This window comes from Acanthochromis polyacanthus, chromosome 9 (genome assembly GCF_021347895.1).
Source record: "Acanthochromis polyacanthus isolate Apoly-LR-REF ecotype Palm Island chromosome 9, KAUST_Apoly_ChrSc, whole genome shotgun sequence".
Taxonomy (NCBI): domain Eukaryota; kingdom Metazoa; phylum Chordata; class Actinopteri; family Pomacentridae; genus Acanthochromis; species Acanthochromis polyacanthus.
Genome location: NC_067121.1, coordinates 13865383 through 13987618, shown reverse-complemented (window position 1 = coordinate 13987618; position 122236 = coordinate 13865383). Strand labels below are relative to the sequence as shown.

Sequence of the window (122236 nt, the reverse complement as noted above, 5' to 3'; positions counted from 1 at the left end):
ATGTTTTTGAATGCAGGAGGCTTGAATCTATTATTATACGCTCACTCGTGGTGTACTTATGTCACCTTGGATAAAGTCCCAAAATAAAGTGAGCAGGGTTCATTGTAATATTTTTGGAAATAATATTTTCTATTGTTGGTTAAATCTTCCCCCAGAATTTTTTTAACCTTTGGGCAATCCCACATACAATGGTATAAAGTTCCCTTTGCCTCATTACATCTAACACATAAATCTGGGATGTTGCTGTTAAATTTATTTAATTTAAATGGTGTAATATATGTTCTCAACAACCATTTGTATTATAGCAATTTAAATCAGGTATTGATTGATTGAGTGTGGGCTTTGGTGCAAATCAATTCCCAGTCCTCTGATGTTATGTCCATCTTTAGATCTTCTTTCCACTCTTTTCGTTTTTTTAACAGTCGTAGTTACCTTGATATCAGGCAGCAAATGGAAATTATGCCATACACAGGACCTTTTCCTGATTGGCTCCTGCTGCAGATCTATCTATCTATCTATCTATCTATCTATCTATCTATCTATCTATCTATCTATCTATCTATCTATCTATCTATCTATCTATCTATCTAACTAGCTAGCTATCTATCTATCTAGCTATACACTACTAACTGTCAAAGCAACGAACGGCAGCAACAAAACCAACCTACTCTGCGGAAAATCAGTCAAATAAACGACACTCTGGGATCTCCTATCCCGGAACACACTCAATCCCGCCGAGTGATTCACAAAACAAACCGAACCAGTCAGGTGATTCGAAGCAGTTGAGTGCTTCAAACGTCACTGAAGTGATTCAAACGTCACGAGTCACATGATCAAATCAAGCGTCGGCACAGTGGCTCGATACGATTGCTTCATGAGCTACCGCGCATGTGTTGAAGCCTCGAGTATCAGAGGACCATCACTAGTTCCGGCCCCAGATAGTGTCTCGTCATTGCGATCAATGTTGTCCCATACCACTGTTGTTGGAACATGAAGCTGGATGTTCGGTGGCAATGGAACACTTTTAGCTGAAGTGTTCAGTCTGTTTTTGCAAACACAACCAGTATCAGTTCCTCTGACCGCCCTTGTAATGGGGTTAACCTTTAACCTTAACCCCCTAACCTACATACAGTAATGAAAACAATTATTAGACCACCCTTGTTTTCTTCAATTTCTTGTACATTTTAATGCCTGATACCAGTAAAGTTACATTTGTTGGGACAAATATAATGATAACAACAAAAACAGCTCATAAGAGATTAATTTCAGAGCTGATATCAGACATTTTCCATGATATGATGATGATTTTCCATCCTTCATAATAACCAAAATCACTTCAGTTCTTCCACAAGTAGCTATGGCATTGATGATTGATTACAGTCCATTCAGCCCATTCCTGGTGCACTAATTCTAATTAATCTGCTTTGTTTTAGGGCTTGTGATTCTCCATTTAGCATTTGATGATTTTTCACAGGTTTTCAGTTGGATTTAGATCTGGTGATTGAGTAGGCCAAGGTGTGGTTCCAATGTTCTGGTTCTCCATCCAGGCTTGTTGGAAAATCCAATCATGGGAGACAAGAAAGAGTTTTCCAGCTGATGGAAGAAGACTGTTTTCTTGAGTAGCCCCAAACATGACCTGGTTCATTCAGACTGAAACAACCCGAGATGATCACCGATCCACCCCCATGTTTTACTGTAGGGGTAGACAGTCTGGCTTGTAGCTTCTCCAGGCTTCCTCCTAACCAGTAATTTTCCTGGAATGTTGTTTCTTGGTGTCATGAACGGCTGTGTTGGAGATCTTCAGTTTCTTCGCTACTTGTCTCTCATTCATGCCAATTTTCAGCAGTGCCAAGGTGGCTGCCATTGTGACTTCACATAATTCTTCTGTTTTAGGCGTTATATGAGAGCTGACAACTTCTAAGTTGTGCTGAATGTCAGCAGGAAACAACTCTAGGCCTTTGCATGTGCAGTGCTGCTTATGACATGAAATATCCTCTTATTCTCTGGGAATACAATGAAGCTGAAGCATGTCAGATAGGACATAAAGTATTACGGAATCAGCTGCATTTCATTGTATTCTTCAAGTAATATACCTTTATTGGTATCATGCATTAAAATGAATAAGAAATTGAAGAAAACAAGGGTGGTCAGATCATTTGTTCCATGACTGTATATAAACAGTATAGACACTGTATAGATGGCACAATTGATGAATTTACTCATGACCTGTGATGGGGCTTTCTGTGTAAATAAGTAGCACCCATTACGAACTCAATGTTGCATTTTTTGAACAATTGAAAGAAATTCCTAAAAATCACATGTATTATACTTTCAACAAAAAAAACATTTGAGTTGTCTATCACTAAACATCTTTAGGATGAAGAAAAAAAAAACACACAGGTCCAAATACTGACTTGGAAAATTGTTGAAATTGTTACTAAAGAGAGAGCTGAGGGGTCAGTGGAAGACATGGTGTTTGAACTTGGAATGTGGTACATCTTACATCTGCCAAAAATGTTGCAGTTTAGCAGTTCAGAGTGTGGGGTGCTAGGATATGTAGTGTTTGTCTACATTCAGGAAGAAATAGGTACAGCTAGACAGCCTTAAAAAAAATGTTGCAGTTTTCCAACTGATGGCCTCAGCGGGTTAAAGGAATTGTGCAAAACTATGGTTATGGCAAAAAATCACAAATAAGTGATAAAGCTGCCAGTGTGGAAAAGCTGTTCTATTTACAGGGTGACCCAAAAGTTTGGAAACAAATGAAAAGTCTATAATCCAAATAATATGATGTTATTTCAATAAATCAGTACCACAGATATATTCAGAAGAGTAACAGATTAGTGTAAAACAAACATATTTTGACATGTTCATGTTTGTTTCTTATACAAAGTTGTGAACGTTTCCACCAACTGGTTACACTGGTTACACTGGTATCTTCTGGAATGTATCTTCATTCATGCTTATGAAGGTTCCTCAAACTGGCCAGTAAATGTTGCCTCATAGTACTTTTGGATATTTAAAAAAATTTAAACTGTCAGATACTTTTTACCATCAAAAGTTTTGAAATCAGACACTGATGGCCTGCATTTTGAAGTTATGCTCCAGCATACCTGTACCTTATGGTTCGATTAATTTTCTTCCGAGTTATTGCACTCGGCAAATACTATGCTTTTAAGTTATTTTATTATGCTATAACAAAAATGGGTAAAATAAGAGTGAATTCATGCACACCCAACTCAAATAGACACTGCAGTTAAACTTTGATTCCAAATGTTTGGGTCACCCTGTAAAATGTACATTGGGATAATATAAGTATATTATCCCAATGTACATTTTAGTACCACTTACGTTTGGTCACCTGAGATGGTACCAATATCTTTCTGGTCTATTTGTAATGTTAACACCTAGGAAAGCACACAGTGTGCCCACGGTCATAGCAACAGTATATACTCAGCCAGTTCATGCATTAGGGAAAACAGCTTATTACAGGTGTATAAAAACAATAAAAATATTAGAATTATGTAAGTTTTTAAAATTTAGATAGCATCAAGTTCTGTTTTGAACACAAAGGGCAATTTCAAAATGTACTCTGGAGCATTTCTGGAGATGTTCAAGACATTCTTCCCAAACTAAAGCAAGGGATAGGCTGGTAAATGGCTAGCCCTTTTGTTGTAATGAGACACAGTCTGCGAAAGCTTGCGACTTGTAAAAAATACATTAAGCTGCCACTTTGAGAGGTCCATCATATCAAATTGATATATGCATGGGTAGCACAATAAAATGGTATAGCTGACAATTTGCCCCCGAGTGGTACCGACCAACCTATCTGGCTCATGGACTATGAGGCACTTGTAATAATATCAGGAGATTTCAGTCATGTCAGCCTCTCCTCTCATCTGACTGGATTTACAGAGTTTGTTAACTGCCCTATCAGAGAGAAAACCCTAGACCTGCTGTATGCCAATGTCAAAGAAGCTTACAGAGCTACTGCCTTACCACCACTGGGCAGGTCAGATCATAACTTGGTTTATCTGCAGACCTGTTACTAACCTTGTGTGGTGAGACAGCCTGCAACTAAAGTCAAAATCAGAAAATGGACTCCTCAAGCTAGTGAAGCTCTAAGGGACTGCTTTGAATCAACAGACTGGAATGTGCTTCTGGAAACAGATGAAGACAGTATGAACACTGATAGACAGGTTGATTGTTTTACTGAATACATCAGCTTCTGTAGAGACACTGTAGAGTCATACCTGCAAAGACTGTTCGCTGTTTCCCCAATAAAAACCATGGATCACAAGCGACATAAAGGCAATCCTCAACCAGAAAAAACAAGCTTTTAGAGATGGTGACAAAGAACGGCTCAAAGAAGTGCAACATGAGTTGAAGAGGAGACTGAAAGTGGCAAAGCTAGAATACAAAAAGAAGATAGATAAGAATTTTCAACACAGTAACATCCATGATGTGTGGAGAGGACTCAATACCATCTCTGGACACAACAATAAAAAGAGGAGGGAGCCAATAGTGGGTGATGTAGAAAGAGCTGACAAACTCAACTTTTTCTTCAACAGATTTGACACTGTGGACACACCTACTTCCACTGCTACTCCTCCTTCTTCTCAACATATGGAAATCCCCACTATAGGTCCTCCTTCTTCTCCTCTGTCTCCTATACGTCTCCACAGCTGCAGCCACTTCCATTCCAGCACCTGTATCCGTCTCTGTCACAGAGACGGGGGTGATGTTGGAGCTTCAGAGACTTTGCTCTGGGAAGGCAGCTGGCCAGATGGTGTATGTCCAAGACTGCTTAAAGACTGTGCTGCACAACTGTGTCAACCTCTCCACAGGATCTTCAACCTGAGTCTACAGCTGGGGCGGGTGCCTGCTCTATGGAAAACATCCTGTATTGTACCGGTAACAAAAATCAAATGTCCGGCTGGTTTTACGTCTCCTGAGGCTTGAGGTCAAAGACAAACTCGATTCCTTGCAGTTTGCATACAAAGAACACATTGGAGTGGATGATGCCATCCTCTTCATGCTTCACCGTGCCCTGTCACATCTGGAGGAACCTGGAGTTTATGTGAGAATCATGTTCTTTGATTTTTCAAATGCATTCAACTCCATCCAACCCACCATCCTCAAAGACAAGCTCACAGAGATGGGAGTGGATCCTTCCTGTGTTTCATGGATCACAGATTACCTGACAGGAAGGCCACAGTTTGTCAGGCTGGGTAACTGTGTTTCTGGGACGAGTAGTACTGGGGCTCCACAAGGAATAGTCCTGCTCCATTCCTGTTCACTCTGTATACATCTGACTTCAAATACAGCACTGAGTCCTGCCACATTCAGAAATACTCTGATGACACTGCTATCGTGGCATGTATCAGAAATGGACATGAAGCTGAATACAGAGATATGATAAATGCCTTCAGTGACTGGAGTGACAAAAACTGCCTGCTACTCAACGCCTCAAAGACAAAGGAAATGATCATAGATTTCCGCAGATCCAAAACCCCTCTTCATCCAGTGAACACTTGTGGTGTTGACATTGAGGTGGTGACATCATATAAATATTTAGGTGTACACCTTCACAATAAATTAGACTCGTCTAAAAATGCAGACTTCATTTACAAAAAGGGCCAGAGCCGACTTTTTTGCCTAAGAAGACTTCGATCAATAGACATCTGCATTGAGATGCTGCAGATGTTTTATCAGTCTGTGGTAGCAAGTGTCCTGTTTTATGCTGCAGTCTGCTGGTGAGGCAGTATAAAGAACAAGGATGCAAGGCGTCTGAACAAACTGATTAAAAAAGCTGGCTCTGTAGTTGGAATCAGATTGAACACACTGGAGGATGAGGTGGAGAGACGGACACTTAGAAAGATGGAGGCCATTCTGAAACATGGATCATCCACTTCACATTTACCTCAGTGAACAACAAAACATCGGTGGATGGCTCCTATCCCTGCCCTGCAGGATTGAAAGATTCAGGAAATCTTTCTTGCCATCAGCAATCAGACTGTTTAATTCAAAGCAAAAAGATAAGCCCAAACAATTGAATTTCTCTTTGGGGATCAATAAAGTCATTCTATTCTATTTTATTCTATCACAGATCCATGCTGGAATTCACTGAACTCCTGAGACTGGCCCATTCTTTCACAAATGTTTGTAAAAGCAGTCTGCATGCCTAGGTGCTTGATTTTATACACCTGTGGCCTTGGAAGTGATTGGAACACCTGATTCTGATTATTTGGATGGGTGAGCAAATACTTTTGGCAATATAGTGTTTGAAACATGTTTTGACTTATTTCATACATTCTTGTTTACTACACAATTCCATATGTGTTCATTCATGGTTTTGATGCCTTTAGTGAGGATCTACTATGTAAACAGTAATAAAATTAAAGAAAAAAACATTAAATGAGAAGATGGGTCCCAAACTGTTGACCGGTAACATACACATACTTCCAGTCAAAAGTTTTACAACTAAATTTTTCATTGGAAATTGTGCATGTTAATGTCTCATTGTACTCTGAAATCAAAGCATAGAACAAATAAACAAATGAAGAAAAAAAGAGAATTTAGAAACCAAAATGCATTCTAAACGTTTGACTCATCAAAGTAGCCATCATGAGTAGCTTTTATATCTACCAAAGGGCAAATATAACAGCTGCACAAACTCGTGGCATTCTTTCTACAATGGAAATCAAATATTCTTCAGAAAGTTCTTCCCAACTCTGCTGCAGAAGTTTCCATAAATGTGTGGCATTATAGGTTGCTTTTATGTCCAGTTCATACCAAACCAGCTCCATGGGGTTTAAGTCTGGAGACTCCATGTTTTCAAGCGTACCAGCTTTTTTTTCCCCCTAAGGTAGTTTTGGCAAAGCTTAGACTTATGTTTTGGGCCATTATCTTGCTGTAGGATGAACCCCTGACCAACTTGGAACATGCCAGAGGGTCCTGCATGGCGCTGTACAATGCTATGGTAGCCGGTTTGATTCAGGGTTCCTCTCACTCTGTACAAGTCACAAACCCTGGATCCAGCAAAACAGCCCCACACCATGATGTTTCCTCCTCCATTTTTGACAACTGATGTCATACACTGAGGAACCATACTTTCTCCTACTCCATGGCATACAAAAATCCTGTGTGATGAACCAAAGATTTCAAATTTTGATTCATCAGTCCATAATACCTTTTTCCAGTCTTCAGTAGTCCATTGGTGGTGTTTCATGGCCCAAGCAAGCCTCTTTTTCTTATTCTGATGTCTTAATAATTTCATGCTGCAACTTATATACGTGTGTGGTGTGTGTGTGTGTGGGTGTGTGTGTGTTTGTAATATTTTACATTTTCTGAAAGTCATCAATAATGTACATCAGTACATCTGTACAAGCTATACAATTTCCTGTTACTATCTGTATAACTTTAATGAAATGAGCATGTAGATTGTTATAAAGTGATACAGCATCATTTGATGACTGTTTTAAATATGCAAAGATTCACTGTGCAATGTCGTGGTGTTCTGCTTGATGTGATACATTATGTAACGCCTGCTTTGATGTTAATTTTATTTGCTGAGGTTTTGAGGACTAAATAGAAACACGGCTATTCTATTTCTTAAATCGGACACAGCAGCATAAACCTATTTTTTCTATCTTTTTGATCTGTTTTTGTTCTATGTGCACCTTTGAGGTCACTCACACACATACAATCTGTAAACTTCAAGTACGCTGAGGATGTTATGATGCTTTAATCTGAAAATAAAGCATTTTTCAACCATATTTACCACTTCAAGTTTTATTACTTTCTTCTGAAAACAGTAAGATAGTTAGCAAAGAGTTGGCAACAGAAAACACAGCAGGCAGTATCAAACAATGAAAAATAAACACAGTATCTGATAAAACAAGTTTTGTTATGCTATTGTGACAGAAGGTGCTGAAGCTAGAAACAGTGTCATGATGACTGGCTTTATTTGAGCAGCTTTGCAGTTGCCATGGAGGTCATAGTAGTCATGGTGATGGTAGGCACAGTGATGTCTTTAAATATGGGCTGTGCGACACTAGAGTAGGATACTTTGTTCTCGGTGAGAGTGCCGATGATCATCTGTCGCATTTCCCTGCTGGCATCACCACGTACAGCGAGCAAAGCCTGAATATGTTCCTCCCTATGAAGAGCAGGACGGACAAAGAAACACTTAGCCACACATTGGAAATTCAGTGTATAACAGTTATACAAAAAATCAAAGTCACTTTCAGTGGAGGTGTAGTTATTAGAATCCATTTAAAAAAAACATGGTTTTAGTTGTCAGAAACTTGGAAATTTATACAATGATGGATTAAAGCATGGCACAAAAATCGTTTGGTGCTACTGTTGGCCTCCAGCTTCCTCCTGTAGGAGTCCCTGCACATCCTCAGCTTCACCTTGAGTTCACGCTGCAATATCTTCAACTCCTCTCTGTCCCCAACTCTGAAAGCTTTTTTTCTTGTAATCCAGTGCTTGTTGTTGGGGAAGCAGGGTACTGTCCAGGCTGACAAGGTGTTGTGTTCACAAAATTTGATGTATTTGATGTATTCTGTGATGCAGTCAGTCATGGTGTTGAGGTTTTCCCCATGTGGTTTAAAAAGCACATCCCAGTCTGTAGACTCAAAGCAGTCTTGCAGTATGTCCTTCACCTCTCAAGTTCACCTCCTCACAGTCCTTGTGCAAACAGGTTGGCATTAAACAAGGGGGACATACTTTGGGGAACACTCTACTGAGTGGGGACAGCACAATGACACTATGCTCCCTTAACATTAGCATACAGGAGGTCCAGGGTTCTGTTGTTTCTTGTGGCTCAGTCAACATACTGGTTAAAAGTTGGTAAATCAAAATCAGATGTGGCTGTTCACGATGGTAACTTGAATACCTGTAGCATTTTTCCTACCCTGACTTAAAATCGGGCTATCATATGGACTTGACCATAGAGTGACACAGGCAGCACACATTTATTTCTTTTTCACACTCACACACTTGAACAACATAGAGGTGAAAATACAAACGAACGAAATTGCTGAAAATAAATGAACAACAGTTTAATTCTCCAGATCAACACTGAAGCTCGTTTCTTGTCAGTCTATTGCTTCTATAGCTCTCTTGTGACGGATAACAATTATACCAGTATGATTATTGACCCACTGGGTTGTTCAATGGCTGACACAAATACAATCTAAAAATTAAATGTAAAAAAATGTATCAAAGAAAAACAAATTCACTGATCTGCACGATGGCAAATGCAAGTGTTGATGGTTGAAACTGAAGTACTGTATCTTTCCCAGTTGTGCAGCTGTTGACACATTTATCTTCAATTTAAGCTTCAACTTAAGCTCATCTAATAACCCAAAATCTTTCCGTGCAGTGGATAATGTCAAATTGTGAAATACACAAGCTCCAACAATCACAAAGCAAATTTGGACTAAACATATACCTAACATATGTCAGGTTCGCTAAATTAGCGTATATCTGTGTCTCCCTCTGCTTCTATTCCTCTCTTCTGTTCAGTGAGCCAACTGATAACGTGGCTCACTGAACAGAAGAGAGGAACTATTATGTCAACATCCCTCTTATTCACAACTGCTGTATGTTACTCATGAGGCTGTGCTCATTTTGCACAGCTAAACTGCTTCGTTTTAAATTAACCTGAACACTTTATTGTAAATCTACTGCTAATGGGATACCAATACTAATGGCCAGAGCCACACATTTGTACTTTCACAGGCACGTTAGGAGAAAAATCTATGTATGGTTCGTTCATTCGTTTTTCCGTTTGAAAATAAAATCTAAAAAAAACAATAAACTGCGTTGTTTTTTTTGTTTTTCAGTTTATAAAACCTAAATGTAGAAATGTGTTATTTAACTAATTAACGCTGTTGGATTTTTTGCTCTAGCTTTTTAACCCAAAATACAAAATACAGGTGTTGTTTTAGTTTGTTGCAACACCGGAAGTCGCTGAGGAAGAACTGTTAAGAGCTGGTCTGGACCGTGAACACATCTAGAATGGCTTTAATGGAGCGCTTTTCCAATTTCATTCTCCTTGAGAGTGACAAAACCCACGCAGAAATGGAGCTCACATTGCTCCGTATTAAAGAGTTGATATTATATTATCAGAAGGTTCTGCATGGAGAACAACTTAAGATGCAGTCATGTGTCAGCTGCTGATTTTGAGAGAGCTGTCATTTGTTCTATATTAACGACATATGTTAATTTCAGTGCCATACTTTATTAACTGTAGAATGTTATGTTTCACTTTTGTGTGTTTTACAGACAGGCCCAACGTATGGACGAAAGTTTTTGTCATCTATTGGTGCTGCTGTTCCAGTTCAACTGGTGATCAGGTTAACTGGTGATAGTTTCAGTCTCCAGATGATTCGTAGCGGATTTGACCAGACCAGACCTGGATCTGTGTGAAATTAAGATATTGGATAGAGAAGAGCTCACCGAAAAACATCGGCATCACTGCTGAATAAAGTCAATATCCATGTAAATATCACCTACAGACAGTAAAAGGAAATGTCCTGGCGAAATAAAAAACACGTATTTTTATGAACGGTGAGAGGAAACGATGGAATCCAGAAATAACATTAGAGACATTTCGTTTTACCGTCTTAGGTGATATTTACTTGGATATAGACTTTATTAACCCTTTAAGCTTCAGTCAATTCCAGCCGTTTTCAGTACAAAAAATCGCTAATATTCTATTTTTAAATAAAAAAAATTACGAAAAATACGGGGAATATTGGACGCACATCACGAGGTGCATTTCCTTGAAAATGACCGATTCGGGGATTTTATACGACTTCAGGACATGTTTTGGACAAAATAGTTTACTGGCTTGTGTCGTCTGGATGTAAAAGGTTGGATTATGGCCGTTTTTTGTGGAATCTTTTTTTTTGTGTGTAGTAATGAACCCGGAAATGTGAGTCGCGCTGTGTGCGTTGAAGCCGTGTATAGAGAACTGATGGATGAATATTTGTTTTTGTCGGACAAATGTGTTTTTCTCACCCGCTGTCGTAATCGCATCTGAAAGTGGTTTATACCGGCGGATTCATGAGAATCTAAGCTTTCCATCGGCGTATAGTGTTTGTATAATCGTGTTTGCAGCCGTCGGACATTCTTGAAATTCCTATGCAAATTAGTAGGTGTACCGCCGGCGGTACACCTACGACGCACTGAAGCGTAAAGGGTTAAGTAATGATGCCGACGTTTGTCGGGGACGTTTTCTTTGTCTAGTGTCTTTAATTGGCACACAACCAGGTCTGGTCGGGACAAACCTGCAACGAAACATCTGTAGACGGAAACTATCACCAGTTAACCTGATCGTCAGTTAAACTGGAACAGTGGTCGGAATCGCCAGAGTTCTTTACATTTTAATACTTAAAAATACTTACTTGGACAATTAAAGCAATTTTGTTCATACTGAGATCATGAGTTCTCAGAGTGATGCGTCTATTCAATCTAAATTAGACAAACATCTTGTTTTCACAGTACGTGGTGCGGAGTTTGAAACAGAGAAGTGAAGTCAAGTCGCCACGAGTTCTCACTTTGACTTCCGGTTCTGCCAATAGCTTCCAAATGGGAAAAGGCTTTTAATGTTTGTTCAAACCTTAAAATTGGTAAAAACGCAGCATTTTTTTCTTTCTTTCTTTTTCGTTTTTCGAATTCCATTTTAAACAAACCGATTATTTGTTTTTTTCTAATTTTATTTTGAAACAGAAAAACGAATGAACGAACCATACACGGATTGAGAAAGCTCTGTTTTTTTAAAATTATGATTAGGCTATGACAGGCCAATGAGCATACACTGATGAGGCGATAACCAGCTGCCTAATATTTTGTTGGTCCTGCTTTTGTTGCCAAAACAGCTCTGACCAGTTGAGGCATGGACTATAGACCCCCTTCCCCCTTCAGAGGAAGGTGTGCTGTGGTATCTGGCACCAAGATGCTAGCAACAGATCCTTTAAGTTCCTTAAGTTGTGAGGCGGGGCCTCCATGGATCAGACTTGTTTGTCCAAGACATTTGACTGATGCTTAATTGGCTTGAGAATTTGGAGGCCAAGTCAACAGCTCAAACTCGTTGTGCTCCTCAAACCATTCCTGAATCATTTTGGCGAAAGAGGCCACAGCCATCAGGAAATGCCGTTTCCATGAAAGAGTGTACATGGTCTGCAACAATGCTTCGGTAGTTGGTACGTGTCAAAGTAACATCCACAAGGTCCAAGGTTTCCCAGCAGAACATTGCCCAAAGCATCACATTGCCTCTGCCAGCTTGCCTTCTTCCAATAGTGCATCCTGGTGCCATGTGTTCTCCAAGTACGCGATGCACACACATCCAGCCATCCATGTAATGTAAAAGAAAATATGATTCATAAGACCAGGAAACCTTCTACCATTGCTCCGTGGTCCAGTTCTGATGTCCAAGTGCCTGTAGTTGGCGCTTTTGGCGGTGCGCATGGGTCAGCATGGGCACCCTGACTGGTCTGCAGCCCCATATGCAACAAATTGTGATGCTCTGTGTATTCTGACACTTTTCTATCAGAACCAGCATTAATTTCTTCAGCAATTTAAGCAACAGTAACTCATCTGTTGAATTGGACCACACAGGCCAGCCTTCGCTGCCCACATTCATCAGTGAGCCTTGACCCTGTTGTCAGTTCACCACTGTTCCTTCTTTGAAACACTTCTGAGAGATACTGACCACTGCAAGACCAGGAACACCCTACAGTCCACTAGTCATCACAATTTGGTCCTTGTCAAACTGGCTCAAATCCATACACTTACCCATTTTTCTTGCTTTTAACACATGAAAGCAGGGCATTCAGCAACATAACCACAACTTAGTGAAAACAAGTATATACTCAGTACAATTCTGCTACACAAGATACATGAATCATATTGATGCCAGGTGACATGGATGCCAAAGTGTGTGTTTGACTGTGCAGACCTGATATCTGGATATTTGGATACCAGCGTGGTGACTTCCAGGAACAGTAGGGTGGGGTCAGTGAGCTTAAATACTTCAGCGATGGCAGTGATGGCACCACAAAGCCAGTCTGTATCTTCACCCTAAACGTAACAAACAAAGTTAGACTTTCCTTTGAATATCACAATAAATGTTATGCCATTTCTACACACCCTGAGCACTGAAAGGCACACTGGAGCACCAGCTGAATTCCCGATCACTGTGTACACTGGATTTGTTCAGCCATAGAGACTCTGTACAGGCGAGGGTTCACAACTGCTCTGTCAAACTCCTCCCAAGAGTTATTTATTAGTTAAAGTTCAGATCCTAAATTTTTGCATAAAATAATGGATACTAAAGTGTCCAATCTTAGCTGTAATTCAAGTTGATTCTTGTATGTAAAAAGAAAATAATGATTCTATGTGTATACATATTTATACACACACACACAGAGACACACAGACACACACACACACACACAAACACACACACACAACACTCACAAAAAGTTAGGGATATTGTGAGGTCCTCAGTGGATTTCATACATAAGGTGTTTGTTTCACTTCAGTGATTTTGGGGATAGGGAGGCAATTGTATTAGGGTGCTAGACAAACCTCATTTTGTGTTTTCCATGCAATAGTCTCACTGTGTACAGTGCGCCTTACATATTGGGACCAATACCAAAAAATACAAAAAGACAACCCTTTTCAACATGGCATCAATTTCAACATTCTGGGGGTATAAAAAGTTGGCATTGTCAGTAAGTCATTCCCAGTTCATCATTCAAGCAGCCATGAACACACGACATCACTAAACAGATGACCAACGCCACCTGGCCATAGCGTGCCTTCAGGTTGGTAGCAGGCAGGCACATGTTGCTCGTGAACTTGTTTTGTCTCAAATTGTCATCAGCAGACTTGCAGCAAGACACAGAACTATTGGCAGTGTTCGTGACAGACCCAGGAGTGGAGCTCCACCAGTGATGGACCGCAATGATGACCAGTACCTAAGAACCTATGCACTCAGACATGCAACTGCCACACCGCTGCAGGCCTGTTTACGAGAAGTGAGGTGTACTAGGCTTTCCAGACAAACCATTTGCAACCGACTCCACCGCTTTGGCTTGAATGCCTGACGACTGTTGCAGGTGACTCCAATGACACCAAGACACCGCCGTGACCGTTTTCAGTGGGCACAAGACCATGTGACCTGGATAATACAGCAGTGGTCTACCACTGATGGTCTACCACTGTTCACTGATGAGTGTCAGGTCACCTTGCACAGAAAAGATGGTCATCAGCGTTGCTGGAGAAGGCAAGGTGAGCAATACGCCGAGGTCAATGGTCCCCAAGGTTTGCTTTGGTGGAGGAGGTGCAACAGTCTGGGCAGCAGGGCTCCAGACTGTGACTAAACGGTCGCATTTTGCAACTAAAATTTGAGACAGTGCGAATAAATTTTTCATCTATTTGCAAATGTGCGACCAGTAAATTTGCCGATTTTTATTTATTATTATTGAGTAATTTTTGTTGCTGACAAACTTCTGCTCCACTCTTCAGCCCAGTTGTTGAAAGTAATGCGCAAATGAGCTGGTTTGCCAAATGACATTAACTCTAAAAGAAGGAGAAACGAGACAAACACCAAAGAAGAAGGTGGGCCAATGTGTGTGAGAGCGGGGGACGAATGATCACTATGATTGGCTTACGTGTGAAAAGAGGCGGTCTTGGGGTTATTGCATGAATCCACAGGTTTCACATAACTGTTGTAAACAATGAACAATGACGGAGAGGACTCTAGCCGTGTGTCCACTAGATGCGATTTTCCTGCACAGCAACGCACCGCATCTGAAAATCACATGGATGGTGGGCAGTCACTAGTGGGCCACAACATTGTCACATGACAGCGCTTGAGCAACTGCGGGCCACTACATGGTCACGTGACAGCACTTTCAGCTTGACAGTCTGGCAAATGAGTCAGATAAACACAGCGGCTCAGCCACAAACTTTCCCTTTTATTTCGAAAACACTTCAGCAAAAAGTATTTCTGAAAGCATTTGAAGTGAGAAATAAGCTGTGCAGTGGCCGAGTCTGTCCTCGTAGTTCAGCGACAGCTAGTTCAGATGTTTGAAGACAGTTTCACGATGTATGGGATCTCTGCACGTCACATCAAATTTGTATAAAGTGGAAGTCCAGTCTATGCAAATGAGCTGCGGTCCACTGCTGCGGTCCGCTCTGGGTAAACACACTGGATCACAGTTGGAGACATACCACAATCGAAGCAGTATGCAACATCCGATGTGTTTCCAGCTGCGATCCGGTGTGTAAGCTGTTTATTATGTTGTTATTATGTTTAGTATGTTGTGTCCACTGCTGCACAACGAAATGTGAACTGAAAACATTTTGGTGTGTGCCTCTAAATGTTCGGCTTGCACCCCTAAAATTTTAAGTGAAGGGTCACTGTGTTCCTAGGAAAAAAAGTTAGTCTGGAGCCCTGGGCAGGCATCACCAGACAGTGCAAAACGGATTTGGTGATTGTAGATGGCTCAGTCACTGCACATTCTTACTTCAGAGACATCACAGAACCCATCATCATCCCCCAGTTCTGCCAGCACACCCCCAACTTTCTGTTCATAGATGATAATACTTCACCACATGGTGCCAGAATTGTCACAGCTTGACTTCAGGGAATCAGAGTGCCTCATATGGTATGGCCAGCAATGTCCGATGACCTGAATCCCATAGAGCACGTCTGGGACCAGCTGAAGTGGCGATTGGATGCTCGTACCCCACCCCCACATGACCTGGCAGAACTGCGTGTAGCACTTGTGGAGGAGTGAATTGCATTGCCTCAAAACAACATCATGAGGCTAGTAAGGAGCATGAGATGTCGCTGTAAAGCTGTCATTGCCGCAAATGGTGGAAACACACGCTACTTGGTTATTTGGAGCCATCTCTGTTATTGTCTAAATTGTTGGGGTAATAAATATTGCACGAATGAAAATGGTGCTTCTTCTCATTCATTAATACTGATATCAAAGGGAACTATTACTTGTTTCATTAAAATTCAGACAAAACTGAGTAGTGTGTGTGTGTGTGTGTGTGTGTGTGTGTGTGTGTGTGTGTGTGTGTGTGTGTGTGTGTGTGTGTGTGTATATATATATATATATATATGATTAATCTTTTTTTTTAAAAATCATGATTAATCGAAATTAATCCACATCAACCATGTGATTAATCTGATTAAAAATTGGTGGGAGTGCAGTTCAACAAGAGTGGAATCAGGCTTTCAAGGATATTTCACCTCTTCACCATGCACTCTTTGGTTGCTTTGTTGTCGTTTGTTGCTTTGCTGTGTTTAACATATGGCTGGAAATAAGCACACAGAATGTCTCTGATTTCATTCTGTTGCTTCTGTCAGCTAAGATATCATCAATAAATGACAGTGTCCGTGTTTAACAAATGGCATGAACTTAACTGTTGATTTTGGAAAAAGTCTCTACGCTCAATATCTCTGGTAGATTTTCCTTTTTTCAGCCTCTATCATTTTCTTGACTTTCACTCTTTACTCCTCGTATTTATAGACAACTCTATTTTATCTACATGACAACTCTCAACTCTCAAAGATGGAAACCATGCAAGCTGTTGTGTTCGCAAACTGACGCTAAAGTAAGACACAGCTGACCAATTAACAGTCACTAGACACGTGTCCAATAAATTTTGAACCTTTAAATGTTGAGACTGTGTGTTAGGGCTGCACCTAACGACGCGTCGACGAGTCGTCTGAGCGTGATACGTCATCAAAAGCGGAAGTGAGCGCGCAATGCAACAGAAATTCCCTTCCGACCGGAGCGCGGAACACGGACGAACGTCGGCGCGGCATCGTGCATGTATTATGTATGCACGCTGCAGCGCATATTTAGATACAGCTGTATAGTAAACGCTGAAATCCATGTTTACGATAGAACGCGGACATCCGCGCTGCAGCGTGCATACATAATACATGCACGATGCCGCGCCGACGTTCATCCGTGTTCCGCGCTCAGGTCGGAAGGGAATTTCTGTTGCATTGCGCGCTCACTTCCGCTTTTGATGACGTATCGTACTGAGACGACGCGTCGTTAGGTGTAGCCCTACTGTGTGGTAATATGTTTTTTTCTTCCACGGTGGACTTTCAACAATGACTATCTTCTTTTACTTTTGGCTTTTCAAAAAAGTTTAACCACCTCTCCTAGACAAGGAGAGGTGGCAGTACAGTTTCTGACTGGGTTCAGAAATGTCCACAGCTATATCATCAGGACAAGCTGCCTTTCCGGTCTTCATCCTCTTTAGTACCCACCCCCACTTCACCCTTACTAATCTTTGCTACTTCCTGGTCCACTACTCTTTGTTCTCTCTCATTTTCTTCATTCATCAACTCTTCAAATTACTCTTTACATCTTCCCATCACACTTCTGGAACCTGTCAATACATTTCCATTTCTAGCCTTAATCACCCTAACCTGCTGCAAGTCCTTCAGATGTCTATCTCTCTGCCTCGTCAACCTGTCAGTCTCTCCTTCCTTACTGTCCAACCTACCATACAAGTCCTTGAACGCCCTTTGTTTGGTCTTTGCCACCTTTATTTTCACCTAACGCTGCATCTCCCTGTACTCCTGTCTACTCCCTTCAGTCCTCTCCGTCTCTTTTTTCTTAGCTAACCTCTTTCTGTATATACAAGCCTGCACTTCTTCATTCCACCACCAAGTCTCCTTATCTACTTTCCCTCCAGATGACACACCAAGTACTCAGTACTCTCCTGCATGTTTCCCTCATAACATTAGTAATAGCTGTCCGGTCATCTGCAAGCCCCTCCTGAGCATCCAGAGTCTGTCTCTCATCTAAAACTACTTTGCAGTCACTGATCTCTTTCAGATTACACCATCTATACAAGATGTAGTCTATCTGTGAGCTCTACCTCCGCTCTTACAAGTCACTCTATGTTTCTGACTGTTCTGGAACAAAGTATAAACTATGGCTGTTTCTATCCTTTTCAACACTTTGATTGTAAATCCACTCAAATCTATTTTAATGTAGCTTCCATTACACCATCTCACAATCATCAAACAAAACATCTATAAATACAAACATATATAAATCCAAATACTTACAGTCTGGACTGTATATCTGTAACACTTGTGGTGCAAGTGAATAATGCTGAAGTACAGAGAAAACATTGTACAGATATGAACTTACTGCAGCCAGTTTCCTGAAGAGGAACTTGAACTGATCAGCTTCTTTGATCATCCTCTCAGCTCCCTCCCGCCTCTCATCAGCGGTTTTGAAGGTGATCCTCTTTTGCATCACTGCTTTAACGTACTCTACCACCACCCTGCGCAGGGCCTCACTTGTCATCTCCTGCACATACCACATCGAGCAGGTCAGTGTTGTGTCTTGTTTAGTTATACCACAGCTGTGGAACTTTGACAGTTAGACCCTTAGCGTGTTAAATTTATCCAAAGTCAGTTGGTGCTATGTTACATCATGACAAACATTTCCATTTAATTTCATGGGAAGTTGTGAATTTTCAGAGATACTCTACTTAGAGCCCATCAGTGGCTTTAATCCTACCTGACTGAAGGGTTTCTTGATTTTGTTGAAGTCATTGAAGTAGTCCTCCACTGTCACACAAATGGTGTCCACAGCATGAGAGCCAGTCAGCCATTTCCTGGTCAGCAGTTCACTCAGGTGATGCTGGTCAATGCAATGTCACAAACAAAAGCAATTAAATGCACTGGAAGGTTCTGAAATCAGTATATTGTAAAATATTTGTCAGTTTGTTTTTATGCACTTTTACATCCAATTTAAATTACAAGAAGATACACAATCTGTCTTTTGACCATTTTATGTGTCTGTTAGCTAGTACTTACATGTTGAGCATTAAGTTGCATAAATTAATGTTACATTTATACATTGCACATTTTTGCAGCTTTTAAGAAAGTTTGTTTTCATGTGGCAGCCAAAAAAGTGCAAGATGCTTATTTTCTTGTTACTGTATAATTTATTCTATGATGTAAATATCAACAAACTTCCTTAAACATATTCTTTGGTTGTCAGACTGTTAACAGAAGTTCCTGGAAACTAAAAAAAACGGCAAAAATTTACAAGCAAATGTTACTGTTTTTGATTGCACTGTGGAGCACCAAATCAAACTCTGCTAATTTTCATTTATGGTGAAATCTCACATCCAAACAGATTACAAAAACCTGTCTTGCTCGATAACTGGTGAATGTTTATTGTTAAACAGTTTCTTTACCAACATTTCATAGTCTGAGTAAACCACACTGCTTGATAATGCCAAATTATTATGACAGATTTAAGTCCTTTACTATGCATATAATGATTTTTTTCAAAAACAGCTATTTTTAACTACAAATATTACAAATCTCCTTAAAATATACAGTAAATATAGTTTATCCCATAAACTACTCTTTTTACCTCAAGGTCTAGAAAGACTTCATCCAGTAGGAACTGGCAACCCTCCTTTGCCACTTCATTGAGTGTTCTTTCTATGGTAGCATCACTCTCAGTGGGTTCTGAGGACTGAGAGTACTTCCTCTTCAGACTGTGATAGACTCACTGAGGAACACATGGGATAACTGCATGAGGATATATAACCCCAAGAGGTTTAAAATTAAATAACAACAAATAAAATCATGAAATAACTTGTCATTCATCTTTTTCATAATGACTGTCATTTAATTTAATTAAGGCCAATTCTTGATTTTGACCTCCCTGTGCACTGACCTGAGTGGCTTTGAAAAACAATAGTGAACCAGCACATGACTCTTCTCATACTACAATAAGCACACGTCAGTCTGCTACATAGAGAGTTGCATGGTCCCTCATCGAACATCGAAAAACATACAGTTCTCCCGTAGATATTTCTGAGACTGGCTATGGCATTGCTCTTTAACAGTCAGTATATGACAGCTGATTACACACTGAACTGTAGCACCATGTCAGTGTGATTACTCCTGAGGTGTGCTGAAGACAGTAGGTGGACAAAGCATAGGATTTCTGGAGGATTTATAACTTACCACTATGTTTGAGCACTGTCTATGGAAAGCATGTTACCATTTAAAGCACTTCCAAAGTCTAGCTGCCATTATTTTAGTTTTAACTCTTTTAATTAGGGGTCTACTGATTATCGGCCTAACCAATTACCCAGGCCAACATTTGGCTATTTTTCACCCTTATCATTATGGTTATTGTTAAATAAGTAAATGCACTACTTTGGCTCCGATTCAGCTTGCTCTTTCGCTCTTTGTAGTCACTCTGCTTTGGTCCCAGCTACAGCTCTATTTGGGGGGTTTGGGGGGATGGGGGTGGGGGTGGGGGTATGTACGCCTGTGTATGTACAATACACAGGCTAATATCGGATACCAAAATTAATATCCGGATACCGCCGTAAGCGAACGAATATTCGGATATTTGGGTCCAGTCCTATAGAAGACACAGCTTAAGTTTAATAACACAGTCCTTCCACAAGCATGCTTAGTTTTCCTCTTACACAGAAAACACAATCGGAATTTATTGTAACTGACAGCACTAGACTAAGGCTAGCACTGAAAGGTTTGCTCTCCCACTTAGTACATGTTAAGCTAAGTTAGGAGGCACCAAAAATTATCCCTGAACAGAGTCCCTAAAAATAATTAAAAACAACAACATTGTTTTAAGATCAGTGCCCTAGGAAGCTCGTGGCACCTCCGAGCTCAACTTCTTGGCTTTACAAAATTGAGACTGTGATGAGACATTTTAGCCAATCACAGGTCTTTCTGTCGTTCAGACAAGATAAGTATAGTATAAATGGTAACAAAGTCTGCAGTGAGAACAGGATGTGATGGTACAGTGGGTGAGGTGGAAGATTCATTTGGCAGAGTAGAGTTCTGGGGTCTGGGTAAAAGCCATAAATGAATGTTGATTTTAGCTTGTCACAAATTTCTGTCTTTTTTCCTTTTTTTTTTGCTCACCTTTTCCAGATTTCTGCCTACTGCAATTTTAAAATATCAAAGAAAAACTTAGTTACTAACCTGTGATAGAATCATGGCCAATTGCACAACAACATGTGCAGCTTTCCTGAGAGCTGTAAGAAAAGGGGCTGAGACAGTTTCCTCTCATTTAGACTATCAAGCTGTCATTTATTAGCATGCTGCTGCCTCCAGTTTGAGGGATTTTATTTATATTCTACTTGCTGATTTTAAAATTTGGTGGCAAGTGCAACAGTAACCACTACATTCTACATGTTAAGCTGATATCATGACACTGTGACCAGACATGGCAATTTTAAACAGTGTAAATACAAGTTTCTGTACAAAATTAAATCTTACTTGAATGTTTGGCAGTTGTTGATGATGGCTATCATGTACTGTACATAACATTGAGGCAGCTGTCTGTCTCTAAGGTGCTCCTCTTTGTAGATCACCACCTCTTCCCTGTACCTACAAATGACAGATACACCTATTAGGGTCACAAACACAACCAATACTAAACAGTAACTTGGGACAACTTGAACATAAGTCGTCCAGTGCTTTGGATCAAGGACTAGCAAAATCTGGCAGTCCTCAGAGTTATTAAAAGAGAAGTTGTAATTTATTCATGATTTTTTAAAGGAACTGTGTTTCCTCAGGTATTAATAGAGAAGTTGTAATTTATTACCTCAGTGCACTGCTGGAAAATATCTGTTCACTAGTGCAACATTAGGTTTTTCCCACTGTGTCCGCACAAAGAAATCAAGAGTCAGAACTCATTGCTTGGGTGTGTAGGTAGCACATAACGGTGTAAGTCTGGGGAAACTGCCTCAGGTTGTAATAATACATCATTATTTATCAGAAAGATTCTAAAGAGTCTTATTCACTGAACTCAGGGTGTATATGGTGAAGTGGATTCTATAGATTTAAAAATGTTTATCATATCAAAAAACATAAAAATACCTGATAAGGAAAGTGTTCATTTGCTTCAGGCAAGCTTCAGAACTGTTTCTTTGAAATCCCCATCAATCTGTGCAGCAACTTGCAGGTTCTGCTCAAACATCTTATAAAGGGTTGAAGGACAATACATTAAGATTAACAAGAGAGAGAATGAGTAAATGAGCCACTGTAAAAGCAAATTATGTAAAAAGTAACTAATGGCCCAAGTCTGGGATGTGAGGCTCGTGCTGAATCTGGACCAAAAAACCTGTACAGTGTATCACATAGCTGAAAATATTTCCCCGGTGAAACATTTAAATAAGCTATGTCTAATGTATAACAAAGCAACATTCTAATTTCACAGCCACTAAACCTTTCAGAAAAGTAAATGGTAAATGGCCTACACTTCTATAGTGCTTTTCTACTTTAGTGGTACTCAAGTGCTTTACATTGTATCACATTCACACACCAATGGCAACAGAGCTTCCATGTCATCGGGAGCAACTTAGGGTTTAGTGTCTTGCTCAAAGACACTTTGGCGGAGCTGAGCTACAGCCACACCTTCTCTTTGAATGCTGTTGAATGTCCCTTCTGAATTCAAACTCCTAGCCACTGAAAATCTGTTAATGCTCCATATCTGTTAATGAAGATTGTAGAGGTGTGTATGTTACCTGAAGACAATGGCAGGCAGTGTGGTCTGGTAAATCCGTCTTGGTCAGCCTCAGGCTCCGTTTCTTTCTGCCAATCCTTCTTATCCGTTTCCAGAGCCTTCCGTAGCCACCTGTTATATTAGACTGAAGACATGGACACTCAAACAGAATCTACATCCACACTAACAAAGACATGAGGTTGTGACACCACAACCATTAGTGTTTCTGATAGTATTCTTGGTGCTTACCGTAAAAGTCTTGACATATTTACTGAGCAGGTCATCTACCACATCCTGTGGCAGCAGAGGCTCCAGTTGATTGATGTCACATTCTGAACAGAGTTCTGGATGGCCCATCATCTCCACACTGGAACATGCACATGTACACTACACAGATACTTGATTACTAGTTTCGCTTAGCCAGCCCATTCTGTACAACATAATGATCTGGCTGCACCTTAATAACACTTTGGGTTGTAGGTAAGACAAAGCGAAGGGTGTGGCTTCAACGTTCACTCCCTCAAATAGCGATTGGAATTGTGGTGGAGACGAGCACTGTGATTAAAATGGACAATCCACTGAAAAAAATTGCCTGGAGACTGCTGTTTTTGTTACTTAGAAACGGTAACACTTACATAGGGAAAGAGGGTAGAATGCCGACTGGGTTATAACGCCAATGGCAGACTATACATCAGTTACATCTACCTATACTCATGAATTCTGTTCGCCTGTACAAGTCAAGAGCCAATACACAACTGGGTAAATCAAATTAACCACAGTGTCTCAATAAGTTTGAATTACCGTACTGTGATAAAGCTTAAGTTGTAATGAATACAATGCAAGTTGTCAGTTTAAACAAGTGTAGAAATACTTGTTTGTAAGGCTGCTATATTGTTAAGCTACTTTGGAATAATTTCCAAACTAAACATCACATACACCATCACATACACTCACTGGCCACTTTATTAGGAACACCTGTTCAATTGCTTATTAACACAAATAACAATCAGCCAATCACATGGCCGAAACTCAGTCCATTTACATGGTCAAGACAACTTGATGAAGTTCAAACCGACCGAGCATCAAAATGGGAATGAAAAGGGGATTTGAGCAACTCTGAACGCAGCATGGTTGTCCATGCCAGATGAGCTGCTTTGAGTATTTCAGAAACTGCTGATCTACTGGGATTTTCACACACAATTATTTCTAGAGTTGACAGAAAATGGTCTGAGAAAGAGAAAATATCCAGTGAGCTGCAGTTGTGTGGACCAAAATGCCTTGTTGTTGTGAGAGGTCAGAGGAGAATGGGCAGATTGGTTGGAGATGATAGAACCACTCATTTACAACCAAGGAATGCAGAATACCATCTCTGACCGCACAACACATCGAACCTTGAAGAAAATGGGCTACAGCAAGGCAAGGCAAATTTATTTATATAGCACATTTCAACAACGAGGCGATTCAAAGTGCTTTACAAAGACGTTAAGACAGAGGATGACAATTATTAAAAGAAAACAAAAGAAAACATTTATGAAATCATTAAAAAAAAAGGTCAGAACAGTAAAAAGATCAAAAACAGAAGTCAGAAAACAAGGGCAATTATTAAAGAAAAACAGAACAGTAAAAAGATCAAAAACAAGAGTCAGAAAACAAAGGCTGTTTAAAATAACTGTCATAAAATAAGAGTTAAAATAACTTAAAAGTAACTGTCATAAAATAAGATTTAAAATAACTTAAAATACTTTAATCAAAAGCAGCTGAGAACAGGTACGTCTTCAGAATGGATTTAAATGTGCTGAGAGTTTCAGCTGATCTACAGTTTTCTGGGAGTTTGTTCCATATATATGGGGCATAGAAGCTGAATGCAGCTTCTCTGTGTTTGGTTTTTACTCTAGGAACTACTAGAAGACCTGATCCAGATGACCTGAGTGGTCTGGGTGGTTCATACTGAGTCAGGAGGTCTCTGATGTATTTTGGTCCTAGACCATTTAAAGCTTTGTAGACCAGCAGCAGGACTTTAAAATCTACCCTCTGAGTGACAGGAAGCTAGTTTAAGGACTTTAAAACTGGAGTGATATGATCTATTTTCTTGGTTTAGTGAGGACTCGGGCAGCAGAGTTTTGAATCTGCTGCAGTTGTTTGTTTTTTTCGATAGACCTGTAAAGATACTGTTACAGTAATCAAGCCGACTGAAAATAAATGCATGGACTAGCTTTTCCAGGTCCTGCTGAGACATCAGCCCTTTAATTCTTGAGATATTTTTAAGTGATAGTAAGCCGACTTTGTAACTGCTTTAATGTGTTTTCCAAAACTGAGTTCTGAGTCCATCACCACACCCAGATTTCTGGCCTGGTCTGCAGTTTTAACTGTAGCAACTGAAGCTCTAGGCTCACCTTTAATCGCCGTTCCTTCGCTCCAAAAACCATTACTCAGTTTTGTCTTTATTTAACTGAAGAAAGTTTAGACACAGCCACTCATTTATCTGTTCAATACACTTTCCCAGCACCTGTATAGACGGCTTGCAGTGTTTACTAACACAAGGTATGCACGTGCAGACCCGGTGCAGAATGTGAAAAGTTCATCCGCGTGTTTCATATATACAATAATGGCACAGCCGAAAGTTATTGTTAAGAAATCGTACCTTGACGAGCTGTCACCTGCCGATCGTACCCGTTACTTAAGCAAGTTGACAATTAGTGCAGGTACGCAACTACCGGACCCGTACTCATTGCCGCAACAAGAGTGGTTACGGGATATGAGGCAATGGCCTAATATTCAGTGGCCGGACATCTATTTATATTTAATCAACTCGCCAAGCGTTTTACACGAAAGAGAATTTAAAGGCATACAAATCTCTTGATGCTGTTAATTTCGTGCTTTGCAGTCACATACAAGAACTCACATACCATTCAGTATCAGAAACGTGGTGTGAGTGTACAAATTACCTGTCAATTTTGTTCTTAGCTTTGGTGCTGTTGGCACTGTCACGCCTGTGAGGAAATACCGAAGGCACGAAATCAGGACTATCTGAATCGTCAGATGCACGACCTGTTAAAATAGTATTTATTATAATTATTAAAGTCCCATAAAACAAAATAACAAGGCTAAGTCAACAAACATATTCATTGCGGTAATGACAAAACACCCTATTATCGCTCATATGCACGATAATGATATAAAGGATTTTACAAATATAAATCAAAACTGAATGACCGTTTACCTGAAATGAAATGTGCACTGCAAAGCCGTGCATTCTTTATTTGTGCCTCCGACCAGCTATCCCGGTTGATCGCACGTAGCCACAACTGCCTTCGATTTTGTTGAAATGGATGAGCCCCTCCAGGTATTGAATAAAACTTTAAATGAGGGTTGTCTTTACTTCGATTCTGACAGCCGACAGCACAACAAGAAGGCATATTTAGCATATGTATATAATGTGTATAAATATCCCGAGTTGGCTAGCTAAACAAGCTTTGTTTTGCACCGGGTCTGCGCGCGCAGCTGCCTAATTAAGTATGCATACGTCATGTGAAATCCATCTATAGGGCCATGGTCTCCTGGGGACATTGTAATGTAGATCTGCATGTCATCTGCATAGCTATGGTAACTTACATTATTGTTTTCAATAATCTGAGCCAGTGGGAGCATATAGATGTTAAACAGAAGAGGCCCCAGAATGGAACCTTGAGGAACTCCACATGTAATTACTGTCTGCTCAGACGTGAAGTTACCGATAGACACAAAGTAATTCCTATTCTTTAGGTAAGATTTGAACCAGTTGAGTACTGTGCTGGATAGTCCCACCCAGTTCTCCAGTCGGTTAAGTAGTACATTGTGGTCGACTGTGTCAAACACAGCACTCAGATCCAGCAGGACTAGGACCGACATCCTGCCGCTGTCTGTGTTTAAGCGGATGTCATTTATTACCTTAATAAGAGTTGTCTCAGTTCTGTGGTGCTGTCGAAAACCTGACGGAAAAACACTGAAGCTGTTACTTTTTATTAGGCAATTGTTTAGCTGTTGAAAAACTGCTTTTTTAATGATCTTACTTAAAAATGGGAGATTAGAGACTGGTCTGTAGCTATTCATTTGTAACCTGTCGAGGTTGCTCTTTTTTAAAGGTAGTGTCTACAGATACGGACCCGTACCCGTAGCCTGTGGCCTACGGATACGGCACTTTCCCTTACCATAAATATTAATGAGACGGACATGAATATTAATGAGCCGGCTGATGAACGCGCTTTGTGATTGGCTGGTAATCCGACGTACATAAATATTAATGAGCCGGCTTGGTAATCCGAGTGATGAAGGCGCTTCCGTGATTCGAGGTGAATCTGCGTGCCGAGCCTGTCATGTCAGTCATCTGCTGTTCTCTTTTCTATCATGCATAATGTCTTATAAATATCATTATCTGACTTTTTCACGGACAGTGATTTGGGGGTTGAAATCAGCACTACTATTAAAAATAGCAAAACTTTTTATTCACGTGACCCTGTTCTAATAAAGCACAAACAGCAAACAAAACAAATGGCGGAACTAACAGTCAGCAAACTACAAGTATTTTTTTACCTTCAAAAGTAGCGACAGACTATTACATATTAACAACCTAAACAAAACCCTGACGTGTTTTCTACGTCTGTCAACACAGACACTGCACGTCAGTCACTTTAATGTTAGCGGACTCTGTTGAATGGCTAAGTTACATAACCACAAACAAATCTCACAATATCACAGTAAATCGAGTTTTTGTTGTTTTTTTAAATTCATGCCGAATTAAAGAGCTGGTCCTCACCATTCACGAGTGTTTGTTTCATATTCGACATCCTTAACTTTATCTTGTAAATTAGCGTCCGAAATTAAATGGGAACATTTGCAATGGCGTTCGTCAGCCGCTTCCACCACTGAACGCGGTAAACTAATTAATAGGAGCTGGACTTCAAACAATTTAGACACGGCGTCTAAAAGCGTAAAAACTGCAATGTCTAAAGCGTGAGAGGAGACGGTGTATTTTTGGTTAAATTATACAATGTTCGCCGTCAAAGTCATTCATATAAACTGCCTGTAATGTGCAGCAAATAGTAGTTAACCGGCGCCAGCTCTTCAGTGACCTTAACGGGTCCGTACCTCTAGTACAGATGCTACGGGTACGGGTCCGTACCTGTAGTACAGATGCTACAGGTACGGGTCCGTACCTGTAGCATCAACCTTTTTTAAAAGTGGCTTGATCACAGCAGTTTTTAAAGCCTGAGGAAAAACACCTGACATAAGAGACAAGTTCACAATCCATAAAAGATCCACCAGCAGTACTTGGGAGACTTTTTTGAGAAACCTTGTTGGCAGAATATCCAGGCAGCAGGAAGAGGAGTTTAGCTGATCCATAATGTCCTCCAGGTTTTTGTGATTAATAGGATTAAATTGCGTCATGGTGTTTAAAATGGTTTTACGCTGACACAGGACATATCCTGAACCTGCTGTGGGGGCACCAACTGCTTGTCTAATGTTTTGGATTTTCTCTATAAAGAATTATGCAAAGTCATTGCAGGCCCTGGTAGAATGCAGCTCAGGGGCTACTGACACACAAGGGTTTGTTAGTCTGTCCACAGTAGTAAATAAGCCTCATGTATTGTGACTGTTTTTGGTGATTATATCTGCGAAATAAGATAGTCTTTGCATTCCTCAGTTGCAGCGGCGGTTTTTTGCACAGGCCAACTAGGCGGCCGCCTAGGGCAGCAAACTCAAGGGGGCGGCATGATGAAGTGGAAAAAAAAATCATTAAATACAATTCCCTTCATAAGCACGCAGCTGAGTAAGCATCCATTGACACTCTGATGGTGTTACGTTACATAACAAATGGCGCCCTCTTCAGGTCAAGACTCAGAGGTGCGCCCTCTGCTCTCTGACAGACGAGACCGTGGGGGTGCGTGGCTGCGGCGGAGACGGCGAAGACGGCCCGATAGTGTATATACCCCCCCCTCCTGTTTACCGGTGACTGGGCGCAACAAACTGACTTGCCTAGGGAGTCAATAAGGCTAGAACCACCACTGCTCAGTTGTAAATTGTAAGTGCACAGTTTCTCTTTGTAAATGTCATAATGAACCTTGAGTTTTGATTTTCGCCATCTGCGTTCAGCTTTCCTACACTCTCTTTTGCCATTTCTCCATGGAGATTTTTTCTTACCAGAGATAACTTTCACCTTAGTTGGAGCAATGGCATCCATAATGTTTACAATTTTAGCATTAAAACTACCTATCAGCTCATCGACTGAACCCCGAGACAGAGCTGGTGTAGAAGAAAAAGTCTGGTTAAATATTTCAGCGGTGTTTTCAGTAATACACCGTTTTTTGGTTACCTCCGTGAAAGTTGCTGACTGCACCGAGACAGTGCTCTCAAAGAAAAGACAGGAATGATCAGAAAGACCCACGTCAGACACTGTAACATTGGAAATACTCAGACCCTTGGAGATAAGTAGGTATAACGCATGCCCTTTGTCATGTGTGGCCTCTGTTACATGCTGAACCAGCCCAAAGTTGTCAAGAGTGTTACACAGATCCATAGGCGTCAGTTTAGGGGGGGACGGTGGGGATGTCCCCCCCCCACTTTTTGTCAGGGGTCATTTTGTCTCCAACACATTCAAATTCTTCACATGTAAGCCGTTGTAAACCCAGTTATTTTCAGCAGTATAGAAAATTCCGACGCTCCTGAACGCATCATCCGCACTCGGCCGAGAGTTGCACAGACATGCAGCACACCTTCGTGAGGTTAAAAAAAAAAAACGCGCAGATGCTAAATTTGCGCCCGTGCCAAGTGGAAGCTCCGACCAGAGGCGTGCAGGGGCAGAATTTCGGCCCAGGAGAATTAGTACTATAACGGCCCACAGACCCCTCTACCTGCATGTACTGATAGCTCAACAGGTTGAGCCTCCGCCTTTGGTGCGGTGGTTGTGAGTTCGAGCCCAGCTTGTGGCATTTTGCCGCCATTCTTCGACATTTTCTCAAAGTGCTGTGGTCTCCATCCCCCCCACTTTTAAAAACAAACTGACGCCCTTGCACAGATCTATAGTCCCTCTGTTCTGAGGATTGTCAATATGGATGTTAAAGTCGCCAGCAATAATTACACAGTTAAAATCAATGCAGATCATAGACAGCAGTCCACTAAAATCATCAAAAAAGTTTGCATAGTATTTAGGAGGCCTGTAAACATTAAGTAGCACAACTCGAGATGAGGACTTCAGTTGAAGGGCTACGTACTACGCCTCTCTCTGAGTCTCTTGTTGTCCTTGATCTGTTGGATGAGGGGCAGGAGGCGATGATGTAGTTGAGGCCTCTCTCTGGGTCCCTTGTTGTCCTTGATCTGTTGGATGAGGGGCAGGAGGTGGCGATGTATTTGAGGCCTCTCTCTGGGTCCCTTGTTGTCCTTGATCTGTTGGATGAGGGGCAGCAGGTGGTGACGTAGTTGGGGCCTCTTCCTGGGTTCCTTGTTGTCCTTGGTCAGTCCTTATCTCCAGCAGTAACAGTTCTTCTCCAGCATGCTGTGCAATCTGTTGTTTTGAATGTCCTTGGCTTTTATCTCTGACCGTGGCTGGTGTCTGACGCACGGAGTAGAAAATGTTTGAGCAAGGTAGCAGCAGTCCTGATCTGTTAAGGAAGATTCCATTTGCCTTAAAGAGGTGCCTGCGTTCCCAAAAGATGCTGAAATTGTCAATAAAGTTAACTGATTGAGCAGCACATGTAGCTTTGAGTCATCTGTTTAGCAGCATCAGCCTGCTAAATTTCTCATCTCCTCTCCGGACTGTAGGTAGTGGACCGCTCACATAAACAACAGGTTTCAGACCTCTGACTCTGTTCAGCAGATCCATGAAATCCTGTTTCAGCACTTCTGAGTGCTGCTTCTCTACATTGAGGGCTCCCGTATGTATGACAAGGGATTTAGCTGTGGGATGCTCAGCAGTGATCCTCATAATTTTCTTAGAAATGTCAGACACCGTTAAAGCACAACACTTTGGGGTTTTTTTGCTACAAAAGTGCTTTAAATCATTCATAGCTCTGTCACTCACTATCAGAGTTTGAGGCCCAGTAGTAAGCTCTTTCCTCAACCTTTTTGGCTCAGCAGTTAGCTCATTCTGCAGCCTTTTAGTCCCATACCTTAGTCTTCTTTCAGGAGATGAACTCTTTTGGGGGGGTGTCAGAATCTTGTTGCAGTACAGCAAACCTGTTCTCCAACTGAACCTCTGTTTCTTGGTTTTGTTTACTCTTATTCCTGGTTGTAGCCACTGTCCAGGGCTCTTTACTTCTCTGTATTGGTGTGGAGGAGATATTGCTGTGGGATGGCAGAGCCGGCCAACCAGTTTCATCACTAATCTCTGTGTGTTGGATTTTGCCTGTAGCCTGTCTTTCCATATCAGCTGTATTCATATCTGAGGTATGCTTTGGCTTTGCTCCAAGAAAGTTCCAGGGAGTACTGATGACTGATATGCGGCTGTTTCGACAGGCCTCCTCGTCCTTGGCGGTGGTGCTAATTAGCTGTCTGTTAGCCTTCTCTTGTCCACTGCTTTGAATCACCGGTAGAGTGGTCTCGTAGCAGCAGAAGACCACACCGAATGCCATTCCTGTCAGCTAAAAACAGGAAACTGAGGCTACAATTCACACAGGATCACCAAAATTGGACAATAGCAGATTGGAAAAATGTTGCCTGGTCTGATGAGCCTCGATTTCAGCTGCGACACTCAGGCAGAAGGGTTACAATCTGGTGCAAACAACATGAAAGCATGGATCCATCCATCAGCGGTTCAGGCTGGTGGTGGTGATGTAATGGTGTCAGGATATTATCTTGGCCCCTTAGTACCTACTGAGCACCTTTAGAACCGAGCGTAGTGCATATTAATTTTTGATTGGCTGTAGATTTGAAACCAGATAAGACAGATCGATCATTCTTTTTGCATATAAAATCTGGGGAGTTACACTAACATTTCACACACTCACCAGGTCTCAGGGCGCTTTTTCATTGTAGTGCTGGGTTTGTAAAAATACACAAAGCGCACAAAACAAAACTCGATATAAACTAGACCTTGGGTATTTGGAGGACTTCCTACATTGAAATAAATGTGATCACGTTGTGGCCACGACCTGTCACACGTTGGATGAAGAGTCCAGCCCCTCGTCTGGCCCGGATTCCGTTAACAGCGTGGATGAAGCCGACCTTATCAAAGGAATTGATAATTCCAGTCACATGATGAGCTACACGATGAAGCTATGGGAAAGAGTAGTTGAAGCTAGACTAAGGGCAGAGGTGAACATCTGTGAGCAGCAGTATGGTTTCATGCCAAGAAAGAGTACAACAGATGCAATATTTGCTTTGAGGATGTTGATAGAGAAGTACAGAGAAGGTCAGAAGGAGCTGCATTGTGTCTTTGTAGATCTGGAGAAAGCTTATGACAGGGTGCCCAGAGAGGAACTGTGGTTTTGTACAGCCATGGCAATAAGTTTGGACACAAGTACCATGATGCTTGTGAATCTTAGAAAATACCACAAAATTGTCACTTACAATACAGTACACAACTCCTGAGAACTATATTAAGTTTCATATTTAAAAAAACATCAAAAGAGTTTGGTGTCATTTTGTTATTCTTACCAAATTCGGTTGTGAAAGTACTGCATTTTTTTTGTTATTTTCTTCTAATATTATGTTTTGGGAACAAAGTTGTTCTAATTGTTGGAATTTATTGATAATATTATATCCCTTGTTGATTTGTTGACTAATTAAAGTGGTGCTGTCAAAAATATTAGTTATGTTCTGTAATAGACATCAAAACAGACATAGTAAGTCATACTGTGTCCAAACTTATGGCCATGGCTGTATGAGGAAGTCTGGAGTGGCAGAGAAGTATGTTAGAGTGGTGCAGGACATGTATGAGGACTGTAAGACAGTGGTGAGGTGTGCTGTAGGAGTAACAGAGGAGTTCAAGGTGGAGGAGGGACTACATCAGGGATCAGCTCTGAGCCCCTTCTTGTTTGCTATGGTGATGGACAGGATGACAGACGAGGTTAGACAGGAGTCCATGGACTATGATGTTTGCAGATGACATTGTGATATGTAGTGAGAGCAGGGAGCAGGTGGAGGAGAAGCTAGAGGCGTGGAGGTTTGCTCTGGAAACGAGAGGAATGAAGGTTAGCCGCAGCAAGACGGAGTATCTGTGTGAATGAGAGGGACACAAGTGGAAGAGTGAGGTTACAGGAGAAGAGATCAAGAAGGTGGAGGATTTTAAGTACTTAGGGTCAACAATCCAGAGCAATGGAGAGTGTGGAAAAGAGGTGAAGAAGCGTGTACAGGCAGGCTGGAACGCCTGGAGAAAAGTGTCGGGTGTGATGTGTGATAGAAGTGTTTCAGCTAAAATGAAAGGTTTACAAAACTGTGGTGAGACCAGCCATGTTGTTTGGTCTGGAGACAGTGTCCCTGAGAAAACGACAGGAGGCAGAGCTGGAGGTAGCAGAACTGAAGATGCTGAGGTTCTCTCTGGGAGTGACCAGGATGGATATGATCAGGAATGAGTACATCAGAGGGACAGCACATGTTAGAGGCTTTGGAGATAAAGTCAGAGAGGCCAGACTGAGATGGTTCGGACAGAGAGAGTGAATATATTGGTAGAAGGATGCTGAGTTTCCCACTGCCAGGCAGGAGGCCTAGAGGAAGACCAAAGAGGAGGTTTATGGATGTGGTTAAAGAGGACATGAAGGTAGTTGGTGTGAGAGAAGAGGATGCAGAAGACAGGGTTAGATGGAGGCAATTGATTCGCTGTGGCGACCCCTGAAGGGAAAAGCCGAAAGGAAAAGAAGAAGAAGAAGATGTACCGTATTTTCACGACCAAAAGGCGCACTGTACCAAAAGGCGCAGTCTCAGTTATGTGTGCCATTACTGTATTTAACACACACATAAGGCGCACCTGATTATATGTCGAGGGTTTTATATACAATCCACGCCCACACTTCCCCCTTTAACGTTCTCATGGTGTCCTCTACTACGTCGGCCTTACAACAACAACACACACACAAGCATACAAGTGTGCGTATTTAAAAATAGAGCGGGAGCAAAACTGAGTTTGGTTGTGCTTTATTTAAGTATTGATTACAAAGTACTAACATTTTTTTAATCATCAATAGGCGCGGGCATGGTAAAACACAGATAAAACAAGCACACAAGTGTGCGTATTTAAAAATAGAGCGGGAGCAAAACTGAGTTTGGTATTCACATTTTTTTTTTACCGGTAATCATCATCAATCAAACCCATGGAAGTCCTCATCCTCTGTTTCTGAATTGAACCGCTGGGCTAAACCTCCATCAAACATGCCAGGTTCACTTTCTTCACTGTCAGAGTCACTTTCCGTGCCGTGCGGCGCCTCGGAAATGATGCCGGCTTTTGCGAAAGTTCGAACAACAGTGCCAGCAGACACGTTAGCCCAAGCATCTACAATCCATTGGCAAATTGTGGCGTAACTCGCCCGGCGCTGCCTTCCACTCTTAGTGAAACTGTGGTCTCCATCGGTCATCCATCGCTCCCACGCCGCTCACAGCCTTACTTTGAACGGCCGGTTCACACCGATGTCCAGCGGTTGGAGTTCCTTTGTCAGGCCTCCCGGAATGACAGCAAGCTCAGAGTTCATTTGCTTCACTTGTTTTTTTCACATCGGCTGTGAGATGGGCACGCATAGAGTCACAGATCAACAGCGATGGTGATGCGTGGAAAAAAACACCTGGTCTACGTCCGCCTTACAACAACAACAACACACACAGGACGCACTGCACCATAGGGCGCGCCGCACAATTTGAAGAAAATCTAAGACTTTTATGTGCGCCTTATAGTCGTGAAAATACGGTAAGTCTGTATTCATGAGAAGATGTTTGTTTTGAGTTGGAGAAAAGTAAACAAACTAAAATCTAACGTCGCCGAAAGCATTCAACGCAAAATATGCATCATTATTACAAGTCATGTGCTGCGCACATCTAACGTACTACGTAACTCTTTCTGCGTGCAGTGTTTACAATTTTGGGAAGGAGGAGGAGGAGGAATAGGAGAGAATGAAGGTCTCCTGATCTCCTGGTACCCTAGCGAGAGGCAGAGGGAGAGGAAGGGGCCCAGCTCCAGCCATAGAATGTGCATTTGAAAATGTACTTTCTATGGTCTGACCATGGTTTTGTACATAAAATGTGTGTGTTGGTAAGTATCTGGCACACTTAGAAATTTGACTGCATCAATGTAAATAATCTGTTTTGATGTTAATGTTGTCTCTTTGCAAATTTTACACTGTTGTTAATTTTCTTTTTTTTTTCCAGGTTACAAAATTGACCATATCTCAAAAAGCAAGTGATGTACAGACTCCAAATAAATTTCCCGTGGTACCAAAGGATATTGTGCAACTTTTTTACATTTACAAATTTGAGGAATACAGTTTCTTTATTTTGAAATTTAAGTGTAAAAACAAAAATGATTTGCATTTTTTTAAGGTTTATTGCATTTTGAAGAATTTTTGTAGTAGTTAAGACATAAGTCAATTCATATTATTAAAACCTGAGATATAAGGATTATTTTTATTTAAACCAAATAAAAATACTTCAAAAAATGGCACTACAGCATCTATAAATGTAAAAATATGTCCTGGCGGACTTGCACAACGGTGGGTCTTAAAGGGTTAAACTCCATAGCCTACCTGAGTATTGTTGCTATCCATGTCTATCAATTTATGACCACAGTGGATAATTTTCTAATGACTGCTTCCAGCAGCATAATGCACCATGTCGCAAAACTCAAATCATCTCAAACTGGTTTCTTGAGCATGACAATGAGTTCACTGTACTCCAATGGCCTCCACAGTCACCAGATCACAATCCAACAGAGCATCTTTGGGATGTGATGGAACAGGAGATTGGCATCATGGATGTGCAGCCAACAAATCTGCAGCAATGCGTGATGCCATCATGTTAATATGGACCAAAATCTCTCAGGAATGTTTCCAACACCTTGTTGAAAGTATGTCACCAAGAATTAAGGCAGTTCTGAAGGCAAAAGGAGGTCCGACCTTTTACTAGTAAGGTGTACCTAATAAAGTGGCCAGTGAGTGTATATGTACAGAACTTGCCAGTGTCTTTTGTCTGTGTACCTTTTATATGTGTTGAGGACCCAGGTGAGCAGGGACACGATCTCATTAGCCTCCAAGTCCTCAGAGGCCAGTTCTTTGACACGAGTGGACACAGCATTGTGGTACAGACAGAAAAATCTGAAATACCATAGATATACATGTAAGCAAACGCTTTCCTGAATGAATTACATAATACTGGACAAATGCATAAATAATACTTTGACCTTTTGAAGTTTTTCATTAGTAGTGCAAATGAAAATGACCTGATTCTAATGTGATTTGTGTGTATCTATCCAGACCCATTTCATTTACTATCTGTTACCTGTCAAAAGTGTTGTAGTGTGGAGGAAAGCACTGGACCATGAGGTTCTTGACAACAATGAGGTCATCCAGAACGTATTTCCTTGTTATTTCTAGAAGACGAACCAGCCACATTTTATCTGTCTCTCTTGTTACTGCCTGGGTGCCTTCAATGCGAGTGCTGACTGTACCCTCCAACACCTGCATGGGAAATAAATCAAAGATTTCAGGAAAAGCTCAGTGGCTTAGTGGCTTATCCAGTCATCCAGAATCAGTCCAAAGTATCTTATTCCTGACAGTAAACATTAGTTTTAATTAGTGTATGGCTTCATATGATCTTCTTATTTGGAGGCAGATAATTTCAAACTACAGTAATTGTAAAACCAAACATATAACACTCATTTGGACTTAGGAAAAAGTCTGAAAATTTCTTCTGGAAAACTAATAAGAATTGTATGAATAAAAGGAAAGGAAAAACCAAGTAAGAAGGTGTGTAAAATTCAATGGATTAGATGGGTTGAGTTGGTAAGAAGAATCAAAGAGGAAGAACACAATACTTTCCTGAAGAGACAATGTCAGGTGAATCAGAACCAGTGACTGATGATAATGAAGAGCCAGATGAAGAAAAACAAGAGTCCTTGAAGTAGGAACTATGCATCTTTTGATCAATAGATAGATTACAAACACCTCTGTAACAATCTCAAAGAGCATGAAGAAATATTTGAATTTCTAATTGTCCAAAATAATATTCATTACAATTTTGAGTATTTCTCCGATTGTCCATCAGTTTTCTGACCTCAAACATCTTGTCCTTCCACCGTTTGGGTCGCCCTGGTGGAATGAACCCCGTCTGTTTCTTTCGGTCAACCATACGCCGATCGATCTTCTCTTCCCGCTCAATGATGCGAACTACGGACACCAGCATGGTTGGGTCACGACGAACCGTTACCATCGACCTCTGCAGTACCATCCATAACTGTTTGGCCAGCTCATCTGATAACCCCTGAACCTGGAGAAAAACGGAGACAGATTGAAACCCACTTTGACTCGTTCACTACAGAGATCTTTAGTTCAAGACATCAGCAAAAACATATAACATATGAGTAGTGATACAACTCATTGTTATACAACAAGGTTCATCGTTTGCATATACACGGCTTATTGTTTAAAAACTGAATTAACTTCTTGTATTTTCTTTGTTGAGAGGGTGCTTTTCACCATAGTCTACAATACGAGGTCTTCCATCTACAAGGAGAACTCACGGCAATTTACTAACAGTGACCTAAACCTTGTCACCACACGTCATGCTAGACCAGGGGTCGGCAACCTCTTTCATTCCTCTGTTGCGGCTCCCTGTAGCTTTGGAAAATAAATAATCAGCAGACTATTTAAATTTTTTATTTTTATTTTAGATTGTTAATTTTAAAAAATGTAATTCTGAATTTGAAGATTATGGTGATCTTGTAACATCAAAATAAAACGTTTTAAATTTTCGTCTGTCAAAATATGCATCCCAGCCGTCAATCTCCGACACTCGTGGCCTGCGGGTATTCATTTGGAGTCCTGTTGATCTTCAGATTCCAGTGTTTCCTCCACATTCATTCAGCAGTGGCGGGCCACCATTCCTAAATCCTAGCCGTCGCTCCTTCAAATTTCTTTCTTTTTCCTCTTTCTTTTATTGTCGCAAATATACCACCGCCGCACGTCTCCGCCTTCACAGCAGAGTCCTGCATTGTGTCGGGTACTCGTGAGTACTAAGGTAAACTACAGATAATTGTCTTGCTCAGTATCTACACTTTGATATGTCAGGTTAATACGATGTTACTCGCGAGAGCACGGCTTGATGTCACGTACAGCATTCAGGCAGCAGGTCAGAGAGTCAGAGGAGTGTTGTCTTGGAAAACAGGGCAGTGACTTACCGGAGAAAAGTTATTAGCTTAAGATAAATAGATAAATAGATTTTACAAGTTAAATAGACATTCGCAAAATATTGATTTCCAGCTAACATTACATAACATATGAGGTCCAGGAGTAAAAATTACATTAACCAAGTAAGATAAATATTAGTGGTAGGACACAATTAAAAAATGAATCTATCTAATTAGAGGCTTTGTAATTAATTAATCACGACTGATTAACAAGGGCATAGAGGTAAAAAAGTGATTATGCAGTGTTGTCTTCATTTTTAATGGCACAAGGATTTTGCGGCTCCCGGTGTTTTGTTTTCTGTGGGAAACGGGTCGAAATAGCTCTTTGAGTGTTAAAGTTTGTCGACCCCTGTGCTAGACAAATTAAACATGATGATGTCTAAACTTAGGTTTATGAAAATGGTATGAACATGCTTAGTTATCATGCATTGTTTGCATGTATGCACACAACTTGAGTATTTCTCTGATCTCATATCAGTCTTCTGACCTGAAACATCCCAACCGATGTTGATTTGGGATCTTCAGATCTGTCAGTCTGAAGTTAAAACACACCATCACTGAACTTACATCTTCAAAGTAGATGGAGATGAGGTTCATGTCACTGGTGTTCTTGCTGTCCATACGGTACTGCTCATACATGAGATCATCCCGTGAACATTCCAGCTCCATCAATTTCCTGTGGGCCTGCAACAGCTCTGCCTGCTCAATCAGCTGCTGTGTCTCTGCCACGATCTCTGGTACTGGACATCAAGCAAAGGGACGAAGACACATAGTATTAAGAACAAAAGAACACAAAGGCAAACATTTCTATGTTAACAGTTAGTGGTGCAACAGATCATCGTTAATCCGTGATCAGTACGGATCGCTCGCCACGGTTCGGAATGCACGTGGTCCGCGGATTGGTTGATGAAAAAAAGTTGTACGTGGTCACGTGGAGAGCGTATGTTTAATCCACACTAGATGAGTGCAGCGGCAGTCATGGCTAGCAGAGGAGCAGAGGAACTTCAAAAAGTTTCTGCGTCATTTAAGTTGCCCGTATGGGAGCATTCTGGCTTCCCTGTAAAATACAGTGATGAAGGAAGAAAGGTGGTGGACAAAACTATAACGGTGTGTAGGCACTGTGGCACGAGAAAGCCGTATGAGAGTGGAAATACATTGAGCATGGCCACACATATGAAGCGACATCACTTGGATGTGTCAGTGACAGGAGCCAAGACAAAGGCTGCTCAACAACCACTTATCACCATGGCATTTAAACAGTTGATCCGAAAACTGATCCGATCCGTGACTCAAAATCGTGAAACAATCTAAACCGTGAGTTTTTTTACTCATGGTTCGGATCGGTTTTAACAGTACAGGTGATTCTCTTTTTTTTTTTTTACCGGACAATGCTCAAAGTGAAAAATATCTATACTCCATACTCAGTACATATAAACTGAAAGATTTCAAGACTTTATTAGTTTTTAACTTTAGTGATAATGTCTTACAGCTCATGAAACCCTATAAAAATCAATCTCAGACTATTAGAATATTGCAAAGAGGGCCACAGAAATGTCAATAAAGGACTCCTAGACATTCCCACACAATCCCAAGAAGAGCTCCAATAACCTAATTAACTAAAACACCTGCAAAGTGCTTTTAATTTCTCAGTCTGGTTTATATACACAATCACATACAAGGGGAAGACAATCACTGATGTTTTGAGGTAATAGGATATAAGTGTTAAATTGCTATTATCAAGTTACTCTGAATATCCAGCAATGTCAGAAGCATCTTACCTAGACTAAGAAGAGAAAGACTGGAGTGCTGCCGAGTAGTACAAAGTCCTCTTTTCAGATGAAAGTAAATTTTGCATTCCTTTTGGAAATCAAGCTCCAAGACTCCAGGACCTAGGGTCTGAGGTAAGAGTGCGGAGCCATAGGATCAAAGCTGCTTGAAGTCCAGTGTGAAGTATCCACTGTCATGATGACCTGAGTGCCACGTCATCTACTGGTGTTGGTCCACTATGTACAATCAAGTTTAAAATCAGTGCAGCCATCTACCAGCAGATTTCGGAGCACTACAGAGCTTTCTAAAGATACAGATTTTGTCTTCTATGAAGACTTAAAATCCTCAGAAATGGTTCATGGACCATGGCATTACAGTGCTAGATTGGCCAGCCAACTCACCAGATCTGAACCTCATAGAAAATCTGTGGTTTGTTGTCAAAAGGAGTATTGGACACACAGAAGCTGTAAGCCATTATCATTCAAGTTAAAACAAATAAATGCCTGCAAAATTTCAGCGTATGTGTACCAAGTATAGAATATATATATTTTCCCTTTGAGCAATACCTGCTGAAAAACATTGAACATTGTCAACCTTATTATAACAATATGAGAAACACCTGTATATTGTCTGTAATGGAGGACATGCATCTTTCAGTTAAGGTTCTTCTGTCTTCAGGGCAGAACTTTTATCTCTTCTTTCAGGCAGCAACAGTAATTACATCCTGAACATTGTGCAACCTTTCTTAGGACACTTCACAGGTTTATCTATTGTAGGCTCCATCACACACCTAATTGCTGTATCCTGCTATGTCTCAGATTCTCCTGCTGTCAGCCCTGGTAAACCAACACATCACTACCAGTGTGCCAAAGCATGAATGTCACCACAGAACCAGATTTAAAACTCTAGCATACCATAAAATACAGAGAGATTTACATTGCGCGCACACTCGTAATTTAAAATAAACTTACCAGAGAAAATGTTTTTTAGATTTTCCACAGCAGAGGCCAGCTGACTGTGTTGAACTACAGCATCCTTGACATCTTTTAGGCTCTCTATGGTGTTAATGCTCTGCCTCCAGTCTTTACTCACGTCAACCAGTGAGCTCTGGATGTCTTTGACATCCAGCAGGGCACTGTGCAGCTGAGTTAGTCCAGTGCGGACACCATCCAGCTGGGACTGGATGGCTGCCTGAAGGATATCAGTGATTATAGAGAAATGAATTAATGAATTATTATTAATAATTATTATTGCTATTATTAATGAATTAATGTGAATTACTAAAGTGCTTCGCATGCTTTCTTACTGATTATGATTATGTACATATTAATTAACGTGGATCCTCATTGGCTTCTGCCATCACGGTTGCTAGTCTACAATCTCAAAATCAAACAGTATTATTTTCTTTACAAACAGAAGCAAACTATATAAGGTAAAAAAACAAACAAACAATAAGATACATTAGTGAAATAAAAAAGTTAGCTGAATTTAAGGCTAGAAAAGAACAGTCAAAAAGTAATGATGGCATTTATACTGTGGTAATAAGCAATATCACATTAAAAAAAATCTAATTTTGCACAGGAAAAAATTAGATGAAAATGAAATATGGCACACTGCATTCACTATGTTGTACATGAAAGTGAAATATTGCGAATGAAATCAAAATGTTACACATGAGAATGAAATGTTAAATTTGATTATGGAATATTATAACACAGGGGTATAAGAGGTCCAGCCAGAGAAAATGTATTAAAGCAAAGGTCCAGAACATCATAATGTCTAACTTGAATTAATATATGTTAATGTAGCCTAACTATTGTATAAAACATCTGCATGTAATCAGTAACTGAATGTCAAATATATATTTTTAAAAAACATCAGTATTATTCAAAAACACCTTGACAATATTTATTGTTACTCAACATTTAATTATACAGATATATAAGACTATAGATGTGGATAATGTTCTTCGCTCATTAAGTAAAAGAAGGGCTGCATTTAAAAATAAGAGAAAATAAATAAATATAGCTTTTGAAAAACTGTGTATCCTAAAATAAAGTTCTAGCTGCAGTTTTTCCCCTTTTTTCTTTAAATGTCTCACATCTTGAGTAAATAGTCTCAACCAAGTGTACAAGATAGAAATCCCAACAAATTGTAACAAATTGTTAGCAGGAATTTTTAAACTCATAAGCTGCACTGGATTCCAAGAGTACAACCCCTGCTAATGTACCACTATCAAGGTCTCTGTACTAATTGTCTGTCAGATGAATAAAACCTGTGTTGGTGGAATGTCTAGGTTAGCAACATGCTGAGGTGTAGTAAGAGATTCATGTAGAAACAATGATAAATTAGCTCAAAATTAATACTTTCCAGAATTCTGTTTAACACTGGGATTAGACTAATGGGTCTACTACGTGTCCTATTAAAGGTAGCAAATGCTGCTTGACCTCGACCTTGATATTTCTAAATTACCTGAACATTTTGTTGACAAGACAGCAGTTGCAGGATTTAACGATTATAGTGAATAAATAACTAGGGTGTAACTTTATTGTACTGTATGCAAACACATTACCTTCAGCCTAGCTTCCACAGAGGCCTTTTTACGAGCTTCTCTTCTTCTGTACTGTTCCACTTTATCCAGTTGGTCTGATCTCTGCAGCATCCCTGCCACACGCTGCACCGCAGTTGCAACTGCCTCCCGATTCGTCTCCTCCATAGCGCTGCTCAAACGTTCAAAGTAGCAGTGTCGTCAAAAGGATTTATGCAAACAATAAGAAGCTACAAAAGAAAAATGGACATTCACAGGTGTCATTATTTGACACAAAAAATAACAGGGTGTGTACGAAACATGCTCACCCAGTCGACTGTAAGATTCTGTATTTTTATGAGCCAAAACAATAGCAAGTGAATTGGAGCGCCACAGCAGCCAGCTTCACGGCAACTCAAAGCAAGAGCATCTCTCAAGTGGAGCACACACCACTGAGGTTGCATCTATTTCAGCTTTAAATGGTTTATGATTGAAATAATGAAGATGTCTAATTCCTGTGAACAATTATCCGCAGGAATCTCATTTCTTCACGGCAAGAATTGGACACTGTTCAGTTATCGGACATTGTTAAATGGCTTCATTAGCTCCAATGTAGCACCGTAACGGCAGCACAATGAAATAAAGGCTAGCGAGTTCAAGGTTACTCAGTGTTTATTTAACTAGCAGATTGACCATTGTCATATTTAAAAGTGTCAAATAAAAAAATAACAAACTATGTGACGCAATAACAATCTTTCTGCTCAATATACTTTATAGTTTAGCTAACAACAGACGGTAGAAGGCTCACACTACCTCAGTGCCCGTGGAACAATTCAGTTCAAGCTTGCCATCAAAACCCAGGAAATATGAATTTCTCAGGCACTTAAGAAACACAAGAGGGGATACAAACATATCAAACATAAGATTGAATATTTTAATTCCAAACGGACTTACATTGCTGTGCTTGCACTTTCTCCTCCTCCTTCTTCTTCTTCCTCTGACGCTATCGCTTCTTTTTCTTCTTGGTTCATTGGCGGTTGGTAAACCAGCATAAAGGTGCATTACTGCCGTCTACTGTACTGGAGTGTGGGAGAGAAGACTGACAAAAGAAAGATAGGAAAATACAGAACAAAAGCAAAAACAAACGGGGAAAAACAGATTTTCTCAGGCTACGTTTATACGAGGACCATCTTAACAGAAAACGCAAAAGTGGCGTCTTGTCATTTCACGTTTAGACGAGCGGTTTTGAAGGAAATCTGCGTATATACGGTGACTCTATAGTGTGTGGAATTCGATTGGATATGCATGCCAGGCAGCTGGGTGGCGCTGTGATAAAACTCCGCCATGTCTACGCTCATGCGTACTATCTCCCTTTTCGGATCTACGCCGCGGTAAATGAATGGAATCTGTACAGATTCTGCACGTTTGTTGGTACGACTCCTGTAGTGTACATAGAGCTGCCAGAATTGCTTGAAGGTACGAAGGATGGAAATAATCACACATCTTTGTTTACTTCCTTGTACCGGCAGGTGTCGTGCCAAAGTAGTTACCCCCGACAGAAAATGTATCCCCTGCCGCGGGAGCGCGCATGCATTCGGAAGGGTGGAGTTATAATTCCGTGTTTAGATATCAGCGTAGTTTATTAATAAAACAAAACTTGGATTGTTACGATCATGATTTGATTGTCAAACATGTTTGGTAATGCAGCATGTGACATTTCTGTCTAAATAAATGCTTTTGCTATACATGGCGTGTTGCTCAGTTAATAGTATTCATCGCGCTGCCTAACAATGTCTTTTCCTTCTCCCTTTTGTAATAAAGTGTAATGTTGCTACTCGATCACCCTGCTAACTAAACGTAGGCTCAATACCTTCTGGGTGGGAACTAGATTCAAACGCTCTGTAATTCAATCTTTAGAGCAATCTGTCCAAAGTCTGATACAGTAAAATCAACACCACTGTGAGCATTTTATCACACTGCCAGGCTCAATTCCACCAGGGTATCTTATCTTCAGATATTGGCGTTTGTTTGTTTGTTTTTTACTTTTGTTTTTAATTCCCCCTCTGTTGACCATCAGAACTTCAGAGCATTTATTCAGAAATTCTCAACACAGACAAATGACAATAAAGGAGGATCTACCAGAACATGTTATGAGGGGAATACAGATTATATCAACCTCATTGTCTGCACCTGCCAGAAAATGTATCCCCCCTCTATATTACTCAGGTGATGTGCTAACATCCTGTGGTTTATTCTGCAGACATTTCTCATCATGCTCAGCAAAACTTGTGAATTAGGACTAGTTTCTTTAATCACAGCTAAAGTTATAGGGGGATACAGATTATTTCAGCGTCAATGTCTGCACCTGCCAGAAAATGTATCCCCCTCTATATTACTCAGGTGATGTGCTAACATCCTGTGGTTTATTCTGCAGACATTTCTCATCATGCTCAGCAAAACTTGTGAATTAGGACTAGTTTCTTTAATCACAGCTAAAGTTATAGAGGGATACAGATTATTTCAGCGTCAATGTCTGCACCTGCCAGAAAATGTATCCCCCTCTATATTACTCAGGTGATGTGCTAACATCCTGTGGTTTATTCTGCAGACATTTCTCATCATGCTCAGCAAAACTTGTGAATTAGGACTAGTTTCTTTAATCACAGCTAAAGTTATAGGGGGATACAGATTATTTCAGCGTCAATGTCTGCACCTGCCAGAAAATGTATCCCCCTCTATATTACTCAGGTGATGTGCTAACATCCTGTGGTTTATTCTGCAGACATTTCTCATCATGCTCAGCAAAACTTGTGAATTAGGACTAGTTTCTTTAATCACAGCTAAAGTTATAGGGGGATACAGATTATTTCAGCGTCAATGTCTGCACCTGCCAGAAAATGTATCCCCTCTCTATAGGCTACAAAACACGAGAACACATAGGTAGAGTACACGTGATCACGTCATTCCTTCAATTAATTATGCAAATTATGCAAATTACACAAGGTCAGCCTTCGAAAAAAAAGAAGAATAAAAAGGTCAGCTTTCGGCATGTTGGGACAGGTCCAGTGTCAGTGTCGTTGGTATCAGCAGCCTTGATTTTGTTAAAGTCAGCTAGCAATGAATCCTACGGACTACAAACAAATTTTGGAATATAAAGTTAAAAATGAGTATCCTCCGGATTTCGCAAAAAGGGACAAATTTTTACTTCGACGGAAGTCTCATCTTTATGACATTGAAGGTAAGACCAATGACGTTACAACCATTTCGCAAATGTGACAGAATAAACATGTAACAAATACAATAGTCTATAACCATATCTGAAGTAGTTTTAGAAGGCTATGTCATGATTAAATGAGACGTGACTCTATGTCTCATAATATTTTTCGGGCTGACCCGCACATTCTGGGCTCCGCGTATTCGGGCTCAATTCACGACGAATATTCCATTACGTCCGACGGTGGTGGGGGAGCGGTTGTATGACGGACGGAGGAACGAACTGAATATTCGGATTATCGGATCTTCGGGTCCAGCCCTAAATATTTTACAAATAATATTTGAATCTTAAAGTTGTTGGTATGTTTTGGAAGATAACACCTATGTAATCTACGCGGTAAGACTAACATTGAGGCTTTTTTTTAATGAAACCGTATACCATCCAGTGTGTATCATGCATTTAAGAGTAATAATGTCTGAAATACTGCTCCTTTTCCTCTCATCATTTAGGAGGGGAGCTTTATTATTGGCGACACAAGGGTACTGCAAAAGCCCTGAAAACCAAGGTGGTCTGTGGGGCTAATCAGGCCAATGAAATCTTTGTTGATTTTCATGCAAGTCCCACTGGGGCACACTGTGGCCAGACAAAAACTCGAGATGCCATCTCCAAAAGGTTTTATTGGCCAGGGATGTCAGTGGACATCAACAAGTGGGTAAGTCGGCCCTAAATTGAAAGCACACGTAATTACAATGTAATGGGGTCCTGAAAAACAGTTTCTCCTATTTTATTTTGCTCAAATTCCATGAAAAAAACATTATCATGGTATTACGTGTACATGTGCTTATTTAAAACCACTACTCATCCATAATATGTCATCATAAGGTTTCCCAGTGTTCAGCTTGCCAGGCAAGCAGTGACGCCATTAAAATGCCCACAGAGTTCATTCCCATCAAGGTGAGTTCAGCCAAAGAAGGCCAAAATGTTTTTAAATCAATAGAAACCACTGAAATATTTTTCTCAGTATAAAGACAATGAGAGAAAAGATGCTCTGAGTGCATTTTTTTTCCACAGGTAGTTAGTCCTCAATCTTATTCTATATATCAACAAAGAAGGCAGTATGCATTAATGCAATTTTTTGAATAAAAATATAACTTGACAATGTTTTTGCTACAAAAGGTTTACCAGCCCTTTGAGTTGGTGGGGATGGATCTAATTGGCAAACTGACAGAGACAAAGAATGGACATCAATACATCTGCGTGATGATTGATTATTTCACAAAATGGCCACAGGCCTACCCTCTGACCTCAAAGACAGCCAAAGAAGTTGCACAGTGCATCATGAAGTTTGTCCATCAGTTTGAATCACCAAAAAGAATTTTAACAGACCAGGGGACAGAATTCGTCAATGCTGTAAGTATTTAAATCCTTGGCAGAATTTGTCTTTCTGAAATATTAGTCACCAATAATTTTAACTATTATTATTTGATTCAGGTAACCCCTCATTTTGTTGCTAATTCATTCTGTTTATGTAACACAGCCATGTGTATGAACTGATTTCTTGACAGGATGCTGTTATTAATGTCATATCAAAAATGTCAATAAAAACTTGTGCTTCTAGATCAACTCAAAAGTGTGTGAAATCCTTCACATCAAGAGAAGCCTCTGCTCTCCCTATCACCCTCAAACAAATGGGTTAGTGGAAAAAATGAATGGCACAATCCAGAGGTGAGTTCTTCATTTTAGTTATAAATTGATAACTCTAAATTTGCATCAGTGCATTTTCTGTTGACAATAGCATGCTATCTGACTTACACTCAAAGCTTTCTGGCTTATTGTGGTGTTCTCTTCTGATATGATCCTTGCTTGTGTTGCATAGATCCCTGAACCATGTCACTTTGAGTGTCTGTTAAATTAGACTGTAACATTTCAAACTCTGTTACTTAAATTATGTTTTTATACATGTATTAGGGTGTGGCTTCCCAAGCCATATGGAGAATTATTATTACAAAGTCAAAGTCAGTTTAATTTTTTTGCTATGGTGATGAATATCAGTGCTTTAAAATCATCTGTTTTCTCAGAGCCCTCAGCAAAGTGGTCGGTGAGCATCCAGATACTTGGGATGATTATCTGGATGCAGTGATGTTTGGTCTCAGAACCAAAAAACAGATGACCACCAAGTACTCACCGTATTTCTTGATGTTTGGCAGAGAGGCGCGTTACCCTTCACAAGTCCCAGAACACTATGTGGTCAGTTTATGATCTACCTATTTGTCTCTATGTCAGTCTGAGTACATAATCAATCTGCATTTGTCTCTGTCCATTTGTCCATCTTTCTCTCTCACACTCTTTCTCTGTACACACTGACAGATCAGACTGCATTATGACACGCTGTCTTCCTATCAGCTTCCAAGATTTATATATCTACATGACAACTGTCTAAGGATTATTATATTTATCTACAATCATTGCATATACAGAGTAAATTTAGCAGTCATCTGTGGTGGGCTGTATAACCCTAAAAAGATTTGGATACAAACATCAAATAATCTGTTTTTCTTCAAAGGTTGACAACTCTGTGGAGGACATAGTGGGACAGGAGGATTTGTCGCAGGACATTCGGCAGCAACAGGACCTCTTGGAGCTGGTCAGAGAAAATCTAAACAAAGGACATGAAAAAACAAGGGGAAAAGTCAAGCCAAAAGCCAAACTATTAAACTTCAAAGTTGGGGACAGGGTTTGGAGACAGAACATCAGGAGCCAACAAAGAAAGGGGGGCAAATTGGAACACAGCTTTTTAGGCCCTTATACTATTGTGGCAATAACTGACAAAAGTGTAGATCTCCAGGATGACAAAGGGACAGTCTTCTGCAAAATCAATATGGACCAACTAAAGTTGACCATTGAAGACACAGCCAGAGTTCCACACCGGAGTATGACCAAAAAATCAGCATCAGTGGTGCAACAGGCATCATCATCCCTGTTAAAACCAACAGCCCCAGCAACTACAGTCCCAGCAGCAGCTACAGCCCCAGCAACTGCAGCTCTACAAACAACAGCCCCAGCAACTACAGTCCCAGCAGCAGCTACAGCCCCAGCAACTGCAGCTCTACAAACAACCCCAGCAACTGCAGCTCGAGAAACAACCCCAGCAACTGCAGCTCTAGAAACAACCCCAGCAACTGCAGCTCTACAAACAACCCCAGCAACTGCAGCTCTACAAACAACCCCAGCAACTGCAGCTCTACAAACAACCCCAGCAACTGCAGCTCTAGAAACAACCCCAGCAACTGCAGCTCGAGAAACAACCCCAGCAACTGCAGCTCTAGAAACAACCCCAGCAACTGCAGCTCTACAAACAACCCCAGCAACTGCAGCTCTACAAACAACCCCAGCAACTGCAGCTCTAGAAACAACCCCAGCAACTGCAGCTCTACAAACAACCCCAGCGACTACAGCCACAGAAACAGCCCCAGCAACTACAGCCCCGGCAACTACAGCCCCAGTAGCTACAGCCCCAGCAGCTGTCCCACCAACCGCAGTCCACCCAAATCCCATACTGCCATTACAGCCAGCAGCAGAAACACCAAACTATACACAAGCTCTTGCAGAGAAATGTAAGATTTTCTATGTGTATGTCCTCTCTCTGTCTCTGTTTTCTCCCTATCGCTATTTCTTTCTTCTTATCTTTGGGTGTGTGTGTGTGTGTGTGTGTGTGTGTGTGTGTGTGTGTGTGTGTGTGTGTGTGGGTAGCAAAGATGGCAAAATATATATCACTTGCTTCTTTCCCCTCATTTAATTTTCTTAATAATTATCTTCTTTTGTTATTTTGACAGATGTTAAGGATGCTTGGGCAGGAAAAGATGTTCATGTCCTCCTGTCCAAAATAGGGGCATACAAGTTGAATTACTGGGACATTTACAGACTTGGTCCTGACATGGAGTTGGAAAGCGAGGTACAATATTATTTAACTTTATTTTTTGCTATATAAATATGTTTTACAGCTTTACAAGTCAGCTTGAAAACAGTCAGTGTATTTGTATGGTAAAAAAGTATTATGTTTTGTGGTTTAATTTTTCTTACAGGTGATCAATGCATATTTGGCAATCATAGTGCGTGAACGAAATCGCCACAATCCTGCAAAAGCAGCATTCATTGATTCGTTTGCTATGACTGCAATGTGGCAAAGAAGATCTCAAAGGCTCAAGGTAAGCATTGGTATGATGAATGTTATGGATTTCCCTCGGATTTCAATTTAGTTAAAATTTTAAAGGTAAATGAAACCTATTGCTTTCAATATTTCAAATACATCTATTGTAAATCTTTATTTTACATATGTCAAGAGATATTGTGCTTGAAACAATTTCGTTGTAGGAATCTAATTTCTAATTATTTTTTAATGTGCAATTCAGATTTGTATTAAATTATTCCATTTTACTATTCCATTCAATTTTAGATTAAACCCCTGGAGTATGAGATTATTCTTGGAGTTCTAAATGAGCATCATCACTGGACACTTGTGGTAAAGAAATTTTATAAATAAACCATAGTATAAAAAGAGTAAATATACTACTGCAGTGCCTGGTATAAAATAGAGTAGGTGAAGAAGTAATGTCTCAGTAATTTTTTTTCATGGGAAAAATATTTTTAGGTCATCTACCCACAAGAAAAAAAGTCCTTGTACTTGGATCCGCTGGGCGAGTCGAAGGAAGCCATCAACAAATGTTTGGACACAACAAGGTGAGGATACTTGTTTTAAAACCATGGTAACAGGCATGTCAACTATCGCTACAAAATTGGCACACATTAATGTTATATCAATTTAGAAATTACTCTTTTATTTATGTAGGGCTTTCATGCGAAAACAAGGCTGCAATTTTTCAAGGTGGAGATGTGACACTGTACCACACACAAAACAGTGTGGCAGTACGTCATGTGGAGTCTTTGCACTCAAGGTATGTTTGCTTTGCAGAGCAATGTCATCATCCTCAAATTTCTGTATTGTAATACGACTGTCCATTTGTTATTTTTTTTTATTTTTTACCCAAGACAAATAATGTTATGCTTTTTTGAGATGTCTAAAACTCAGAAGTTATTAAGTTACAGCAGATTAATATCATTATATGGTGACATGTAAGCTCGTAATTACTAAGATGCATAGCTTAAGGTTATGTTGAAATCTCTTTTTCAGTTTGCAGAATGTCTCCTGCAAAAGAGAGACGCAAATTTTCCTGCCACAAATGATGCCATAAACAGATACAGGCAGGAAATTGCTGTTTCTCTTCTCCTGGAAACTGGTAGGACATATTTTAGTATTTCATAGACTTGTCCATAAAAATCCTGTAAAAATGTTACAGTTATAGTAAATACTCTCACGTAACCTAAATATTAATTATATTTTCATGCATGACAATATTACACATGCTCTTATTTTTTCTGTCCTCTTTTTTTAACAGATGACCTAACAGACAGATGCCGCTTCTGTGGGGAAAAGGAACATGAGTCTGATGTGAACTGGGTAACTTGAGCAATCCAGTAACATTTATCTCTAAATCTGAAATGGAATACTGTTTTGATAGTGGGAATTGTCTTTAATGCTTATGTTAGATTCTTCTGTTATACTGAGGGCCATTGTTTTATTTCTGCCTTCGCTCCACTTGAAGTAATAATTGTTGAATTGATTGCAACAATAACAATGTACAGCTTCCTAAAAGACATTTTTTAAAACCTGAATTCTATGTCTTTCAGATACAGTGTGATGTTTGTCTGCGGTGGTTCCACCAAATGTGCCTTCAAGGCCCACCGGCAAAAGACGCCTTTGTTTGCATGGCTTGCTAAAGTCCTGAGCTCAATGTATAGTGTATAGAGTTGTCATCGTTAAATAGTTGGATTAAAATGTTAGTTCTCTTTCTTATTTTTGTTATTTATCTTCAGCTGTATATATCTTTTTTTCTAAAACTGATTGTGTTATTATTTATATAAGTTATTGGTAAGTTCAGTACTTTTAAGAGACATAGTTGTTATAACTGTATAATATTTAAGTATTAAACCTTTTTCTTCAAGATGAATTTTTTTCTGTAACAATACTTACTTTTTAAAAAAATGTTTTATCAATTGAGCATTTTGTAAAACAAATTTTGCAATAAGAAAAAAATCAGGCTGAAATGTTGGTAAAATCACCTGAGTAATATAGAGGGGGATACATTTTCTGGCAGGTGCAGACATTGACGCTGAAATAATCTGTATCCCTCTATAACTTTAGCTGTGATTAAAGAAACTACTCCTAATTCACAAGTTTTGCTGAGCATGATGAGAAATGTCTGCAGAATAAACCACAGGATGTTAGCACATCACCTGAGTAATATAGAGGGGGATACATTTTCTGGCAGGTGCAGACATTGACGCTGAAATAATCTGTATCCCCCTATAACTTTAGCTGTGATTAAAGAAACTAGTCCTAATTCACAAGTTTTGCTGAGCATGATGAGAAATGTCTGCAGAATAAACCACAGGATGTTAGCACATCACCTGAGTAATATAGAGGGGGATACATTTTCTGGCAGGTGCAGACATTGACGCTGAAATAATCTGTATCCCTCTATAACTTTAGCTGTGATTAAAGAAACTAGTCCTAATTCACAAGTTTTGCTGAGCATGATGAGAAATGTCTGCAGAATAAACCACAGGATGTTAGCACATCACCTGAGTAATATAGAGGGGGATACATTTTCTGGCAGGTGCAGACATTGACGCTGAAATAATCTGTATCCCCCTATAACTTTAGCTGTGATTAAAGAAACTAGTCCTAATTCACAAGTTTTGCTGAGCATGATGAGAAATGTCTGCAGAATAAACCACAGGATGTTAGCACATCACCTGAGTAATATAGAGGGGGATACATTTTCTGGCAGGTGCAGACATTGACGCTGAAATAATCTGTATCCCCCTATAACTTTAGCTGTGATTAAAGAAACTAGTCCTAATTCACAAGTTTTGCTGAGCATGATGAGAAATGTCTGCAGAATAAACCACAGGATGTTAGCACATCACCTGAGTAATATAGAGGGGGATACATTTTCTGGCAGGTGCAGACATTGACGCTGAAATAATCTGTATCCCCCTATAACTTTAGCTGTGATTAAAGAAACTAGTCCTAATTCACAAGTTTTGCTGAGCATGATGAGAAATGTCTGCAGAATAAACCACAGGATGTTAGCACATCACCTGAGTAATATAGAGGGGGATACATTTTCTGGCAGGTGCAGACATTGACGCTGAAATAATCTGTATCCCCCTATAACTTTAGCTGTGATTAAAGAAACTAGTCCTAATTCACAAGTTTTGCTGAGCATGATGAGAAATGTCTGCAGAATAAACCACAGGATGTTAGCACATCACCTGAGTAATATAGAGGGGGATACATTTTCTGGCAGGTGCAGACATTGACGCTGAAATAATCTGTATCCCCCTATAACTTTAGCTGTGATTAAAGAAACTAGTCCTAATTCACAAGTTTTGCTGAGCATGATGAGAAATGTCTGCAGAATAAACCACAGGATGTTAGCACATCACCTGAGTAATATAGAGGGGGATACATTTTCTGGCAGGTGCAGACATTGACGCTGAAATAATCTGTATCCCCCTATAACTTTAGCTGTGATTAAAGAAACTAGTCCTAATTCACAAGTTTTGCTGAGCATGATGAGAAATGTCTGCAGAATAAACCACAGGATGTTAGCACATCACCTGAGTAATATAGAGGGGGGATACATTTTCTGGCAGGTGCAGACAATGAGGTTGATATAATCTGTATTCCCCTCATAACATGTTCTGGTAGATCCTCCTTTATTGTCATTTGTCTGTGTTGAGAATTTCTGAATAAATGCTCTGAAGTTCTGATGGTCAACAGAGGGGGAATTAAAAACAAAAGTAAAAAACAAACAAACAAACGCCAATATCTGAAGATAAGATACCCTGGTGGAATTGAGCCTGGCAGTGTGATAAAATGCTCACAGTGGTGTTGATTTTACTGTATCAGACTTTGGACAGATTGCTCTAAAGATTGAATTACAGAGCGTTTGAATCTAGTTCCCACCCAGAAGGTATTGAGCCTACGTTTAGTTAGCAGGGTGATCGAGTAGCAACATTACACTTTATTACAAAAGGGAGAAGGAAAAGACATTGTTAGGCAGCGCGATGAATACTATTAACTGAGCAACACGCCATGTATAGCAAAAGCATTTATTTAGACAGAAATGTCACATGCTGCATTACCAAACATGTTTGACAATCAAATCATGATCGTAACAATCCAAGTTTTGTTTTATTAATAAACTACGCTGATATCTAAACACGGAATTATAACTCCACCCTTCCGAATGCATGCGCGCTCCCGCGGCAGGGGATACATTTTCTGTCGGGGGTAACTACTTTGGCACGACACCGGCAAACCAAAGCACCGGCGCACGTATGTGACGTAATCGCGTACGCGACGTGGTGAGATCTCGGCAAAGTTTTGCGTTTTGCGAAATTTTCACAAAATTAGGAGGAATCGAGTTCCTACTTAAATGCGATTATGACCTAAATAAGCTCCCAATCAAAATTTCTTCATTTCATCAGCAGACTTTATTATACTGGAGATTAATTTACAAGCACAATTTCAGTCCCCATATGACCCCATTTTGGAACTGTAGATATGTTCTACATAAACACAAATCTATATTTCAACAAAATTGGTTTGATAAAGGAATCTGGTCTGTGATGCATTTACTGGACTGCTCTGGAAAAATGCTAACTTTTGAAAATTTCAGTACCAAATTTAATATAACTGACAAACGCCAATATAACCAAGTAATTAAAGCAATACCTCAGGCAATCTTGTTAATGGCATCAGACTTGCATAAAAACAAAATTCAGGCAAGTCTCCCATTGCTCATGCTGAATGGTTACAGGCTAAATGATTCCAAACTTACCAACTTTGTTCTTAGAAATATATTCAATACAGTAATTTTCCCAAACCCATCATCGAGAAACTCAATTCTAAATTTTTTCTCCAAAAAAGATGCGCAAATTTTAAGATCTAAATTCTTCAAATTTCCTATTGCCCCCAAAATGAAAGAAAATCATTTCAAAATTATGAATAGAATTTATCCCTCAGCTGATTTTTTTAAGCAAACGATTTGGTTTTGAGAATAATAACTGCTCCTTTTGTAATGAACACACTGAAACTACAGATCACTTATTCTATGAATGTAGGGTGATATCAGCTAATATGGGCCACTTTTTGGTAAATCGCTTGAAGCACTAACAAAAAACAATGTATTCTATTAAAATGTGGTTTTATGGCTAGTAATGGTTGTTTTCTTTTAATTTTGCATTGAAATTATCTAGTAAATAGGATTGTTTAGTTCCTACAGGTCTTGATACATCAGCTGTGCCAATTTTTTTACACAAGCAAAGTTCAGGTAAAATGGGCCAGCTGATCAGGTAAAATGGGACGCTTATCAGGTAAGTTGGGCCAGTCCAACTGCAAAGGGATAGTCATCAATTTTTATTGTAAAAAAAAAGAACTGTTAATATGGCAACATACTGTGTAAGAACAATTTAATAATATCAGGACAATTCATTACATTGTAAATGATTAACTGATCTGCTCATGGCAAATGTATTGAATCCACATGGCACTGTCAACTTGGGTATAAAACACATAAATAATGATTAAAAAAAACAACTGCAACCTACTAGGCCTACAAATGGGATGAATGCAAACACTGAACCTCAATAATATATAAATAGTCAAAATTTTAAAATGTGTGTGTGTGCTTGGGTAGGTACATACCGGGCTTTGCAAAAGTTCTGTTACACGGTGTGTCGTGATCTTTAGAGACGTTTACATGTCGGAGTGAAAAATTCCATTGAATAAACTGAAAGTTCTACCTTATAGGCAGGTGTCCTTAATACAAATTTTTTTCTCCGGTGAAGTGGTATCAAGATGGAAGTCAAAAGAGTTGAGATATCGGCTCTCCTTTGTGCTGAACATCAGCCGGATGACCGTCCACAGAGTTGCGGAGAGGCTAAAGAATGGTGAAGATCTTTCAGGTCTTCACCATTCTTGAAAGATCACTGAAAGAGCTTCACCATTCTTGAGCCTCTCCGTGACTCTGTGGACGGTCATCCGGCTGATGTTCAGCTGCTTGGCTCTGTCAGACTTGTTGTGGCCAGCATGAAGGAGAGCAGATATCTCAACTCTTTTGACTTCCATCTTGATACAACTTCACCGGAGAACAAATTTGTGTTAATGACACCTGCCTATAAGGTAGAACTTTCAGTTTGTTTAATGGAATTTTTCACTCCGACATGTAAACGTCTCTAAAGATCATGAAACTGTGTAACAGAACTTTTGCAAAGCCCGGTATGTGGCTACTTAAACCACAAATTTAAATACAGTCCTGACAGGTGAAGCCGTCATCATCATAGATGCCGTACTCACTGCAGATAAAGTCAGTGGATTGTTACTAAAATCACTGATCATCATTATTTTTAGGCAGATGCATCCTTTTCACATAAATGCCTTCTGCATTCCCTTCAAATGTGTACACGTGTGCATGTGTGACTGACAAAAAGGGTGGCCCATTTTAGCTGAAACCAGGGGGCCCAACTTACCTGAATAGGTTCAGCTAAATTGGGCCACTAACAAAAACATCAATCTTTGAAAAAAAATGTCCAAATACCAAACTTTAAGCATTATTTCTGATAGGTGTCATCAAGACAGATATTATACATCAACAATTTTATATATACACATTTCTTCAATTGACTTATCATCCTTATAATTTTTATCAGAAATTCTTATGCCAGTCCACTCACCACGCAGTTTTCCGGTGCAGTGTGAATTTGAATCTTATTTCCGCCCACAAAAACAACCACAGACCAATAAAATCTGTTGTTTCATGTTAAGTACAGTTGTGGCAAACATTTGAGACCATTTGCTGTCATTGGCTCTAAAAATCAGAGGGGCTAGGACATCCAAAGCTTAAATGGCCCATTTTACCAGATGGCCCAATTTACCTGATATCACCCGATGTATTCTAAAGCTTTTTGGGATGATGTACATCACTGGTTATCTAGATAAGTACCAATTCCTGCTTTTGAATGTGAAAATATTTTGTATGGATTTGTAATTAATAACTTTTTGCTAGACATGTTAGGGAATGTCATTGTAATATTAGTGAAATTTTTCATACACAAATGTAGATTTCTAAAATGTAGACCCATTTTTGGTGTGTTTCATAAAGAGATGTCTCTATTCTTCTCATCACTGAAGCATATGAAAGGGCGGACTGCTGTGAAGCTTTTTGGTATGGTTGAGGATGTCGGACTCATGGACAACCCTTAGCCCATTGAACATTCATCCGGACAGACTTTTTTTTAAAAATTTTTTACTCTTTTTCTTTCTATCTTGTACGTCCTTTTTTTTTTTTTTTAACTTTTCGTACCTCTTGTACGACTGTTGATGCTGCTTTGTTTCAATTTTAAAAAAAAAGTTTTGCGTTTTGCTGTTTAGACGGAAACGTAACGGCGGAGAGTTTTCAACTTTTCCACTCTGGAGGCCGGTTTCAAATTTTTGCATTTTTAAGCCCCCAAAACGCCGTCCTCGTATAAACGATAGGGTGTTTTGTTGAAATATTTTGACGTTTTTACCTGCAAGCGTCCTCGTGTAAACGGCCCCTCAGTGAGTCGTGTTTTCTTCAAGTGCTCCATCAGGTCCCTGTTTCTTATGATGACGCTCCTAACAGACTGCCCACAATGAACTTAATTTAGTTTTCTTTCGGAATGATTTCAGTTCTGTCCTTTCCAATTCATCAGTTCAAGTCAAACAGCACATGCTGAAATTAGGATGACCACAGTGTGCACATATCAGGTATTTGCTTTTTAATTTTCTGAAGTGTCTGATTTAGTCTGACATGGGTAATGACTTCTTCTTTTCCATCCATGCCCTGCCTCCTTACCACAATTTGTTTGAACAATGTTTTTATTGAGTTTCTCGGATTTCCAAAAATTAAATTACAAAGTGAAATTGAACAATTTAAATCTTAAATCTTGGATAATTGTTACAAGGTTATTGAACAGAGCAAAGAAAACAAAACAAAAAATAAAAATAGATAAATAAAATAAAGCAAGGATGGATAAATAGGAAAATAAAAATAAAACATAATAATATTAAAAAACAAACAAACAAATAAATAAGTAATTAAAATACCACTCCAAAACTTCTAATATTTCTTATGGCTCTTTACTTTCCTTTAATGTATTCGAAAGATCAGTTCTCTCCAAGTAGGTGATAAAAGGTCTCCAGATCTGATCAAATTGCTCTTCTTTACCTTTAAGAAAGTATTTTATTTTTTCCATCGCCAAAGATGATGACATTTCTCTTATCCAGTGACTCAGTGTTGGACAGTCCATCTTTTTCCAAAATAGTGCAATTAATCTTCTAGCGTGAAGCAAACAAACATTTGCTAAAACCTTAGAATAGCTATTTATAGAACACCTTTTTGGGTATATTCCCAATATAAATAACTTGGGGTTTTTCTGAATATTTACATTTAACATTGCATTCAGGGCAACTTCGATACTCTTCCAGAACTTCTGTACCTCATCACATTCCCACATACAGTGGAACAAGGTCCCCTTTTCTTTGTGACATTTTACACATATATCTGAGTTATTATTGTCAAAGGAGTGCCGTTTAATGGGCGATATATATGTTCGCATTATCCAATTGACCTGTAAGAGTTGCAGCCTTGTATTTACAGTCTGGGTATGAGCTTTTAGGCAAACAGCTTTCCATTCCTCCAGAGAAATGTCCTCCTTAAAATCTTCTTTCCATGCATTTAACCTGTTAACTGAGGACTCCATAGATGAAACAATGAACAAATTATACAAATAAGAAATATGCTTTTTGGTGTAAGGATAGTCAAAGATAGCTTTTTCAATTATTGAGAAGGGGGGTAATGTTAGTTTATTGTTTTGTGAGGGAAAAATAAAATTCCTCACCGGAAATATTTGAAGAAATGAGAATTGGGTATATTGTATTTATCTTTTATCTGTTCAAATGACATCATTACACCATTACAGAATAAGTCATCAACCTTACCAAGCCCTTTTGCTACCCACAGGCGAAATCCCGGATCTGATAAAACTGATATAAATTTATCATTACCCCATATGGGGCTAAAACGCGAAAGAGAGAGTTGTTGTCTTAGAACTGTATGTACTTTATACCATATATTGACCATATTTATAACAATAGGGTTTTTAGTTCTTCTCCTAAGCTCTTTGATTGGTGCCGAATATAAGTATACACTTATTGGCAGCTCAATATGAAGTGAAGAAGACTCTATTTCTACCCAATCAGGTGGTTTGTCATCAGAAAAATAGAACATCATCATTCTCAACTGAGCTGCCCAGTAATACCATTCAAAATTAGGAGCTTTGAGCCCACCTCAATCAAAAGGTAGGTAAAGTAAGGTTAAACAAAGTCTGTGGCGGCGATTATTCCAAAGAAAGTTTGTAATTATTTTCTTCAGTTTTGGAAAGAGATCTGGTGGTACTGATAGAGGGACATTTTGAAATAAATAAAGAAGCTTGGGAAGTATATTCATTTTTACAATGTTAATGCGTCCGATCAAAGATACTGGTAAAGTCGACCATCTATCTATAGACTCTGTAATAGTTTGAACAATAGGGTCATAATTTATTTCTGCTATTTTATTGACGTCCGGTACAATCTTAATTCCCAAATAGGTGAGTGAATTTGAAAGCTTAAATGCTGAAAGGATGTCTGAAGGTGTTGTTCTCTCAGTCTCATTAAGGAGCATCAAACATGACTTAGAATTATTAATTTTATATCCTGAAAAGCACCCAAAATTGTTTATAATATCAAGCAAAGCTGGTATTGAGTGTTTTAATTTAGTTAAAAAGAGAACAACATCATCAGCATATAATGCAATTCTGTTATCTATTTTGCCCAATGTAATACCAGTAATGTTTCTATGCGCTCTTACTGCGATGGCAAAAGGTTCTATGGCCAATGTAAATAGGAGCGGCGAGAGAGGACAGCCTTGGCGAGTCCCTCTAAAAATGTTAAAAGAATTAGAAATAATATTGTTTGTTAGAATTTCAGTTGTTGGTTGTGAGTAGAGCACCTTTACCCAAGCACAGAATGTTTCACCACAACCAAAACGAGACAGAATTTCAAACAAATATGGCCACTCGACCCAATCGAAGGCCTTCTCTGCGTCTAATGATAATATTGCAGTATCGGGGGCATTACGCTTTTCAAATAAAATGTTAATTAGTCTTCTAACATTGTGTAATCCCTGCCTATGTTTAATGAATCCGTTTTGATCAGTATTAACTACCGAGGGAAGACATTTCTCCAGTCTTTGGGCTAAAATTTTATAGAGAATTTTTATATCTGCATTCAAAAGGAAGATTGGACGATAGGACTGACACATGTCCCTAGGTTTATCTGGCTTAGGTATCAGTGTTATCAATGCTGCCCTCAAACTGGGTGGTAGTGTTCCTATCTCAAATGATTCAGTAAACATTTCCAATAATGGCTTTAGAATTTTATGCTTAAATTTTTTATAGAAGTCCAATGGTAAGCCATCTGGGCCTTCTGCTGTTCCTAATTTCATTGAGTCTATAGCTTCTAGTACATCATTACTTGTTAAATTTGCATTAAGTTGTGCTTTAAGCTCTTCTGGAATCAATGGAATATCAAGATTATTCAGAAACAAATTTTGCAAACTATCAGAATTTTGGCACTAAGAACTATACAAGTTTTGATAAAATTCACAAAATGTTGTATTTATTCCTTGAGGATCTAATACCAATTCACCTTTATCGTTTCTTATAGAGTTAATTGTCCTGTCTGTTTGAAGCTGCTTAAGACGTCACGCTAGAAGCCTCCCGGGCTTCTCCCCTTGGTCATAAAATGATTGATTTACTCTTCTTAGACTGTCTGCAACTTTCTCTGCTGTTAGTTCATTATATTGAGCCTTACAGACTAGTAATTCCTGTTCACAGAGAGTGTTTTTTTCCACAAAGACCTTTTTTTCTAAAACTTTAATTTTGGCTACCAATTGCTTAAGTACTAGTTGTGCTTTTTTAGATTTTGTGGTGGTAAAGCTTATTACTTGTCCTCTTAAAAATGCTTTAAAACCCTCCCACCTTATTGCAGCTGAAGTTTCTGAAGTATTAGTATCAAAGTACAAGTCTATTTGAGAGTTTACATATTCAACAAAAGCTGAATTTTGCAGCCATCTAATAGAGAAGCACCAGCGTGGTCGACTTGCAGTGATTGCTGAGTCGAGATAAATCAAGCAGATCGGAGCATGATCTGAGATTAGAATGCTTTCATAAGAACAATCTCCAACTTTGTGTCTTATTGATGCGGATACCAAAAAGTAGTCTATTCTGGAATAGGTCTTATGTGTGGCGGAATAACAAGAATATGAGATGTCATCTGGTTTCAGTTCTCTCCAAATCTCTAACAAGTTTAACTCTGACATAAAGTGCATAATGCACTTTTTGGCTTGTAGATGTGTCGGAGAAGAGGTGGATGACCTGTCCTTAGTATGGTCTAAGACAACATTAAAATCGCCTCCAATTATATTTTGACCATCCAGTGTAGAGAGCTTTAAAAACAAGTCCTTAAAGAAATCAGGGTTATCCTCATTTGGGCCATATATGTTAACTAAGTTAAGTTTGGTTGACAAGAGAGTACCTTGTACAATTAAATACCTGCCTGCTTTGTCACTAATTACGTTAGCAGTTTCAAATGGAATATTTTTATGAGTAAGAGTCATTGTTCCTCTGGCATGGGAGCTGCTGAATGATGCGGACAAAACAGAACCTGGCCATCTTTTACCAACCACAGAAACATTAGAGGATAAAAGATGGGTTTCTTGTAAAAGTACTATATTTGCATTCAGACGTTTTAATCTTGTCAACACTTGTTTAACTTTAGTGACTTTATTTAAACCTCTACAGTTCCAGGATATTATTTTAATATTCATAACCTGAGCCATAATCATTTATCTGAAGTCTTAGTACAATATGGAGTGGCATCAAAAAAAAAAAAAAAAAACTGTGGACAAAACTCCCTTTGGAACGAAGTTGAAAAATGAACAGTGAACACCTAACCCATGAACAACATGCAGCTTCCCAATGAAGCTTCCCTCCCTCACTATTAAACTTCTGCGCTATGACAGTTAACAGTCGGGTTCCACTGTTATCTGCTGTTATTGTTATAGCATGGTACTCCACGTTTGTATATTAATTCAGCATTTCAAAACAGAAATTATAAACAGGCTATTGTGGAAGAAGGGGGTGAAAAAAAAAACAACAACACAGCCTTATAGATGATAAATACACACCTCAACAGGTTTAGATCAGTCAGTGTCAATTGTTTAGAAGATTACTCACACTGATTTCAGTACACGTTCATGAAAAAGAGATTCTTCAGGTCTCCAGTTCCTAATGCACCTCCAGAGTGTTGACGAAGCGCTCAGCCTCGTCAGGAGTGTCAAAGGTGTAGCTGCGCTCATCGTAGGTCACTCTTAGCCGCGCTGGGTAAAGCATTCCGTAACGAATGCCCTTCTGGCGCAGCTTTTGCTTGATGGCGTGAAATCTCTTTTGTTGTTTGTGGACCTCCGCCGACAAATCCGGAAAGAACATCACTTGGTGATTTTTGTAGAGAACCTTTCCTTTACGCCGTGCCGCACTCTGGACCATTTCCTTGACTCAGAAATTGAGAAACTTCATAATAATGACTCGGCGTGGGATTTTTTGATGGGGGAAGACGGTGGCATCTCTCGATTATCAGCGGTGCCCGACGCGTATCCAAATCCAGCGCTCCATAAAAGCGCACGCATCTCCTGCCTCAGCTCCCTCTGGCAGATTCACCAATCTCAGGTTTGAACTGCGGCTTCGGTTTTCTTGGCCATCAACTTTGGCGCAGAGCGTTTTCACTTCTTTTTCCAGCCTATTGACAGTAGTTTGCAAGGTGGCTACGATGTCCTCAGTGTCGGAAATGTGAGCCTCAGCTTGTGTTACTCTGCTAACACAGTTTTGCACGTCAGTTCGTATCTCTTGCATTGTGGAAAGCATCTCGGTCAATTTCCCGGAGAATTCAGTCTTTAATTCACAAATTGCTTTCATAATTTCCCCTGAAGTGCATTCAAGCGGTGGGCCAGTACTCTTGTCCTCAGAGACGTTATCCTGATGTAGCATGTTAGCATCGGCTAGCTCCGACTTTGGCGATTCCAAATCTTTTGAGCCCCCTTTTGGTTTCTTAGGCATTTCGTCCTTTCTCTTCCCTCCTCTTCAGAACAGATTTCAGTCGAACCTTGTATGAAAGTGGAGTCTAAATTGCCAGAATTACAAAAACAGCAGAGCTTGTGAAAGCATGACTTTTCCCTATGCCGCCATAACCGGAAGTGATCGTGATTAACTAATGTGTTAATCCTCCTTACCACAATTTGTGAATATGATATAGATGTCTTTCTATGTTGTGTCACAGTATTCTTGCCATACTTTTTGCATTTGTCTTTTAATAATTGTCCTGTCCTCAAATATGGTCTTAGTTGGGTGAGAACTACTATGCTCTTGTAGATTTACCTAGTATGCTGACATGAGTTTCTCTTCTTAACAGCAAATGGAAATGTTTTTTTAAAAAAAAGCTCAAATGCAGATTCATAGGCCTTGTGCCTGCTCCACATCCAGTTTTTTGAAGTGTGTCTCCATCTCCAACTTGGCTTAATGGCAGCCTTCCCTTTCCCCTTCTTACCCTTTTCCCTCATGTGGGCGTGGGTGGATGTGTGGTTTGCATGCAGGTACAAATGATTGGATAATTAACTGAGTGACCACCTGCAGTGGGAAGTGTTCCACCTGCAAGCCATCCGAGCTTCATTATAAAAGTCATGCTCAGACTACTGCACGATGCTGGACTGTTGAACTACAGTCAGGGACAAAATATGAGGTCATCCTTGTTTTCTTCAATTTTTTGTTCATTTTAATGCCTGCTACCACAAAAGGTACATTTGTTTGGACAAATATAAAAAAAATAGTTCATAAGAGTTTAATTTAAGAGCTGATATCTAGCCATTTTCCATGGTTTTCCTGATAACCAAAATCACTTAAGTTCTTTCATCAATAGCTATGGCATTGTACTGCCAATAACAGTGCTTTTAGGCATTCCATGATTTCTTCTGTCTGTTTTAGTAATATGATACACACAGGAATTAGTACTTTAAGATTAGTGAAAGAATAAATTAGTCAGTAATCTTGACTGTTCTCCACCACACTGAAAAAAAAAATCTGTTGAACTAACATAATAAAATCATTGAAAGTGGTTGCACTAAATATAGTTATGTTTTGGCAATATAAAAAAATTATGTGCATGTTTCATGATCTCCATATGGTACACTCACATGACTTTCTCATGCTCTTTTAACATAATATATTTTGGTTAGATATTTTTACTTTTCTTATGTTAATTGAACAGAGATCTATCATATAAAACAACAAAAATTTAATCATTTTGATTTGATTAAATTTCAAAATGATTAACTAAAATAATTATGTTATGTTACTTTAAGTTACCTTTTCCCCCCACAATTACATACTAGTTTTTAAAGACTGCAATCAAAACCACATCTTTCTTGTGCCACCTAAACACAGCACCTTTCAGAGGATAAAGTGAATAAAACAAAATATCTTGAGCCACTTTTAATTCAAAGATGAATTACAGAATTCAAAACTGTCAAAAATGCTTTGACATGCTGATGTTCAACACTAAAGCATTACAAAGCAGCTGTAGTTTAGAACATTTTTCATGAACCTTCAAAAAAACTGCACATCCAAAAATTGCAATACTTTGAAAACAGGTCTTTACATAAAAATAAACAATAAAAATGTGAATCACAAATATGCAATACCGTGCAAACAAGTCTTGAAGCACTAAAAATTGCACATCAAAAAATGGAGTACTGTGCAGACACATTTTTAGGCACTGAACATCAAAAATATACAGTACTGTGCAAACACATATCACAGCACGACATATTTAAAGCATATCCAACACTGAGGAAAACCAGTGTATAAAGTTTCTTCTGAACACTTTGAAATCATCAACAGTACGGTTCTTAAATTCTTGAGCCATCTTGCAGAGCATGGTGTCCTTCGGCTTTACACAAAACATTACGAACAAGCTCCAGTAGTAAAAAAAAAAAAAAAGACTCTTTAGCTGCAAGAATGAAAAAATATACTATTTTCATATCAAAAATATATAGTAACTGTAAAATTTCAAAAACTGAGGAACACCTAACCTTTTCTCTGTAAACACTTAGAAAATCTGCATTGACAGATAAAATACTCATTCACAGAGTCTGTTCTTGAGCACTTGCGCTTTTTTGGAAAGAGTGGTGCCCTCCAGCTCCATGATGATTTTTTGGAGCACCTCAAATGTATATTTGAGGTCACGAGGGTAGTCGAGGTTCAGTGTGTAAATCAAGCCAAACAACATGGCAACAGCTAACGGAAAGTTGTCCAGTTCCTGCAAGACCACCTGTCCTTCAATCACTATGCCGATGTCATCTGGGTTTGAGTTGCAGTCTGCTTTCAGGACGTAAATGCCAACAGTGGTCTCCTCGATGGATCTTTCATTGGTTTCGTCTGCGCCCTTAGAAACACATATTGTCAAAAATCAGGTTCAACATAGCCCTGGACAATCCTCAAGAAGTGTACATCCCTTGTAGGATTTTTCACCCTGTCATGTTATAGCCTTATGCTAACATCAGCTATATAATTTTGCCTCATCAATCTACACTAGTAATTCTATGAGCAATTAATTTGTTTTGGTTTTTGTTTGTTTTGTGCCCATCAGACCAGCAGGTGGCCTTTTTTGGTTTGGTATTTAATTGATTGACTATTTAAAGAAAGTGAAGGTGAGCTGACAGGTGCTGCTGATGAGGAGGAAAGCACAAATGAATAAAAAAAAAATCTGTTGGACAACCAGGTGAAAAATCCATGAGAGGATGAACACATTCTCAAGTGACTACAATTTACATAAATATATTTCTGAACCTGTGACCTCATAAAACAAACAAACCATTATAACACTTAAATACTCACCACATATTCTTTGACTAAGTTTCCTGGTTCCTCATTGAGGTACACACACAGTCCTTTGATGATACAACCTCGACCGAGGTCAACATCGTCATCCTGGCCAAAGGCAACAAGATCACCAAGTTATGTTTCAAAAGTATCACACACTGAATTAAAATTGATAATGCATAATGGCTGTATTTGTTTCTTACCTGAGCCATGGGTGCCACAATATCTTTGAGCACTCTCCCCATCTGTCCACCTCTTCGCTCAAACAGTCTGAGGAGTTTGCCGGACAGCACGTCTATCCGAGATAAAAACCTTGACTGTAGCGGTATGGTGGTGATGCGTTTGAACTCTAAATTTATCTGTTTTAAAAATAAGAACAGTAAAAGAGAGACATATTAAAGAAAAGCATGTCATATTACCATTGAAATATTGTTTTGCAAGTATCCTTCAGTGGCCCAACTTAATAGTGCACAGCTGTATCTGTGCACACTTTATGTGTTCAACAAATAATCAGAACAAAGGTGTGCAGAGAAATTCATGAGCTTTGAACAACAAAATAATTCCTCAGTTCACCCACAAGTAAAAGTGAATATGTTACAAATTAACTTCATTTATTGTTATGAGACAATTTTGAATGCAAACTGACCTTATTTTCACTGGCATGTGGTGCCGTGCATGTTTGAAAAGTCAAAGTTAGAGCATTAACAGGGTATCAAAGGGGGCATGCCTTTAATACAAGAGTCATGCAGCATGTTTGCTGCTCCATTATAAAAACAAATGTGGATGAAGTTAATCCTGTGTCAACCTAAACTTGAAGCAGACTTACCCACATAACTATAGGATGAATCTGAATGAGAACCATTTTGTTTAAAAAAAAAATCTAACCAAAATCTTTAAATTTCATCATATTGTATTTAAAAGTCAGGAACATAATTTTTGCAGCTGGCTTAAAGGTTTCTTTTTTTTAAAGAAAAAATACATTTAAATCAAACTGATTTCTAGGATCAGTCTTTTCTTTGAAGTGTTATGTTTAGCGCATACTAGTCAAAACCAAAGACTAATCATTTTTTTTACATCTAGCAATGGGCCAAAGTGGACAATTTTGCTGACTGGCTGTGTAAATTAAGGTGTGACGTACCTCAGTTACATCGAAGAGGGCTGGCCATCTGTTCTTGAAATCTTCAACCATTGGTTTGTCTCGAACCACTTCATACCTCCTGTGTGCGAAGGTCTGGTCCATTTTCCTTCTCACTGCCTCCCTGTTGTTCCGCTTCTTCACATCTGATAGGAGTTCCACTCTCAGACCCTCCAGACTCTGATCTGATTCTCCAGTGGGATAAGGGGGGCAGTAGTTCACTTCAGAACGTCTTGGTCTTTTGATGGCAGAGGCAGCACTTGATTTACCCTCAGGCTTGTGCTTAACAGAGTTCACCAAAACCTCAGGACATCCCAGTTTTCTCAAATGGGTACGGTAAATCGCAAGTTTATTCTTTAAGCTTGCCTTCCAACCAGCATATCCTGTCACTGAGCCCCTCTCTGTTAGACAAGGGTGTTTGGAGAGGAGTGCCTCACCAACCATGTCAAACTCTCTGTCTGTGACATAAACTTTGTATTTGACAATTTCTTGAATCAGACCCTCTAAAATGTTTGACTTGAGTTTAAGATCTGGGATAAGCACTACGCCATTCTCTTTGAATGCTGCATTGCCTCTTTCAAGTTTTAACTCTGCATCAAAGCCAAACTGTGGAACACTGAAAGTGCTAGGCCAAAATGTCCTGGAGGTTGAAGAGGTGGATGCGTCTGATTCCGGTGAAGACAGAATGTCAGTATCTACACCACCACTAGACACTGATGAGCTTTCTTCCAGAAAACTATAGTTACAAGCACTTCCTGAAGAAATCTGGACCTCTACGCGCTGCGGGGTTAAGATGCCTGTCATATAGATTACTCTGATTGTTCCACGATCTGTCACTTCATCCATTGAAGTGAGGTTCATGAACTCATTGTTAAATAGGGGATCCATGAACTGAAGCCTGAAGTTTGTCTGAATAGCACACTGTCTCTGCACAATATCAACAAGTTCACTGACAGATGTTGGAAGTCCATCTGGGAAAGTCAAGCGTTGACTGTTGTTGTCTCCAAGGATGACTTTCAAAAGAGCCGCCATGACCACAGGTTTCAATCTGTCAAGAGGATGAATAAAAGTTACTTTTTTTCGAGTAGTTAAAAATGCATTTAGACAGTAAAACTAACCACTCAGCAACTTTAAGAGGCCCAAGAGAGAAATAGGACAGACTAACATGCCACAAGAATTTATAGAGTGAAAGATGGAAAGTCACTGTGCATTAGATCATCAAAAGTAAACACATAAAAATTAATAAAAATTATGAAAGAATGCAGTGGGGGAAAAAACTGAGAACTTTTTAGGATGTACAGCCAAAACACGCAAAATGCGTTATGAATAAACAAAGCTAGGACATTTAGTAACCAACCTTTAATGTGGATGTGCCTTTTTAAAGTTACCATTCGGCTGGATCCAACCATGTAGGCAGCTAATGGATAGGCATCAGTCAGTTCACTTAGTGCTAATAGCTTGACTTCTCTTGCAGGAGACAACCTTAGCTCAAAGGCTCTGTAGTGTTCAATATACCAAGCACACAGCACTCTCACTATAACAAACAAGTTCCCATCGATGATGCACATCTGGATAATTTCAGCAAACTCTGGTAATCCACATGCCGATCCATGTGCTACTATCATGCCCTTGCTGTAGGCAATACCCCAATATGTTGCATTTTTTGCAAGATTTACTTCATCAGTGTTGGGATATTTTAAATGAATAGCCCGAGCCACCTCATCTTTCAATAAATCAACTGGAACTGTGGACACACATGGTACATCAAGGCAAGGTTTACCATAAGATGGTGAACTGATGTGGAAAGCAATCATAAACTGATGCTTTGATGCCAAAGTCAAAGGTAAGTTTTTGAAGCAACTAGTATGTTTCACTATCTGCTTAAAATATTTATGTTTGGCTTCAAAGCGCATTGTCCAGACAGACAATAAAGGGCCAAAACAACGAATCAACCGAGGATAGTGCTCAAGGAAGTGGTGCTTTGGCAGAAGTCTCACAGTAGGAAACAGCTCTTGGAACCTCTGTCTGTGTTCAACTATCTTACTTTCAAGGTATGAGATGGACTCATCAGTATGCACCGGGGCCACAACCAGTTCAGTAATGTCTTTCAAATCCAGCAACACAACCCATGCTGGCTCATTTTGTGGAACACAAGACCCAATTAAAAATGGGAGGAACCTAAGCAAGCTCCAATTTTCATGGGCGTTGCCTCCAATGGACTTCCGACTGGACAAACTCTTAGGGACAGCATGAGGCTTGTTGGTCTTGTCAGACCATTTGTATGGGAATGACAATATAGCTTTGTTTAGCTCATCTAATGTAAAAAATTTCTTTGCTATCAAAAAATTCAGGCAGTACGCCAATTCAAATGGCACAATTCCCTCAAATATGTCATGAGCAATATCAGGGGGATATCCAGTCACAACATTAAAGTGTGACAGGTTCTTGGTGAGAGCACACTCTCGTTTTACAGCCAAGTGATGTGTGACGTTCTCAACAGCTATTTGCACATGTTCTGCATGTTCTTCTTTTGTCCTCAAATTAAAAACACCAGATGCAACACAATGAGAACTGATTTCACAACTTCTCGCTGTGCAAAAACGACAGAAGTAATCTCCAGAAAAACTCTCAATGAAGCCAGCAATACTGTGTGCTCCTAAATTATCAGCAACAACACTATGCACTGTACCTTTTAAAGACGTACCTAACAGCGGAACATACACACCATGGTCCTCCAAGGTTTTTAGGTCTGTTAAGAGAGGTTCCAAAACATTATCAAAACTGTAGTTTTTGACATCATCACTCTTACAAAGCACAGCAAGATAAATGGAGGATAAAGAGGAATGACAGCCTGGAGGTAGGTTCGAGAGCAACCAATAAACAGCACAAAGCTTGTGCTTTTTTCTAGAGGTGCCTAGGGGATTACAAGTTTCAAAATCATCAACATACAGACATACTGATATTCTTAACTCATCATTATTCAAAAACTTGTTTTGTTGAAAATGATTACCGTCTTTAAATGACCTGTATTCATAAGATGGGTCTCTTTCAAGGCTTGTTGTTCCTTTATGATTTTCTATGAGTTTGTCAAGAATACCTTTTCTACTTAAGACCTGCTGCAGTGACTTTAAAATTGGGACATATTGAAAGGTTCTGCGCTTTTTACCATCAAGGATAAAAGTCACAGGTTCCACAACACTGAAGCAATCCCTGTAGTATTTTTTACGCTGATATGAACTGGAAAGTGGCCCTCCCTTTTCAATAGCCTTTGATATTGGATTGGTTGTATACACTGCAGAAATGATATTAGCAACTACCGAGTCCTCAACCTGAAAGTTAAGTCGCTTTAAGATATCAGCAACTATAGCTTTTGAAAGTGGCACAGATGCTGAACTTAAATAATTAAGCTCATATAAAAAATCATCTACAGCCGTACCTGGCACATGAACAAGATACTCCAACTTGAGTAAGGCTGCTGCAAGTTGCTTCTCAATTGCACTTGAGAGGACCTCGGGATTAGCTGACTCTACAGTGTCGCTCTCCACACACTCATCTTCCTGGCCATCAGTGGGTAAAAGTTCAAAAGGCAGAGGTGCATTTGTTGTCACAATACCGGGTTTAAAATCAGTCAAAGAATGAGATGCGTGTCTACGACTTTTGTGTGACCTAAAGGTTCCATAAACACTTGTATGAAAATCACAACCATCAAACATGCAAGTCACTTTTTCATTCTTCTTTAAATGAGCATTTATGTGAGCAAAGTACTCTCTTTCATTCCCCAAATTCTTACACGAGCAAATGTGACACTTAAATACAGATAGTGCCTTTACTGCTTTATAATTTGTGGAATGATCCCGAGAGTGATGAATATGTAATGCATTCCATGTTTTAAATGTGCAAGGGCACTCTAAAAACGTACATGGATAACGGCTGGTACGCCCAAGGTGTGGATGCTTCAATTTGTAGTGGTTCAATAATGCCAATCTTCCTGCAACTGCCACTAAGCACAGTTTACACTGCCACATACACTGGTGAACGACAAACAAGAGAGAAAAAAAATCAGCATAGACAATAAAAAACAAATGTAATCACCTGAAGTTAACAATTTATAATTACAGCAGACATACTCACCACAACTACAGAGCCTTTGGATGGAGAATCTTGAATTGTATTTAATTTAGCTGTCCTGCTGATAATTGGAACCTGTAAGACATCAGAAAACCACATTAGATTTCAGCGCATAAAACTTTAAATTCATCAAATATAGATCCAGCAAACTCCTGTCTGTATATACACTAGAATTATACCTGCTTAATGTGTCTGTGCATCTCATTTGACAATATCTAAAGTCTTTTGTTTATGTTTTATATTTCCTGAATGCCTGGCTTAACTAACATTCAATGGTATATAAAAACTAGTACTACAAGACGTGAAACAGCCAATTACTTTGTTGATTAAAAAGGTAAAGAAAGACCTGCTGTGTTAAATGTTCTTTATCCACTTCCTGCAAGAAATTCAGAGTTTCAATACATAGATTAATTAAATAAATATTCATTAAAAAGTAAATAAATAATAAAAAGCGAGACCTATACTCCAATCTGCCTCTCTCACTATCGCTATCACAACCTGTACTCCAAAGACGACGGACACGTTTATAATCTGAACGGATCCATTCCAATTATTCCAAGGCCAGCTAAAATATTTAACTCTGTTAATGTCAATCACACTGTTGTTAACAACTTCTGGTTCAGCACAACTCAGACACTCATAACGCAACCAACTCGATAAAGTGCGTCTCCGCGGTAATTCACTCCGTGTTGTGACCCTGGCTAACACCGTGAATTACATTTCCAACCATTTGAACAGGTCATATGACAACGGTGCGGGACGTTGTCGTGTGTCGCGGGCTTAAGCTGGCTACGTCTATTACCTGACAAAAGATAGCGGAGAAAAAAACACACGAGCGAAGTACAGCGTTCAAATGTGCGGAAAAGGACAAAATTTGCGACGGATAAGGTCGTCATTTGCATATGAAATGAAAACAAACACGGAAAATATATTTCACAACTTTGACTCACTGCCCAACATAAAAGTAGCGGAGGGTAGGTTCCTAACAATTAGCCCGTTGTACGCCACAGCTAGCAATTCCAGTTGGCTAGTGAAGCCAAACTGACAAAAAATATACAATTAAAATCACACAGAAGCAACCAAAAGGACAAAATACCAATGTAGAAACAAGACGTCGGATTAAATGTGCAATTCCCATAAACGTTTATAAAATTTGACAGACACTTACCTTTTCAAAACAGCATGGGGCCTGGACCTGCACCGCGGAATGAACGCAAAATGGCCGAGAACTTGGCTCCAGAAGTGAAGTCAGGGGGCGTGGTTTCTGACAGAAAGCATGACTGTTGTATGTCGCAATGACATGACATTTTCCTTAACAGTGAACATCCTCAAAAAATGTGTAGAATTCAAATGTCCGAATCATGTTTAGTCCTCAAACATAGAAAAGTGATGTGGAACGTTTAAGCTACATTTATAAAAAATCAACAACCCCCATGAGGCCATTTTTTCAGTGCAGCTTCTGACATTGTTCTGCTGTCACAGCAGACCATTCCTGTTGCACAAATTCAAACAAATTTGCTTTGTTTTTGGGCTTATGGTTCTTCATTTTTGCATTTGATTTTCCACAGGTTTTCAATTGGATTTAGATCTCGTGATTGAGCAGGCCAAGGCATGGTTCCAGTGTTGGTTCTCAATCCAGGCTTTAACTGACCTTGCTGTGTTGAAAAACCCCTTCATTCAAGGCAGGAAAGTTTTCCAACTGACAGAAGACCATTTTCAAGAGAAGCCCTGTACGTGACCTGATTCATCTGCCCTTCACACAATTGCATTTGCCCTGTTCCACCCATACTGAAACAACCCCAGATCTTCACTGATCCACCCCCATGTTTTACTGTAGGGGCAAGACAGTCTGGTGCAGTAGACTTCTCCAGGATTCCTCCTAACCACTAAGTTGGCTGGAGTGGGCATCAACTGAAAATTGGATTCATCACTGAAGAGAACCTTAGCCCAATCATCAACAGTCCGATCCTTGACATCCCCAGCAAAGATTAACTGGGCTTTCCTTTGCCTTTCATTGATAAGATAAGATCATCTTTATTACTCCCTATGTCAGGGGAAATTTCCCATGTTACAGCATACAGTGAACAACAATAGACAACAATATAGTTATAATCATAATAATATTTACGATATGCACAAGAGTGAAGGGAGGAAAAAGTGGCTTATGGAATGATGTGAGGTGCAAGAAAATTCAAATAGTGCAAGAACTGTGCAGATTATGTGATAAAGGATGATGTGATAAAGTCCAGTTTATGTTAACATCAGCCAGTGATGCTGATGTTATAAAGTCTTACAGCAGATGGAATGAATGGCTTGCGATAGCACTCCTTCTTGCAGGGTGGGTGTCTCAGTCTGCTGCTGAAGAAGCGACTTAAAGACTCCACAGTGTCATGCAGAGGGTGAGATGAAGGGCTTCTTCCGTGCCCTGTGTAACAGACCAGCTTCAAGAAGTCGGTTTCCAACTGTCCTTGCCAAACAAGTCACATTTCTCCACAGTGCCCACTCATTTTTAAAGTCCGTGGAAGTCTGACCATGATTGCCGACACAGGAACGGATGAGTGTGTGGTCATCTCGTGGGGTAGAAAGAGGTTTCTTGCCATGACCAGCTAGCAATTTGGTAGTACCATGTTCAGCTTGTTTTTTTCTTAGTGTAATGAACAGCTGTCTTGGAGATCTTCAGTTTTTTCGCTACTTGTCTCCCACTCATGCCAATTTCCAGCAGTGCCAAGATGGCTGCTGTTGTGACTTCACAGAATTCTTTAGTTTAGGTATTTTGTGAGATCTGACAACTTCTGAGTTGTGCTACTGCTTGAATGTGAGCAGAAAACCACTTTAGGCCTTTGCATGTGCAATGCTGCTTATGTGGCCGGATGGTTTCTCCCTCCTAGCCACTGTGTGCACTGCGTTATTTTAATCGTCGCTGTAACAGCGGGGCGGCATCCGCGCCGCTGCATATATATACACAGGTGGGTGGCTTTACCTCAGTCTCATGCTTTCTCTTGAGCTCTCCCTGTGGTGGTAACTGCAGCCGAGCGGGCTGGATCTGGCGTGATCGATCAGGGCGTACATAATATCGTTGATACAGGTAATGGGCTTTTTCCCCTTCCCTCTTTATGTGATGTGCGGCGCATTTAGTGACAGCCTGCTTTACTTTGTATAGACCTTTTTCCGAAACGTCGTCATCGAACGTCACTGCCGGTCACCGGCCCTAGCAACGCGATTCCGCCATTTTAAGAGGGGTATGCTTTGCCTTGACGACCATTACTTTCCCACGTTTCCCTCCCGATTTGAACGACCAAAAGCAGATATGCCCAAAACCTGCGCTGTTTTTGGCTGTAGTTCTCAGTCATGGAGCAACAAGAACATTTCCTTTTACAGGATTCCGACTGAAAAGGGCCAGAAAAGGAGTTTATGGCTCACAGCATTGAGGCGGATTAACAATAATGGAACCACATGGAGCCCACAGTCAAAATGGTCCTGTTTGCAGTCAGCATTTCGTCAATGGTATGTTGTGTTTCATGAAATTATTACCCCTTAACTGATTTTCTGAAATTATTAATTAATAAGCTTAACCCGTTGTGCTTCAGTTGCGCTTCAGTGTCCCGCCTATGGTACACTTTGAGATCTGCATAAGCAATTTGTTAAATGTCTGAAACTGCAAACACGATTATACAAACACTATACGCCGATGGAAAGCTTAGATTCTCATGAATCCGCCGGTATAAACCACTTTCAGATGTGATTACCACAGCGGGTAATATAACCACATTTGTCCGAAAAACAACGAATATCCATCCATCCGTTCTCTATTCACGGCTTCAACGTACACACCGCGACTCACATTTCCGGGTTCATTATTACACACAGATGAAAATATTCCACAAAAAACGGCCATAATCCAACCTTGGACATCCAGACGAAACAAGCCAGTAACATATTTTGTCCAAAACATGTCTTGAAGTCGGTATATACTCCACGAATAGGTCGTTTTCAAGGAAATGCACCTCGCGATGCGCGTCCAATATTCCCTGTATTTCTCGTCATATTTTTATTTACAAATAGAATATTAGCGATTTTTTGTACTGAAAATGGCTGGAATTGACTGCAGCTTATGATGTCTATAATTATCTGAAATGTTGAGAGCTAGCTACTTAGCTTAGGCTAGTGCTAGCTGTGCTTCCCACAAAAAGTCAGGGGTCTTTCTACTCACACTGCTATTTTTAAACACTCCTAAACTCAATACTGAACAAACAAGTCTCCCTTCTCTCCTCTCTTTCGTTCTGCTAACTACTATGCTGTAATCAGCAGCATTGTCCTCATTATTGTTAGCACCTCATACCCTTGGGCCTAGGGTGGGTAGAGCTCATTTACAGGTATCTGACTCTTAGTTTTGATAATGCACATCTAACTAATATACATAAACTACTTCCACTTGAAATTAAAAGGTGTAATGGCTCACCCCGTTAGCTTAACATTAGCTTAGCATAGCGGAGCTGGTGTAGCCCTATCTTACAAGTCATTTATCATTCTGACATTGACCTGTATGCACAAAAACATATAAATATAAGCATACCTCAAAGAAAACGTATGAGTCCAGGCTTTTATAAGTCTTCATCTTCTCCATTGTGTGGATGCCTGGGCTGTTGATAAGGTACTCGTAAATGGAGTGTCATTGAAGATCTGGCCACGTAGTAGGGTCGTTTTCCCATGAAACCAGAGGAATTTGGTACGGACATGACTGCAAACCAACCAGTTCTAATTTTTCTTGATACCGTAGCTTGGCTTTTGGCTCAAGATTTCCGAAATAATCAGCAGACATTTTTCTCCGGGTCAAAACTGCGCGGTTTCGGTGGTCAAATCGCGGTTGCTAATGACTTTGTTGCCCCCTCTTAAAATGGCGGTGTGCGTTGCTAAGGAAGGTATGGTCACGTGTCCCAGACTCTGACGTCACTGCGAAAAGGTCTATAGTGACGCTGGGAGACGGGTCGCTCCGTTCAGCGTGCCGTGGGTGCTTCTGTGACGACAGGGTAAGCTATGTGGTCCGTATTATGTGATATGATGTGTTAATTGGTCCCTGATTTTGTTGTGTGGTTGCTGCAGTCTATTTGCTGCTGTTTTTGTTGGATCTCCTCCGCCTGCATTGCTGCTATGCTGCGCCACGGCTAACCGGGTACGTATCGCTCAATGAGGAAGTGATCAATGAAGCATAGGTGAAGTTATTTAATGATAATCCTGCTTAATTGTTTACCTTTACTAGGTTGCAGCTAAACGTGTGGTTCATTGGATGTCATCATTCCCTGGACTGGCTGCTGTTTCGGCTCTTTCTTTTCGCCGGACCTGTTGTCTCGGCTCTTTTGTGACGTCTCTTTTTGTTCGCCGGCTCTTTGTTTCGGCTCTCTTTGTTACGGCTCTCCTTTAAGTGTCTACAACTTGTTGTTCGACTGTGTTGGCGTGTATTTTCATTAGGTTTATCGCCAACGTGTTAGAGTTACTGCATCGTACTTTTGCTGTTAAAAACCTCAGGTTACGAGGATTATTATGCCTCATGTTGTACCTGTGTTTTAAGAGTGGCTGTGTGGAGTGAGTGCGTGTGTGTGTTTTTAATTGTGTATATTGGTCTGGTCACCAGCACTGCTAAAATCAGGAGTACTAATTATTTGTTTCTTTTGTGCAGGTTTGGTGAGCCTCGGCGGCAGTTTAATCCCTGGTGGTGGTTCACGGATCCCCTTTTTCGTTGGTGTGTTGTCACAGGTGTGATTATTTGGACCCCCTTTTTCTTCTTTTTGGTTATTTTTGTTTGCCTGCCGCCATGGTAAGCCAGCCTGCTCCCTTTATTGTTTAAGTTAAGTACTCCTGATTCTTTATTTTAAACTGGTGGCTTGCTTCTTATCTTTAATAATCTAATTAAATAAAGAAATTGTTATATTTTTGGAAACACGTCTCAGCCCAAGTGATTACGAACCTGTGTGCCTTCAGTGTTTAAATGGTCCTTGGTTGATCATGCAGGGCTGTATGCTTGGCTTTTTCACAAGGAGCACAGGTGCTCCTAAATGAAAAAATTTAGGAGCTCTATGAATTTTCACTATGAATCGCACAATTTTATTATTAACATTCACACAACAAGCCAAGCAGTAGGCTCAGTTATTTCACACAGAGAACATCCCTGTCCCACATCTTTTTGTATTCAAGTCATCCTGGCACACTTGGCTGAATTCATCCAGTGGTCCACGGCAGGACTTTGATCAAAGTCCTCAAGACATGGCCCCTCCAAGCTGATCCTCATGAGGTCTTCGGTGGTGGTCAAATAAATGGATGCAGTTCTAACAGTGACATTGCACAAACAAAGCTTCTCCCACAAAATGGATTATCATCCCTCACCAGTGTCAGATACATCAGCTGGTCTCAAGCTAAATTGACAGTTCTAAACCCTCTTAGGGCACTACATAATCAGGCCTTGAAAATCCTAGATAAAAAGCCCCGGCGGTACCACCATTGCAACATATTGGAAAAATATAAAATTTTAAGCTTTGACAACCTGATCAGGTACTCTGATATCTGCCTGGTACATAAAATCTTACATGACGCAGCACCACCCCCTCTAAAGACCTTTGTACAGCTACGCTCTCAACTAACCAGTAGAGTGCTTAGGTCAGCGTTTAGGGGTGACTGCCACATTCCCAAAAGAAAGTCTGCCTTCTCTCAGTCAGCCTTTTCTTACAAAGCCATCAAGGAATGGAATGGGCTGCCTGATAATTTTAAGAACATGGCAGATTTCCACAGCATTTCTTGGGCTGTTAAAAACTGGCTGTTTGATCATCAGTCCTGTTCACATTAATAATACCAGAAGGGTATTTGGCCATCAGATGATACCCTCGTGGGTACCATCTGATGGCTACCAGACTATCAGTGTAAAAATAGTACAGTGTGTATTTACAGTACCAATCTGGTATAGAGCTATCAGATGCTACCCTCGTCAGTACCATCTGATAGCTACCACCTTTAGGATCTACGAAACTATTGTTTCGCATACAACGCTGCACTTTAACTTTGTACTTTTGCACTCTGTTTTTGTCATTTAAATGCATTTTAAATATATTGTAATTGGTTTGAATAGTCTTCCTCGTTATACTTTTGCTTTTTGATAATTGTACTATAAACCAACAATGTTGCACACATATTTGTAAATATTTTAAGATTGATTTTGATTTTGCATTGTTAATGTAATGCGTTTTATATGCGTTGTCTTAAATAATGAATGTTTTTTATGGACCAAGGACTACAGATGGAAATTAGCTTGAAGCTAAATCTGGTGCAGCCATCTTTTTAATGTAACTGCACGCTGTCCTTTTACAAATAAACTTGAAAGAAAGAAAGCTTCTTTGGTCCTCAGGACTTTGTGAACTAATAAACCAATGTATTTTTTACAGATGGACATCTATACTGCATCCGTCACAAGGAAACACCAAAGCCCATGTTTAGAGAGTGTGTGTGTGTGTATTTTGTAAATAGTTTGCAAAGAATTATGTTTGATTTTGTTCTCATAAAAGGAGGTGTACATATGTATGTGTATTTTGTAATTAGTTTGTAAAGAATTATTGATTTTGTTCTCACAAAAGAAAACAAAACTTTCACCAATATGGCTTCCTTTCATTTGGAGTGTGATTGGTCTACTGACTTCTTTCTTTTGTCATATTTTCCATTATCACTCAGATGGCATTGTGTTACATTTTTCCAATTTCCAAGCAAAAAACTCGGTGGGAGCCAGCATGTACACAAGACCTTATACAACAGCAGCAGAGGTGCAGATGTTGTAGCTGAGAAAGTTTGGAGGTTGTCACTTTTTGCATTCCCAAAACAATAAGGGGAGTCATATTTTAAGTGGCCCAATAAATTCTGACTCCAGATTTTATTTCATATCATACAATCTGCACAGTTAACTCAATCTGCATATTTTTGTTAAAGTCCTAGTTTTGAAATAGTCTCTCTGTTCTTAATCTGCCATACTGTGATCATTTAGCCCCTTATTTTATTATTCTGTTCTTACAGACTGTAATTTACTAGGATTAAAAAAACAAAACAAACTTGTAATTTGGTGTTTTAGCTGTTGTAGCAAATAATTTCCCAGGTGTGGGATTAAAGAATTTCAATTCTATTATATTGTTAACTGGCCCAATAAAAACAATAACAATAACAAATGACTTTATACTTAAGAACTATACTTATATTAAAGACTTTATACATAAATACCAGACATATTTTGATGCCATATCTTGCATTCTTAGGGGAGTCTGATTATAGGTGCGGAATGCATAGATTGGGTTAACTGATGACAATTTTAGTTCAGTTATTACTTTATGGTATTTAAATTGTTTTACATGCTTAATTTGGTGTCATTTGCATTATTATAATTTAGACAGACAGTATTTGGTTATTTCAAGTTAATGTGTTCATAAAAGCTGAAGACAAAAATAGGAGCCTATCGCTTTAAGAAAGTGCGGCGATCTGTGTGATGCTCGGTTCTGTGTGGGGGAGACGGCCTGAGAGTCGAGAGGAGCTCACGGTTTTTCTGACCATGTCGTGTTGTAGCCTGCCGATGTGAAAAAAAGTTGTTGAAGAAGAAGGTGTAGGCTATGACTTTTAGTTTGATCCACTTTGTGTGGATTTATTTTAGGAGCAAATGCGAATGATAGGGTTGACATCTGTACTCGCACGTACTCCCTTTTTATTTTTTTCTATTCGCACCGATCTATTTTTAGGCGCATATGCGAGTGAAACGCTCGCACTGTACAGCCCTGTCATGTTGAATTGAATGTCCCGGGGGTGAAATTCCCCTGGGTGGCGTTGTCGCAACAATTATTTGAATCCTAGCCATTTTTCCCCATTCTCCATTCCCCTCCTCTTAGAGCTCCCTCGCCACGCCACACTTATGACATGAAATGACCTCATATACCCTGGGAATACAATAGAGCTCAAGTCTTTAGGTTTTCTATTGAAATTAGTCCATTCTTAAAGGCCATATTTGTCCCTTTACCTCAGTCATGCAGCCCAAGCACAGTAGTGTGTATTTCTGGTACATTCATATCGTCTGAGAGGTGTGCCACCTGGATCTGACAGGGGTATAAGACTAAATCAGGTCAGTACAGGACATCACAATGACTCAGTAATGGTCAGACACCATATTGTTGATAATGAGCTTTCCTCCTTATACCCCTGCAAATGACTCATTGGATCTAAAGGCAAAAGGACTCTCAAGGGCTCTGTTCTGATTAACCATAAGCCTTTGGGAGTCAAAGTCAATTTCTTCAGGTGTGCGTTTTCCAATCCTGCCACACAGCAAGGGCACATTGATTTCCTGCTGGATGAGATTGCCCAACTTGGTGATGACCTCTGATAGAATTGTTTCAGGAAACCTGATGGCGTGCATTCCAAAACACACACTTTTTACATTCAGTACATACTACAGCTCCCCTCACAGAGGAGTAGTCATACTTATAGGAAATGTGCTTCAAACTTTAAGTGTTGTGGTCTGTTTTTCAAAATGAGCAAGCCTGCAACATGCAGGCTTGGTAGCTCAAGTTTGTTTATACTCTCAAAACACTGATGTAACTGTGGGTCAGAATGGGGTCAAAAAAAGCATGCTGGCTTGCCTACTGCAAAATCCAGCTGCATGCAGTATGACAGTATTTTTTGGCATACATTTGACATTATGCATTGGGACATCCAAAATATTTTTTCCTCATACTGTTTGGATAATATAGATATTAGAATGTAGCCACTGGAACCATTGTTTAACCATGTCAATTGCATCCAGTCTGTTTCTGTGAAGGCTGTTGCTGGCAAATCGTGTTTTATCCCATATACTGCCAACCTTTAACATTTAAAAATCATCTTAATGTGATCCAGTGTACAAAAATCACAAACGGTACTGACTTGAACTGATATGTGGACGAGATCCTCGGCTTAACTTTACAGGAGACTTAATCCGACAAACACTGGTTTTGTTACAAAATTTAAAAAAACAAAAAAACAAAACGTATTCCTAAAGAGTTCTATACAAGTACAAGTTCAGCTTGAGTCTTGTTCAATATATTTAACTGAGCAATTTAAGCAGGTTCTCTGGCAGGCAGAATCCTAGAAGAGCATTTTGTTGTATAAAGGTTATAAACTAACCCACAATTTGCCATTAAACCATGTATGGAAATCTAAAGAAAAACACTTTAATGTTGATGACATAAAAAACATTTATTGAAAAATAACTGCATTATTTAAAATTCATTGTAATTTTAAATTACTTAAAACCCAAGTGTTGTCTTGTATGGTATGGTCAGTGTTTGGTATCATGGGTTTCCTTTAATTCCACCTGGAAGAACCAACAAACTGTTAGGGCAAAGGAAACCTTATGTATTCACAATACATTGTGCAGGTGTATGAGCAGAGCAATGCAAGTCTTTGCACAATGTAAAGAATTCAGGTAGCCTATTAAAATAAATCACTATGTAAACATATGAAAGTGTATGACACCTGTTCAACATTTATCCAATACCAGTTTAAAGTTGGGGTCTTTTAATCCATTTGGCTCTATGATCCACTAACATCTGAAAATAGTGTTGAACTGATCAATTCCATGAGATGAATTAAAGAAATGTTACTCAAGTCTTTAGCCAGCTTAAATGTTTATAAGCAATATGTAAATGATCAGCATGAACTTTCCATAGAGGAGCCAAGATGAATCTTTACCTTTTGATTTCCCAGGTTTTCCACTGTATCCATTGTAGGCTTCCTGCTGTGCTTTTCTGTAGACAGAGGCAAAACTGTTAACGCACCATGAACTTCTAACAAAGTGTCAACATTTGCTTGTGTCAACACAGATTTTTCCATTCATTTTCCATTGCGCTTCTTATTGGCTTGAAATGGGTGGGGCTCTGCTGGGTATGTACAAGTATGAGTAGCATTTAAATGTAAAATAAAAAAATATATATGTTGTCGACTTAATTCTGGTGTTTAACTAAAACTCCATTCCTGTTCCTAAAAAAATTTAAATAAAAATACGATGCCACCGTCATTTTTGTATTTTCTATACAAACTTGTAATGTTACATTTAATATGCATATTTTTTTAAGTGCATTTTCATTCTGCAGGGATTTGCTCAAACCAAACTTTTGACCTGATGATGGCTTACACTAAGGAATTCCATGCATTACCATGACCTCTGTTCCTCCGCTGACTATTCCTCTTCAAATTTTTCTGCACAAGTCCATTCATGAAAAATACTTCAGTTGTGCCATTCCATTGTTTGCTTTCTTCAAATCTAGGAGACAAGGCACAGTCAAAGCACTTTTCTTAAAAGCCAAAGCAACATTTAAAAAAAAAACAACAAGACCTAAACACTCACCTGAATATTTAAAAGGATGACTTTCTTTTGGCCCAACGCTGCCCGGCCGTTTACATGGACACCTGGGCTCCAGTAATTCAGTGCACTGGATGCCACAGTCCACTAAAAGTCTCTTTGATGGTGACACTTTCATCATTTTCTGATCAACCACTGGACTACACAGTTCCTTGTTTCTCACCTGATTGACCACTACACATGCTCCATCCTTCTTCATGCCCATTCCATGTTGTCAAATCAGCTGGGATGTAAAAATGATTTTCTCCTCTGCTGCAGAGTTAAGAGGGAATGTTTCCTCCTCAGGAGAGCAAGGACTTTTCTCCTGTTCATTCAAAATAGATTCCTGGTGTGGGCTTTGACTAGCTCCGGGTTCAGAAGACCCATTTTCATCCATGCAATCTTCACAGGAGGTAGATACATCTTTACTCTACAGAAGAATTATGGAAGTTAGAGGATTGCTTTCAGATGGAGCCATGTTCTGGTCATGTTCTGGTCCTCTGTTTTCAGACAACTTCATGGTTTGCCTCTGGCTTCATTGAAAGATTTAGTTTGTCAGCTGGAGTACTGAAAATGAGGCAGCTTTCTGACATAGGAACGAAGTCAGAAAAGGAAAGCCTGCGAGTCAGTCTCCTTTCTTTACTAGCTTTGGTAATTAGGTTGTCATTTTGGGTTGACAGTCTCTCATTTTCAGTTTCCTCTGTCACCTCAGTTACTTTAGACTCAAGCACACTGTTCTGCAACAGCCACTCCTTAGTGGGGATAAAAGGGACAAGAGACTCAACAGACCAGACACACTCTCTTTGTCTGACAGCTACTTAAACACATTTGGTATGGAATGATCTCTGTTGTGTGGTCTTGTGGCTTTGTTTCTTTGCCATTTTCTTCCTCTTTTTCAAGCAGCCTATGGGATGTGTTTCCTGAAGGTAGCAATTCATCTCTGTAGATGAGACAGTGACTTGCAGAACGAACTAATTCCATAGGCTCGCTGTTTCTTGACCCTGACTGTGGTTCAAAAAGAGGACAAGGCAGCCTGAGGATCTTGAGTATTTCACAGTCTGTAGAAGAAAAGATACCCTCAGCATCATTATTAACGTCGATGCTTTCAGTCACCACTGAAACATTCTTTGTCTCAGTCGGGCTCAGATAAGCAGACTTTTCACGCTGTACTTCAGTTTCATAAGAAGGCAGCTGGTGAGTATTCTGAGGCAGCTCCTTGTCTGCCATTTTCAACACTGCTGTCTCTGATGTGCAACCTCCCCAACTCAGGATGTCCGGCAGCCTTGTTGCCAGACAGATTTCACTGGGGCACGTGCCCCAGTATTGATCTGCAGTGCCCCAGTAAAAATTTCACCAATAAAAAAAAATAAAAATCACTTCGGAGTTTTAAGTCTACATAGCATAGACTACAGCGCACATACTACTTAGTATGGTAATTCATTGCTACTGTATTCACTCCACTCAAACAATGTGCACATGGCTAATTAATATGGTAATTTATTCACGTGTAGCGACTTCAGCTGATCAACTGAAGTCGAGAGAGCGAGAGAGAGGGGGGGGCGATGAGAATCACTGCGTGAGGTAGGTAACGTTAGCCGACAACTTGTTAAATATATTTTTTTGATTTTGATTTGACTCGAACTGTAACTCCTAGATGGATATCAGAAAGTTATTCGCCCGCAGCAGGGATAAAGCAGCGAGGAATGAGAGAGGTAAGTGAAGTCCTAGCTAGCTAGGCAACATAAGTCTGTCTCAAGTTAATGCTAAGTTAGCTAACGTTATTCACAACGCCTCTCACCCCTCCACCACACTGAAGGAGCTGCTCAAAGCTCCTTCAGTAGCAGACTGACTAACTACTGCCGCCACCATCAAGGAGGGAGCACTACCACAGGTCATTCATACCTGCAGCTGTCAGACTGTTTAACAGCAGCAGCTCAAGGTCTTTTCCTGTATATATATATATATATATATATATATATATATATATATATATATATATATATATATATCACCTGTAAATAATACTGGAAATTTTCAGATTTTTGTTGATTTGTGTGAACTCTGCGTGTCCCACTTTTCCCCTAATTTGGGTTTCTTTTCCTCTTTACTCTTCTAAGCATAACTCTTCTAAGCATATATATATATATATATATATATATATATATATATATATACACACACACACACACACACACACGTGTGTGTGTGTGTGTGTGTGTGTGTGTGTGTGTGTGTGTGTGTGTGTGTGTGTGTGTGTGTGTGTGTACATATTTTTCTTCTTTATTACTTATCTTATCCTTGTATCAGGACAAACCATATTAACTTGCTGTACAAGCTTTGGGGGAAATTCCAGTGAGTTTCATCAGCATGAAAGATAATGTTGGTTATGGTCTGCTGGTTCTGCTCAGGACCTCTGCATCAATGATGATTTTGAGTAAGCTTGTGTTAGTTGACAGATACAGCCTATGGATGGTGCAGTGGTTCTCAAATGGTCTATCATCAGGAAGAAAAACATTTTTCCCTATCATCAAGTCGTGAGCCAAATGTTTAAACCATTCAAGTTTATTTCACAGAAAAATAGCACAGACTTGTCTTGTTAATCGGTTTGTCTTTGACTAAAAGAATCTTGTTTTGTCACCAGATAAATGGCTTCAGCTAAAGCATCTGGCCAAAGCTGAGGAGTACAAATGCACTGTGTGTGCCACTCTAAAAGATATGCGCACTGATGAGAAGGCTGCTGAGCTTTGTGACAGAGCAAAGACCTACTGTCCAGCCAACCAGATCCCAGAGTCATGTGCTGTTACCAGACAAAGGCAGAAGCAGAAACGCATGGAGGACTATCTAGTGGACTCTAGTTGTGGGGCAGTGAGTGACCGAGGTGATGCAGAGAAATTGAAAGCAAACTTGTATCTACCTTGCCTTGACAGGATGGTTGCTGAGATGGATCAGCATTTTTCATCTCTCCACAGCCAAGTTCTAAAAGGTGTTCAGGCCTGTAATCCAGGATCTGACAACTTCCTCTGTGAGGAGGACCTCAGAGGTCTGACAGATCATTACAGTGTTGTTCTAAAACCTGAAGAGGTGTTGGTGGCCAAAAACCGTCTGGCCAGAAAGTGGGAGAGCCTTCCAATCACAGACATGCAATGTGTTTTCAGCTTGCTGGATCAAGTCATGTTCCCAACCTTGACACAGGTCATTCAGATAGCTCTGACCATCCCAGTGTCCAGCTGCACTTGTGAACGGACGTTCAGTGTGCTGAGACGGCTCCACACTTGGCTGAGAAGCACAATGGGGCAGGATAGGCTTCACCATCTTGCCATCATGTCAGTGGAGAGTGAGGAACTTTCCAAGTTAAGCCACAGCCAAGTGATTGACCACTTTGCAAAAATGAAAACACGTTACAGTTTACTCCCCAAAAAATGATTGCCTGAAGTGACACAACAGTTGTTCATTTATTCTTCTACTATGGAAATATAAGAACCCAGAGATTTTGGGGTGCTTTATTTTATTTTTTTTACATTTGTAAATGTTCAATTTGCAGATGTTTACTGAAATCAATATTTCAAAAAGATTCATTGCTCTTCCTATTTGCATTTATCAGTAATGGTTTAGAAGTCAAGAGTAAAGTGCACAAGTAGGCCAAATGCATTACCGCAGTACATTTCAGATGGTTAATCAAAGATCTAGACAACATAGTCTGATATTATTGAATGGTTTAAAGAACTATTTAGGTTTTTTTATGTGAAGTGCTGAATATGTTTTTTTTCTCGCACACTTTGCACACTCTCATGAATGCTTTGTGCCCCAAGTGTACAGTATTAGGTCTGGTGACGCCCCTGATGTCAGGAACAGAGATATGCCTTTCTTTGACAATCTCGTCCTCTCTTTGATAAGAGGTACACACAGGAGCTACACTACCTGGAGAACTCACTAACCACATATTGGAGAGACCATTTCCGCTGGGAGAGGAAAAGTGGGGCACCTGACCAATATTGTCTTTACAGATCTGTGATTCTTCAGTTGATCTTACATATGATTGGACAGTGTTTTTCCTGTGGGATACATGTTAAAATCATGCCTGACTGTATTATTTGTGCAGGACCTGTTAACCTGGGAGTCTTTTGCATTACAGCGGAGTAACCTATCATCCTCAACTTCAGTTGAGCTTTGCTTTTCAGGCCTGGAGCTTGAGGACAATGGGGAGTTTGAGGCAGTTGCATTTCCAGAGTCTGAGCTCACAAATGGGCAACCGTCATTATCGCCACCGATGCCTGTCTGTGTGGTTTCTGTTTGGACTTCACAATTCACAGTTTCCCTTACAGGGATGGTATGAGGCAGGCGAATTCTGTGGCTCTCACTTGGTAGAAGGGAGCGTGAACCTGGGGACGGAGCAAGCGTCTGTAGTGTACTGGTTGAATATGAGGTTGTGGTAAAACATAGGCTGGAGCCTCCATGTAAGGGGGAAGAGGGAATGGGGACATAGCCATACCATAGCCTGAGAGAAGGTAAAAACAAACAAAACATATTTCAAATGTATGAAGTTGATTGTACTGAGAAAACAATATCTGGAACAACCACCAACTCACACGCTTTGGGGGGAAAAAAAGGAGTTAAATTTGAACAACTGTCAAAAAAAAATCTGCAATAATTATTCAAGTTCCCCTTTCTCTCATATAGGCTTATTGGCCATAGTGTTGAATGACACTGTGCCCATCCCATATAAATATATACATGCATCTACAAAAATATCCAGAACTGCAAGATCTTTTTCCTTTCCATACCTTGGGTATGGCAATCAAAGGAAAAAAAAATATATATATATAAAAAGTAAAAAATAAATAAATTACAACTCACTCATGCCTGGGAAGCCATCAAAGGGGTTATAAGATAAGGGCATGGGCCACTGGTAGTGAAGGGGGGAGGGGGGGAGGGGGGTTGTACAGTTGGTATATAAAAGACAGGCCTGGCAAAGATGGGATGTTGGGAATGAGATGGAGATCCTGGGTTCTGGCTGATGCACTGCAGTCGTGGATCCTGCTGCATTGCATTTGCCATACCACTGTTGACTTGAAGGCAGGTTCCCTCCATTCTGTCCTGGATGAGCTGGTGGAGGTCTGTTAACATCTGCTGCCACTGCTGTCGCCATTTTCAGCCTATGCCAAAATGGAGGAAGAAAGACCACCGTGGTGATATGAACAGTCTATTGCTAAGGTCTTTGGTATAGCAATTAAACTAAATTGTACAAGACCATACACATTCTGTTGTGTTAACCACAGAAAAGAGAACAAATGTTGAAAAAATATACTGTAGATAAAAAAACAAAACAATTGTACATTCAACACATGCTAAAGAAACACATCACACCATACATAGATAACAGAATGCAAGTTGAATGTAAGTGCACCCTCCACCAGTCTAAGACTGGGCAAATCTAAATCAAACTCTAATGACCACACAGGATTAACAATGTTAGGAAAATCTATCTGCTTTTGAATTTGCCCAGTGCCCACTCCTCAATTGTCCACAGAATAAACAAATGAGGGTCATTAATCAGGATTTCAGGAAGACTGAGGTCACAAGTCTGAATTTTCAAAGAGTCTGCAAATAAATATGTAATTTAATGGCAAAAGCAAATAAACAAAAAACATTTAAAAAAAATGCTTCTAGTGCCAGAAGTCATTAAATTTTCTACACACCAAAATGAGATAGTGTGCAAATGAATTTGACTCTTTATCTTTGAAGTTGAACTATGCTTTATGTACCCTTTACTGAATAACTAAGGAAAGAATTACTGTTTAAAAAAATGCTCATTGAGGTACTGACACCTCCATACAATAAGGATTTGATATTATATATGTATTTTCAATGTTGCCATTTGTGATGATAATAAAAAAGGCATTTTACCTTGCAAGAACCTGAAAATGAAAATCACAATCACACACACAGTGACTACAAGTGAGTAACAGGCACACCTGAGGTTAAGTAGGTGCTGATCAGACAAGTGTGTGTACTATCAGCTGATTAGTACACACGTACTAAGACCTGCAAGAGGTCTCAGTCTCTGAGGCCTCTTGCAGGTCTAAATGCTATTATTTCATCAGAACACTAGATGGAGATAGACTCCTGTCAAATAATAAGGGTCTTCTAAAGCTGTTCTGATAGATAACATTCAATCTTCTGTCACATTAGAATTACATCTGTACTGTTTTTCATCATTACTCAATTTACTCACCTGTTCCCAAAACTGTCCAGACTTAAAGTCTTTCACATAGCAAAGACATTTTTATTAGAACAGCAGACTTCTCCAATCTCGTTATAGACTGTATAATGACAATAAAGCATATTCTATTCTGTTCTATTCTATTTTAGACTTAGCGGTGGAAACTATTATAATTGTATTGTGTGTGAATTAACTAGTTCATGCACACTGTATTGTCACTTGATTCCTTAAATTTCATTCATCTTTCACAAGTCTTTATAGAAACTGAGTGAGAAATCTATTCCTAACATTTTAAACAATCATCTGTCATTAAAAGGGTCCTTCATGAATGACCTGGGTTACATTATTCTACAAGCTAAGCCTTCATCCTTAATTTCTTGATCATTACCGCCCTAGAAAGTTTATCATGTTACTTATGTTATCCACAGAAGATGACAAGCCCAATCACAGTTAGTAAAATGCAAACACAATAACACTTTTACCAGTTCAGCTGACCTATCAGCTTATGTATGTATTGGGACGTAAGAGTAGGCCAAAAGACCAGCATTCAGATTTTAAAAGTAGTCTCACAATTTCATCATTCTTGAATAATTCCTTCCATTATCTATACACTTAATCCTCATTAGGGTCACAGGGGGCTGGAGTCTATCTCAGCTGATTTAGGCTGAAGGCAGGGGACACCCTGGACAGGTGACCAGCCTAACAAAGAGCTACACATAGAGACAAACAATCACACTCACATTCACACCTACACACAATTTAGAATCACCAGTTAATCTCAGCATGTCTTTGGACTGTGGGAGGAAGCTGGAATAACTGGAGAAAACCCATGCATACTCAGGGAGAACATGCAAATTCCATACAGAAAGCTCCCAGGAAGGTAAAGACACAAACCAGCACCTGCTAGCTACAAGGCAACAGTGCTAACCACAGAACCACTGTGCAGCCCTATCTTGTGATATACACTATAAAATATGCTATAGTACAGTGTTGTAGTGTACATATTTGTACATTAAGAAAATCTCTTATGGCATTACTTAGCCTATTCATACTGAATAGGAGATGAGGATGAGCAGCAACTATTCTGTTTACAAAAAATACTGTGGTGATTCTACAAACTGCTCCAATGAAAAGCTGCCTCTTCACCCTCCACCACCTTTTCTATATTTCATTATATGAACATGTAGTTGCTATGGTTACTGGTGTCACTCAGCTGTGGAAAAAGTAGCATTGTATATTACTGTAGGACAGGGGGAGGGGTAGTTGTAATGCCAGTGAGAGAAAGTTGATAAGGGAATCCTTCCATTATGTAATATTTGGAGTTAACACAGAGGATTAGTCATGCATCTCTCCATCAATGCAGAACAGGATCTGTCGAGCAGCAGATTAACAAAAATCATATTTACTCTCACAACACAAGTATTGCATTTGTAAATTTCAAACCATCTTCAGGGAATATTCTGTTCCTTATTCTTATTTCTGTCCTTCCTTCTCTCACACTCAAATGGTGGCAGAGTCTGTGAAGCAGAAAGCAGAGGATCCATTCAGTTTCATCAAAGCCCCTTTTATTTTCTAACAGCAACACACACACAATAACACACCCCCCCCCCCACACACACAAAATTATCTCCTTGTTTTTTCAAATGTATAATTTTTGATTCACATTAATCATGTTTTGAACATTTTTCTTAAAATATTTCATTGACATTTGAGATAGTCCAGTTGACATCAACAATGCCTTTGTCATGGAATTTTTTCAGACTTAACAAATCTCAACTTGTCCTTGATGTGTCCTATCTTTGATGTGTCTAGTAACAGCTGATATGGTTCAGTAAGAGGCCTTCTTTGGGGGGGTTGTATTTTACTTCATGCGTGTGATATCTTAGCTTGAGAGGCACAAAACATTCAAATGAGCACTTGGCGCAGTAAGGCATCATGCTTATATTCATTTTGTTCAGTATCAGTCCCAACAGAGGCCATAGATTTTAATATTTATCATATGTTTTATAACTTGTAGTGTGCAAAAACATATATATATATATATATATATATATATATATATATATATATACATATATATATATGTGTGTGTGTGTGTGTGTGTGTGTGTGTGTGTGTGTGTGTGCTATGAATAGCAAAGCTCACAACTAAAACCAAGTCTAAGCTAGTTTCACACATCGGTTCAAATTGTCCTTCTTCAATGATTTGTGGAGTATGGAGAGGACATGCTCGGTTATCCTCTATTAATCAGTGACAGTGAGTGTGTATAATCAAATTATACTGTTTATTTTTGGAACGTTTTAGAAAATAATTGGACCGTGTGTCCATCCATTGATTTGTGCATACTTGTCATACCTGTGTTGTGGAGACATAAATCTATTCTCACAGACACTTTGTGAAGACTTGCCTCTCTTTTGTGAAAAAAAAAAAAGTCCTCATCATATTGATCGATAAATGTTAGAGTGACACTTGGTTAGGTTAGGGTAAAGCTTCATATTAGGCAAATAGAGGTTATGTTAAGGATAAGTCTCATGTGGTGGTGAATGTGTCAGGCTGGCTGCTGCCAGACCCAGATAGTGCCTCTCTTCCCTCTCTCTCTCTCTTTCAGGTTGGCTCAGCAATGCAGTAGCTGCGGCAGGTGTTTCTCATCAGCGGCGCGCAGCAAGAATTAGGAGCAGGTGGAGATCATTCAATCAAGCACACCCCGCCTCAATATAACCAGACGCCTCACAACTCTCAGATGCTGGATTGTGACACATTGTGTAGGAACTGTGTAGACAATCTTACCAGTAAATTCTTGCCTTGCGCTGTTCTAACGTCTGCTGTCCTCGTTTCTCCTAGTTGTGACTCCGCCTGCTCCAAGGAGAGTTTTCTACTCACCATCTGCACTGGATCTCTGTCTCCATCTCAGCAAGAGGAGACCCCCTCCCAGTCTGTCCCACACCTCCAGGTGTCTCTTCCATCCATCTACCACCACCATCTGGTCCTGCACATTGGTCTCCTGCACGGTGAACCGTCCCGAGCATACCTTTTTTTTTTTTCTTTTTTTATTACAACAGTGAACATTAAAGACATACAAACAGGTCACTTTTACAATATAGAAGATAGTGTTAAACAAAGTAGAGAACAAACAATAATAATGAGTAATAACAATTATATATGCAACAAAGACGAAAAAGGGAGAAAAGAAAGCAGAAATAGCTGTTCTCTGTGTGTATGAAGGAGGGAGTGTGTGTGTGTGTGTGCGTGCGAGTGTGTTCGCGCATATTCCATATATGATGTATAATATATATGCTGATGATAGTGATATAAATAAGGAGATCAATGAATAATAAGTTATTTACCTCATTACAATAATAATAGAAAACATAACAATTGTCAAAACAAGTGATTGAAACCGGACAATCCCCACACACAGAAACCACACGGGGGGCCAGGGCAGAGGGGCACGACCACCCCACCGCAAGGCCGTGCCCAAGACCGAGCACCTTTTTTCTTTTTTCTTTTTTTTCATTTTCTTTCCTTTTTTTTTTCTTTTTTTCCCCCCTTTATTTCCCTTCCTCCTTTTCCCCTTTATATATTTTTTATTTTATTTTATTTATTTATTCATTCATTCATTCCCTCTTCCCCTTTCCTTTTTCTCCTTCTCATCTTGTCTCTCTTTTTTTCTCTTCCTTTTCTTTTTCCTCCTTTCCTTTCCTTCCCCTCTCTTCCCTTTTCCTCTTTTCCTTTCCTCCCCCCTTTCTTTCTTCCCTCCCTCTTTTTCCTTCCCTTCCCTCTCCCTTCTTCATAGGCCCTCCCTCCCTCTCTCCTTCCCTCCCTTTGAGTGTGTGTGTTATTATGATAATGTGGTGCATTAAAAACAGGGCATATGAGGTGCATTAAAAAGCGAAGGGAAGGCAGGCAAGGAGTTTGGTCCATCAGCAATAACCCAAGACCCGGACACGGCCCCGCGACAAGGCAGGCGCGCCCCACCACCCTGGCCCCACCGCATCACTGCGCGCGAAGACAGCCCAGCCCATAAGCATTGCATTCAATCAAAAAAGAGAAAAAAAATAAAAATAAAAAATAAACAAATAAAACAAACCATAAAGAAAAAGAAAAAAAGAAGCAGATACATATCTTATTTACAGTAATGCAAAAAAATAAAAGCACAAGAGAAGCAGATTAATGAAACAAACAAACAAACAAAGGGGTATTTACATAGATGAAAACAATACTAGTGAATGTGTCTATTGGAAAATGCGCTTCTGTATGTGTAGGTATCTGTGTTCTCGGAAGTTTCTATGGAGTTTTACATTGAGGTTATTGGTGGACAGGCAACAGGAGAAAAAAAACAATAATAATAATAGTTCATTAGTTAATAACCTTTTTTTTTTTAAAAAAAAAGGAAGAAGTTGATTGTATTGTATTGTAAATATACGAGATAAATTGTGGTGTTGGAATGATATAGTGATCAGCTATAAGAGCAAGTTATGACTGTAAGAAAGAAATAAATGGTTGCCAGGCAGGGTGATGATTGTTTTTCTTGAAAGAGGAGTCTGTATTTTCCAGGGAGATAGATATAATCCATGAGTAGGTTCCCGAGCATACCTGATGCAATTGGGTCATTACATCTCAAGTCAACAAATGGCTCCAGCAGCACCATTTCTGATTTGCATTATATTCAGTTTCAGTGTGCCATTAGATCCCAAAAGAAGATAGCAAACAGGTTTTTGGTCATATGTGTACACATTTTGCTTTTACACCCAATTATAAGGGGGTAGGTTTTGGCCTAAATCTGATAGCCGTCATTCAGGTGCATACTTCAGAGGTCCATAATTCTTGAAATGTGCAAGCTAGAAGCATGAAATTCACAGGAACATTTCATTTTTCACTGCTAGTTGCAAAACAATCATGTTTTTATCCGTAGTCTGAGTGTGAAAAATTTTATGGAGGGTGGAATTCCTGGAAAAAAAATGAGAATCTTAATTTCGCCCATGTTTGAAAGGCCTCTGTATGCCATTTTAATCTAAAAAAAATATTAAAACAGCATTTCTTTCTTTAGTATGGGTCTTTACTGACATGCTAAAACCACTGTTGAAGTACTCAGCTGTTTAATGTGGCTGCAGGACCTACTTTAATTAGGGGCGAATCTGAAATTTCATGAAATACAACCACATTTTTCACCATGTGTGATAAATAGCACCACTCTGAAACTTTTTGCAAAGAATCTTTGTGTACTAGTTGTCAAAACTTCAAAATATTGAATTGGTGTTCTGTCACCTTCATATTGAAAATCTCCAAAATCTCCATTTTAGGTCAAAAGGAGGCCTAAAATGCCCTCGGCCATCATTTTTGCCAGATTTAGGGCAAAGAAAGTGTCATAGGCCCTTAGAGGATAAAGGTTTCTTTGTCGTTTATATATGATAAGATGGTTGCAACACTCCATCGCAGCCTATATGGAGATAGTTTGAAATACTGCACTCACTGACTCTAGCCTGTTAGTTTTGGAAACATTCCCATGAAGCCCTGGAGTCACGACAAGGCCGGCTAGTTGTTCCAGGGGTGGTTTTTTTTTTGTTTTTGTTTTTTTTTGAAGAAAAACTTACACCTAAAGAAAAGTAGATAAAGCTTCGAAATTCTAAAGATAAAAGATAAAGCTTCAAAATTCCTTTGTGAAAACAGACATCTTGTCATATGCGGAGTCACTGACCAGTGCCAGCAAAAAAGAGAAGTTTTCATTGATGAAAAAATTTGCATCATATCAGATTCTTTTTGTCTAATGTTAGCCAAAGGACACATATTTAAAACTGTTTCATCAATTCAGCCTGGCATATACATGTATGCATGATAAGAGCAGTGAGTTGACTTGAATGAATGGGGAATTTGTGCTTTTTTTTAGTGTCAGACTACATGCAGACACAGAAGAGCAGAGAGTTATTAGACTGAGGTAGAGATTTTCAGAACTTGTACCAAACCCTCCCCTTAAAGTACAACATCAGTATAAATAGTTTTGGTGTCCCCAGAGTGGGTGTGTTGGCCTCGACAGGTAATAAGTGTGGTTTAATAACATCTACTGATATACCTGAGGTGCAATATGACACATTTGATACTACAAAATAATATATGTTATATGGCAAAAATGCTGCTCGAGGGCACTTTCAGGCCCCTATTTGACATAGATTTTCTATATGAAGGATCCAGAACACCAATTCAATATTTTGAAATTTTTATTACTGGAATATGAAGATTCACTGCTAAAAGTTTCAGAATGGTGCTGTTTATCACACATGGTGAAAAATATGGTTGAATTTCACAAAATTCCAGATTCGTCCCTAATTAAAATAGGTCCTGCAGACAAACTAAACAGCTGAGTACTTCAACAGTGGTTCTAAAATGTCAGTCAAGACCCATACTCAATGATTAAATACTATGAGTCATAATTTATTGATTTAAATGGCATACAGAGAGCTATAAAGACATGGGCGAAATTAAGATTTTTAGTTTTTTCAAGAAATCAACCCTCCAAAAAAATGTTCACACTCAGGCTAGGGCTAAAAGTCTGATTGTTTTGTAATCAGTAGTGAAAAATGAGATGATCCTGTGAATTTCAGGCCTTTAGCTGTTATATTTCAAGAATTATGGCAATATGAAGTACCTACCAGAATGACGGCTATCAATTGTAGGCCTAAACCTACCCCCATATAATGGGGTGTAAAAGCAAAATGCATACACATATTACAGAGAACCTGTTTCCTACCTTCCTTTGGGACCTAATGGCACACAGACTGAATATGGTGGAAATCAAAGACGGATGGAACTTTTTTGGATATTGGTTGATTTGACATGGAATGACCCAATTATGTTTTTCTGTCGTCGTTCGGAGCGTTAGCTCCCGTACCGAGCTGTTTTTGAAGTAGTGATTATTTGTAGCCTTCCCTCGAATGTAGAGGTTATAGAAATTATTTGTTTTGTAGTGCTAAAGTGTCGCCTACTAAGAGTAGAGCAATTTGTGTTTTGTAGTAATTGTAGTTCAAGCCACAAGTAGTCGCTGTGTGAATATTAGAGAAGAGGATTTAGTTTCCGGCAGTAGTCGCCATCTTAGTTGTAGTTTTTGGAAACATCTGTAAATAAAGAAACCTTTTTACGTTAAACTGAGATGTCTGTCAGTTCCTGCGCCTGAGCCTCTCAGAATCTTAACAGTATGATCCGGCCAACATGAGCTCAGCAGGAAATGCTAGAAATACAGACGGTGATTCAAAAATGTCCCTCCAGGAGGTCTTAATCTGCATTGAAGCCACTTTAAATCAGCTTGAAGAGATGTTGCGTTCGTTATCGGCTAGTAATTCAGCAATGTATAAACAACTAGCTACCTTAACTGAGAAAATAAATCGACTCTCGCCGAACGTAGCATCTGATGCCCCAGCTTCTAATCTTGCGGCAGAGAAAGAACCAAATGTACCAACCCCCGAGCGTTATAGTGGTGATTTTGGAAACTGTGATGCGTTTCTTACACAGGTTTCGTTGATTTTCGAGCTACAACCCCAGTCTTATTCTACCGACCGGTCTCGTATCGCGTATTTAATCGGGTTATTAGCGGGTGATGCTCGGGACTGGGGAACCGCAGTGTGGAAACGCCAGGGGCCCCTGTGTGCCTCATACTCAGCCTTTGTGGCCGAGATGAAGAAGAACTTCGATCATCCACTTAGTGGCAGAGATGCGGCCACCCGATTGGGGGATATACAACGGGAATCTCGGAGTGTGGCTGAATACGCCTGGGAGTTTCGGACTCTCGCCTTGGAAGTTGATTGGAATGACTCTGCTCTCCGATACTCTTTCTACCGAGGCCTCACGGAGGTCATTAAGGACCAACTTACTCTCAAAGATGAACCAGTGACGCTCAATCAGTGGATCGACATGGCTATTAAAGTGGATTCTCGCATGTGTGAGAGATGCAGAGAGAGGCAGGTCCAGCCACCCAGTAGCCGTAGCCCTTTCATCCCTGCCTGACGAACCAAATCCCCAGAACCCACGACGGAAGAATCAGAACCCATGCAACTGGGCCATGCTAAGCTCTCCGCCAAGTAGAAGGATCACCGGAGAGAGGCCAAACTGTGCATGTTTTGTGGTGACCCAGGCCACTTCATTGCGGCCTGCCCCCATCGTCGAGCAAAAGACAAGGCCCACCAGTAACAGGGGAGGTTCTGGTGGGCCAAACCTCGTCCTCTCTCCCGCAACGGCTACAGATAAAGACAACACTCTGTTGGGGAACTGTGTCACTCCCCTTTCCTGCATTGGTGGATTCAGGGGCCGAAGAGAGTTTCGTGGATGCTAACCTGGTAAGGCAACTTAATATTCCAACTGCACCTCTTAAGGAACCTTTGTCAGCTTGCTCATTAAATGGAATCAGTCTAGCCAGGGTTTCTCGGAGAACTGTACCTGTGGAGCTAGTTATAGCTGGAAATCACCGTGAGAAGGTCTCTTTTTGTATTATGGAGGGTTCCAGTTCGCCAATGGTGTTGGGCTACCCCTGGTTAGTATGACATAACCCCCAGTTGGATTGGTGGCAGGGACGAATTTTGGCTTGGAGTGTCGAATGTCATCAGTCTTGTTTGGTCTCAGCCCTTGCCCCTTCCAGTTCTGAGCCTCCAAATACCCCCGAACCGATCAACCTTGAGTCTGTTCCCTCACACTACCACGATTTAGCCCAGGTTTTCAGTAAGATCAAGGCCATGTCCCTTCCACCCCATCGACCCTATGACTGTGCAATTGAGTTGTTGGACAGAGCGACCTTACCTTCCAGCAGACTCTATAGCCTGTCCAAGCCGGAGCAGACTGCAATGGAAAATTATATTCGAGAGTCCCTGGCTTCTGGAATAATTAGACTGTCCTCTTCCCCAGTGGGGGCCGGGTTTTTCTTCGTGGAGAAGAGAGATGGGTCCCCAAGGCCGTGTATAGAGTTTAGGGGATTAAATAACATCACGAAGAGGAATTCGTATCCTCTGCCCCTCATGGATACAGCTTTCACTCCCCTCCAGGGAGCCAAAGTATTCACCAAGTTGGATCTTAGGAACGCTTATCATCTCGTCCGCATTAGAGAAGGGGACGAGTGGAAGATGGCTTTCAACACGCCTCTGGGTCATTTTGAATACCTGGTGATGCCCTTCGGGCTCACCAATGCCCCAGCCATTTTCCAGAGCATGATAAATGACGTTCTTAGAGACATGATTAATCGCTTTGCTTTTGTGTATCTTGTTGACATTTTGATCTATTCCCAGAGCCTAGAGGAGCACATCGGCCATGTGCGCAGGGTGTTGGAGAGACTGTTGAAGAACCGCTTATTCGTCAAGGCTGAGAAGTGTGAGTTTCATGCGACCACCATGAGTTTTCTTGGCTATGTTATTTCCCCAGGACAGATCCAGATGGACCCAGCGAAGTTGACGGCAGTACAGGAGTGGCCTGTTCCTGTCAACCGGAAGCAGCTCCAACGATTCCTGGGGTTTGCTAACTTTTATTGCAGGTTTATCAGAGACTGTAGTAAAGTCGCCAATCCTCTCACAGCACTAATGTCTCCCCTTAAACCTTTTCAGTGGACTCCAGAGGCAAACCAGGCATTCAAGGAGTTGAAGCGTTGGGTTACCACAGCGCCCATTCTAACCCAACCTGATTCCTCCCTTCAGTTTATAGTAGAGGTTGATGCTTCCAACACTGGGGTGGGAGCAGTACTCTCGCAGCGTTCGGCTGTGGAGGTTGGGGTGGGGGGGTGGGGGGGTACTGTCAGGCTGGCTGCTGCCAGACCCAGATAGTGCCTCTCTCTCTCTTTCAGGTTGGCTCAGCAGTGCAGTGGCAGTGGCAGGTGTTTCTCATCAGCGGCGCGCAGCCAGAATTAGGAGCAGGTGAAGATCATTCAATCAAGCACACCCCGCCTCAATATAACCAGACGCCTCACAACTCTGATGCTGGATCGTGACACATCGTGTAGGAGCTGTGTAGACAATCTCACCAGTAAATTCATGCCTTGCGCTGTTCTAACGTCTGCTGTCCTCGTTTCTCCTAGTTGTGGCTCCGCCTGCTCCAAGGAGAGTTTTCTACTCACCATCTGCACTGGATCTCTGTCTCCGTCTCAGCAAGAGGAGACTCCCTCCCAGTCTGTCCCCCACCTCCGGGCATCTCTTCCATCCATCTACCACTGCCGTTGCCGTCCACCATCTGGTTCTGCACACTGGTCTCCTGCACGATAAACCCTCCCGAGCATACCTGATGCAATTATGTTTTTCTGTCGTCGTTCGTAGCGTTAGCTCCCGTACCGAGCTGTTTTTGAAGTAGTGATTATTCGTAGCCTTCCCTCAAATGTAGAGGTTATAGAAATTGTTTGTTTCGTAGTGCTAAAGTGTCGCCTACTAAGAGTAGAGCAATTTGTGTTTTGTAGTAATTGTAGTTCCAGCCACAAGTAGTCGCTGTATGAATATTAGAGAAGAGGATTTAGTTTCCGGCAGTAGTCACCATCTTAGTTGTAGTTTTTGGAAACGTCTGTAAATAAAGAAACCTTTTTACGTTAAACCGAGACTGTCTGTCATTTCCTGAGCCTCTCAGAATCTTAACAGAATGAATGTCTAAGTAGACATGCGAGTAAATGTGTCTGAGAGCGATTCGACTTCAGATCTGTGCCTGATAACAATTTTGCATAAGCAAATTCTGAGAAATTGTCCACTCTCTGTATCCAGAGTCTGTGACTGCAAGATAAAGCAAAGAGACCTCACCCAACCAAGCGCTCATTTTCAGATGGACAGAAGATCAAGAAAAGAAACGGTTTATGAACTGACACCTGAGCCCTGAAAATAAATGACTTAGTTTTGAATACTGGACACGGGCATCTCCTATATGTTACAATTAAGTGACATGAGTTTAAGAGGGACTCAGACTTATAACAGCACTGTGTTGACCAATTGTTCAGGCTTAACAGATGGCAAAGTACTGCACAGAAATTTGTAATACCCTGACACAACTTCCTGGGTTTTTCAATTTTAAGAGCAGGGAATGTAAGGCAGAAAAGACCACAGCTTTAGATTGCACTTTTGTATGATCTCTTTCAAAATCTGTAACAGGGCTTTCTGCACAAAAGAATAATATGAAGAAGAGCTGAGACCTTAAACAACAAACATTAAATGTTTGTAATGGCTCCTCTGTGTATTCTTCAGACCTCTGAAAATCATGAACCATCAGTTTTTCTTCAGGACCAGTGTTATCCAGTCTTTGTCAGTTGTCTCAAAAAACTTCTTTTGTATTCCAAAAAATTGCATGACTTTCTTAAGTGAACTTTAATACTACAACAGTGTAAATACTTTCTTGATAACAATGAGCTTTAACTTTTAGTGTTTTTACTTTGGCACACTTTTGCAACGCAAACCTGTCAAAGTGCCTTCTTGTCTCTGCATTCCTGAACCAACTCATCCAGCAGATCATCACACCTTCACATCCTGCAACAAGACTCTCAATACTACAAAACCTACACAGGTATCACTTTCCTTCTGCTAAATGGGGGAATTCACAAATTAGACTTGGTTTTCCAATATCAGAGACATTTTAAATTCATCACGTTCCTACCAACCGCTTCCAGTGATGATCACAGTTCATTAGTTTATCTGCATCTATTAATTTATTGACTGTCTGTTGTTTTTTCTTGTTCGTTCATAGTATTAGTTAATAAATGTCTGTATATAATTATCATCGGTTCTAGCATCGATTCCTTTGTTTTGGGAACTGGACGTTAATGAAATCAGAGTGTACGACTTTCACAATGAGATCGATCAATTTCTTTTTCATCAAAGTCTCTTTGAGACTTATAGTCTAAATTGATCATTTTCTCCTTTCTAAGCTGAGAATGGTTCCTCTAAATTAATGAGTGCAATTTTAATCATAAGGAGTAGTTTCTACCATTAGGTTGCAGCCTCCACTTTTATCTACATTGTTAGGTGCAGTCATATAAGGCTAATTTCTGCAACATTTTGCTATATATAGTTCTGAGTCACTGAACATCATGTACTCAAGCATCTGTCAATATATTTTCACATTCTACAAAACTATTGTAAATCAGTAAAACTGAATCTTGAGCTTTTACTTTATATGTTTTTTCTGTTTGTTTCTTTCTTTTAGACTCTGGGCTTTTGCCTCCCCCTCCCATCCATCACTGCACCTCAGACACTGAAAGAGACAGTTTGAGACAGAGTGGCTGTTAATTTACAAAGCGCCCATCAAAGACCATCCAACTAATGGTTTGTGATGATAAGGACTAACAAAGAAGTGTTGTTGGAGACAACAAACGGCCAATATTTGTTACAATGGGCCATCACTGTTGGGAAACACAGAACTAGACCCAAATGGAGGACTCAAAGCCCATACTGAAAATCAGAATTAAATTCTTTGTTTCTTTCTCTGTAAAATATGGAATGATTGTTATAGCAATGTATTGGTAATTCACAAAGTCAGAGGTTGGACACTCAAATGTAAAGTAAATGCTATAAAATAATAAATAGGTATAATCAAATCAAAAGCAAGGACATCAACCTCATGGTGACACTAGAAGAAATATCTGAAGAGATCACCAAAGTCAGTAAGATTTAAACCAGGAAACCATTAAGATCTGTTGAAAATTTCAGTCAGGTGTGAAAAAAGTCAATTTGAGAACTTTGCAAGTTATATGTTTTTATTGATAAACTTCTTTTATGACATGATAGATTCACACAAAACATTATTTCCCAGTTGTCATGTGGCAGCAGTTTTAAAAGATGCACTTCAAGGGCTTAAAGTTATTTGACTATAGACACACCCTAAAAGCTTAACATTCTATATAAAAACCAAAAAGTAGCATTGCTCTGGTCTCTTAACAACACCTGCTAATGATATACGTTTAGTTAACTGAAGAACTAACTATAGACATTGCAAAAATAGAATTACATTTTTAAAAATTTAACTGATGTGTTAATAGTGCATTTAGTAGTAAACTGACCCTAAATTATTTGAAACGTGAGTCTTACAGACATCATTTAATGCACTGACGTGATTGGTAGTTCAGCTGTCAAACTTCTTATAAAAATCAAGAGACTGTGCTGTAGAGCCACTGCCAGAATGAATTTATGACCACAGTAGTGCAATGTGTCAGTGTAGCTTTAACAGATATTTGAAAAAAAAAAAGTCATATTTATCTAAGATGGATGGAAGCCCAACAAAAAGTAAAATAATTTAGTTCTGATTACATGCATTTGTGTTGACATGGCCTCAGGCTGGATGAAAACATAGGGAGAACTGCAGCATTCCACAGCATTGTAGTGATTAAAGTTATTCTGCTTGCATAAAAGTGCTACTTGATGGCTGGTGGCTCCCAGTGCTGTAGGGTCTGTAGTGGGACCTATCACCACTAAAAAATGCTGTATCCACATTTTCTGTCATTGCTGGTCTGACCACTGAGATAAAGTGGTCAGCACAGCAATGACAGAAAATGCGGATACAGCAAAGTAAAAAAATAAGGCATCGGATAAAAACATTAGCGTTGACAATCTTGGCAGCTGTAGCACAACTCAAAACACAATCAAATGCATAGAAAGGGTTTCAATAAGTTGAAAAAGGGTTTCATTTTTAAACAAGGCAAAATTTTTAAAAATTGTTTTAAAAAAGATGGAGATGTCTTTTGCCAATAAACAGGCTCTAGATCAAATTAAAATTGGCTAAATGTGTTTCTGAATTGCATAAAGCAGAAATGATGCCAACTGTTTAAGATGTCTGGGATGTCTGTGTTTTCAATGAGTACGATGGTAACTAAAATATTATGGAATTTGAATAATAATACAAATGTAACATTTATTTTTAGAATATAAAATTCGAAGGACTCCAAGGTTTAAAATTAAGACTCCATATTGAAAAGATTTTGTCTATGATAAAACAGACTAACTTGGTACACATCAATTAACACTATCAGGAAGAATATATTTCAAATACCAATTACAGAATGGCTAAAGAAAACAGCATGTGTATTTAGCGTGTTACTGATAAAATGAGGATTCCTTTCTCATTGGTAGTAAGTGGACAGAATTTTTACCAAAGGACTGATAGCATAATAGACAAGGATGATATGATGGTGAAGCAGTGTTTATTTGAAGGAGGCACGGACCTGACGTCCCTTGAGAGGCTGAGGGGGCCGATAGTTGTCAACCATGCAGCATGGAGCCTCTCCTTCTCCAGTGAAGAGAAGGTTTCGGAACTTGGCCATCTGAAAAGGAAGAGGACACCCACAGAAAGAAGAGGGAAAGAAGGAGAGAGAAAGATAATTAGTGGCTGATTTTGTAGGCTGTTACATTATCAGTATCTGATAATGGAACGTAGCAGAATTACCAAATGACTGGTGAATTGGGAAGTTGAAATTAATGAACCTCTGTCCTCATACCTCGGGGTATTGTTGTTTTCATTCTTGTTTTCCTTTGCTGTTCAGTATGCTGTCGGTAATATTTTGGTTTACAGTTTGTAATCTCAACTACAATTATCAAATAAAGGCAAAAATAAATTTAATACAATCATCTGCTTCACTTATTCTAGTTAATTTAGTGTTGGGACCTCACACTCTAAGGTGGTTATCTATCATGTGCATATGATGGTGCAAAACATTGCCCTCCTGACATTGAACAAAGTTCCATATTGCACATAGGGGCATTATGATGCAACATTGGAAACAGCCATCCTCCCTCTTTGTGTCAGTTCACATCACTAACAGAACTTGTGTAACCGTGTGTGTGTGTGTGTGGTCAGGTGCTGGCTATACTTGTGGGTACCAAATGTCCCCACAACTGTAGGAAAACTGAAAACAATGTCACTTGTGGGGACCTCATTTCAGTCCCCACAAGTTTAAACAGTGTTTTCTTGGCCATGTTGTTGTTACTGAAAAAAGTAAAAGTGCAAAATGTTTCTTCAGGGTTAGGCATTGTTTTGGTCTGGGTTAAGGTTAGGGTAAGGGGTTAGATATGAATGGGAGTCAATGGTATGTCCCCACAATGATAGAAAGACATAGTATGTGTGTGCTGTGTTGTGTTGTGTTGTGTTGTGTGTGTGTGTGTGTGTGTGTGTGTGTGTGTGTGTGTGTGTGTGTGTGTGTGTGTGTGTGTGTGTGTGTGTGTGTGTGCGTGACAACGTAAGCAGCATCTTGGTATAAACAACAGCTCCTCTAGGAGCCATTTAGCTTTTAGCTAGCTGGTGGGCTTGAATTTAATTTACTTCAGTAGGCCCATTCAACAATGTCTGCACGTCTCTTGTCACAACAAAGTTTGCATTGCACTGTACATTAGTTTATCAGTGTATTCATACTTTCACTGCAAAAAGAAAGTATTTCTATTTGCAGATATTACAACAAGACTTTACAGAGGGAGGGCCAACTAAGCATCACAATTTTAGAGGGAAAATGGCCATTATTTACTCCTTGTATGCTTTATATCATGGTGTGGCAATATATTAACTAAGAGATATGAGTGTAAACCGTGCAGTGGAGATACCAGCAGTCAGTGTAATCTAAGTGAAACACAAGGCACTGAAGATTCAGACCCACCCTGTTCTAAAGCATGATATGACTTCTATGGCTTCACTCTGGACTTTGACAATGTTTGGATTGACATTTATTGACATTTGACATTCTAGCTATTAAGAGATATAATTTGCTATATGACACACTAGCGATTCCTCTTCATGCTTTACACCCCCTGTCAAAAGTTGTAGGACACTGTCTCATTCAAATAAAGTAGAACCTGTCCTACAACTTTTGACAGGGGGTGTATTTCATCATATGGATGTGATCAGGGCAGGACTCTGATCATACATGTAAAGTTTCAGGCAGATTGCAGCATGTTCAGGGCATTTACACAGCATTTGAAATTTCATGGCGAAGCATCAAAATTCCAGAGGCCGCCACGGACACGCCCTTTGACTTTGCAAAAAGATTTTAATAACTTTGGATCATTAAGGCCTCCTGTATTTACTGGCCGAATTTGAGGTGAATTGGAGTTTCCCCCTAGGAGGAGTTCGCTCTAGAAAAAAAAAAAAAAGGGCAAAATCTGACATTCAACGCAAAATAGCTCACTTCCTGCTGGGTTTGGAATGTGGCTGTCACTGACTTTTTTGTTCAGCCTGATGTGCTGCATATGTGTACCGAATTTGGTAGATACACCCCGTCAAAAGTTGTAGGACAGGTTCTACTTTATTTGAATGAGAAAGTATCCTAAAACTTTGACAGGGGGTGTACCTTCCCTTGTTCTCCTAGATTGCCCAGGCTAACAAGGTGTTTGTCAGCCTCAAGTAATGGTTCTCATCTGCTCCAATCCTCACTTTACCAGACTCTAAGCTCCAAATCATTGCTGTGATCCACACTTTGAATGGCAATTATGTCTCAGCTTTCCTTTTAGGACAAATTAGGTCATCCCTGTGCTTTTATTTCTCAAGAAACGTGTCCCTGATAGAGAGAAATTACGGTTTGAGCAAATGGGAGCTTCTGGCCATCAAATGAAGACTTGGGGAATAGAGACGTAGGCTAGGGAGACCCAAACTGTCATTCCTGGTTTGGACTTACCACAAAAAATGCACTACATTAGATCAACTTAGAGATTTAACTCGAGGCAAGGCAGATGGACATTCAACTTCACCCTTCAAGACTAGGTCGTCCTTCCAAAGGCTTTTCATTCATTGTTTTTCTTCTACCTTCTTCCAGTACTATGATGGCCCTGGTCTGACATTCCCCTGGCCTTTTTTCCACAGCTCCCTTCATTTCATGGCAATACTGTCAGTTTGACTATTGTCAAGTGCAACTTCTTAATGTCTCACTTTTTTCCGCCTTCCTAAACTTCTATAATGTTTAATTGCAATGATTTCTCCCAGGATGTGATTACTTTGAAATACTCACTGACTTTCTGACTCCTCCTAACTTGTACCCATCCCTTTCCAAAGGTATGCTTCTCCTACCCTTCTCCTGGTGTGTACCCTTGGCAATCCTGTATATATACACCTCACCTTTCCTGTACCAGATTGCCGTTAGTCTGTTCATGTGTTCATTCTAGAAGTTCTTGCTAGTGTTGACTTCATGTTTGCTAGAGTGTCTCATTTTTAGGTTTTTGGATTTTTTTTTTCTCTGACTAAATTTGCATGTTTTGAATGTACCTTTGCGTACAACCTTTGGACTGTCAGTAAAAAATCTGCCTATTTCGAATGCCACTCTGAGTCCCGTAACTTTCTTTGAATCGGAGTCTGTCTTGTGTGTACAGAAAAACAACTGGGAGAGTCATCATGCATAGCTGGTAGAAACTTCTGAATGAGACTTCTGAATGAGAAATACAAACACACATTCACAGACACAGAACAGGTGTGAGGAATAGTCTAACAATACAATGTGGAATGACTTGCAGATTAGCTATTGCTCCTTTTGAACTTGCTCTGCTTTTTGATATTTATAGAAAATAACTGATGCAAAAGAACCTGTAGGACTTACACACGTGGACAAAATTGTTGGTACCCCTCAGTTAAAGAAGGAAAAACCCACAATTCTCACTGAAATCACTTGAAACTCACAAAAGTAACAATAAATAAAAATTTATTGAAAATTAAATAATCAAAAACAGCCATTACTTTTGAATTGTTGATTAACATAATTATTTAAAAAAAACAAACTAATGAAACAGGGCTGGACAAAAATGATGGTACTTCTATAAAAGATTGAAAACTATTTGACCAGAGTGACATGATTAACTCAGGTGTGTCATTTAATTGACATCACAGGTGTTTCCAAACTCATAATCAGTCAGTCTGCCTATTTAAAGGGAGACAAGTAGTCACCCTGCTGTTTGGTGAAAAGGTGTGTACCACACTGAACATGGACAACAGAAAGCGAAGGAGAGAATTGTCCCAGGACATCCGAAAAAAAATGATAGACAAACATCTTAAAGGTAAAGGCTATAAGACCATCTCTAAACAGCTTGAAGTTCCTGTGACAACAGTGGCTCTTATTATTCAGAAGTTCAAGACCCACGGGACAGTAGCCAACCTCCCTGGACGTGGCCGCAAGAGGAAAATTGATGACAAATTGAAGAGACGGATCGTTGGAATTGTATCCAAAGAGCCCAGAGCAACCTCCAAAGAAATTAAAGGTGAACTCCAAGGCCAAGGTACATCAGTGTCAGATCGCACCATTTGTCGTTGTTTGAGCCAAAGTGGACTTCATGGGAGACGACCAAGGAGGACACCACTGCTGAAAAAAACTCATAAAAAAGCCAGACTGGAATTTGCAAAAATGCATGTTGACAAGCCACAAAGCTTCTGGGAGAATGTCCTTTGGACAGATGAGACCAAACTGGAGCTTTTTGGTAAGGCACATCAACTCTATGTTCATAGACTCAAAAACCAAGCATACGAAGAAAAGAACACTGTCCCTACGGTGAAACATGGAGGAGGCTCAGTAATGTTTTGGGGCTGCTTTGCTGCATCTGGCACAGGGTGTCTTGAAAATGTGCAAGGTACGATGAAATCTGAAGACTATCAAGGCATTCTGGAGAGAAATGTGCTGCCTAGTGTCAGAAAGCTTGGTCTCAGTCGCAGGTCATGGGTCTTCCAACAGGACAACGATCCAAAACACACAGCCAAAAACACCCAAGAATGGCTGAGAGAAAAGCGTTGGACTATTCTAAAGTGGCCTTCTATGAGCCCAGATCTGAATCCCATTGAACATATGTGGAAGGAGCTGAAACATGCCATTTGGAGAAGACACCCATCAAACCTGAGACAACTGGAGCTGTTTGCTCAAGAGGAGTGGGCCAAAATACCTGTTGACAGCTGCAGAACGCTCATTGACAAATACAGAAATCGTTTAATTGCAGTGATTGCCTCAAAAGGTTGTGCAACAAAATATTAAGTTATGGGTACCATCATTTTTGTCCAGCCCTATTTCATTAGTTTGTTTTTTTTAATAATTATGTTAATCAACAATTCAAAAGTGATGGCTGATTTTGATTATTTAATTTTCAATAAATTTTTATTTATTGTTACTTTTGTGAGTTTCAAGTGATTTCAGTGAGAATTGTGGGTTTTTCCTTCTTTAACTGAGGGGTACCAACAATTTTGTCCACGTGTGTATAGGTCAATCACATAGAGATTAATTTTTTGTACTTATGAGCAAATTAAGGTTGTGCCAGAATAGTCGACCAAATGGTAGTTGATGAGGCGAGTCTTAGTGGACAAAGTTTTGATAGGTCAGGTGGTCACAAGAAAACAACATGCCTCTAACTCCACTGAAGTGTTCACTACTTGCACTTTGTCTACCCCGAAGCACAACATGGTTAAACGTATTGACAATAAGTTCAACCACTTTGCTGGTTTTTACAGCACACAGAAAATTATAGGCCTACTGCTTTTATTGGTGTTACTACTGCTTGATATATCAGTTTTGTGTTTGTGGTTACAAAATTATTTTTTTTAAAGGGCTAATTATTAGCTGTACTTTTTTATTTATCTGTTATGCAGAACAATGCTAACAATGTTAGCCTCCTTACAAAAAATTCTCTCAGCCCTAAGCTCAATTATTTTTTGATGACTCCAAAAAACATATATTGAGGTAATTAAATGAATATTATAAATATGCAACAACGAGTTGACCAATAGCTTACATTACAGACTTTTAGTTGAATAGGAAAACCCTTCTATTGTCCTGCTTTCATGTGAGCTCAAGTTCCGTTTTAACAGTTTCTTTTAGTGTAGGTGAAGCAAGCACATAAGTGAAGCAAGTTACATACTTGTGCAGGGCTGACACTGACTGGCTCCTTGAGCACAATCCAGGTGACACTCTCCAAGAGGGGTGGAGTCGTCAAAGAGCCATCATAAGTCCAATAATCCAGAGAACCAGGAAGAAGAGTCTTTGCATCAAAGTTAGCAAAGGTTGTCTGCTTTCCCTGCAAGGAGGGAGTAGAGAAAGAGGAAAAAGCAACGGTGTTTCCCAAGCTTAATAACTGCTCTTTGTAGAAAACGTGTGCACATGTATATTTAACAAAACTGTGTTTTGTGAATTCTGAGACAATTGTTTTTACCTTATTCTTAATAACATCCAAGGCATCCAGAACTTTCTGAAGTCGGGGGTTGGCAGCACCAATCTGGAACACAGAACAGATATATACATAACATAATCTATTTTCTCCTTACAGATTTAAAGGCACAAAAAACACTTTCTTGGGCTGCACAGTGAAGTAGTGGTTAGTACTTTCGCGTTGCAGCAAGGAGATCCCCGGTTGAAATCCCGGCCTGAGCCTGGGATCTTTCTGCATGGAGTTTGCATGTTCTACCTGTGCATGCGTGGGTTTTCTCCGGGTACTCCGGCTTCCTCCCACAGTCCAAAAACATGCTGAGGTTAAGTGATTACTCTAAAGTGCCCGTAGGTGTGAATGTGAGAGTGATTGTTTGTCTGTATGTGTAGCCCTGTGACAGACTGGCGACCTGTCCAGGGTGTCCCCTGCCTTCGCCCGAGTCAGCTGGGATAGACTCCAGCTCCCCTGCGACCCTAGTGAGGATAAAGCGGTGTATAGAGAATGGATGGATGGATGGATGGATAAGCACTTTCTCACAGCTTGTAGGCAGTACAGGGTCAGATTGATTAGCCAGTGATGAATCAGTGATACCTCACCTTTAGAAAAACCCCGACCACAGCAAGTCCATCAGGCTTGTCAGCTGCCTCTCCAAAGCTGGGATACTTCGTGTTCCAGTGGACCAAGTGAAGCTAACAACATAAATAAATCAATTAGTGTTTTACTATTAAGCCAGTGTGTCACCTAATTCAAATGTCATCTAAGGAGACAGAAGATTACAAAAAGCCACAGAGATCTTCACATAACAGAGCCAGGTTTGTTTCAGCACAGAGGGATTTAACTAGCATGTAACAGAGTTCTTTTCAAGTCAGTGCTATGTAAAAATCTGTGAATGAGAAGACAAGGAGTGGAAACGATGTGATAATATGGCAATTAATCTGACTGATTTCCTGATTATTTGCTCATCATGCACATCAGATTTACCTTTTTTATCCGTTTGCACCTAAACACATTTATGCTAACATCCAAATTGCAATTATATCTGAGAAAGTCTCATATACTCACCCTAAAGTCCCAAATTCTTAGAAAAAAATACTGAATTAATTATTTTAATGTCTTTACTGATAGCTGCAACATTGCCACAGTCTTCTCTCAAGTCCCCTGTGATGTTTTGAAACTACTGGCCACTTGAAAAATGAAAACATAACAGATTTGTCGCCCTTACCATTTTACCTACACAACACATCCTGGCCATTTATTTTATATGGTAAAATAACTGTAAAGTAGGGGGTTGTTGTAAGCATCTTTTAATCCCAATTCAGCTAACTGAAGAAGCTCCTGTGGCTTCAGTACCTCACAGGGGAATTTGATGCCGTTGACAGTATGCTCGGAGCCTCTGTCGTCACTGCCTCCCCAGTGGAAATGAAACTGCCTCAGACGATAGGTTCCAGAAATAGGACCTCCAGTGAGGGCTGGTTAGGACAAAACAACAGAATCACTGGAGACAATTAGGAAAAGACATATTTGCTTGCCTATGCTCTTCAGTTAGGAAGAACATAATAGGATTTTTGATTGTATGTGTTTCTAGTGCTATTGAATTTTGACTGCTATACTGTCAAAATGAAGGCTTTAATTAAGAGGGCCTTGGAGCTGAGGGAAAGCCTCTGTTACAAACTGTGTGAAGTGGGTGTTTACCCTCCAGGGAGGGTCTAATAAAAGACATTACTTAGTTGCACTGCGGGAAACGAAGAATTAAGGCTTTTAGAGCTTATCTCTTGCTTCAGTTTTTTGACTATTCTGTTAATCAGTTTCAAGAAAGTGCAAATGGCTTAAGTATCCCTTTAATAAGATTTAATAAGATTTTTTGAAGGTAGTTTAAGTTGCTCTCTTTATCTGTCCTGTCATGATGCTTATTATTGGTATAATTGGCAGGTGATGAGAGTGCAAACTAATTTTGTTTCAGTGTTTTCCTAAACAACAAATATTTTTAGACATGACTTAAATCTAAGTCTTGTAAGACTTTCTTCTGATGATATGTACCTCTGAATGTAAGTCCAACAAACACTGTCAGTGAGCAGGGTGAGGTACTATAGATGTCTGCTGACCCTTAGATAATGAAATACTCTTATCAGCTACAGCGCATAGAGCAGCAACTGAGACACAAGGAAGACAGGCAGATGAAGTTTTCTAATTTTAATATTTACAGTAAATGCACAAGATTTAACACATCTTTATTAAAAGTCCTGATGCACAACTGCCTTATAACTGATGTTATATACTATGACAGCCCCCTTATGTCCTTGTAGTTGTATGACAGGTAAAAAAAAAAAAATTACAAAAAGAAAAATTAGATTATAGGTCAATAACTGGATAAAGGTCTTCTTTGTGACTTTGTCTATTAACAATAACTGCATAAATGTCTTCTTCGTGACTGTCTATTAACAATAAGAGTTGAGATTTGCTTACTGGAGCTGTCTGTGTCATCCACAAAGTCCACCTGGAAGGAGTGTCCATTGTTAAGAATGCCTTTGGCGTTGGAGGGATCATATCTGAGTTTTAGAGCCTTCAGGGAGGAGTTGTATTGGGCCTCCTTTGGGACAATGTTAATGGGGGACTGTCTGGGCCCATTAGCTATAGGGAAATTGTCTGCCCAGAAGTCAGGTCCTATAAATATAAATACAAAATGGGTTAACCATATCATTACACACACACACACACACACACACACACACACACACACACACACACACACACACACACACACATATATATATATATGTATGTATTATATATTATATATAATACAGAGATGTATTATATATTATATATAATACAGAGAGAAGAGAGAAGCAATATAAATAATCAGTCCATTACTCAAACTGTAAAATGGATCCAGTAAAATAACTTTTGCTGAGCAGTACTATGAACATAATTTTCTTCTGAAAGTATCGATGTAGATGTAGTCAGTCCAGACACTTTCAGCTTAACCTGTAGCAATAACGTTAACAGTTAATTTTTTGCTTTGCATATACAACTTTCAGATAAGTCACAACAACCCAACAGATCCGAAAAAGTATAGGGTTAAAGTTGTCAGAAAAGGTTCACTTTAGAGAAAAGCACAGTGATAATGTAAATGTTCAAGTAATTAAATGGTAGCAGTAACATAGGTTACTGTCTGCATGACTACTGAACTGAGTTCATAATGGCAGTTTGTTCTTATCATGTTCCACAGACACCTGATAATCCAGCTGGCTTCACCACAGCCGGCTGGATGCTGTCAGGTCCTCACCGTTAGTTGCTCCGTATCCCCATTCATGAGACATGGCTGCTCCTACTATGTTACCCTGGAAACACAAGAGAACGGTTAATCCAAGTCAGTTTGCAGGTCAAATAGAGGATGAATAGGCAGATGACGACGATCTACTGACAGACAAGAGCTGAAAGGCTTTATAGGTTTCTCACGAGTGGGTTTGGCTTACTGTCTCTTAATCAGGCCTGTCAATCAGAAGAGCAGAGCGTGCGATGGTGGCGTTCTTCACTCCTGGAGCTCTGCACCTCCTCCGCTCCGTTCCGCTGCCGTCCACACCTCCCTCTTTCCACCATACAGAGGTAGGCTGTGGACAAGATGGGATGCTGATTTTATCGGCAGTCTCTTCTCTTCTGTCAGAGATGGATTAGTGTGCGATGTGTGCAAATCATCCACACATATCCATCCTATCCCTCCTCACACACCTCGCTGTTTTCATCTGTTGCAGGCTTTGTTCGCACACTCCTGCGGATTTTAGTGCAATATCCTGAAGTCGACATTTTCTTTTAACCTCTTGCCAGCTTTCACTGATCTCTATTATCCAGTTCCTTGTGTACTGCTGTATAAATGCTGTGTGCTGAGGGGGCGTGCATGCCTATTCACAGGGTGATCACAATCTATTCTGGAAATGGAACCATCCGCCCCTAGTTCCACTGTCAAGACTATTTGACTAATTATGTTTATGCTACACGCGCACACCACACACACACATACTATGTTTTTCTATCTTTGTGGGGACTTACCATTGACTCCCATTCATATCTAACCCCTAACCTTTACCCTAACCTTAACCAAACCCTAACCCTAACCAAAACAATGTCTAACCCTAAAGAAACGTTTTTGCACTTTTACTTTTTTCAGTAACAACAACATGGCCAAGAAAACACTGTTTAAACTTGTGGGGACCGAAATGAGGTCCCCACAAGTGACATTGTTTTCGGTTTTCCGACAGTTGTGGGGACATTTGGTCCCCACAAGTATAGCCAGCACCTGACCACACACGCACGTGCAAATTGCCAAGTGCAGTTACAGGAATAGCCTCTGAATTGACCACTTAAGGATCTGTTTCCATTGCTGTGGAGTTACCACTGGGATTAAATGTTGATATAATCATTTTGTGACAGATTGTAATAAATGATTATACTCATTTATAGATATTATTTTGGTATATGTTTGTATAACAAAAACAACTTAAACATGTTCTAAGTTAACACATCAAGATCACCATACTCTTTAAAAATCTTACTGTAAAGGATGAATTCAACTCGTCAATACACCAGTTATTTGCTGCCATCTTGTGGCTCAATAAGATACAACTGAAACTTGCTACTTTTGAATTCTGAGTATCTAACATACACAGAGGGCTGCACAGTGGAGTAGTGGTTAGCACTTTCGCCTTGCAGCGAGAAGATCCCTGGTTCGTGTCCTGGCTTGCCCGGGATCTTTCTGCATGGAGTTTGCATGTTCTACCTGTGCATGCGTGGGTTTTCTCCAGGTACTCCAGCTTCCTCCCACAGTCCAAAAACATGCTGAGGTTAACTGATTACTCTAAATTGCCCATAGGGGTGAATGTGAGAGTGATTGTTTGTCTGTATGTGTAGCCCTGTGACAGACTGGCGACCTGTCCAGGGTGTTCCCTGCCTTCGCCCGAGTCAGCTGGGATAGACTCCAGCTCCCCTGCAACCCTAGTGAGGATTAAGCGGTGTATAGAGAATGGATGGATAACATAGATGTACTGGAATGGTAGGCAAGTTTAGTTTTTAAGTCACTGATGTACATCTGTGTACATGTTTGTCTTCAGCAAAACGAATAGGGCAATTGCTTACATTAATCAGGAGGTCAAATAGAGTTGGGTTTTTAAAATTTCCTGAGTGACAATAATAAATGAATGATAAATGAAAGTGTCATGGTCCTCCGACTATCTATTTTCCCCAATGTTTCTCTTGTTCTCCTTTTTTATTTGTGTTTCTTGTTTGCATTCTCTCTCTCTCTCCTTGTGTATAGGAGTGTATCCCCTCTTGGCATTTCTCAGTTTGTACATCTTCGATTCCTTCCTCACCTCCTTTCCTCGTGTCTTAGTCGCTCTCATCTGAGATGTGAGGGAAGAAGACAAGAATGAGACACAAGAGACAACAGGTATTCAACAAAGGCATGAGGCATTTCACTTCATTGCTGTCATTTTAAAGAGATGTCAGTGAAATGTGATACGTCATACAGCTGCATCATCTGTCCATTGCTTTGTAAAAGCCTGCTGTTATATTTTAAGATCTCTGTCACTGTATGTAACAGTGCTCATGACAGCTAAAGTATATATTTAGTTCTACTTCAACAATTTCTCAATGTATGCACAATGTGAGAAAAATTTACTGTTGTCCTACATCTTTATTTCATTATTTAATATCCACACATGCTGTGAAGTATAAAAGAGGTGTAACACGCAAATAACTAAACACTCCAGCTGTGTGTCTCTTTTATATGTCACAGGTTCTGAAAAGACTTCTGCAAAGGATACTTCAAGAATTCTGCTGTGCATTCTCACTCATAGCTACCGTGGCAAGCGTCCTCCCTCCTCAGGCTTCAGGATGCAGTTTAAGATTGGAGACATCCTTCAAGACTGCACACTAATTCTAATTCAGGTTCACATGTAGGAAGATGGAGAAAAGAGAGAATGAGGAGGCTCAACATATTAGATGACTCTTATCTTTACCTGGACATGGTGACATACTTTTCTCCTGCTGGCAATTATCTGACACATCTGAAATTCATTTTACAATCAACCTCTTAGTATTTAAACCACAGCTGGTCCGTCTACCTTCTGCTAAATGCTCTCTCTGTTGTAGTGTTGTAGTCTCACACAGCCTCTGCATTTGTTCTTTGTTTTTAAGTGTCATCGAAAGGTTCAGGTTCCGCTACCTCTAGTCATTTGTTTGCCAGCTAGCCTTCTTCACCAGCAGTCTCTACCCCATCAGCTTTCACGCTCAGGCCACCAGCATCTACAATGTCAGTCATCCACCTAGTTACATGTTACTGTTGCTAACTGTGTGTAGTGCTCAGCTTCTTGATCCAAACCCCCCACCAAAAACATCATTAACATAAAGCAGCACTGATTAGGCATAATGATTACATCTATTTTGCCAAAATATTAAATGCTAAAATGTTTGTTGAACCACATTTTATTGTACAAATTTTTACCTCAGCTCTTGAGGAGAAGAAACTGAAAACACCACAACCACCACTGCACTGTTACTTTTCAAAAAGAGGAAATCGTACCAACCAAATTATTCAGATACACAAATTGGTTCCTTCTCTAAAAATGGGTACAATTTTCTGTCACACTCAATGCCAAGTTTCTTGTAATTTAAGTGAGAACCAAATGCTGTAACTGATGACAGCATCAGACAAACAGTCTGAAGTACAGGCGTTTCTAGCCCATTTTGAAGGGTGCTCAAGCACCCCTAAATTGAATCCCAGCACCCCTAAAATTTGAGAGATTTTTTTTTGCATTGCATGTAATTTTTATTTATCAAAGCTGAAAAGTGTAAAAACCATACAGTACTTGGTTGATAGGTAATGTTTTAACAACAAAAATACAGCAACCCCCCAGTTAGTCAGTGTCTGTTTGAACTAGACTGAAAGAAGCTCGCTGTTGTGTCAAGTGCATGTGTTAATATTAAAGCCAAGGTGCTACTGACTAGCTAACTGACTGGATGCCCATTACAACTCCTGTTGTGTGTGTGTGTGTGTGTGTGTGTGTGTGTGTGTGTGTGTGTGTGTGTGTGTGTGTGTGTGTGTGTGTGTGTGTGTGTGTGTGTGTGTAGAGACAGACAGATAGACAGACACTTATCATGGACATAAGATTCATTTTAAAAAAAAAAGAGCCAGGTTCAGGTAGGAAAGTAAGATCAAATGGTTTATCTATCAAGAGTAATGCTGTAAGTTGGATCAATGTATACATACATTATACAGCATATAATACATGCATTGAAAAAGTCAATTTCTGTTAATCTGTTTTACATGCTGTGCATCACATTTCAAATAAAAGTCAAAAAATAAATCCAAGGTCCATTTTGGTGTTTTTGATACTCAATATAGGGCTCTGGTTTACTCTAGAAACATACATGCTGTTTATGTGTATGTTGAGGAGCTGCTGTATCTAAATGAGTCGTCTTTTCCCAGAAATTAGGATTATGATATGTTTCTTTTATGATTCCAGTGCATTCCTCTTTTGCGGTGACTCAGCATTTAAATAATATTTATCAGATTGGATGGTTTAGTCGCAGACTTTTTCATAAAGTGTTATGCTTTTCTTTCACAAATGTGGGAATGAAATTGCGTTAAAATGTACAAACAGTGAAATTTATCTTGCCTGGCCGGGCAACACTGGGTGCTCAGCACCCCTAAACCTCTGATCCTACAATCGCCTCTGGTCTGAAGTGATGTTATGTAAGTGGATGAATTCTAGATATAAATCAAGAAGGTTGTAGTACTATAGTGAGTAAGATACTCTCCTACAAGCTCAATGATAAGAGTATGAGTGTAAGCACTCATAAGATTTGAACTGTGTATTTCACGTGTAACATGCAGAGTTGTGACTTGAGACTTGGACTGGCACCAGAATGCAATGTAACAACTGTCGGCTGTATGTGGATTGATTGATCTAAAATTTTGAAATTCCTGGAAAATTGGAAAAAATCACAGCATTTTTGACCATTAGATTTTTACTGATAATGTCCAGATAATTGATAATTTAAAAAAAAATTGATCCTGCTATACATAAAAATACAGAACTCCTTTGTGAGACATATATGCAATGTTAGATCTGATTAATCTCTCTCTAGTAACAGGCTATGTACCACAGGCTTTTAAGGTTGCTGTCATCAAACCCTTGCTTAAAAAGCCCACTTTAGATCCAGATGTGTTAGCTAACTATAGACCAATATCCAACCTACCATTTCTCTCTAAAATTCTGGAAAGAATAGTTGCAAATCAACTATGTGAACACTTACAAAGGAATAATTTGAAGTGTTTCAGTCAGGCTTCAGAGTGCATCATAGCACAGAAACGTCTCTGGTGAAAGTTACTAATGACCTTCTCATAGCATCAGATAATGGACTAGTCTTTATACTTGTTTTGTTAGATCTTAGTGCAGCGTTTGACACAATCGACCACAAAATTTTATTACAGCATCTAGAACATTCAATTGGCATTAAAGGGACAGCACTGGACTGGTTTAAATCCTACTTATAAGATAGGTTCCAGTTTGTGCATGTCAACAATAACTCTTCTGAGCCTACTAAAGTTAATCATGGAGTTCCTCAGGGTTCTGTCTTAGGACCGATACTTTTCACATTATACATGCTTCCTTTAGGCAATATTATTAGGAAGCATTGTATTAACTTCCATTGTTATGCAGATGACACACAATTGTATTTATCTATGAAGCCAGATGAAACTGACCAGCTAGCTAGACTGCAAGATTGTCTTAAGGACATTAAAACCTGGATGACTTTTAACTTCCTACTGCTAAATTCAGACAAAACTGAAGTCATTGTATTTGGCCCCAAACATCTTAGAAACTCTCTTTTAAAGCAAATAGTTACTCTGGATGGCATCACGTTGGCCTCCAGTACTACTGTGAGGAATCTTGGAGTTATTTTTGACCAGGACATGTCCTTTAACTCACACATAAACCAAGTCTGTAGGACTTCCTTTTTCACCTGCGAAATATTGTAAAAATCAGGAACATCCTGTCTCAGAGTGATGCAGAAAAATTAGTTCATGCTTTTGTTACTTCCAGGCTTGACTATTGCAATTCCTTATTATCGGGTTGTCCAAATAGCTCTCTTAAACATCTACAGTTGATCCAAAACGCTGCTGCGAGAGTACTGACAGGAGTTAGCAAAAGAGATCATATTTCCCCTATACTTGCTTCTCTTCACTGGCTTCCTGTTAAATCCAGAATTGAATTTAAAATCCTTCTTCTGACATATAAAGCTCTTAATAACCAATCTCCATCATATCTTAAAGATCTGTTAGTACCATATTATCCTAATAGAACTCTTCGCTCTCAAACTGCAGGCTTACTTGTTGTTCCTAGAATTTCTAAAAGTAGAATGGGAGGCAGAGCCTTCAGTTATCAGGCGCCTCTCTTGTGGAACCTGCTCCCAGTTTGGGTTCGGGAGGCAGATACCCTCTCTATTTTTAAGACCAGGCTTAAAACGTTCCTTTTTGACAGATCTTATAGTTAGGGCTGACTGGGTGACCCACAGGGATTCGGCTTGTGTCTTCATTTGCACAGCCGACTCCCTCTTGGACATCCCTTCGTTCTGCCCCTAGTCATGCTGCTATAGGCCTAGGCTGCTAGGGGACTTCTCTTGACGCACTGAGCCCTTCTCTATCTACCTTTACATTTAATATGTATACCGTTATTGCAGTACATTCACTCTGTTTCCCCCTGTGCTATTTCTCCGAGTGTCCCTGGTCCCAGAGCTGGATACTTTGATGTTCCACCAACTGGTCTAGTCTCCACCATGTCCACTGTGGGATGCTGCTGCTGACCTTCCTCCAGCCCTTCCAACTCCCCTTTTCCACCAGTCAACTCTGCATCGCCTTCACTATACTTGTTATGCTAACTTACATACTGCTTGAATTTTACTGCTAGCTATATATGTAGTATATTTAATGTCAGAGCCGTACATCATAAGAGTAAACTATGAGTCAGTTTTCAATGTTAGCTTATACTTTGTGTCACATATCCTGTCATACATGTATCCAAATGTGTGTTGTGTTTTCCTTGCTTTCCCACCCCTCCCTCTTCTCCCATCCCTCCCCCTTGCCCTCCTCTGTCCTTCTCAACCCGCCCGGCCAGCAGGCAGATGGGTCCCCCCTATATAGAGCCGGGTTCTGCTCGAGGTTTCTTCCCTGTTAAAAGGGTGTTTTCCTTGCCACTGTCGCCTTTGGGCTTCCTCTGGGGGTCAGGCATATGGGTTCTGTAAAGCGTCTTGAGACAATTTGACTGTAATTGACGCTATATAAATAAAATTGAATTGAATTGAATTGAATATGGATCCTGCTACAGTGTGATGCTGCAGAAATGCATTAAACTATGAATTTTATCCATGTTTTATATTTTAGAGTCCTACCGAAGCAGCCACCCTTCGCTTTGACGACAGCTTTGTAAACCCTTGGCCTTCTCTTGATGAGCTTCATGAGGTAGTCACCTGAAATGGGTTTCACCTCACAGGTGTGCCTTGTCAAGGTTAATTTGTGGAATTTCTTGCCTTCTTAATGGACTTGGGACTATCAGTTGTGTTGTGCAGAAGTCAGGTTGGTACAAACTTGACAGGCCTATTTGACAACTGTCAGAATTCATATCATGGCAAGAACCAATCAGCTAAGTAAAGAGAAATGACAGAGTCCATCATTACTTTAAGAACTGAAAGTCAGTCAGTCCGGAAAAAAACATCAAGTGCTACATCAAAACTGGCGCACATGAGGACCGCCGAAGGAAAGGAAGACCAAGCATTAAGTTAACAGCACCTCAGATCAGAGCCCAGATAAATGATGCACAGTGTTCTAGTAGCAGACACATCTCTTCATCAACTGTTTAGAGGAGATTGTGCCAATCATGCCTTTATAGTCAAATAGCTGCAAAGAAGCCACTACGAAGGAAAAGCAACAAGCAAAAGAGATTTGTTTGGGCCAGGAAACAGAAGGACCAATGGAAATCTGTACTTTGGTCTGATGCGTCCAAATTTGAGATATTTGGTTCCACTTGCCTTGTCTTTGTGCGCTGCAGAAAAAGTGAAAGGATGGTCTTAACATGCACAGTTCCAAAAATGAAGCATGGAGCGGGAGATGTGATGGTGTGGGGGTGCTTTGCTAGTGACACTGTTGGGAATTTATTCAAAATTGAAGACGCACTGACCTAGTATGGCTACCACAGCATCCTGCAGTGACATGCCATCCCATCCAGTTTGTGTTTAGTTGGACCATCATTTATTTTACAACAGTACGGTGACCACAAAGATACCTCCAAGCTGTGTATGTGCTATTTGACCGAGAAGTGCTGTCAGATGACTTGGCCTCCACAGTCGTCTGAGTTAAACACAGTCCAGATGGTTTGGGTTTAGGTCAGACAGGCGCAGAGTGAATGCAAAAGGGCCAACAAGTGCTCAGCATCTACAGGAACTCCTTCAAGACTGTTGGAAAACCATTTCAAGTGACGACCTCATGGAGGTCATCCAGAGAATGCCAAGAATGTGCAAAGCAGTAATCAAAGGAAAGGATGGCTGTTTTGAAGAATCTTAAATGTAAAACATGTTTTGACTTATTTCACATGTTTTTTCTTTACTACGTTTTTATGCTTTCAGTGAAAATCTACAATGTAGATTTAATGAAGGTAAAGAAAATGATTAAATAAGAAAGTGTGTCCAAACCTTTGACGGTAGTCAGTCTCTCCAGGAATTCGCGATGTTGCAATCGCGCGAATTCACGCAAAATCAACCAATCTCCGCGAATTTTGCCCGGCCTTGCAATTTTGTCCAATCACCACAACTTTCCCGCAATTTTGGCCCGCCTCCCATGAGTTCCACCAATCATAGCAGCTCCCAGCGCAAACATATTGCACGTACTTCACCGAATTCACTTCCTTGTTTATGGTTTGAAGATGCAGACATGTGAGATACTAATGTCTCTCATTTACCAACAAAAATTGCTGCTGAAGACCATGATAAACAATTAATTCCCTGATGTTCTTCACCAAAGCGGAGCTAAACTGTTTCACAACCCGTGTAATATTGTGGTGGAATACACAATAAGGAGGGAGGTCCTTAATTTTTAAAATCTGTCATTTTTTGATGATTTCAAACCCTAATAACTCAGGAAGTACTCAATATATCTTCTTCAAATTTTCAAGTTCTTTGAAATGTATATAGATGCATAAAATAAAGTGGTCAGACAAGTGTTCTGATGAAAATCTGTTGAGGTACAACCATATAAAAGGTGCATAAGATAACAATAAGCTCCAAAATGAAATGCATTTATTAGGTACTTAACATTACTCTGCTGGGTCAGGATAGGTCAGATTTTGTTGTCTGGGTCATAAGCAATTTTTTGATACATTTATGGGACACTAAATGTGCCTAGGGAGGGCTGGGGAAGCTGTCAATCACAGGTCGTTTGCCAAAATTCACCATATTTAGGCTGAAATTACTCCATGCGGACAAGGTGGCACATTTTTGAAATTTTGTAGGTTTGAAGATGCACATGAAACCTTGTAGAAAAACTTAAAATCAACTTTGGTTCTTGCTGTATTCATTCTCCACAGCTTATAGCAATAAGGACGTTTTTCTCTTGCAGGTGGTGCTGGAAACATAGTGAACAAATCATATATGTTCTTATCTTTTGCATATATCCCATCAGATTTTGAAATGTTCAAAATTCTCTTTTTTTCAGGTGGTGGTTGTGAATGTGCATGTGCTAGAAGACTAGTTTGCTTTGCATGCTAACTTTAGAGAAAGCCGGTGCTTGAGCTGAAACTAGTGGTGGTTGGGTAGAGCATGTAGAATCGTTGGTGGTTAGCCTAGCAACGCTATACCCATGTTTCTGACGGCTCAAAGGTCTAGGGAAGCTCGACAGGGAGGGAGGCGGGCTAAAAGGTTGTCTATCAAATCCCTCTGCAGCAACTGGGTAGGTATACAACTAATCAACACAACGAATAGGCTGACGTAGTTCCGAGAGCACCGGCGGATTGTGGCTAAGTCCCATTAGCTTCCCAACCAGGAGCCGCGGAGCCAACTGGTATATTAAGGATTTGCCATATCCCGTCGGCATAAGTCCAAATACGTCTTTCTTCTCAATGAAACACTGAAGTGCCGTCCTTTGTTTATCTTTCAAGTTGAATTCTAGCTTCAAATCTTTAAGGGCTGTGGCCAAAGCCAAGTCAAAAGATAACTGTTTATTGTGCGCTGGTTGTTTCTGTCAGAATCGTCATGTCTCTGTCGTCACTTCGTTACGCCCGCCTTCTGACTCTACACTTCATGGTGATTGGTCCGGCCAGTTTTAGGAGAATCCAGCCTCGAGCCTTATGGAGGGTAACTAGACCCACCCTGGCAGAGAATTAAATTCGTTGCCATGGGTTGTCTAGCGCGGTTAGGCTAGTTGGTGGTGGTAGTGCATTACAAACAATAAAGATGTCATCTATATGTCAGATAGGGAAGCTTCTTAAAACAGCCATTTGTTGGTAAGGCGTGTTTCAGAAGATGATGCTGTCTTCTCAGTACAGGTAAAACAGCCCAGGGGAGACTGTGAACATTCCACCACAGTTAGTGAACCAGAATCCACGAGACTGTCCTCATTGAAAAAACGAC

At 39.9% G+C, this 122236-nt stretch overlaps 4 protein-coding genes and 3 long non-coding RNA genes across 21 annotated transcripts; 4 read left to right on the top strand and 3 right to left on the bottom strand.

Annotated features, from left to right (window-relative positions):
- Positions 1-7725: 7725 nt before the first annotated feature.
- exoc3 (exocyst complex component 3) lies at positions 7726-43313 on the bottom strand. The gene is given in 19 exon segments (XM_051953666.1): positions 7726-8158; positions 12971-13092; positions 18216-18377; positions 18591-18713; positions 19458-19584; positions 21335-21460; positions 21953-21989; positions 21992-22206; positions 22600-22633; positions 22636-22713; positions 22716-22722; positions 22827-22944; positions 35726-35842; positions 36027-36205; positions 36801-37013; positions 38500-38672; positions 40671-40890; positions 42272-42419; positions 43181-43313. Coding segments are annotated over 19 exon segments (2493 nt in total). The 5' UTR covers positions 43279-43313; the 3' UTR covers positions 7726-7962.
- A 2815-nt stretch (positions 43314-46128) lies between these two features.
- Positions 46129-49639, top strand: LOC127535499 (putative protein TPRXL). The gene is made up of 3 exons (XM_051953665.1): positions 46129-46148; positions 48347-49054; positions 49274-49639. The coding sequence occupies exons 1-3, from the start codon at positions 46129-46131 to the stop codon at positions 49278-49280; spliced, it is 735 nt and encodes a 244-aa protein (XP_051809625.1). The 3' UTR covers positions 49281-49639.
- Positions 49640-49867: 228 nt separating this feature from the next.
- On the top strand, positions 49868-50349 carry LOC110972203 (uncharacterized). Its single transcript, XR_002597284.2, has 3 exons — positions 49868-49959; positions 50089-50177; positions 50287-50349. It is a non-coding gene; the product is annotated as an uncharacterized LOC110972203 (long non-coding RNA).
- Positions 50350-64217: 13868 nt separating this feature from the next.
- On the bottom strand, positions 64218-72207 carry LOC127535408 (uncharacterized). 14 transcript variants are annotated; one of them, XM_051953346.1, is made up of 8 exons: positions 72053-72200; positions 70888-70959; positions 70193-70784; positions 69446-69505; positions 66760-67804; positions 65825-65980; positions 65637-65729; positions 64218-65184 (listed from the first exon to the last, which is right to left on the bottom strand). In XM_051953346.1, the coding sequence occupies exons 5-8, from the start codon at positions 67786-67788 to the stop codon at positions 64879-64881; spliced, it is 1584 nt and encodes a 527-aa protein (XP_051809306.1). In that variant the 5' UTR covers positions 67789-67804; positions 69446-69505; positions 70193-70784; positions 70888-70959; positions 72053-72200; the 3' UTR covers positions 64218-64878. The 14 variants fall into 14 exon arrangements, 9 of the variants coding, with proteins under 9 accessions (XP_051809306.1, XP_051809305.1, XP_051809301.1 ...); XM_051953345.1 differs by having other exon boundaries at positions 69461-69505; XM_051953341.1 differs by having other exon boundaries at positions 68114-70784.
- Positions 72208-75847: 3640 nt separating this feature from the next.
- LOC127535434 (uncharacterized) lies at positions 75848-76863 on the top strand. The gene is made up of 2 exons (XR_007944288.1): positions 75848-75911; positions 76559-76863. It is a non-coding gene; the product is annotated as an uncharacterized LOC127535434 (long non-coding RNA).
- Positions 76864-101157: 24294 nt separating this feature from the next.
- Positions 101158-112160, bottom strand: LOC110971371 (carbonic anhydrase-like). 2 transcript variants are annotated; one of them, XM_022221721.2, is made up of 8 exons: positions 112039-112160; positions 111849-111903; positions 111026-111223; positions 109913-110031; positions 109159-109251; positions 108569-108631; positions 108278-108433; positions 101158-102735 (listed from the first exon to the last, which is right to left on the bottom strand). In XM_022221721.2, the coding sequence occupies exons 2-8, from the start codon at positions 111880-111882 to the stop codon at positions 102616-102618; spliced, it is 783 nt and encodes a 260-aa protein (XP_022077413.1). In that variant the 5' UTR covers positions 111883-111903; positions 112039-112160; the 3' UTR covers positions 101158-102615. The 2 variants fall into 2 exon arrangements, with proteins under 2 accessions (XP_022077413.1, XP_022077414.1); XM_022221722.2 differs by having other exon boundaries at positions 111988-112111.
- LOC110971372 (uncharacterized) lies at positions 112047-115920 on the top strand. Its single transcript, XR_002597166.2, has 3 exons — positions 112047-112168; positions 113871-114002; positions 114351-115920. It is a non-coding gene; the product is annotated as an uncharacterized LOC110971372 (long non-coding RNA).
- The last annotated feature ends 6316 nt before the right edge of the window (positions 115921-122236 follow it).

Excerpts from the sequence above, each read along its gene's own strand:
- LOC110971371 (XM_022221721.2), bottom strand. The coding sequence starts at position 111,882 with ATGTCTCATGAATGGGGATACGGAGCAACTAACG. Across the intron at positions 111,224-111,848 it reads GGGATACGGAGCAACTAACG|GACCTGACTTCTGGGCAGAC; the intron begins GTGAGGACCTGA and ends TTATATTTATAG. Across the intron at positions 108,632-109,158 it reads TGGTCGGGGTTTTTCTAAAG|ATTGGTGCTGCCAACCCCCG; the intron begins GTGAGGTATCAC and ends TCTGTGTTCCAG.
- LOC127535408 (XM_051953341.1), bottom strand. The coding sequence starts at position 67,788 with ATGGCGGCTCTTTTGAAAGTCATCCTTGGAGACAACAACAGTCAACGC. Across the intron at positions 65,981-66,759 it reads CCCTCTTCGATGTAACTGAG|ATAAATTTAGAGTTCAAACG; the intron begins GTACGTCACACC and ends TTTTTAAAACAG. Across the intron at positions 65,730-65,824 it reads TTGTGGCACCCATGGCTCAG|GATGACGATGTTGACCTCGG; the intron begins GTAAGAAACAAA and ends GCCTTTGGCCAG.
- LOC127535499 (XM_051953665.1), top strand. The coding sequence starts at position 46,129 with ATGTCAGTGGACATCAACAA. Across the intron at positions 46,149-48,346 it reads ATGTCAGTGGACATCAACAA|ACACAGCCAGAGTTCCACAC; the intron begins GTGGGTAAGTCG and ends TGACCATTGAAG.